Source organism: Olea europaea, chromosome 7 (genome assembly GCF_002742605.1).
Source record: "Olea europaea var. sylvestris chromosome 7, O_europaea_v1, whole genome shotgun sequence".
Lineage (NCBI taxonomy): Eukaryota > Viridiplantae > Streptophyta > Magnoliopsida > Lamiales > Oleaceae > Olea > Olea europaea.
This window is the reverse complement of record NC_036243.1, coordinates 11,942,047-12,058,990: the sequence shown is the minus strand read 5'-3', so window position 1 is coordinate 12,058,990 and position 116,944 is coordinate 11,942,047. Positions and strand designations below refer to the sequence as shown.

At 34.3% G+C, this 116,944-nt stretch overlaps 6 protein-coding genes across 7 annotated transcripts; 4 read left to right on the top strand and 2 right to left on the bottom strand.

Moving 5' to 3' along the window:
- The first annotated feature begins 9,219 nt into the window (after positions 1-9,219).
- LOC111397901 lies at positions 9,220-10,059 on the top strand. Its single transcript, XM_023024865.1, has one exon. It carries the CDS (start codon positions 9,220-9,222, stop codon positions 10,057-10,059), a length of 840 nt encoding a protein of 279 aa, XP_022880633.1.
- Positions 10,060-12,590: 2,531 nt separating this feature from the next.
- Positions 12,591-13,337, top strand: LOC111397900. Its single transcript, XM_023024864.1, has 3 exons — positions 12,591-12,668; positions 12,789-12,806; positions 12,897-13,337. Exons 1-3 carry the CDS (start codon positions 12,591-12,593, stop codon positions 13,335-13,337), a joined length of 537 nt encoding a protein of 178 aa, XP_022880632.1.
- A 16,288-nt stretch (positions 13,338-29,625) lies between these two features.
- Positions 29,626-56,574, bottom strand: LOC111397008 (digestive organ expansion factor homolog). 2 transcript variants are annotated; one of them, XM_023023664.1, is made up of 25 exons: positions 56,378-56,574; positions 56,088-56,201; positions 54,875-55,019; positions 51,736-51,818; positions 50,473-50,662; positions 48,375-48,519; positions 42,339-42,462; positions 40,606-40,706; positions 40,302-40,433; positions 39,368-39,448; positions 36,981-37,168; positions 36,571-36,640; positions 36,025-36,084; positions 35,878-35,916; positions 35,690-35,778; positions 35,523-35,587; positions 35,250-35,296; positions 34,806-34,865; positions 33,768-33,839; positions 32,100-32,129; positions 31,917-32,011; positions 31,653-31,758; positions 30,443-30,505; positions 30,269-30,340; positions 29,626-30,095 (listed from the first exon to the last, which is right to left on the bottom strand). In XM_023023664.1, exons 1-25 carry the CDS (start codon positions 56,406-56,408, stop codon positions 30,021-30,023), a joined length of 2,277 nt encoding a protein of 758 aa, XP_022879432.1. In that variant the 5' UTR covers positions 56,409-56,574; the 3' UTR covers positions 29,626-30,020. The 2 variants fall into 2 exon arrangements, with proteins under 2 accessions (XP_022879432.1, XP_022879433.1); XM_023023665.1 differs by lacking the exons at positions 51,736-51,818; positions 56,088-56,201; positions 56,378-56,574 and having other exon boundaries at positions 54,875-55,000.
- Positions 56,575-68,415: 11,841 nt separating this feature from the next.
- On the top strand, positions 68,416-70,150 carry LOC111397899. The gene is made up of 3 exons (XM_023024863.1): positions 68,416-69,247; positions 69,346-69,750; positions 69,894-70,150. The coding sequence occupies exons 1-3, from the start codon at positions 68,416-68,418 to the stop codon at positions 70,148-70,150; spliced, it is 1,494 nt and encodes a 497-aa protein (XP_022880631.1).
- Positions 70,151-83,540: 13,390 nt separating this feature from the next.
- On the top strand, positions 83,541-84,589 carry LOC111397686. The gene has a single exon (XM_023024685.1). It carries the CDS (start codon positions 83,769-83,771, stop codon positions 84,264-84,266), a length of 498 nt encoding a protein of 165 aa, XP_022880453.1. The 5' UTR covers positions 83,541-83,768; the 3' UTR covers positions 84,267-84,589.
- Positions 84,590-85,105: 516 nt separating this feature from the next.
- Positions 85,106-88,369, bottom strand: LOC111397006 (RING-H2 finger protein ATL48-like). The gene is made up of 2 exons (XM_023023663.1): positions 88,031-88,369; positions 85,106-85,410 (listed from the first exon to the last, which is right to left on the bottom strand). The coding sequence occupies exons 1-2, from the start codon at positions 88,113-88,115 to the stop codon at positions 85,250-85,252; spliced, it is 246 nt and encodes an 81-aa protein (XP_022879431.1). The 5' UTR covers positions 88,116-88,369; the 3' UTR covers positions 85,106-85,249.
- Positions 88,370-116,944: the final 28,575 nt, after the last annotated feature.

The following is a 116,944-nucleotide window of genomic DNA, read 5'->3' as shown; positions in this document are numbered from 1 at the left end:
ATATATATATATATATATATATATATCATTGTTGATGAGACTTTTGAATGCAAAATCCCTCCATAAAATATTAAGTCACATTTATAATCGATTTTCCATTATTATAGTGAAAAATCAGAGTCCCAAATCATTTCAACTTGTTGAGTACACTCAAGGCTGGTCCATTAGGGATATGTTTGACACTGTGAAATATTTGATATTTCTGAATGACGGGTTTGACTTAACTAAAATTTATATTTTGTTGAGTATACTCGAAGAGATAAATTTTAGAGGCATATTAAGCTAACACATAAGATATGTGGAAAAAAAGAGTTGTCAGCTTAATGATTTGGGAATTGTATGGAGATACAATTGATAACAGTATCTACCCAAATCTTATATTAAGGCTTGTTGTCTTAATATAATAGATGGGATCCCAGCCCACTGGGAGTCAAGTTCAGACTCCATAAATTTATGTAAGAGGGTCATAAATTTTATTTAAACAGTGGAAGCATAATTAATTTAACAAAAGACCATGTTAAATTAATTGATGCATTTTATATATTATTCTTTCCTTTTTCGTCATTTATATTTATTGAATCTGAGTAATCATATGTTTTGAATGGCATACTGAATGCCAACAACCAAATTAAATCCTTTGATTAGCACTGCAATTTGAGAATTGTTCTCAAGAATAAGAAAGTTGGTTGTCATTAAATAGTCATTTTTCAGAGACATCTGATGATGACTCAACTAAGGAAAATGTAGCTACTATAATAAACACAGTGATGAGATAATATTGCACGCATGTGATGCTTGCAACTACGTCACTGAGTTACAAAAGCAACTTAAGAGTATAGATGTTAACAAATAATTCTTCATTACAATGAGTTGTATGATAATAATCATGTGTGGAAGGATGTGAGATTTTCAAACAACTATACCGGTGCAAAATGACAGAATAATCTTCAATTGATGCTTAGACACTGAAGATGATTGACGTTGAGAAATGTCTCAATTGAGTTCAATCATAAACCATGAACTAAGTAGTGACTTGGTTCTGCAATCTCTATCAGCTAAAACTATTCACAACTAATTATGAATTTAACATGAATAAGCTCGAATATACAATTATTGAGTTGCTCAACATGCTTAAGACTGTTAAGCCCAACATCAAAGTTAGTAGTGGGCAAGCCATTGATTCCTCTAAAGATGTTAAGAGGAAGTCTAAAGGGGCTTTGTGAAAGAGTCCAATATGGTTAAGACCGACAAAGCGAAGGACAATACCAAGTCTAATGACCCTTTGTTTCATTATAGAATGAAAGGTCATTGGAAGGAATATTGTGTGGCTTATGTCTACTTTATTAGTTTCTTAGGTATTTGATACCAGATGTAAATCTCACATTTATACAAATATGGAGAAACTAAAAAGGAGGTAGACCACTGCGAAAGGGAGAACTTGACATACACGTTGGAGATGAGCAAAGGTTGCTGCATTACCTGTATGATTATACTTCTTGTCATTGCCTTTTGGTTTAATATTGGAATTAAAGAACGTCGCTTTATACCAACCATAGCTGGAACATTAAAATAAATTTCATGTTCCGACATGAACTATTTTAATGTTAAGGACAATAGTTGTTCTTATTTATCTTGATAAAGATCCTAATGACTATGGTAAATTACAAAACGACGTTTGTATTCTTTAATAATAAGGATTCTATAATGAGTATAGAAATTAAAAGGCATAAATGCGATAATCTAATTATTACCAAAATCTGGCATGATAGACTTCGTTATTTAGATGAAATGTAATTCCAAAGTTACATAAAGATGTATACTTGGGATTAATTGATTTTGGCAAATACAAATTATACATGTCTGGTACGATGACCAAATCTTCTTTTACTTGAAAAGAAGAAAGGTCAGCATAATTACTGGTCTAATGCATGGTGATGCATATGAACCCGTGTCAATTAATGTCAGGTAATGTTTCTCTTATTTCATCAATGATCAAGTATATTTGATGAAAACGCAAACATGAAACTCTTGAAAAGTTTAAAGGATTCACACTAGAATTAGAGAAACAAATAGGAAAAGATACCATCACATTAAGATTTGATCAAGTGAGAGTATTTTAAAGATAAAATCTAGATTATCTAAGAGAGAATGAGATTCTCTTGCAGTGGACTCCTTCATATACATTGCAGCAAGGTGGTGTATCTAAAAGGAGGAATCGTTAACTATTAAATATAATGCGATTAATAACAAGCCATGCAAATCTTCCAAAATTATTTTGGGGGTCATGCATTGATTGTAGTGTGCAACACATTAAAATATGTCCAATCTAAATTGGTTAACAGAACTCCATACGAGTTATGGAAAGGCAATAGTCTCAATTTATCTTATATGAAAGCTTGGGGCCGTGACGCTTATTTGAAGCGTCTTAAATCGGATAAATTTGACACTAAATCTGATAAAAACATATTTGTGGGGATATTCAAAGGAGAAATTTGAATATAAATTTCATTATCATGAAGAAAGTCTTCGTCTCACGACATAACGTCCTCTTAGAGAAAATGTTTACTCTAGAAGAGGACAGTGGAAGCAAAATAGAACTTGAAAGAGTTCAAGAGTGCACAAATATAGTTAACCAAGTAGATAAATTCAAGTTTGATCCCATATCTGATATGAGACATACTCTTAATCAGGGAGTAGAGACTCCTGAGGACATGTCAACTCTATGTGAATCAGTAGGATCATTCGACCTTCAAGAAGGTGCGAATCCGTGATTACTAACCAGGTATTACTGATCCAGGATGATGAACCTACTAGTTGCACCAAAATAAAGTCACGTGTTAACTTAAAAGAGACAGCAAGAGGCCATGATACTCGAGATGAACTCGGTGTATGTGAACAAGGTTTGGACCTTGGTCGAGCCTCTTATTGGAATAAAACCTATAAGGTTTTGTAAATAGTTTACAAGGGAAGGTTCAATGTGGATGTGAATATCCGTATATACAAAGCAAGGCTAGAAGCAAATGTTAAGTGTTGACCTTGGTAAAACTTTTCTCCTGTGACCTTGCTGAAGTCCATTCGAGTTTTATTTGCAACAGTTGCATATCGTAACTAAAGGTTATGATAAGTCTCTATGGAGCTAAAATCTTCGATTTGACGGAAAAGTCAAATTGTTTGATTTTATCAAATTTGAAGACGAATTGTGTGTTTACAAGAAGATAGTGAGAGCATTGTCGTATTCCTCATATCATAGAAAACGACATTCCTATGTTTCAATCGTTGAAATAATGGTTGTTAAAGGATTTGTTCATGAACGATATAGGAGAAGCAACTTGATCTATAGAGATAGATTTAAAAGATTGCTTAACTCATCCCAATTTACATAGATGGAATCTTGAGAAGATTTCATATGGAAAAACTGGTTTACTCTTAAATGGTGTATTGGAAAGGTTTCGAATGTGAAGCAACCGTTGATTCAATAGTAGAAACCTAATACATGATTACTTTAGAAGTAGCAAAGAGTTGCAATCTGGATCATGATGTTCATAAATGAACTTGGAGTAGTTCCTAATATTGTTTATCACATGCCATTGTATTGTGAGAACAATAGAGCCATTGCGAAAGCAAAGGAACTAAGGTCTCATCAATGATCCAAACATGTATTAAGGCGGTATAATCTCATCAGAGAGATAATACATAGAAATGAGATAAAGAGAAGAACAAATTCCCACATTTAACAATATTGTAGATCCACTAACAAAGAGTTGTTGTAGTATAAACATTATCATGTAGACTTATGATATTGGATACATAAGTGATTGGATCTAGTGAAAGTGGGAGTTTGTAAGTATTATGCCCTAGGTCCAATCAACTTTGGACATAAATACTTGTGTATATAATTAATGCAATTTAATGGCAGATCTATTATTTAATTAATAGACAATTAAATAAATAATAGAGTCCATAGATTCAAATTTTCGTAATTTGTTAATCACAAGGAGTTGTGATTATGAGATATAAATTACATCTGATTGAATCTTAAATCGTCCGTGGTCGTAAGTAGTAACGAGATACGGATATCGTTATTATGGATAGACCATTACGTGTGGCATTTCTTACTTGTGAAGTAAGTAGCTGATCTCACAAGCTAAAATGTAGCTACACTTAAATGACACGTGGATATTTTGTTATAGAACAAAACATTGGGGACTCGCTGAGAGATTCCATATGGATAACTATCTGAGTGTCAGTGGTTAATCTCTAACGTTCGGTAGTGGAATTGGTCCTTAGACTTGAGGTCATCATGGTATCTTATATGAGGACAGTCATACTTTGGCGGTGTTGGATGTTGCTCTGCAAAGGGCCGCTAATACGACATCGTTCGGGTACGTCAAGAATCGTATGAAGGTTGTGATTGACCAATAAAGGATTCGTCACTCTTAAATAGTAGGAGATTATGATCTACATTTCCTTCAATTAAGTCGATAACGAAATCCTTGGTCAAAGTGTACTCATAAGTCGAAAAAGAGTTTTCGACTTATATTGACTTAATAGTGAAGTGAAAGATATGATCGAAATTCGGGATTGACACAATTTCATATCTCGTAATTGATCGGATCATATTGACGAAGGGATTATATTTTCACGGTAAACGAACGAATTTGGTTTTGTCATACCACGTGACATTTTTCGTCACGTGTATTGCTTGACACATTACTAGATGTCAATCAGGGACGGCGAGTGTGAATTGACGATAAATTAAAAGGGTGTTTTAATTTATCATTTTTGATTAGATCAAAATAATATTTTACGTCGTTAGGTATCGTGGTCGGAAACCTAATGGGTCGCACACAAAAGAGAATTGGAAGATTGCGAATTGGGAATTGGTCAATTTAACAATATTTGGATAAATTAATTAATTGGATTTGTTATTTATATTCCCGAATTAATTAATTGGATTAATTAATTCACAGACCGGGTTTAATTAAATGGATTAATTAAATATTGAACCAGACCGGGCCGAGCCCATTTGAGTTTATATAAATACATGGCTAGGGTTTGAGGTCCATATGGTTTTCATTATTCTTGCTGGCACAAGAGAAAAACCCTGGTAGCTGTAATCTTGTTCTCTGTGTGGATCACCGTTGGATGCTGAACAATTGGACAGCTGTGGGTGGCGTATCAAGATTGCTAGAACGAAAAGAAAAGCAAAAGGTTTGCAGAATTCGTCAAAAGTACAATCTTTATCACAATTTCTATCTAAACACAAAGGGATTCTTGGTGGGAATCGAAATAATTTTAATTTTTCGTTGTGCATGTATAAGTAGATTCCCAACTGATGGTGGTCCCACCCCACTGAAAATTCTATCTCAAATATGAAGTGGATGGTGCGCTCGCTCCACTGAAAATTCTCTCTCAAATATAAGGTGAAAGACTTCCCGTTATCACAAGTGTCTTAATATGATTGGATGTAGGGAAATTAGCTTGACAAATTGGGAGTGAAAGTGAAGGGAAGTACACTCAAATGTATAGTCCCTCACACGAGAGGGGGTTCAAAAATTTTTGTAATCACTGTGGGACCACCCCCCCCCCCCCTCATGTAATGAGGGCTACAAGTGGATTTTCCCGAAAGTGAATGACCATGAAACACATTAAATTGGTGCATTGAATGTCAAAAGCATGTGAAGCATTTCGACCGTTCATTTGAAAATAGAAATGACGCCCCTTTGGTATTCTAGAATCTCAAACTGCATGTGAGGGGTGGAGCTAGAAAATTATGTTATAGTGGGCTGAAATTTCAAAAATATTGAATGAACTTACACCACAAGAAATAAAGTTTCAGAGGCTATTTTTGTGACATTCACGATAAAAAATATACAACACTCAACGAAATAAAAATAAAAATAAAAAGTTTAGATGTCTCACATTAAGATATTCCACTAAATTTTTTTTTTTTTTTTTTACCAAATAGAAAATCGATGATTATCTTAAAAAATATAAACTAATCGAATCATGATAGAATTAAACAAAAATACATATCCACCAATGGACATTTAAAAAATTATTTAATGAGTACTCTTCTAGTAACTTTGACAACCAATCTTTCCAAACAATTGAAAGTTTTAAAAAATACTATTTTTATTGTCGACATAGATTACTTTACAAATAATTAAGTTTTAACACACTCTTTTTATTATCTATATCGAATCTATAGTAAGTTATTTATTTTGATCATAATATCTACTTTATGGCAATATAAGTAATTTTTTTTTATAAATATGAATTAGTGATGAATGAAAACATACGTAATTTAAAAAAATACGTAGTGTCTCTAACTATTAGAATAAGTAATTTACTTTTAGATTTAATTAATAAAAATTATCTGTAATAAAATTTACTTAATAATTATAAGTAAATTTTAGTCAAACACGCATTAAATAGAATATCTAATTTGATAATAAAATATTCACATTTCATGAATGTCTTGAAAAGAGTAATTAATAATTGTAGTGTCTTTAATACAATTTGAATAATTGAGTATTGGACTTGAGTTGATATTTAAATTTGAGATGGACTAATGCTAACATTTGGGGCATAATTCTAAAATCTTTTCTTAAAAAATTACATGGGCTGGGAGCATTCCTGGGCTGCCTAAATATTTTTTTTTAAAAAAATACATGGGCTGTAGCCCAGCAATGCCCCGCCTCCCAACCGCTGTCTCCGCCTCATGTCTGTCGTTACGACCGGAGAGTACCTTGCTCAACCTTCGCCTTTTGACAGCTTTTAATTGTCTCATTTTGCGCCGACCTGGCCGAGACATTTTTTTGTTACTTTTCCCTCCGTGATTTATCATTTGAATTAATGAAAAGTAACATTTTTCTATGCCTCTCTTCTCTTTGTTAGACTTTGTTTGAATCTCATTTCTTCCATCAAATTGCATTTTTGAATAGTGATTTGATTTAATTTTAATCACATTATTTAATAAAATAATATTACACGTAAATTTAATATTTTTTCTTATTTTTTAACTACATATTCTCTATCATAATACTATTATAAAATGCATTTTTTCGAGACTTATTGTTATGTTATGTTACATTGCTGAGCCCCTAAGGCAATTAATGATCAAGCAATTCGTTGATTGCTTAAACGAGTAATAAACTTAGTTAAATAATTGTCATAAATTGTTACTTCAGAGAAAGCTATTAATAACTAGACAATTATGGTAAATTGTCATCCAACAACTATAATTGATCAATCAAGACAATTATAAGTCGAGCTGAAAAGTACACTTGAATAAGCAGTTATTACAAACTATTGCCAATCCAAAGCATAATCATCGATAATATTTCTATAAGTGCTCATCATTCTAAGGATGATGCTGCTCTCGTTAGTCCACATTGAGGAATAGATAGAACGATCTCCTTCGAGGGGCAAGGCAACCACAAGTTGGGACCCACTTTTATAGGTGATATAACCAAGTATTTGTCCCGACGTATTTATCCCGAGGACTCTATTTCGTCGATATGTTTACCACTATGCTCGGGGCATTTGTGCTCGGGTATCTCCATATGCCCGAGCTATTAGCCCCAAGAATTATTCGACAATCATTCGACATGTCCTCGGGATTATGACGTACGTCAACGCCTTATCCAACGAGAAATTTATTCTGACTAAAAATCCTCAACTCATGTCTCCTATGCTCAGAAGAACTCTATTGGTATCACAATTATACCGCAATTCAAACTCCTATCTTGCATAGGACTCATTGGGATAAGATTGCAAAATCAAGCTATCCTACTACAGCTGCACTACGGAATCCTAGTATGAACACACCACCTACCTCTATAAATATAAAACCTTGAGCCATTATTCAGGTACGTTTTTCATTGTTCTCCAGCACGTAGCCTCACGCACAAAATTCCCTTTCTGACTTAAGCATCGGAGGGGCGACGAGAACACACCTCGTTGCCTTTGTTTCAGGTACCGAAAGATCATGTTCGTGCTCCTTATCAGTCATCAAGCTCGGGAAATCTACAGGTACGATTTTTGGTAGCATCATTGGCGCCGTCTGTGGGAAGCGCTACCAAAAACCATGGTAAACACACGATCAGGTCTTCCACCAGCAAGCTCATCCGCTCCAAACCAACCCCCTCCTGAGAATATCCCTGTTCCTCAAGAGGAATCATCAGAAGTGCCAGAGCCCCAGCCGGCAGTCGTCACTACTGGAGCCTTTGAAGAGCTCAGACAACAGGTCGCCACACTGACTCAGTTTCTAAGTCAAAGAAATTCGCATCCGTCACCCACACCGGCACCCTAGGGGGGTTTTATGGCTGATGCTCGAGCTAAGCTCAAAGATAAGTCCCTGACAATGGCGGAGCAGGGGCCTCGGGTATACCACATGTGACCTCAGCCTCGAGATCAGTGACCATGGAGTCCAGGGAACTCGCTAGGATTATTCAAGAAGGAATTACGGCGGGCCTACTTCAGGGCAACAAAGGGACAACAAGATTCAGTCCCAATACTCCCTTTACTCCCGAGATATTAACATTCCCCTTGCCAGACAGATTTAAGTATCCTAGGATCCAAGAATATGATGGGACCACCGATCCAATCAATCATCTTAACGTATACACGGACGTCATGAATCTACATGTCGTGCCAGATCAGGTGATGTGCAAGGCCTTCCCGCAAACTTTGACGAATGCTGCTAGAGATTGGTTCTCAACCCTAGAGCCCAACTCCATAGCCTCATTCTCGGATTTGACGGACAAGTTCTCTGCTTTCTTCGCAAGCAGTAAACGCATCAGGAAGACAGCGGCTTTCCTCATGCAACTTAGACAAGGGCAAAATGAGACCTTACATGACTTCATGACCAGGTTCAACAAGGAAAGACTTCAGATTCCCGACCTATACATAACTGCAGCAGTTTCTGCCCTCACATATGCCATAAAGTGTGAGGCTTTCAAGATGTCTTTATCCAAAACTCCGCCAAAGACAGTGACCGAGCTTCTTACCCGAGCCGAGAAGTACATAAATATGGAGGAAACACTGAACCCGAGAAAGGTTGGACCACCCCATGACAGGGTCGAGCATTAACGACAGCACGACCCGAACCCCCATGAAGAACAACATCAGAAAAAACAGAGACGGGAGGTTCCGCCGACGTCATTCACGCGTTTAAATATGCCAAAGACAAATATATTAATAGAAATCAAGGATATGAAGGAACTCAAATGGCTTGTCAGAATGAGGTCACCACCCGAATCCAGGGATATGAACAAGTACTGTGAGTTCCATCGGGATCATGGGCATACCGCGGAGAACTGTAAGGCCCTGCAACGGGAGATTGAAGCCCTTATTAAAAGAGGACTCCTGAGTTCCTACATCGGTAACGACAAACGCCCGAGGAATGATCGTGGCAGGGAAAAAGCCCCTGAGACAAAAAGGGATGGTCAACCCACTGCTGGAATCATCAATATCATCATTGGGGGTATTGCCTCGGGAGGAGACTCCAACAGTGGAAGAAAACAATATGCCCGACAATATGCCTTGACCTCTGGGATGCCTCATGGAAAGCTGGAGGATATTACTTTTGGGACCGAGGACTTAGAAGGTGTATCATTTCCACATGATGATGCCTTGGTAATCTCAGCGATTGTGGCCAATTTTGAAGTAAAGAGAATCTTTGTTGACAACGGGAGTGCGGCTAATATACTTTCACAAGAAGCTTTTGCCAAAATGGGAATCTCATCTCAGCAGCTCAAAGCGGTTAAAACTCCTCTCCAGGGGTTTGGGGGAGGAGTCATCACTCTAGAGGGTGTCGTCGAGCTTCCTCTAACTTTGGGTTCTGGACAGAAACAGGTTACGGAGATGACATCTTTTCGAGTGGTACATGTCTCAATGGCCTATAACGCTATTTTGGGAAGACCACTCCTGAACAAGATTAAAGCCATTGTGTCTACCTTCCACCTAGCCATGAAGTTTCCAACAAGTAATGGCGTTGGGGTCGTGCGTGAAGACCAGACAGCTGCCAGACAATGCTATGTAGCCAGCGTTTGAGAAATAAATAACGACGTCATGCAAATCTCGAGGATGGATCCCGAGGACGGGCAACAAGTCAGACTTGCTCCTGTCGAAGAATTGATGGAAATTGAGCTCGAGCATGATAAGAAGGTGACGATTGGTAGGGATCTTGACGTCACCCTGAAGACAGAACTTGTTGGTTGCTTATCTCGTAACATTAACGTTTTTGCCTGGAAGGTTGAGGATATGTCAGGGATAGACCCTAAAATTGCAGTCCATAGACTTAACATTAGCCCAGGGGCCAGACCAGTAAAGCAGAGGAAAAGACAGTTTGCCCCAGAACGTCGGGAGGTAATTCGCGAAGAAATTAACAAGCTCGTCAGTGCTCAATTCATTCGGGAGGTCCAATATCCCGATTGGCTTGCCAATGTTGTTTTAGTGAAAAAGGCCAATGGTAAGTGGAGGATCTGCATTGACTTCACAGATCTTAACAAAGCATGTCCGAAGGATAGTTATCCCCTACCGCGGATTAACAACTTGGTAGATAGCACGTCTGGACATAAGCTCTACAGCTTCTTAGATGCATTTTCTGGTTATCATCAAATCCTCATGCCCGAGGAAGATCAAGAAAAGACATCATTCATGGCCGATTCTGCCATATACTGTTATAAGGTCATGCTTTTGGTTTGAAGAATGCAGGGGCAACATACCAAAAGCTCATCAACAAAGTCTTTGCTAACTTGATTGGAAGGAATGTGGAGGCGTACGTTGATGACATGGTGGTCAAGAGCAAACAGGTGGACCAGCATATTTCAGATCTTGAAGAGGTTTTCGACACCTTGCGAAAGTACGAAATGAAGTTGAACCCCGCAAAATGTGCATTTGGCGTGGCCTCGAGCAAGTTCTTGGGCTTTATGATCACTCACCGAGGGATAGAGACTAACCCTGACAAAATACAAGCCTTAGCGTCTATGGAATCACCAAGGAATAAGAAAGAGGTACAGATGTTGACTGGTAGGATAGCAGTCTTGAACAGGTTCATGTCCCGAGCATCAGACAGGTGCTATCCCTTCTTCAAAGTCCTCAGAGGAAACCAAGGCTTTGATTGGAGTGAAGACTATGAGAAAGCTTTTCAGGGGCTCAAGCAAACATTGGCATCTCCTCCTATTCTCACTAGGCCTGAGCCGGGTGACATCTTATTTTTGTACCTGGCCGTATCCCAAAACGCGGTCAGCGGGGTCTTGGTGAGAGAGGTTAACAAAGTCCAACAACCTATCTACTATGTAAGCAAGGTCCTACTGGATGCGGAAACAAGGTATACTTTGGCGGAACAACTTGCCCTTGCCTCGGTCGTAGCAACACGAAAACTCCGGCAGTATTTTCAGTCTCACCCTATTGTGGTGCTCACTAATCAACCACTTAGGCATATACTTCAGAAGCCGGACGTATCGGGAAGACTGATGAAATGGGCAATCGAGCTTGGAGAATTTGACATCGAATTCAAACCACGCCCATCTATCAAAGCCCAAGCACTAGCTGACTTCATTGCAGAACTAACTCCTAGGCCTCGGGGGCCAGGTGACAGCTCGAGCATGAGCACTAATTTGGACACTTGGCAAATTTTCGTGGATGGAGTATCGAACTCCTCGGGCTCGAGCTCAGGGGTCATCATCATCAGCCCTAACAAACAAACAGAGATCCAATGTGCTCTCAGGTTCGAGTTTGAAGCAACCAACAACAAGGCCGAGTATGAGGCCGTTGTTATTGCTCTGGAGCTAGCCCTTTGCCTTGAGCTCAAGTTCGTAAAGATATTCAGCGATTCACAACTGGTGGTCGGACAAATTGAAGGATCATTTGAAAGAAAGGACGACAAAATGAGTTTGTACTGTATGAATGTTCAGGATCTTCAACGAAAATTCAAGAGTTGTGAAATTGCAAAAATTGCTCGAAAGGACAACGGAAAAGCCGACGCATTATCCAGGCTTGTGTTCATGGGGGTAGACAGCCTTGATAGAACAGTTCACATTAAAATCATCACAGAACCCAGCATCAATCAAATCTTTGATATCATGGACATTGACAACGAACCATCCTGGATGGACCCAATCATAGAATTCATCACAAGTGGAAATCTACCAAGCGATGCCAGGTTGGCTAGAAGCATCAGAGCCCGAGCACCTAGGTACTGTATGATCAGCGGTGTCCTCTTTCGCAGAAGTATTACTCTTCCATACCTAAGGTGCCTCAGACCATCAGAATTATCCCAGGCCCTTGCTGAAGTTCATGAAGGTGTGTGCGGGAATCATCAAGGAGCCAGGGTCTTGGCCTTTAAACTCGTACGATATGGGTACTACTGGCCAACTATAAAAAAAAGACGCCTCAGAATATGTTAAAAGATGTGATAGGTGCCAGAGGTTTGGTAATGTTATCCACTCGCCAGCCGAAGACCTCACCAACATTAACTGTTCGGCCCCGTTTAAACAATGGGGAGTTGACATCCTCGGCCCCTTTCCTGTGGCAAGAGGTCAATTAAAGTTTGTTGCTGTAGCAGTAGAGTAATTCACAAAATGGGTAGAGGTCGAACCTCTCGCCACAATATCAGAGCCCAAGCTAAGAGCCTTCACTTGGAGGTCTATCATTTGCAGGTTTAGGATACCAAAGGTCCTCATCACCGACAATGGCAGGCAATTTGACAATCAACAGTTAGAAACTTTTGCTTAAACCTTGGGATTGATCACCGTCTGACATCAGTTTTGCATCCTCAGAGCAATGGTCTGGCCGAGGTAACAAATCGAATCATATTACAAGACCTCCGAACAAGAATAAGCAATGCTAGGGGTTCTTGGTTCGACGAGCTGCCTTCTATACTTTAGACGTATAGAACAACTCATAGGACAACCATAAGAGAAACCCCTTTTATGTTAGCCTATGGCATTGAAGCAATGATCCCAGTGGAAATTAGACTGTCAAGCCATAGAAGGCTCGTGCTAGAAACCTCGGAGCATACAACTGAACATCTTGATCTCTTGGAAGAAGTACGGGAGCAAGCCGCTATAAAGGTGGCCTCTTACCAAACTAAGACAGCAAAACATTTTAATAGCAAAGTCAAGGCTCGAAGGTTCAGAGCTGGCGATTTGGTCTTGAGGAGGGCCGACACAGCAGGCCACCCCCCAGGGAAGCTCGGGCCCATCTGGGAAGGGCCCTTTGAGGTCATACAACAGGTTCGCAAAGGAGCATACAGCCTAAGAGACACTTCGGGTAGACCTCTTCCGAGGCCCTGGAATGCCGACAATCTAAAAATATATTACAAGTAACATTCCCGACGCCATTTAGGAGATTTTCTTTTTCTGCATTTTTTCTTCTGAATGTTATTTTTGGTTCTCCGGGCCTACGTGCCCTTACATTTTATTTCTAGTTTAGCAGGCCTGCGTGCCCATGCATGTTTTCCATTTTCTTTTGTAATGAACTACGTTCGGCTTGATCCCGTTTGGGTACGTAGGCAGCTTGGATACAATATAAATCCAAGTCCAGTCCAAACAATTAATGAATCCAAACCTCGGGTATAACAGCCCGATAGTTTGCTTTGCGTCGAGCAAGCCACCTTAAGTCTTGGTGTCGAGCAAGCCACCTTAAGCATTGTCCTTGACAAGCCAATGTAAGCCTTGCCCTCGAGCAAGCCCCCTTAAGCCTTGTCCTTGACAAGCCAATGTAAGCTTTTCCCTCGAGCAAGCAGTTTAAAGCCTTGCCCCGAGCAAGCATGTAAGCCTTGCCTCGTGCAAGCACCAAAATCTTAGAGCTCATAATCAGCACATCAAAATAGTATAGCACAAGTATAAATCCCGAGGACATACATCCCGACCATATATCATTGTATTTTTGTCCAAGGCTGGAAAGTGAAAGCTCGGGATAAACTTATGTACAAAGGTCGGTCACAATTCTTCGAACACCCCGAGGTTACCACCCATCGCGATTAGTCCTCGAGGTAATTCAATATAAACATCGGGAAAGTTTTACCGTCAAGGTGTTAAACTATTCGCTATTGTCCTCGGCATTATGACTTGCTTAAAAATCAAATTGTTTTTTCTCAATCGTCATGATTATTTAGTCGTCGGGATATTAATTCAATAATGTCGTCGTGATAATTAATCTTCTTAGTCGTCGAGATAATTAATTGTCTTTGTCATCGAGATATTTAATCCTTCTCGGTCGTCGAGATATTGGTTAATGAAAGTTCGATGCATATGAAATAGAAACACGACGGTAATACAGAATGAGCTCAGTGGAAAGGAAAAACTATTTCCATTAAGATCGGGCATTTTACATCAAAAAAAAATTACAATTACAAAAAGAAGAGGATCCTCAGGGATTAGGCGTCGGTGTTCTGACTGCCTTGACCTTCCTCGACATCATCACCCTCAATGTCGACGTCTTCATCCCCAGCGTTTTCTTAAGACTCTGAAAGATGAAGGTTGTCAGCCACCTCGGGGATTTACTTCAGATCCTCAGGGCGAGCATCTAGCCTCAGACGAATGAAAGCTCGAGCTTCCTTCAGGGCATGAAAGTAAGAGCCCATAGCATACTCGCCCTTCAACTCATTGAAGGCGTCAGACTTCTTAAAGTCCTCGACTGCCTCCTCCCGAGCATTGGCCAGCTTTGCATCCAAATCCTTTTGATTGCACTCGAGCTCGAGTTTGAAGTGCTTAGCCTCAGCCTTCGCAGTACTAGCCTCATCCTGAGCATTGCGAAGATCATTTCGCATATGCTCGCACTCCCTCAACAGCTGAGCACGTTCCTCCTCTAGGTCGACGATCCTCAGATCCCGAGCAGAAACGGCACCCTCAAGGTCGACCATTTTTGAAGAGTCGTCTTTCCCCTTCAAGGGAAGACCTCGAGCTATTTCCAGTGTCTGTAAAATGGTATCCTATATTAGCGGTAAAAGGGGAAAATTGTAAGTTTTGGGTTTCTAGGTTTTGCCGTTTTGGACTTAATGGAAATTATAGTTTTTAAGAAGAACTTATGGGAGTTTCTACTTATTTTGTATGCTTAATTGTTTATTTTAACTGGACAGAGAGTGCAAACAGAAAAAAAATTGCTAGTAGGATGAACGGGTTGAACAGTTCTTGCCATTTCAAATGGGTTTTTAACGTGCTTGGATTTTAATCAATATTTTGTTTGTTGTTTTATTGTTTAGTTTTAAGTTAACGATCGGTTGCATAATACACCATTGAATTTTATATTTACGTTGACTTTGGGGGGCCTAATTTACAAAGTTCACCCTAGGCCTCGAAAATAACAAGACCGGCTCTGGGTAGCCATGTCAGTTTTTTGAGTTAAACTGACCATTCTTCTCGATAACCTTAGATTTCTTCTTCTTCGAGTATTCCTTTATGTTAAGTTAGTAGGATTATCATGCCTGCTTCTCTGGTTCTTATTGTTGCTTGATTTGCTTTCACTCACAAAATGATCACCTAGGAAAAAGGCAGTTTGTAGATAATGAAAAACAATGAGACTAAATTACCTTGGGTGCTTGTGCCCATAAGAAACCCCGGAACCACTAGTCAAATATTTTTTCGCTTAAGGAATTAAAAATCTTTCTCCTAGTACATGAATCTAATTATCACATAGCTAGTATGCGTGCCAGAGTATTGTTCATTAATGAAATTAATCAAAAAAATCACTCCATAAACTAAAAATGGCCATGAATCACTGCTCATAGAATCAAGAAAGAGCTCTCGGTTGCCTCCCGGGGCATAGCTCAATGGTGTAAATGATAGGAGTGAGGTTATCTTATACTTTGCTGACAACCGCAGTGTGGGAGTTTGATTTCTGAGACATGGAATTGGATTCCTTGTAGGCATAGTGTACACGCAACTCTTGTTCCCTTGCCTGTTGGAGCACATCCTGCGATTTAACTCCTTCACAAAACTCTAGGGGCGAGATAGTGGGGGTCCTCAACATTGGGGTTCAACCTATTTTTAAGAAAGAGCTCCCAATTAGTGCGGAGGTCTTTGGTCACGAGTTCAATTCTCCCTATCAACACTTTCTCAGTTGAACCTGTTACACCGGGCTTGCCAAGTGCGGTTTACCTGACTGTCGTTGTTTGCAGGCTATTGCATCAACCCGTGAGGCTACCCAATGAGCACTCGAATGGTAACGGCTACGAGTTCCCCTATCATTAAAAAAAAAAAAAAAAAGACCTCCCAGTTACTATTAAAAAAAAAAGAAAGAGCTCCCAATCTGTCAATCCTTATTGTGTTCGGTTTATAGGCTTTTCTTTTTTCTTAAATATTTTGACTTGGGTAAAAGTTCCGTAGACAGTGCCAAACGATTGACTTGAAAGTGTAGTTTTTTTTTTAAAGTCAACGACATTATTTGTCTCTCTCAATTTCGGCAAGGTTTTCCATTTTGTAGAAATTTTTTATGCATTTCAAAGCCATGAGAGAGAGATTGAGATTCTAGCATTCTCTCAACTCAAAATTATTTCTCGATCAGATATACTCTTTCAATTCTCGAGAGGCCCGACCCCAAATACTCTCAATTTGAAGCATTTTTATTAGAGATTTTCTTTCAATCTCCAGGTTTTTTAAAATAGAATTCGGATCCTTTGTTTATTTTGAATGGTCTATTTATAAGTGATTTATGAGGCCGTTTCTGTCATTTTCGTGAGTTGAGATTCCTCATCATTATGTTGAAAATCATAATTAAGTTTTGCTTATAAGCTATTTTAGGATAGAATTCAAACCCTTTATTTTACTGTGCAATTGACTATTTATAGGCAATTTATGATGTCATTCTAGTCATTTTCATGAATTAACATTTCTCATCATTATATTGAAAGTTATAATTAAGTTTTATTTTCAAAGCTAATGGATGTTCATGCTTTTTGTTAAAAGTGTTGGCCTGCCTCACAATTTCCTACTTTGGGCCCCTTATTGAATTAAACAAACAAGGAGCCCAAACTTAACATTTCTCGCGTTTTTGGTTTCACGATTTATCTGCCTCCTATGGTTGGGTGTGTGCCGTACACGTGGCACACCCCCAATCGTTAGATAAGGTCGGTCCAACTGTTTGATACTTACTTGACCCTTGGTCGTCTGGCTTTTGGCATACGCTCTCTGATTTTCTCTAGAACCTTCAGTCTTTCTCTCTGTGTGGGAGTTCTTTCGTCTCTCTCCTTTCTCTGAAAATGTAATATGAAATCTGTGTGATTTTGAAAGTCCTTTATGTAAGGATTGTAAAGTTGAGTGATCTGTGTGATATTGTTGAAAGGAAATCTGTGTGAAATAGAGGCTAGAAAAAGATGAAGAAATCCCTGATTTCTTCGAACATCCTGTACTGATTCTTTTTGAAATTAGTAGAAACTCGAGCATATCTTTTGATTGAGGCTCAACAGGTGATTAGGTCCTTGGACTGAACATCCGGGCTCCATTTTGGAGCAAAACATATCTTGTGTTCTTACTTTTGTTTACGCTATATTATTTCTGAAATAATTTTGATTCGAGAATAAACCATTAAACTTCAAGATTATATCAACTCTGGGACCAACAAGTGGTATCAGAGCAGTTTTTTTAAAAATTTTGTGTTTTGTAAAATTTTTTCTCGTTCTGAACTTGCACGATCTGAAGTGTTCTCATATATTTGTAAAGAAAACTCTCTGGAATTTTTTTTGTCGTACTTGATTCACTTTTCGACTGGTAACTGACTGGTCAGATCTGAAATCTTCTTGAAGATCTTGCAAGATCTAGTTACTGCTTTATTAATCTTTGAATAATCTTGATATATATGATATAACTCGACACTAACTCGCTTTGATCTGTTGTTTATGTACTCTGTTCTTGGAAAATCGGTGCTGCTCATACTGAGTTGGGTGAGCTGAGTTGACTCAACCTGAGTTTCACTGAGTTCATACTGAATCACTGCAACTTGGAGGGTTCTTGTGTCTGACTCAGAGTTCTGTTTCAATTTCTTGCTACTTACTGATTAATCTCTTATTCTGAAATTAATATTTCAGACTATAGTAACCTCTAAACCCAAAAATTTATTTTTTAGTTAGTCAATATATATTAAATAATTTCTTGGACCCAGTCATTAAGGTAAGTAATCTGCCTCTACTCACCTTTGTCCAAGATCTCCTGCGAGGATCTGGGAATCTGAGAGGGTAGTGGAAACCAGGATTAACACTCCTTAGGTTGTTAAATAAGTGCGTATTAATCCTGTTATTAGTTATTGATCATTGTATTCAAAACTTGTAGAAATAATACTCTGTGTGCTGCATTGTTATAGTTTTGAAAATAATCTGTCAATATGTCTTCTACTCAAAAATTTGATGTTGAAATTTGGAATGGCACTGGAGACTTTAGTCTCTGGCGCCAGAAAATGAGAGCTCTGTTGGTGCAACAAAGATGTGCTGGTGCACTTGATGGCACCTGGCTGCTGAGATCAGTGCCTATAGGAGACTAGAACTAACTGAGATTGCCTGGAGCACCATTTTTCTGCACCTATCTGATAGTGTAATAAGAAAAGTAGGTGAAACTATTACTGCTGATGCATTGTGGACAAAATTAGAAACTCTATACTTAACCAAAACAATGCCAAATAAGTGTTATCTCCTAAGACAGTTCTATAACTTTAGGTTTGATCCCTCTTGCAGTTTAGAAGACAACATTGACAAATATACAAAACTAACTCAAGATTTAGCAAACTGTGACGAAGAACTTTCTGATCAACAACAAGTTGTTGGCCTATTAAATTCTCTGAGTGAGAAATATAGGGATATTAGAAATGCCCTAGAATAAGGGAGAGAGGATCTTACTATTGACATAATAACCACTGCCTTAAGGAATAAAGATCTTGAACTACAACTTGACTTTAATTACATTAAAGGTGGTGAGGGCCTACATATTAAGAAAAACCTCCTCGGGTTAAAAAGCTAAATCAGTGCAATTTTACCTTCTCAAAAAGGGGAAAATATGTGAATAAAAAATTTAAGGATAAAAGCATGAATCAAGTGAAGAATAAGAATCAAGTTAGGAAGTGCTATTACTATGGGAAGACTGGACATCTAATAAAAGACTGTTTTAAGAAAATGTCTGACTCAAAAGAAAAGAGTAATGCCAATAGGTCTGCAGCAATTGCCTGCACCCATGACCCTGACATACAGGGGGCTGTCCTGGTTAATACTACCAGAAGGGATCCAAAAGAATGGGTTCTTGATTTTGGTTGTACCTTCCACATGTGCCCTATTAGAGATTGGTTCTCTGAATTTGTTGAACTTGATGGGGGGAAGATTCAAATGGGAAATGACATGAGTTGTCAAATTAAAGGAATAGAGAAATTGAAATTACTATTGAGCAACAATTGCATTCTTGAACTGATAAATACTAGATTTGTTCCTGAACTCAAAAGAAATCTAATCTCTTTGGGAGAATTAGATGATAACTATAACATCATAATCCACAAAGGTTTCTTAAGACTTAACCTTGATAACGGAAATATTATTTCCTCTCCTAAGATAAATGGTATCTATACCATTTGCGCTGAACCTTTAGTAGGTCACAGTGCTACTGCTTTGAACACTTCCTTAAACAAATCCTTAATCTGGCACAGAAGGTTTGGCCACATTTCTGAAAAGGATTAATTTCCTTAAATAAATTTGGATGCCTTGGGAATGATAACATTGAAAAGTTAGATTTCTGTGAAGACTGTATAATTGGAAAACAAACAAAAATGCCCTTCAAATCTGGACTTCACAAATCTACCTCCATCTTAGACTATTTACATGCTGATCTTTGGGGACCAGCCATTGTAAATACTCTAAGTGGATATAGATTTTATCTACTAATAGTAGATGATTTTTCAAGAAAAATATGGACTTTTCTTCTAAAACAAAAATCTGACACCTTTCAAAATTTTAAACATTGGAAATTGATGACTGAAAATCAAACAAATAAGAAAATCAAAGCACTTAGAACAGATAATGGACTTGAGTTCTATAACTCTGAATTTAATTCTTTTTGTAAAGAGTTTAGTATCTTAAGACACAGAACTGTGACTTACACTCCCCAACAAAATGGAGTTGCTGAAAGGATGAATAGAACTCTATTGGAAAGAGTTAGGTGTATACTTTACAGTTCTGGTCTTCCAAAACTTTTTTGGGAGGAAGCCCTAAAAACTGCAACTTATTTGATAAATAGAAGTCCATCTAATGCTATTGATTTCAACATTCCTGAAAAACTGTGGTCAGGAAAAATTCCAGATTATAGTAAACTCAAGGTGTTTGGTTGTACTGCCTATTCACATCAAAATGAAGGAAAATTAGAACCTAGATCCTTAAAATGTATTTTTCTGGGTTATGGGGAGGAAATCAAGGGTTATAGACTTTGGGTTAAAGAGCAACATGGTTACAAGGTTATATTAAGCAGAAATGTCATCTTCAATGAAAATATATTTCCTTGTAATAGTTCATTAATTCCTAAATCAAGAGAATCTTCACTTGTGAGAGAAAACTTAGTCGAAGATCAAAATGGAACTGATATAGATCAACATGATTTGATTGAGGTGGAGTCTACTCAATCTAGTAATGATAATAATCATAATGATTCAGAATCTGAGACTGAATCATTAAACCCATCTCTTGCTGATTATCAACTTACAAGGGATAGAGAAAGAAGGAATATAATACCTTCTACCAGATTCAGTAATAATGACTTTATCACCATGTTTTCTGTTTTAGACTCCTTAAATTCTGAACCCGAAAATTTTGAAGAAGCAACAAATAGTCCTGACTCTAAGCTTTGGAAGGAGGCTATGAATGAGGAAATTGATTCTTTAATCAAAAATAAAACCTGGGTTCTTGTCAACAAACCTAAAGATAAAAGGGTAATTGACTGTAAATGGATTTTTAAAATAAAACAAGGAGACTGTAAAACAGAAAATAAAAGATATAAAGACAGGTTAGTGGCTAAAGGTTTTACCCAAAAGGAGGGAATAGATTTTAATGAGATTTTTTCACCAGTTGTCAAATATACCTCAATCAGAATTTTATTGGCCTTAACTGCCCACTTTAACTGGGACCTGGAACAACTTGATGTTAAAACAGCTTTCCTAAATGGTGACCTTGATGAAGTCATATACATGAATCAACCTAAGGGCTATGAAGTAAAGTCCAAAACTGAAAAGGTTTGTTTGTTAAAAAAGTCCCTATATGGGTTGAAATAGGCTCCCAGACAGTGGTACCTAAAATTTAATTCATATATTCAGACCATGGGTTTTGAGAAAAGCAGCTATGACTCCCGTTTGTTTCTCAAAGGGTCAGGAAGACCTGAATCTATATATCTGTTATTGTATGTAGATGATATGTTACTTGCCTGTCATGATAAATCTGAAATTGAATTTGTTAAATCAAAGCTAAAATCTGAATTTGAAATGAAAGATTTAGGTCTAGCCAAAAGAATTCTTGGTATGGAAATAGAAAGGGATAGATCTAGTTGTACCCTAATTTTAAAACAATCTGCATATATACAGAAAATACTTGAAAAATTTTCTATGTCTGATTGCAAATCTATCTCCTTACCTATTGCAAATCATTTTAAACTTTCTAGTGATCAATCACCTAAGTCTAATGATGAATTGAAAAGAATGGAAAATATTCCCTATGCTAATGCTGTAGGATTCATTATGTACCTCATGGTTTGTACTAGACCCGACTTAGCTCATGGTATCAGCATCCTAAGTAGGTTTACGGCTAATCCTGGGGAAACTCACTGGATAGCTATAAAGTGGATGATGAGATACTTGAAAGGCTCAATTGACTTGGGACTAAAGTTTAAAAGAAATAATGAAGGCATAATTTTAAAGGGGTACACTGATTCAGATTTTGCTGGTGATCTTGATAAAAGAAGGTCTACATCCTCTTATATTTTTACTTTGTGTAATGCTTGTATTAGTTGGAAATCTCAACTGCAAAAATTAGTTACATTGTCCTCAATAGAGGCTGAGTATATTGCTGCATGTGATGCTGTGAAAGAGAGCATATGATTAAGAGGACTGTTAAATGAAATTGGTTTTGTAAATGAATCTGTTAGCATTCATACTGATAATCAAAGTGTAATTCATTTAAGTAAAAATCCTGTTTATCATGATAGGACAAAGCATGTTGATATAAAATTTCATTTTGTTAGGAATATAGTTGAAAAAGGATTAATCAGTCTAATTAGAATTCCTACAGAATGTAATCCCTCTCACCTTGGAACAAAAATTTTGACACTTAACAAATTTAAGAACTGTTTGAAAATTTTGAATATAACCTAAATTAAATTAGGTATAACTCATTTGTTGAGAATAATACTAACTTTAAATTTTTCTTTTTTCAGGTACTGTAGAGCTAAATGAAATCAAGAAATATTTGAATCCACTAGTTGAAACAAAGAAATAGTTCAGCAAGGTGGAGAATGTTAAAAGTGTTGGGCTGCCTCACTATTTCCTACTTTGGGCCCCTTATTGAATTAAACAAACAAGGAGCCCAAACTTAACATTTCTCGCATTTTTGGTTTCACGATTTATCTGCCTCCTATGGTTGGGTGTGTGCCGTACACGTGGCACACCCCCAACCGTTAGATAAGGTCGGTCCAACTGTTTGATACTTACTTGACCCTTGGTCATCTGGCTTTTGGCATACGCTCTCTGATTTTCTCTAAAACCTTCAGTCTTTCTCTCTGTGTGGGAGTTCTTTCGTCTCTCTCCTTTCTCTGAAAATGTAATATGAAATCTGTGTGATTTTGAAAGTCCTTTATGTAAGAATTGTAAAGTTGAGTGATCTGTGTGATATTGTTGAAAGGAAATCTGTATGAAATAGAGGCTAGAAAAAGATGAAGAAATCCCTGATTTCTGCGAACATCCTGTACTGATTCTTTGTGAAATTAGTGGAAACTCGAGCATATCTCTTGATTGAGGCTCAACGGGTGATTAGGTCCTTGAACTGAACATTCGGGCTCCATTTTGGAGCAAAACATATCGTGTTCTTACTTTTGTTTACGCTATATTATTTCTGAAATAATTTTGATTCGAGAATAAACCATTAAACTTCAAGATTATATCAACTCTGGGACCAACACTTTCAGACACTTTTCTCGAATTCGTTGTTTAGGCGCAAGGGTTCAGTGCACTAAAATTTAGGTTGATTTGTCAAAGCTTGCCACTGACCATGTCCATGTTCGATCCAAGGCCTCTAATCACGTCTTTGGCCGAGGCCTCTAATCAGGTTTTTGATCTAGTGTTAGTCCTTGACTTCTCTATTTGGGTGAGCCTCAACAACTGAGGCATTTTTTTGATTTGACAAGCCTCTGCTACTATATATTAGTTTTTTGCTAAAGTTCTTGTGACAACTCCCAGACGTCTAGGGGGTTGTCACCCAAGAATAGCTCTTAGTTTTTTAGGAACCTTTAACTTGGGCCTAGTCTTTGTCCTTTTAATGAACTCTAGTTGAAAAGTACAATAATACGCATACCAATTGAATTGGGAACGAATGAGTAAAAAGGTGACAATGCTAAACCTCACAAGAAGTCATAGACCGGACACTCAAATTTGATTTACTATAACTAGCAATAGATTGTCAAACCATATGTAGGTTCTACAGCTTAACTACAAGATTTGACTGCTACTGAACATCTCGAGTTTTCATAGTATACAAGTACTAGTTTCTGAACCAAACGAAAACAAGGAAACAAAAATATAATAAATTATAGGAGTTCCAGAAGCATCATAGTAGAGAGAAATCAATGTCTCCATAATAAATAATTTTAATCCCAAATGGCACAGTTGAAATTACTCCGATAGAGTGTAACCTCAACCTAAAGACTCTCACGCTGAATCCCAAAGATTCACACAAGAATGCACTCTCAAAACACTCAGGAACCCATCCAAGCAGAAGTTGAAGATGAATAGAGAAAATGAACAAAAACAAAGAGAACCCCTAACCACTACACAACAATCAGACGTTTGGAATGAATGGACAAATCCTAATGGATTTTATTTATACCCTTAAACATCAATGCTGATCTCAGATCAAGATTAACTGATTAATGGTCCAGAGCAACTAGCAACTAATCCATTTCTTCTATAACTAAAGTAGCAATTCAAAAATGCGATTTCAGCCATTTATAATTGGTTTAGGTCATGGGCTACACATATCAAACTGTTAGGCAATAGCTAGCTTACCAATTGTACCAATTAGGCTCATTTATCATTGTAGACCAGGGAAAATAATTGGAAATGATTTGTCATCGTAGCTCAACAATTCTCCTCCTTGATGCCAATGATATTACAAAACACGGTAACAAGACAAACATCTCACTCCAATAATTTCATATTGTAGTATCATCAGCACCAGTTAAACAGTATCAATGTTCAACAATTTTAATCAGGATCTAAATTTGTTTAAAGGTAGTACCTTAACCCCCATGTCAGGTGGGTTAAATTCAGTAAGGATTTTCTCAAGCAATACAAATTCATTTGCAATTATGTCTGTAAAAAATATAATCTCATATCAATATACCTTTTATAAAAGACTGAATTCTTACATAAATGAATGACGCTTTGACCATCAGAATAAATTACTACAGGATGAGACGGTTAATTTATTTCATTTAACAAATCTTTAAGTCATAATGCTTCTTTTACGGCTAGCTAATGTCCAAAGCTTGCCAAGACTCGTAAATTCGTTTTAGTATAGCCATTCCTATCACATCATGGCCAAGTCATTTTTCACATAAATAAGCAAATTATTAAGGCACTCAATGATTTGAACGTGAAATAAATTGAACACATTTCATGAATTATGATTAAAAGTTTTAAGTTTTAATGCTCCTATGAAATTCTCATAATTTATAAAAATAAGTCAAGCATCTTGCCCCATTTTGTTATTAAAATGAGTTTTATAATAGTGATTTTTGAAAGAATATGTGGTTAAAAAGTAAGAAAAAATATGAGTTTACGTACAAAATTATTTTATTAAGAGAATGAGTGGTTGACCATCAAATGGAGATTGATGCATCCTCAAATAAAAGATAATTTTCTCAAATAAGGTTTTTACGCAAAATAAATTTCAAATAAGCCCATAGAAATTTGAGCCTTTACTCCGATCCCACATTATAAATCCGATTGTTAACTTTGCAAACTTTTAGGGCATCTCCAATGGGTAGAGGTGGCAATGAGTCGAGCCAAACTGGGCGTGCTCGGCTTGTTCCTTAAGGGCCAAGCTCTGCTCGCGAGCTCATCTTTTTTCTTTCTTTTTCTTTTAGAATACTTAAATTTCAAGTATGCAGGTACACAAACAACTTGTTACGTGTACAATCTTTTATAAAAATTAATAACAGTATTATAAAATAACAAATTTTATTAATATGGTTAAATTATATATCACTTACTTGACAACATACAATTTCAACATATTTATCTTGCAACCAAAAAATGAGCGTATTGCCAATGCTACACAAATATTAATGCTTCGAAAATATCTTCTTTCAGTAGGATCCTGCCCTCGAACAAAACCCTCTTACCTGCATTAAAAGCAAACTCCGAAGCTATAATGCTGAACGAAAGTAATAGTAGGTCTTTTACAATCACATAAACCACTGCAATCGTCGTTTGTACTTGGCAATCGTCGTTTGTACTTGCTGCAGCATTCAATTAGGCCCTATTTGATTAACCATGTTTTTCCATGGAACTAGGAATTGATTTTTCAACTTCCACTTTTGCATTGTTTGATACCATTTTTTCCCTAGAATTCAATTTCCAACTTTCTTGCCACCTCAGCCGAATTCCACCTTTTCCTTGAATTGGATTTCTCACCAATATATGGTGAGAATTCTAATTCTCAGTACTGTAACATTTTATTTTATTTTTTTATTTTTTCTGTTAATGGAAACAAATTTTAAGAATGACTGTAAAAAAGAAATTCCATTTAATTGATAATTTCTATGTAAAATAAAGCCAAACAAACACCAAAAGATAGACGATTTTCTTTAAAAAAAAATTTTTGGCAATGGAAACAAATTTCATCCCCAATACCAATAAAATCTATCACTTTATTGACAATTTTCATGTAAAACAAAAGTCAAACGAATACCAAAAAATACTTTTATTTCAACGAATTTCACGTGAAAATTTATACAAATCAAACACAATAATTTACAATTCACAGGAAAATAATTTTTAGGTAATTCAATTCCTTGGAATTCATTTTCTTTCCACCCAAATTCCATCTTCGCAATCAAACGGACCCTAACTTCTTCTAAAACTCTTTTTAATTGATTTATTATAAGGCATATTATGATTAAAGTAATTAAGTAATTCAGCAGGTAATATATTTGGACCGATGCCTAATTATATGCAGTAAACATACTATTACTAGAAGAGCCTATTGCATCTTATCTATATGTATTAATGCTTTCAAATAAATTTAATATTTTAACATCATTTTCTTCAATATCAGCAGGAGGAGTAGGTGCAAAAGGTACCCAAATAATATTTGCACCCATTCGTTTTGCATGTAATACATACATTTCACAAAAAGTTTATTCTAAATTTTTATAAGTGACAGGCATTAAAATTTAAAGTTTTTGAAATCTGATTAATTATATATTTAGTACCTGATAAATTGTATCGGTGGTCCATAATGCATGCTAAAAGAAAAAACATAGGTAAGTCTTCCTAATATTTTCTAAACTATAATTCCACAAAATATATAATTTCACTAAAATAGAGGTCATTTTTGTATGTTATGAAAAGCCATTGCAACTATATAAAGACGTTCAAGTACCATACAACTAGTGAGATAGTACACTCCAGATAAAATATTTATAGTCATAAAATCTAGTCAAAATTATTTAATTTTAAAAGTAAAAAGCCAATCAGATTCATTCAAAATAGTATCATCATCGATTCTAATGTGCCTATTGTTATAAAATTCAATTATTAAACATTCAAGTAGATTTTCATCTATGTTTTACGTCACTAACAATTTTTTTCATATCCGTCATTCCAAATTCAACAAAAATTTCTCAAAAGATTGTTTTCTACTAGGTAAAATCATGATATATATATTAGTGCATCCCTAATTCTTTGAATTTCATTCTTAATATACTTCAACTCATTTTGCACAATTTTCATAATAGCGATAAATATATTGTTAGCATTGTGAGGGAACTAGGGAATTTTAAAAGCAATAATATTTTATGCATACACCAAAGTGAGTTTATGTAGTGTACAGTTGCAGCTATATAACCTCTTTTATTAATCAATTCCCATAAATCCGAAATTAAAGATATAACACCCCAATATTTTTGAAAATTGATAATCAATTGTTTCTTTGTTAGTGAATAATTAATTGTATCAGAACCAACAATGTTTCTACTTACCCCAATGTACCTCGGTTAAATGTACTATTTTACGTAGGTGACAAAATGCTGGTTGTCCGTTGTTGCTAGAGGTAACTCAACACCTACAAAGAACTTCACCATTCCCATTCGAGTTTTCTCCTCCGAATATGTCCACGTGCAAAGTGTCGTAGATGTAGAATTGACGGTAGGACTACAAAATTACACTTGCGTTTAGGAGACACCAAGGATCCCATGTTTGGCCGCACTAGTAACGGTTGAAATGGGTGGTACCAATGCCCTTTTGTTATTCCAATCATTATTGACAGTATTTACATACTGTTTTAGACTCTATGACTCCATCGATCACACGACCCGTTGGAATCAATTTAACGTAATCCTAACATTTTGCCTATATTTTTCCTTCGACTTCCCTATTGCATCGAGAATATCTAATCCATTATGTTCTGATTCGAAAACATCAACATATTCAAATCAATTGGATTAATACTTCTATGAACTTTCAAATTTGTAATATTTTCGGAAATGGGTATTTCGTTGGGACCAATAAATTCATTCTGAAATTAACTTTACGGCATCATATGTGATAAGCCATCAACAAATGAGTGTAGAACCATTTGTAAATTGTGATGAAATGTATAAAATATGTATTGTAATTGTATAGTAGACTGTATAGTACCTACTAAATAACTAAACGAGTAAATAAAGAGTATGGAAAGAAATTTAGAATTCAAAGAAAGTTTTATATATAAGACTTTAATTGTAAATTTGTAGTGTGATAATTGATATTAAATTATTGAATAATTGAAATTGAAGCTAGAAATGAATGTAGTAGATTGTGGAATGTGGAGTAAAGTGAGAATTGTTGGTGTGTGAAGAAATTTGAAATTAGATTAGGGCATTTATAGAGTAATATATGAGGAAAAAAATTATCAGAATAGCCATTTTTATATATTTAGTAACAGTTTGCAAATCATCACTGAACTTATATACAGTGACCAAAACGGACTGTAGTGGTGAGCCACAACCTCGTAGCTTGCCACCCACGAGCCTAAGCTGTCCACAAGCTCATTTTCTACGAGTTGGGTGACCAAGCCAACAAACTGCTCGATTTGCTTGACATCCCTACCAACGGAAGGTTATATTTGATGTAAAACATCAAATTTAGTGTAAAAACTCCTCAAATAGTACCTTAAATAAAATGCAAAAGATAGTGTTTTGAATCGTGTTACACCATATTGGTGTGCAATATTCATTTACACCAAATATAAGAATTTTTATTTATAACCCAATTTTGTCCTTGGTTACACTTTACAAAAAATGTTTCTTCCTTCTATGTCCATTTTTAATATTTTAGTATTAATAGATTTTATTTTATTCTATGTCCATTTTTAATATTTTAGTATTAATAGATTTTATTTGATTCATAATTATTTTAATATAATAGTTATTTTTATTTAATATTTATCTTTAAATTCTAATCAATTAATAAGTAATAATTATTTCGACAATAAATTTAAATTGTTCATTAAAAAGTCAAAACTCACAAATTTGATAATTAATAAATTAGCATTAGAACAACATATATATGTGATTTTCCTTCTGCGTTTCTTGTAAGTTTTATAATTGACAGCATTATGTTTAGTATTTTCTTCTTCTTCTTCTTTTCAATTTATTAATAAATGCAATATTTTATTTTATTTGACGTAATTTCTATTTTACAAATTTTTAATAATATAATTTGTGAAATAAAGTTCGGTATAAAACAATTGAGAATAATTTTACACCAAATTGTGTGGAAACCTTTGGAGATGGCTAGAAGCTCAGGACGTTTCCAATGTTTGAGCTCCACTTTGTTCACAATGCATTTTTTTTCCTTCTTTTTAACTACACATTTTCCAATAAAAAAAATATTATACAAAAATTCAAAACTTTTCCTTGTTTTTTAACCACATATTCTTCAAAAAATCATCATTTCAAATGCATTTTTCTCCAAAATTTGATTTTAATGAAGTCCAAACAAGGGCTTAATGTGAAATCTTGTACTTGCAAACTAAACAAATTTTTTAAACCTCTGCATGGAAATTGAACTTTAAACTTTTATTATAGATTTTCTCCCTTTGTCACGAACACACCCCCGCACCCCTCCACCCTGGCCCCCCAAACGTGATTTAACTCCTACTCACATCATAATGTAGATAATTAAATGTTACAAACAAGCTTTTTACTATTATAAAATTAGTATCAACATCCATCAATAGATTTCTTACAGCTCCTGTAAAAGTTGGGATAATCTAAAAGAATTAATCCTGCTCAAGTCTTCAAAAGCATAGCATTTAAGAATTATTCACACAAAATTGCCAAGGAGGCTATCATATTTGATTTCCTTTTTAAGTTACAGAGAAGTTTTAGCAATTAGTGTATACTCCAAAATTCAGAAGCATGCTCTTATAACATATATGCACCTTCAACTAGTGATGATGGTGAGAGCTTGCAGCTTCTTAAGAAAGAAAGCTTGTGTCCAATGTTCATTGCCATTAAACGCAGTGGCAAGTCCACCAGAAACCGAGCTCCTCGATAAATAAACTTCAGCTTGTAGAAAGTCTAAGCGAAAACAAATATGCCTTTCTCTGAGCTGACCATCCTTTTTGCAGCAGCAGAACCAACAATTCTCTCAAGCTAAATGTCACGAAATCATTAAATTAAAATTGTGTGATTCCACTAAAAGATGCACCATATTAGGTTAGAGTGGAATAAGCAAGAAAATAGTCCAGACAAGAAGATAGATTGGAGTGCACTAAACAAGTAAAACGATAGATCAAATCTTCCAAATTGGAGGACAGGAGAATTACCCGAAGATAGTCGAGACGAGAAAATAAGACAGTGCAGTTCATGTTATCAGACTCTTCCAGAAAACTAACAATCTGCAAAGAAATAGCAAGAAAATATTTAGAATAAAACTACTCGTAAATCCCAAAAATCATTATTGATTGTTAAAAACAGAGGTCCAAAGACATCACTTCCACCTCTGGGTAAAATTCTTTCCTCTCTGGAAGGGAGTAGATAATTAAATTCTGAACACCGCGAATCTGAACATAAGGCCAGAGTCAGAAATTCTCTTTTTTGTGTACATATTTACACGTGTGGAAACATGCAAAAGATTGTAAAGAGTAATAAACAAAATAAATACACAATGCAGCACACTTTCAATACCTGTCCCAAGAAACCCAAATCACAAAAAAGAAAAAAGGAATACCACCTTCAAGAGCATTTCATTGAGAGCACATACAAAAATAACACTGAATTTAGTGAAACAAATTCATGCCGTCGATACCAAGAGGACTTAATGCAATGATTTCCATAAAAATGTTCTGAATTAAACATTTTCGTGAACGATCAAGTCTGGCATCACTGTAAATCTAGTAGCTGCTGAGTAGTAATGTGTTCATCATCCAAGGATAATTGAATTTCACCACCTAAGATATCAATTCTATTTTTCTTCTTAATTAGGTACTCAACCTCATAGAATGAGTAAATAATTTGTGCAAAAATTACCACATGGTAGTTCACGGACATGCTGCATCATAAGCAAGAGCATCCATGTCAAGGTTCAATGACCGTATGATTTTTCATTGTGATAAGCGCACTAACATGCACATTATTAGTCTTTCTGGGTTGAGAGAATAAATAATAGCACTGCAAAAGTGCTAAAGCAAAAAATCATGGAATAAGACATCCCAGAGCACACAAAGCCAAGTTTGGCCTATCGACTTAATGTCACTTGGCTTTGTCACCCTGATAAATTTGTGCAAGAGCTAAGAATAAAATTCTGACTCGTAAAAATGACAAATTGTCACACAAGTCATGAATTTCTTGATAACCATATGATCTCACAATAATGATCATAATCTGATTTCAATCCATATTCTAGGATCTGCTCTTGAAAAGAGAGACACACCACCAAAGCCCTTTTGGTTGTGTCCATTCAACTGCATTTAGTTCATGTATTAAGGAATTGTATCAGCAATGAATTTTTAGTTTCATGCTTTTGCATACTTGCAGAGTTGTTATATACAATGAATTTCATAGAGTTCAATAACTAAAAGAATCAGAAAGTAACCAACAACAATGATATGCATGAGGATTGCTATTTATTTACAGCGGAGAAAAAGGGATGGTGAAAGTACTAACATATAGCAGAAAACAAGACTACAAAGAAGATTGGAAAAAGAGAACCTTATATCTATAATAGAAGTGAGCTCTCTCAGTATAAAGAATGATTTTCTTTTCTCCCCTAAAAAACTGGCCTCGTACACTGGATATATCCTTCTGTTTAGTGTACCTATACATAATAATAACGAATGAATGAACGAAAACACTTAAAACCGTATAAATAGTTACTAACACCTCTTACATATTATCGGACAGACCAAAGAAGACATTGTTTAATTTACTAAAGCTAAAACAGAAAATTAGAAAAAATGAAAAAATATTTCTTACTCTCCAAACAAGCAGACGGATGCACCCTGTGACTTCAAAAAATTTCGAAGTCGAACGAACTCGAAGTACGAACTAATGAATATCATAACCCCAGGCTGCATAGGATGATAGCATCGAAGGTTCAACATTAGTCTGTCCAATAATTATATAATTCAACAATTTATTTATAAAGCCTCATATTACCTGGACAGAATCTTTTATCTTGGGAAACACCTGCACAAACAAAATTTCAGTCTACCGTGTTTGAACATCATCAACGAAAAGTAGGCCTGGGCATTTTAACTGATCCTGAACCTTCGAAGGTTCCAGTCCAGTTTCCGGGGGAGAAAAATTAATTAATTAATAACCAGAACCGAGAACCAACAACCAACCGGTTCTGAGTAGGTTCTTGGCTCCTGAACTAGAACGGTAGGTACTCGAATGGAACCAATTTTTATATAATTTTTTATTTTTACAATTTATAGGCTCGATAAAAAAATTATAAAACCTCAAAACTCTAATTTGGTAGTAAATTGTTTAAAACTCTAGACAACCTTAAAAATCATGACTAACTCCTACTATTTGCCTCTCGCCCCACATCATGTTGTTGCATTAATACAAGTTAATATTTACAATTTGGACATTCAATGAATCAAGAAATTCAAGCTAAGGTTGTGATGTAAGTTGATGAATCAAAGCGTTCGTTCTTTGTAATTAGAGCCTTTTATTTTCTTATATTTTTTACAAACTTTATTTTTTAATTCTTTTTATAACGCATGATAATTGAACTTGATATATTCATAGCTTGAGCTATGGTGTACCTTTTATCGAGTTCATGATTCTCTTTTGAAATATAATTTTTCCTTCTTTACTCAAACAGAGCGAGTTCAAATACGTCAGCCGCAATTTCTTAATATTATATAATTATGTATCTAATTAGTATTTTTTTTCTTACCTAAGTTCATTTTAAAAGAAGAATTTAAGCATGATACATAATTAAATTATAGGTTCTAGAATATCTCATTTTTGGATCAAATAAAATTTATTAAGAAAAAATTAATTCTTCTCAAGCTGTAATTTATTTTTTTATGTTTATTCGTGATTTATATCTACACTATTGTGTCATGTAGTTGGATTTCTTAACTTCTCTCTTACACGAATATTGTCAAGCAGTAGCGTGTTATGTATATATATCGAAAGGGCCTATATAGAAATATTTATTGAATGCATGTAAAAAAAATGTTATGGGTAGAAACGAACCCAAATCGAAACCGGCGATTTGGGTTTGGATTTGGTTTCTTTAATTACAAGGACCCAAATGGTTTTATTTGTAAAATACCCGAATTATCTAGTATTGAAATATCCGGACCAACCCAACCAACGCCCATACCTAAAAGTATGTATGATGCAAGCGGGTAGGTATGGAAACACAAAAATCTAAAACATTACGGTCAAATTCAACAAAGCCCATATTTATCATGTAGCTAAATAGATCCTCTCTTCCAAATTCCATCATCATTTTCACTATTGTCGTCAAGGTCTACTTTCATGTCACTCTAGCTCAAACAATCACCCTCCTTGAATTGGAACCACCTATGTTACAATATAAAGCCGGCAACATAAGAAAGTCGAGCCAATAGCAATTTCTTTTTAACGCATTCACTTCATTAATCAGGCAGAGCAATCTACTACTAAAAAATTAACCCTGAAGGCCTCTTCAGAATTCAACTATGAACTCGTGTAGGTCAAATTGGAAAAGATTCTACTGGCACAGGAACTCCTAACAATCTTGGCTTCATCATGGACAACGTAATGGTTGAGATTCAACCATATATATAAAATTATAACAAGAAGGTAAATATAAGAAGAAACCTTTTTAGCAAAATATTCAAGTCGATCATCATCAGCCTCCAATATTGACTTTGTATCAAAACGCTCATAAATCTGTAACAATTGAAAGAAAAAATAACACAAACATGAGCAAACTTAAAGTTAAGGATAAGCGTAAGAAGAACCAACCAATCTCTACATACTGTAAGAAGGTTACGAGTTTTAGAAATTCTAAATTATTTAAATGCATGATTTTCATATGGATTCTACTGTCTTATATACATTTTTGTGTAAACTTCAATATACAAATACAGAACTTTTAAAAATCAACCAAAATTCCGCACCCTATGATCCACGATCCGACACATTAAATAGCAAAATAACTAAGCATAAAGCCTCTATATTTTCGGATCATGTGGACACGATAACGCTTTATAATTCAAGCTAAGCAGATAGTGTATCATTATTAGTGTGGTTGTGACTTATAAATAACCTAGAGTAACTAGTATGATTTTCAAGAATGACTTCATTGCATGCCTCGAAGTATTTCCAAAACCTAAATTTCATTTGTGAAAAACTACACCATGGAACTAACACGCTTAAGTTTGACAATTAAATAATTTGTTGTTAGTCACCATGATGCCCTTGCAATTAGATAGACGAAAGGTAAAAAGGGGAGTTTGGCCACCGGACTGATTGACAAGGGCCCATATAAGAAACTTAATATTAAAAATATCAACATAATGATAGCAAGATGATTAGAAGGAACAAAAATGCAAGTATACTTATGATAATGTTAATCATTGGATAGAAAGTATTCAACTGAGATCTTTCTTTCTAAAATGTTATAAATTAACATATTGAATTCTCTTTTTGTATTGTCAAGATAAGAAAATAACGTTGAAAGTAGTCAATGAATACAATTATTTTCTCACACAATCTAACAGATCCAAGGAATTTGTAAGTCAATATAAGTGTTCTTAAATGCTATAATTAATAAGCTTCAGAAGTCATACTCATTACAACAATCGTAGTTATTACAATGCTTTATTAGGATAAGGATTATATGAATGGACACACCTGCCGTACTTGAAGCATAATTTTTGGGAGAACACCTTTATAACTGCATTCCAATTTTACCTGCAAATACAAATCTTTATACTAGTACCTTCTGTTGTCCAACAAACAGCAGAAAAATAACTAATATCCAAAAGGGAAACCATCTCGGTAACAGAACTATGAAAAATATCAGCAACCATATATTTTGGCAAAATAGTTTCCTGCCTTTATGCAACTCTGCAGAACCTTATTAAAAGTAGAAGACAAGCACACCAAAAGTGGGAATGGAAAAACTTAAATATTGTATGTGCTTAGTGTCTACAGAGCCGAAATAATTTAAAGACAGGAAAAACGTGCAGAAATAGTTAGTGTAACAATCTTTTGAACACAGAGGCAACCGAATCAGTCTAACCTTAGTACATACACAGCGGTGACATAAAATACAATATGAAGAAAATGGCAAACCTTTCCTTGGTAGTTAAAGCATTGCTGATTAAACAGTGTATTGATGTCTGCAAAAAAATAAAGAAATGGATGCAGAGAAACAATTGTAAGTGCAATGCAAAAGAGAAATGGAAAAGGATAGACCTGGACAGTAGAGCTATACGTACTACTACGTAAGTTGGCATGGTAGATTGAGGAAAATAATAAACAAAATTGGGGGGGGGGTATGTGATGATCCATTATTGCAGCAAAACCACCACCAAATATTGAAACCAATGTTGTGAATTCCATTACCTGGGTTCAAGTGAGAACCTAAAATTATTGTTTGCCGATAGTAGCGTGCTTGCCCATCTAGATACCTAAGGATTAAAATAATTGAAGGCAACAGGAAAAATATCTATTAAGAGGTCACCCAAGGAATAAAAAATCAATTACAGAGACCAAAAAAATAAGAAGCATACCACGGCCTTATGCGCATAATGTCAGTTCCATGCTGCTTAGACGGTATTTGGTTCAAATGTTCAACAACAGTCTTCACATGGGACCAATTCTACACAAATATTATAGGAAAGAAATGATAACAGTGTCAATGTGATTCAATGAAATAAACAGATCATTAAGACTTTAAACGCATTAATAATCTACTTACCTGCATCATCATGACATCCGCGTGGTCAATGATTAAGATCTGTGACAAATAAACTCTTTAATTTAATTGACACAAGATAAACACTTGCCTAATAAGAATGAAAATGATAAAAGTCATACGTATTTGGAATCAATATATTATGCTAACCTCAATAGAAGAAAGATAATCAACATCTTCTTCCTTTCCATCTTCAGCCTTCCCAATTTTCTGACACAAAATAATTGAACAAGAAGCAGTCAGTACACATTTAAGTTAACATGCATGAGGAGAGAAACAAACCTATTCTTCTCAACAGCAAAGTTGTTCAATAATCCATTGAATATGTTCTCAAGGTTCATCCCAAAGATAATAATGGCACTTTAAATACATTCATATCTTTAACATTCCAACTAATGTTTTCTAAGAAAGACGACGTGGATAGAAAAAGAAACAGAGAATCATGAGAACTGGAGAATAAGATCATCACTGAACTATGTAGAAATCGTTTGTGGACAACTGAACCAGAAAAGTGGAAAGAGAGGGAAGCGCATAATCACCGTAAAACACCTAAAAGCTACACATGACCCTTACTTTATAATTGTACATTTTTTAACTTTGCTGCATCCCTCCACACTTTCCAATAGAATCATACTTGGTTAAAGAGACCAAGCAAAAAATTTATAACGGACAGTACATAACAGGATAAAGACTTACAGTGTACAAACCAAGGGGAGAAGCAACAATCATATCTGAACTATAGAAATCGCTATACAACCTCATACTCCTAGAAACAAATGAAAACAAATGCAGAGAAATTCGTAAGTAGGACACAGGCAAAATAGTAATACAAGATGTAACTCTTAGATTTAGAAGAATGTCTGCAATTCTTTCCATAAATATCACAGCCGACCTCTACTTCAGAAATATTAACTAAAAACGCGCAATAGAAAAACAAGTTTGAAGAACACATCTTTTTCCATGTGTAAAAATTATAGGCTAAGAATATTGCAAAATATGAAATAATAGAAAAGAAGTATTATGATAAAGAATTTCAGCTTTCACACATCAGACAGCATCCAAGAAAAAAATTCCAGATGGAATAAAGTAAATGTCTAGAATCTTACTTCTTGGTAAACTTTATGCCTATCATGAAGTGATCATTGTTATTATCTCGACCGAGCAATGCTTGGAAGTCAGAAGGTTTTGTGGACTTCTTAGATTTAGATATTTCTAAGTCATCCTCTTCATACTGGTCTTCAGTGCTTCCAGAACCATACTCCTCATTAAAGCGTCCAATGTTTTCCACATCAGCCTAACAAAAAGCACAAAATAAATTCTCTCTGAAATCTATATTATGTTCTCTCCCACTTAAAAGGCAACAGGATGAGTCTCAAAAACCAGTTATCTAGACAAGATAGCTAGATAAACACCAAGCATAAGACATGGAGTATAACCGAAAGAATTGATAAACTCGGCATGCAACGACTCAATGTCTTGCATTCCCAAACTTCAAGTTCTTGTTTTGTTTTCAATAAGAATTGGTTTTAATAAACTCCCTATTGCAGTTCGTCTCGCACCAGATCTACGATTGTTCTCAACATTTTGTTTAGAACCATAAATCCTATTGTATTCACTGAGGCTGTTAATTATATATACCATTCCATTGTAAATAACGATCTTATCATAGATCCATTGGGATCTTGAAGTTATATAATCATAAATGGAAACAGCAACTCTAGTCACCATCTTTATATCTGGTTTACTTGTCAATTTTACAAAACACGCCTTACATAGCTTTTGGGCAACCTTCCCAACAACTGAGAGATCCATTCAAGGAGCATGGGGTCTAATCGAAGTAATGAGCCTCCCAAATTAAAAAATAACTTTATTAATCATGATATCAAGATGCATTGAGAGAACAAAAGTCCTCTTAAAAGCTAAACAAGTTTAGATTAAAACTAAGAATAATCACATTCTTCCAACCAATAACGAAAATAAAGGGACTTGATCTCCTAAGATATATAAGTAATAAAAAGACAAGCTTTTGTATCTAAACTAAAACAATAGACACAACACAGCTTTCCACATAACATTGCCCCCATTTTCCAAGCCAACTAATAACTCTTTCAATAAATATCGCACTGCACCTTTCACAAAACATCCATTCAAAACGAGCTCGTCTTAACAAGCAGCACTAAGTGATAATTATATTACGTTGTCCTACTACAAGACACAAGGAGAAAGAAATAAATGTGGATCTTGCCTTCAAACTAAATCACAAGGGTTAATCCAACTATGAGAAAACTTGCATTCGCGGACATGAACAAAATAACATTGACATATTATTTCCGAGTCAACAATATAATAATGGGGCACTAAAGAAGGCACACCCCATATACAAAAGCATATCCGCAAAAATAGAAGAAAATAATAATAAAGAATCTATGACAAAAAAAACCAAATAAAAGGGCTATACAACTCCGAAGTCAAATATCTCCTGCTAAACTGGACCATTTTCGGTTTCCTCATCTAACTTTAATTGTTTCATAATGAGATTACACTCAATGATCAAATATTATGAGAGATCAAAGCACCAAACCCAGTCCTCTTTCTATCATTCTTTGTCACTCTTCTAACCCCAATACTCATGAATTCAGTACCAGTCTGTACTTTCTCTTGTCACTCTTCTAACCCCACTATTCGATGAATATTGTACTAGTCTCAATGCTCTCTTTGTTATACTCCAATAGATCCCTAAGAATTATCCCAAATTTTAGCCCAATTTGTAACTTATTTAAACAACTCGTAACCTTTACCCATCGGCATGGTAGTTCAGGTCACAAACATGAACTCTAGAAAAGAGTTTCTTGGGTCATTGAAACCCTAGCAATCTGCCAATCTTCATACTTACCACCAATTGAAAACTCCACTGCATCGTACTGTGACCAATCCACAACCATTTCAGATTACTTGACGTGACAACCACCTCAACTTAGAATATTCATTTTACCATTGAGACTGGAAATAGTCGATGAAATACATAGCAGTGGCTAAGAACAATAAATTTTGAATTCGAAGACGAGCATAATTTTGACAAATGAAATGGCAATACAACAGCATTTCAAGGTATAAACATGAGTAGCCAATTTGTGAACATAATAGGATCAACAATTGGTAGATTAGTTGAGAAATGTTAAATGTGCTGCATCTACACACTTTTAATGACAATTTGAGCTACACTGTTCACACTGAATCTCGTCTCTCTTTCCTCTTGTGCAACAAGTAAACCCGCCATACATGCAAAGTTAAAAGTTACTTTGAGTAATTAGTCAATGAGACTGCAATAACAATTCCAATGATGAATCATCAAATTAATATTTATATATACACAACCAAGATTTAAGTATCGATACAAAAAGCAATCTTAGCATCAGAATTCATGTTTAGCTCAGGACTAAAATGTATTTTCGATCTCTTAGTTATTCATGGCATAATGCAAGCACAAAAGTACCTTGTTCTTGGAAGGAGTCAACTGGATCAACCTCGTAATAATCCGTCGTGCAATGCCTGCTAAAGGCAAAAGAACCAAAACCTAAAACAAATAAGAGCAATGAGCCAAGGCATGTCAAATGGGAAATTGTAGAACAGGTATCCAAGTGGAAGGTATGAGAACTAGGAAAAAAATTCATCAGATCTATAGTACTAGGACAACACAGAAAGTAATGCAAGAAGCCTCCAAACAATTGACACACTGGACATATGGCCAAATATTAATCACGCAATTGCAGGCCAATCAACAACCAAATCAATAGATGTAAATTATGTAGTCATGTACATAAAACACTATAGTGCTCTATCAAGAAAATGTAACTCGGGAGCACATCACGATAAATTGTGATATGACATATTCGGAAAATCCTTTAACATATTGCATCTCAAGTCAAAATTATGAACTCGGGTACAATAACATTAACTATGGTGATCCCACACAAAGGATAATCGCACATAAACCTTCCTCCATAATTCAAAAGTATATGTACAATGATGAATACATGAGAAAACAACTATCTCAAAAAATAATAATAATAATAAAATTTAGTATAAAAACTTCAAAATTAAGTTCTGTATTGAAAGAACTCAAACAACTGCACTTAAAATTTGGGAACTGTATACTACATAGTCCAATAGACAAATTATTCATATATATGACATAGCTCAAACCCATACCCTCTCTCTTTATTTCTCTAAATTATAAATTCTGACTACCATCAATGACCTTTAGCTATGAAATCAATGTTGTTGAAAGCTTTGACAACAAGTAAGTATTTATCACTCGGGCACGAAGTATGCTAGCACAAAAATATATGAAAAATACAAATTTTAATCAGCAAAGGGGAGAAGAGGCAATTTAACTCATAAATGCACCCTATAATGTACTAAAATACCTTAGGACGAGTAAACCCACGGTCGAGATAAGCACTGCCGTTAAGAATTTTATCCTCCACAATATCTTGATTCTTAGCCAGTTTCCTTTCATTTTTTGTCATGAGATCTTTACTTTTGAGAATATGATTCACCTGCAAAACATAATATTATTTTGTTAAAGATACAAGGGGATGGCAGTTGAGAAAATTGTAGCAACTAGAGCAACTAACCAAGAAAGAAAAGGTGTAACACAATGCCTACTACTAGGCAGATACATGTAAAACGTATTAATCAAAAAATAACAAAGAAAGGACATATACATACAGAATGCACTAGGTAAGCATCCATGATACTTGAATCTTCTTCCTGACCTTTGAGATAAAATGGCTTCTTGTTATGGTGCATTATATCTTGATAGCTGTTGCCTGGAGAAAACATGAAACAATATATGAGACAAAATTAAGCGGCTCACCAGTAGTTATGTGAAGAGGACGTAACTGGTCCTAGAATCTGGAAGAAATGAATAATTCAAATGGAAGCATTAAAAAAGTGTCTACAAAGTTTTTCTTCCAAAAAACAAAAAATAAAAAACAAAACAAAGCAAAACAAAAACAAAACAAAAAACAAAAACAAAAACAAAACAAAATAAAATTAGAAGTGATAAGAGCAGTTGGAAGATTTTTTCATGAATAGTAAAAGCTCTTTTAACAGTTTCAGTACAAAATAACACGGGTGGAACAAATCAAAAATGTTCAGAAATCGTGAGGCAAAGTTGACACATCAAAAATGGAGAACATTAATTAGTGCTCTCATAAATCATACGATTGAAAGTTTCCAAAACAGACAGGTGGGAAGTTTACACAAATGAGCTTTGCCAACTATAGCATTGTCAATCAGCAAAAACAATGCTATCATAAGCTTTGACTCCATTTTTCTTGTTCTATAAAGATTGTAATGAAGTAGAGATGAAATGAAAAGCATATAAAATATGAAAGAAGACTGACATCATCCACACCCAACAGAACAGAACATTCTTCATGAATTAGTAAAAGAGCAACTACTAGAAGCAAGAAGTTTCCACCATTTAGACCAATTTTGTAGGTTGACATTACTAAGGAGCAAGAGAGTCAAAAATCCATAGTAGTATACAACCACCAACACTGACCAAAAATATATATATATATATTGTCAAAGTCACTAAGTAATGGAATTAAATTCAAGCCTATCACAAATTTTAATTTTCAACAATTATATAAAGCATCCAACGAGATCTAAATATTCAGCCGAATAGGATTATTTAACAAATAGATGAATATATGTGATTTGACATTTCATGTACCAAGGAGATGCAGACAATAATTGTTAATGCAGCACATTGGGGTAGTTGTTTGAGGTCATGGAATATCCTTCTAAATGCTTCTGAAATGCAGTGGGTAACTCCAGCCAGCGCTGGACATTGAGTTAATCGATGGGAGAAATTCAATCTTGTATACTTGCATCACACTGTCTCGCAAGAGTAGCTAAGGTAGAACCAAAAACGAGATCCTTCACAGGCTTTAAAAATCCTATCTAGACAACAGAGAGAATATATTATCCCTTCTAATGTTAGCAGTCAGCAATCCATTAACACACATGTTAAATGGACCTTTTCAATATGTTAGACAGTAACAGTCCCAAGATAACCACAGACACCAGCACGACATATACTACAGTGGAGCTGTGAAATTAACAAAGATCCCATAAATCGTAAAAGATTGAAATCATTCCATAGATATGTATTGCAGCCAATATAATAACATAATTATGCCATTATAGTTGCAACAAGAAGCATACCACTCTCTACCCTTCCTCCAAGAAAACAAATGAAATAAATTATTCATACAATCCAATAAAAGTTTTAACTAAAAGCAACAGGGTGCTTACATTTATGATCAAAGTAACATGACAATCGAAGTGCATATGATTGACATGTTATGAGCAATTTGCAAATAAGATATAAAGGAGAAGCAAGATGTTAAAATATTAAGCGACTTAGACACCTGACTAATTTTACTTACAAATGGAGAAAAACAATCTCTGTTTAGATTTATGAAATTCGCTGCCTTTAGATGCATCGTACATTTCCAACCAATGCTTGTATAACCTTGGCTTGAGACCATAATGTGAATCCAAGTCCAAATCCTGCAAACATAATCATAAAACTGCATTATACTCGTGCACTTAATAAAAGTGCAAGGCAGATCCTAAAACATTTAAGTAAGCCCCGTGAACATAATAGTACATAAAAATTTCAAACGACTAGAAAAGGCAAAGTAATAACATAAGGTGTAGTCTATTACAAATCCAGGTTTAATTTCCCAGACCTTTGGACAGAATTGCCAATTTTAACTTCTAATTTGGAAACAACCATTAATGTCAAGTAGACCATCCTCATCAATATCCTAGAAATATAAGCTAGCAAGAAGTCACCCATTTAATAAATCATTTTGTTCCTTTAGAACATAATAAAAGTTTTATTTACAAAAAACAATAATGCCTTTCTTTTCCAATCCTGTGAAGGAAAGTCGGTGGTGATGTCATACATTGAAAAATTCTGCAAAAGAATGACAAGTATAGTTATATACATCTAGCGCCATCCATGAATAGCAGCTATCTTCCACCAGGCAACAACTATAAATGCGGAGGAGTTACGTTTAGGCACAGATAGAACATTAATAATTTGGGCATACCAGCGAGAAAAAAGAATCAAATCTCAATAAGGATCGAGAAAGGATAATTTTACAATTGAAGAAATGCCAAGCAAAAATCAGTAGAAAACAAAGTGCAAGTTGCTGTATCAATTTTTTTTTTTTTTTTTCCTTGATAAGTAGTCAAGTATTTTATTAATCACGAATAATACACAGGAAGTGAATTATCAATTTATATAAGAAAGAAACATCATTAAATTGGACAGCCTAGACCAAGTATACAATGTCAAATAAAATAATAATTTAATCTGCTCTGTTGTCTTTGTATGATCATCAAAACAGCAGCTGTTTCTCTCCCTCCACTCACACGAGACGATGCATCCTGAAATAAGGTCTCAAACAAGTTTGCTATCCTTATTACGAAATTTTCTCCTCCATACTTTCAATACATCCTCCATACGTCGCGAAAAAACCCAATCCATGTGTTAAGAAGCCAGAATATCGTTTCACACGGAACGAGCACCGTCACAATAAAGGAACAAGTGGTCAATCGTCTCCTCATTCCTTCTACACATATAACACTACTCTATAACATAAAACCCCCTATTAGGAGCTTATCCACCGTTAACACCTATACATTCACAATCGTCCATGGTAAAAATGCCACCTGAGAGGACGGATTACATTGTCATACCATTTTTCGGGAGAATGAACTCTCCACAGGTCCCAATAAGGATCTAAAATAAGTGTCAACTGAGAACATACCATCCCGTGCCGACCTCCACATACTATAATCACCTTCTCCTACCCTAATGTACACCTCATACAAAGAGGTCAGAAGCATCGTATAATCATCCAACACCCAATCCTGCAATTCCCAAAAGCGATGTTCCAACTGAGATTCTCATTGTGTATATGTAAGACTTCATTCACAATTGCAGATGGCATCAAAGCAATACGATACAAAGAAGGAAACCCCACTCTTAGTGACCAATTTCCACACCAACAATCTTTCCAAAATCTGATAGTATTGCCATTCCCCACCATGAACATCAATCTATCCCGAAAGTTTCTCCACCCTCATCGAATATACCTCTACAAACTCACCCAATAAGAACCACGAACCTCAACTGAGCACGATCTCCCTCCATAACACCATATTTCACCTTTATAATTTCTATCCAAAAGTTCTCATTCTCCACGCCGAATAGCCACAACCACTTACCCAGCAAGGCATTAGTAAACAATACCAAACTCCTCAATCTAAGGCCACCCATCCTTATGGGAGAACAAACTGCGCCCTAATTAACCAAGTGAAGTTTCCTCTCTTCTCCTAACCCTTCCCATAGAAACTCCTTTTGAATCCACTTTAATCTTTTTGCCACTGAGACAAGAATGGGAAACCATGACAAGAAATAAGTAGGAAAATTCGATAGGGTGGACTTAATGAGGGTAACACGACTTTCCTTTGAGAAGTACATAAGCTTCCAACTCGTTAACCTCCTCTCCACCATTTCCACAATATTATTACAAATATGTATACTTTTAAAGCATGCTCCTAAAGGGAGTCCAAGTTATGACATAGGCAGCTGCGTAACCCTACAACCCAATATGGCCGCCAACTCCACATTATTGACATCTCCCATTGTGATAACCTCAGATTTTCTCAAATTTATTTTTAATCCAAATACAGCTTCAAAGCATAGAAACAGATGACGCAAGTTCCTGAATTACTCAGCATCAGCATCAGCATCTACATCACAGATGATCAATGTGTCATCTCAAATAGCAAATAGGATACCTGCAATTGGTCAATCATAAAGCCCCTTAACAGACTCTCCTCACAGCCTTCTCAAGCATTCTATTGAAAGCCTTCATAACAATAACATACAATAATGGAGATAAAATCCAATATTTGGCGCCCTTTAACAAAAGCATTCTGAAATTTAGACCACTTACCCAATAACTCGCTTAATCTATTTGCTAGCACATTTGCAATAATCTTGTACAATCCATTGACTAAGCTGATGGGACGAAAGTATTTAATATCCGATGCTCCCGATTTCTTTGAAATCAGTACAATAAATATAGTTTTAGAACTTCTCAAAAACCTACCATACTGAAAGAAATAAGTAAAGACATCCACAATGTCCAACCACATCACTTCCCAACAAACCTTATAAAATGAGAAAGGGAATTCGTCGGTCTTGAGGACTTATCGTCATTCATGCTGAATACCACTTCTCTAATTTCATCCTCCCCAAGTAAAGACTCAAGTACAAGTATCAGGTATGAATACGCATCTAAGTATCAGATCGTTTATTTTCTAGAATGTAGTATACAGAGATATGACTAAAAAGAGTCCAAATTTTGGACACGAGTATACGGATACGTCTTTCAAGTTTCATTTTTTTACTAATCCAAAATGTTATTTTGAATAGACCAAAATAAATTATTAACAAAGAAGGAAATGAATATTGAATAAGGGATTAAGACGAATAAAATAGAATTTTGGAGTTTAGCTTCAATCATGAAAATTAATAAATATTCTATAAAATAGAAAATGAGTGATTTGATTACAATTTGGACTTAATGTAGCACTAAGTATCACTACATGGAATCCATTTTCATTTTATACAAACGAAACCCTAAACCACTGTTACAAAAAGATAAAGAAGGAAAAAAGGAATCAAAGTAGTGGCCGGATGTTGAGGAATCTGGGTTCAAATCCCATATCAATCCATCCATCTGCCTATATTTCCTTCCCTTTCGCCATTTTCTCCGTTGTCTTTGTGCTCCATCCCAGATAATCGCACCTCTGATCGCATCACCGATTCGAGCGGCAGTACTAAGGTTTCCACCTAGGGTAGCCCCCTGTAGCAACCCAAAAATTTTATAGATAAAAATTTATTTATTTTGTATATTATATAAATTCCTATTTTATCTGGGTCAAATAAATTAGATTTTGATAAAGCAATTACAAATATATCAATATTGTACTTGTTGGATAGTTCGTAATTAATTAGAAGTCTTTGAGTCGAGAAAAAATTATTTTGGATAAGGATACATTAAGTTAGATCCAATTGAAAGAAAATGGTATAAATGTAATTTTATATAGATTATAAATCAATTTATTTTTCTCTCTCCAAAAAGAAAACGTGTGAGGTGGTATTTTTATCATTATTTGTTAGTTTTGATTTAGAGATTCCTAGGATGACACATGTTTTCACTATTCTACTATTCTAGTTACAACATTATACACCCATATACGGTTGGATAGAGATAGTGGATATCTTGTAGTTGAAAAAGATAATAATAAAGTACATTGTGAGTAGACATTGGTTGCAAGATTTAGCCCTATCAAATCAAATTTTGGTTTATTTATTCTAGCCTACACCTATATATATATATATATATATATATATAGGCATGATGAAAAGTTTTAGTCACACCAATTCACACATACGGTAGGTAAAGAGAGAGAGGGGGAAGAGAGAGGAGAGGAAGAGAGAGAGAAGATAGCATTGGAAATAAAGTTTGCATACATTGAATATTTTAATCACGTATTTTTCAAAGCGGAGAAAAGATTTTGAGCGTGCTTCAAATTTTTCTAACAAGTTAAGATACTTTAAGTGCAAGTGTTTTTGTTTCCTTAGGCGTTTATGTCTAATAAAAAAATACATGGATTGCCAGTAGACATTCGTTTTTTTTTAAGAGATATGAAATCCTATGAGATTATAAGAGGACCTAAGATAGGTGTATCGTTTGGTCACCAATATACTCCATAAGATTAGATGGTATGAATTGAAATTTTTATTGTTATATATATGTATATGGAAACTGCACGTATCTTACTGGGTGTTTTCGAATATTCACTCTTACAAATTTTTACAGGTTAGTTCGGATCAATTGGAATTGTGGAAGGACAGTGATGCGAGTTGCCAAGTGGATCAAATGAAAAGAAAAATAAATGAGTTTGTCGTCTTTAAATTTACCAATTAGTTTAATTTTGTTCCAAACGTGTTATTTGAATTAGTTAAGAGTTTATGTTATTTTTAGATAAAATTTTCATATTTTAAATTTAGATTTATAAATGTTGCAGTTATTAGTTTAATTAAAAAAATTATTTTTATAGTTTTGCACTTAAAATAAAGAAAAATGAGTTTTTCGTAACGTTTCGGAGTTTCTAAAAAATTGGGCCGTTACACCGCTTGTGTGTGGTTGTATATGTGGCGCGAGGCTAGTGGTTTGGGGCCCCTGGCGCTTTGATTTCTGCAAGCTCACCGCATTATTGTCGTCGCGGGCGTCGTCAGGGGTGGGTGGTGGTTGGGTGATGGTTTGATGGTTATGGAGTCGGGTCGTGGATTTGGATATTAGGGAGGGGAATTCCATCAGCCCAACCTAAATAATTTACGGAGCTTGTATATCAGAAGTTAAATATCAACAAGTATCTGTAGACCATGCCTAACAACCATTGTTGTATTAAAATTACAAGTCTCTTGTTGGATTTACATTTTAATGTCTTCTTACTCCTTTTTAAATATTTTCCTACGATGCTTAAAACATTATACATGTTGAGAGAATGTTTGGTAGGAATTAAAATTAGATTTTTAGTAAATTGTGATAGAAGTTTTTGAAATGTGTAGTTGAAAAGTTGTGAGACCACCTATGAAAGATATCGTTAATATTGATTGTTTGATTTTGATTTTGATTTAGATTAAAATTAGATTTTAGCCCCCATTTGGCCCCCATTAAATTTCATTACATTACATTTCATTTTTCTCTCTCCTATTTTCAACCACACAATCTTTCATAAAATAATATTACACGTAAATCGAAAATTTTTCCTTCTTTTTCAATCACAAATTTTTCAAAAAAACACTATTCCACCCATTTTCATTTCTAAAAAATGGGGGTCAAACATGGGCTTAATCCGAACTAAACAAGCTCTAAAACAAGAAAAATATAGAAGGTATTTCATAAATGTGTTGCACCCATTTCCTCAAGAAGTACAAGCAGAATAACTAATGCCACAAGTGGGCCCACATTGAGTAACTGTTACATTTGGTAAAATTGTTACATCAACGTGAGTAAAGGTGTGAGATTTCTACATTTAGCATTTCTAATCTTGTTGGAACCATTCACAAAGAAGTAGGCCTAATCAATCAGTCTATATGATAAGCAATGATAATATGGTGTTGTGAGACAAACTAGACCATGAGACAGCCATCAGTAAGATGGCATGTCTGAAGTTGATGACAATAACAACTACAAGCAATAAATGCATGAAAGAGCCCTCCCAAACTTATGATAATATGACCAATTAAATGAACATAAAATCCAGTAATTTGCATGACAATATAACTAAAATAGACTTATCAAGTAGAAAGGGGCATCATAACAGACCTCAACTGGGCATACACCTGTTCCTCTCCAGTAGGTTTTTGACATATTAAAAGCAGGCATCTTCCATGAATAGCTCCATTTCCTTATCAATAAGTGGTCAATCTCTTCTTTTGACAACTTGTAATCCAAATGATTTGCAAAAGTACTGTGGGAAAAGAAGACAATCTTGCAATGAGTGTATACGTTTCTATTGACTTTTTATGAGGTCTTTGTTAGAACAACTAAAAGAACTTGTGTATTAAGTAACATAAAGTCAAAAAGCCAACCAAATGTAAAGTTATATTGCTTACAAGTGAAATACAGAAAATATATACTTTTTGTCAGGGGGTTAATTGCACACTGATATATTACATGGTTCACTGATATTATTACTAATTGAATTATTATTTATCTTACCCCTGAGAAAACATTTGATTTGAAAAGTTAACAAATGAATAGGAAAGCAAAGCAACCCGTCTTTCCAATAAGAAAAACAAAGTATGTTTTAGCAGTATAAGAAAGCCCATAGTGTGATATACATGGCCAAAGTAATATGCCACCAACGAACAGTCAAAATTCCATCTCTTTAAAAACTGTGGTATGGCTACAACATGAAAGCGTGCATTCTTAGTTTGATTACAGCCAATCAGCTGCAGAAGGAAAAAATTTAGCATAGTTCAAGTAGGTTAGAAAGTTATTGTAAGGCTATCAATGTAAGAAATCATGACATTCTTCTGACAGCAAACTTAGGACGGAAATGGAAGGAACTGTTTTAACATAATGACAGACGAGTAAATGATGTGATAGGTGCCCACAAGTTCCTGTTGTAGGGGGTTGGGGTATTATGGGGATTTAATACAATAAATTGTATAGGCTTCAAACTATAAATAGGAGGTAGGGTTTCATTTGTTTTAGGCAGAAACTAGGGTATACCAACAGTGAGAGAGGCAGCCTCTCGAAAGATGACCATTTCATTGTAATTCAATTCAGTTTTCAATTCAATATATTCACAAAAATACGGTACAGATCTGTTATAACAAATGATAGTACCAGATTTGTATTGTATTTAGCCTTCCATTTTAACAAAGTATTTCTCCATGAATAGAAAAATATGTCATCTAGGAAAGGAAATACTGAAGAATCGAACAAATGTCATCGTGTGTTGGAAACCGTATAAGTTCCCTGTGTAAGGAATCTAGTCAACTGTGACAGTATAGCAATTTAGACGTAGAAATATGTAGTTACAATCAAATAGTTATTTAATATACAGGATATACTTTATTTCTACTAATTTTAAGAAATCGAAGAGTTGACTCTCTGATGTACAAAGCGTAATAGTGTAAATGTTGTAACACATTCTTCAGAGTTTTGAATAATGAAATTCATTCAACTCATTTTAAATCAGATATCATGTAAAAAAGAAGGCTAACACCATGACGTGAAACTAAAATAGAAGGTGTTCTTCATCCACGCAGCATATCTCAAAAACCTAAAATCTATAGGCTCATTCTTAGGTTAACTTACCACGATTGTTAATTCTTTTCGGGAAACCTCATGAGATCTAGCCATATAAGATATTGAAGCTTTAGACAACAATTAAGTACTCTTATCCTCTCTTGAACTTTAGAATTTCAAGAGCATAAGTTGTATCCAAAGCTGTATTGCAGAAAGGGAAATGTTCAAAAAGTTTCAAGGTAATACTTTCCACTGGGACTATAAAGCCTAAGTCCAAGATCAAATGTATAATCAATATGGGCTCTGTTACTGCTATTTTGGATCTCTTGAAGAGGTAGCATCTAAGCAAAAGAGATACATTTTTAAAGGCAATTTGAGGCAATAGTAGAAATAATTTCTTTATGTCTATCATATTTGGATAGAGTATATTGAGAAATAAAAAGCAAATGTACACCCCGTTTGAGCCCCATTATTACTCATTATAATGTTTTGAATAGTGTTCTATTTGAAAAATGAGTGGTTGAAATGTTTTTGATTTACGTGTAATATTATTTTATTGAAAATTGTGTGGTTAAAAGTAGGAGAGAGAAAAAATTTAATTTAATGTAATGAGAAATAATGAGGCTCAAACGGGGGCGTAGTAATATACGTGAGTTGAGAATACCTTGTGATCACAGATGCCTCAGATATGGATTGACCACTCATTCTCACATCACTTTCTTCATCCGTGTCATATAGTCCATCATCATCAATCACAACATCTTCACACAGTTCCATACCATCAACCATTTCAGAACCTTTTAATCCTTTCACAAAAGTGTTACTCCAGGGAGACCCTTTATCATTTCCTGAACCTAGGAAAGAAATGAGGGTTAGAATGGACAACAATGATGTCCAAAATAAGAATTCAGATCGATAGACAATATCTGCCGAGCAAACCAAACTGTTTAAATACCAAAGGAAAACAATTCTAAAATGAGCAAATCTAAAGACAGGAAAGGCAATAAAAGTTGATGTGTGTACTAACAGTGTATTTAAAGTGTCCACGACTCTTATTCATTATCCGTTGTCGCCAATTAGTTACAATCCTCAAGCTCATAAGATAAAGAGGGTATAATGATCTTGTTTTCATGAATTGCTTATCTAATATATTACCAAAGACAGGTCAATGTGATATAATAGAAATTTGTTCTACACCTAAATCTGAGACAAACTAAATGTAGTACATTTACTCACAAAGCCATTAAGTATTCTTGTTTTTTCCGCCTTTTTTCTATCTTTTGGTAGGATATGGTCTGAGTAGATAGTAAGCATGATAAATACTTCAATATTTAAGAATGGTGAGTGAACAGATTTAAAGTTGACTCTTGCTAATACGTAAGGAGCTCATGACCAAAGACATTATGAAAAATTTTTGAGAACAATTTGAACAAGATTATATTGTGACATCTTCTCAGTCAAAAAGAGCAGATTGTAGACATTCTCTTAGACAACAGGCAAGCAACTTATAAGTACTACATTATTTAAGAAAGTGAGTGAGATTATAAGAGTCAAAACTGACTCTTGGTAATACATAAGGACCTCACGAACAGATTAGAGTTTGAATCTTCTCAGTCAAAAAAAGCAGCTTGTAGACATCCTCTTAGTCAAAATGGCAAGCAACTTATATTAATAAATTTTAGACAACCCTGCTGACAGTACATGCACTTCCTTGAAGAAGTGAACCACTTATTTTTCTCAAGGTAATAAACATAAAGACCCCTTATTACAATAGACAATGCCATATTGTTTGCCAATGTTGTCTTTCAGTCAATATAGTCATATGAAATATCAAGGCTCCCGCAGAGAAAATTAGGGAAAAATGATTATAGATATATCATAAAGGCAGAAACTAAGAAAACTTTCGTAAATTTAATAGTAAACGCACCATCATGCTGTTCCTCAGACTCGCTAGAAGATTCGATATCCCCAACTACATCTTCATCTGTGTCACTTTTCCCTTCTATTTGCCTACTCACAATATAAGCATTCAGTGATGTTTTAGCTAACTATATGCAATAGTTTCACGAAAAAATGAACCAAAATACTACAAGTTGTACAGGGATAAATAATACATAAAGTCATAAAGAAAAAATCAATATAACAGTTTCTATCTTGAGAAATTCGGTCTTTGTATCGAGAACACTGTTGTGAATTTGTGTTTTTACACAAATTTTTTTGAGGAACTTGACAATAAGAAACTATTATACCGTGGAAGAAAATTCTCATTTTTGTTCTAAATGTTCCAAATTTTGTAAATCAGCAAATATCAGTTCAATAAGGAAACAGAACTTCTCTTACACACTGAAGAAATATCCTTCCAGCTGCTCACGTCCCTTTTGTTCAATACCCAAATTTGACAGTGCAAGTTTAGATCATTTAGTCCACTTGGATTCAAGATCATTTAGTCAACGTGAATCTCTAAGATCTCAAACTCCCAAGCAAGCAGCAATTTGAAATCCATAAGTTCAGGATTTTCTTTTGATCAACACTCTACCTCATGTCCCTCTCCACTGCCAAGTTCCATGACCATCCTTATCTCCCCATTTCGCCCTCTTCCAACTTTCTACCGAATTGAATAAAGTCTATTCTAGAGTACATATATAGATAATTCTGTAGCATTGGATTTAAAATCCCATTAGAATATTTACGAGGATTTTCACCTCAATCAAAGAATTTATTAGTCCTGGCTAAAAGCTATTTAAAGGTCGAATTTTTGCAGCATATCCTAACAAATATCCTAGTGTCACTCTTCGCGTCCCTCCTCCTCATACCTCCCAACCAACTTGGCCATATATAGTTTTACAAAATTGGATTTGTTTGATACCTAATGACCTTACATGTGTTGATGATGAGGAGGATGAAGGCGACGACAACGACCGAATGATTTTTCTTACATTATATAGGAAGAAGTACAATCTAAATATGGTAGATATAATCAACTTAAATATAATTATTTATAACTATGTTAAGTCATAATCTTCATTGACACCCCTGTTGATCTCATTGACACCCCTCAAATTGATGCCGGATGATCAAAATGCATCAATTTATTGAATGAAGTACAAAAGAACTTAAAATGCCCAACTGCAATAATCCATAAACCAATTCACAACATTCAGCCTACATTCCACAAAAAATAACCCATTAACCCAAAATAACCGAATCCACTCCCTATACCAGCCCACTTATACACCAGCCCAGTACTAAAAGCCAAGTCCATAACATCCAATAATCCAACCCCCCCCCCACAACAGCCCATTTTTCACCTGCCCTAGCCCGTTTATCCAAGCCCACTGTCCTTACACATCCACAGAATAAACATTACCTAATTTCCAGTAACACAAAACCCAAACCTATTCCATAATTTCGACCACAAAACATTTTAAATCCCAACAAACAAACATAAACCAGCCCCTTTTCTCAACTCCCCATCTTCTTCTCAAACCCCAGACCAAATAGTAACCCGCCACTACAAATCCAGTTGCCATCTCCACTCCAGCCAACTTCTTTGTTTGTCGCCGCTTCCACTTGCTTCATCAACCATATTCGACATGCCCATCCCAACTGCTATTTCAGCATCAAGTTGTGTGTCAGGTGCATGCCTCGTCATTTGCTTCACACGCCTCCTATGCTTTTTAGTCTTGAAATGTTCTTCCCTCATGGTCACGTTAGCAAAATACCGATCGCAGTGTAGACAATAATATTGGCCTATTCCGGTGAGGTCTTCAACAAGCAAGGGTTTCCTATCTCCATCTGCTTTATGAAGCTCATCATAAACAGCATCGTCGACTTTAAGAAGAAATTTGGTGCGTCAAGCAGTTTTGTGAGAGTAGCAGCACTCTACGCTCCAGTGCGGGCACTTCCCTCCCATAATTTGTTATTTTTCCTCAATTTGTGAAATTGGGGTTCCCTTTCCTCTATTTAGAATCCAAATAGTAAGGCCCGCATCAAAAAGGCCCAACTAATCAATAGTAAAAGCCAACTCAAAACCCACAACAAAATAGAAGCCCAGCCCAGTTGTTTCTTCTCACGCAGAACCAGAAGATCGTTAAATCCCCTAATCTGATCTTGAAATCCCCAGAGGAGGAATAAATTACCAGAAATCACCAGAATATAATCTGTAAATCAACAAAATGTTACCAGAAATTGAACTTCTCCAACCCGAAATGATGAATGAAGCCAACTGATGAAACCATTGACCAAAGCTCGGTCGACCCAGAATCTTAGAATCAAAACAACCCAAAAAAATTTAAAAACCTCAAGCAATGAGTAGGACGCACCCAAGAGTCACCAATTGACAAAAATTCTATCAACCGTCAACCACCCAAGAGTCACATGTTGACAAAAATTCTGTCAACCGTCGACCATTACAAGAGTCACATGTTGACAAATATTGTGTCAACCTTGGACCACCACAAGAAACCCACACCTGAGAGGCTAAGTTATGCTCAAACAAAATCGAGAATTTGGCATAAGTCCATCGGGCTCTGATATCATGACACTTTATGACTGAATGATTTTTCCATAGGGATTCCTTACATTATATACGAATAAGTACAATCTAAATATGATGGATATAATCAACCTAAACATTTTAAATACAATTATAAACATAATTATGTTAAGTCATAATCTTCGTCGATCTTCGTGATCTTGGTCAATATTTATGATTTCTGTCGATCTCATAGACAAAGATGTCCATGTATATGCTGATAAAGCATTTGATTTCCTTTGCCAACCAGTCAAATTTGCTGACTTATACACATTTTTTAATTAATTTATGACATATTTATTTATAGATTTTTTAAAATGAGTGAAAATTACTTGTGCCTTTTTTCACAAAACCTTCTCATAACCATGGAAAGTTTAAACGTGTGAAGTTGAGATATGTGGATTTCTAATTCATGTAATTGTCCATCTTCAAACCTAATATGCATTTCAAAATGCAACACTTGACCACACAACTCAAAAACACTTAAAACAAGACACTGGTTAAGGAATATTCAGTCAGAGAAATCACTTACCTTCTTCTCAAAGCATTGGCAACAGTTTCATTTCGAGACCCCAATGTCTTCAACAAATTGTCATACATACTTGGCTCTCTATAAACAATTTTTCCTGATTCTTCATCTTCAGAAGCTACATCTTTGTGCTCCTCCAACAAGTCCCCTATGTTAAAAATCAAATTATTCATACATTCATCCATGCATGTTAAGAGAGAAAGTGTTAAAGCAATTTTGGTGTTTACCAACTTGAAGCCATATCGAATTTTGTTTGATCTAGAACTGTTATATTACTTTGGAACTTCATTACTCTTTCCTTTCCCCATTTTTGAGTGTTTCTCAATATCATTTTTTATAACTTATAAATCAGAAACCCCCACCTGTCCATATCAAGTTCAAATAAGATTGCTGCCCAGTGAAATTAGTAAAGGTGCGCGTAAACTGGCCCGGACACCCATGGTCAAAAAAAAAAAAAGTTCAAATAAGATTGCTCCTCTAAAGATGTCCTTTCATATGCATTTGTGTACGAAACATAGCACAGGATATCTATATAATAACCTCGTATGTTTCCTTGCACGATCAATTTCATGTACTTCGGCATGTATGTGTGTTATGGAGGAAGCTGGGGTAAGAGAGGAAAGAGATCAGCAAAGAAGAAGAAGAAGGAAATCAGCTTCGAAGAGAAGCAGGGAAGCAACCATCTTAACCAAGTTTGAAAATGAAAACTGCATCGTTTTACTTTAAATGGAACGTGTCGTTTTACTATTTTATTTGTGTTGGTTTTTACAGAAAAGCAAAAAAAGTTTTACGCTTTAATTCTGAAAGCACGACTTTCAATTGTTAGTGGTATATCTATATCCATGTGCAGTGGATTTGGTGTCGAATTCTGTTATGCAATTTCAGTTAATGGTGGATTGATTCTTCAATTCATTTCATCTCTCATCTCTTCTCAATTTTACATCTTTTTTCCCACCCCAATTTCTGTTTTTCTTCATTTAAGTGGTTAACACTCAGCTGAGATCAACTTCCGGCCAGTTATGGATAAGGAGGAGCTGAAATTGGAGCCCAACCTTGACAATGTGTTCATTTAGTTCCCAAAAAAATTGTGCTTGCTAGTTTTTTTAGCATATGCAAACAGAAAACAAAACTTGAAGAGATACGTGAAATGACAAAAATAAAGAAATTTAAATGTTCACGTCAAACACAACTAGAGTAATCATGTAAATCAACTTACCTGAGTCGTCACTCTGAGAGGAGCTTGGTGTGAACTTTTCGTCATTGGCACGGCGATTTCGTCTTAAATTTTCTTCCTTTGATAATGTATCTGCTTTAGACAGCCTCTTAAACCCTGTTCCATAATATTAAAAATATATATATAGCATCTCTTTGCTATCAACTTTCATATAAATGGCTGTACGAAGTTAAATTTTTAGTAAACTTCTCTAGGGAAAAATAATTGAAAAATTAATGGCTATTAGAGGAAAAACCCAGAAATATTTGGCAATTAGAGTAAAAAAAATCTACCTTGTTTACGAGCAAACCCTTGCTTCCCCATTGTGATGTTAGCACGCACTAACACTGACAGAGAGAGAAGAAACGACGTGGCCGAGGAGATTGTGGAGCGCCGCGACAGTTGGGAATTGGGACGGAGCCGGCGGCGGTGGTGGGGACGGAATGCTGGCTTCTGGAGAGGTTTAACGTATCGTCTTTTTCTTTTTGGGTTAAATTCATCATTTTTTTTTTATTTTTTTTTACGTATATGAAAAGTTTCCCTAATTATTTTTGGACTTTCAAAAATTTTTTTGAGGCCCATTATAACTTGAGGCTTAATGCCACCCAGAACCGGCCCTGCTCCTCTCTATGATACGCTAAAAAAGGTGAGTGAGTTTTACTAGATTATTTGTACAATGGTTTGGACAGAGAAAACACAAGTTTAAGTGGAAATTGCATAATATCAGGTACTTAAACATTTAAATTCAAAGGTAAAATTTATTTATGCAAAAATTAGGTATTATATATAGTTAATCCACCCAATTAAAAACCCTAATCATTTCCCCAATTCAATCCCGTCTCCTCCTTCTCACTCTACAAACTCTCTCTTCTCTCTATAACAATTCTGAAATCACAATAGGAGTTTCATCACCGACGATGTTCACGACGTCGCCACCGTGGCGGTGACTCTCTGATGCGTCGATTCTGTACAAGACCGGCACTGCTGCAAGGGGCGCGACGCCTCCTTTTCTTAGACTCGCGAATGTGAGCACCGGTTCGATTTTCAGCAATGGTGGTGGTGGAGGCTGCTATGGTTTTCAGCTGTGAGCACCGATCCGATTTTCAGCAACGGCAGCCTCGTCCATTACCGCCGGAGCCCTAGTTTTTTTTTTCTTTTTTTTTATAGTTATGGACCTTGTAGTGTGGTGGCTTTTGTTGGTAGGATCTGGAAGTGGCAGTTTTGTTAGTGGTTGTGCGACAAGGTATGTTTTTGTGGTGTTGGTGGTGAAATTGTGGTTTGACTGTTTTGGTGGTGGCGATGATTGTGTGACTGTGGAGGTGGCGACGGTCGTGGTGGTTTCTAGTGGCGGTGGAGGTGGATCTTGAGTGGTGGTGGTGGTGGTGGTGGTCTTGTTTTGGTTGTGTGGGAGGAATTGGGTGGTTCTTGTTGGTAGTAGAACTGATGGTGGTGGTAGATTGTAGTGTCAACGCCGAGATGGTGGCTGATGACGGGGACGAGGTGAGTGTTGTGAAAAGTGGCATGAAATATAAACTAGTATTTGATCCGTGACCAACTATTTGGTTACATGTGACCAACTCGAACTTAAAATTTGATAATTGTGGCCAAAATAATTTGTGATCGATAAATTATGACATATCTGACATGTAATTTGAATGATCCGTGATTTCGAAATAAAATGTGACCTACAAAATTTTTGATTTGTGACTACAAAATAATCATGTGATCATTTAATTTGTCGATATGTGACCAGTAAATAAATATGTGACCTATTACTATGAATATGTAACCATTAATCGTGTAATTGTGACTTTATTATCTATATTTAATAAATAATTTTAATTAATTAAATATATACATGATTTTTGAATTTTAAAAGTATCTATCTGATTCTTGAATTGAGGTAAACTTAACGTTTGAAATGTGAACTCTTCCCTAAGTTTAATTTCCAGTTACTTAAATTATGAAAATATAATACTTAAAATAATTTTCTAATAACCTGATTTCTAAAGAACTTGAATTGTTGGGTCTCTTCCACGAATTTGAAGGATTTGGAGAACAAAAAATTGATGCCCCACGTTTTTAAGTTGTGTATTAAAATTCGTCTTATGAAATAATTTAAGTTCTTAATACTAATAACCTAAATTAGTGATATTCCTATTGCTGGACAAACTTATAATCAACTAGTAGTCTTTAGTACCTTTACAAAACGGGTTAAATTCATCAATGGCTATACAACTTTATATTTGGTGTTATCGTGGCCACTCAATTTAATTTTTTTTCATTGTGGCCTCCAATTTTATACTTAAGGTCCGTTTGATTACGAAGATAGAATTTGGGTGAAAAGAAAATGAATTTCAGGGAATTGAATTGCCTAAAAATTATTTTCATGAGAATTGTAAATTATTGTGTTTAATTGATATAATTTTTCACTGAAAATGTAGAAATAAAAATATTTTTTGATGTTCATTTAACTTTATTTTACATTAAAATTGTTGATTAAAGGGATAGAATTTACTAGTATTGGGGATAAAATTTGTTTCCATTACCAACAAAAAAAATTCAAGAAAATCATCTATTTTTGTATTTGGTTGACTTTGTTTTACATGAAAATTGACAGCTAAAGAGAAATATTTTTTTACAGTAATTCTTAGAATTTGTTTTCATTACTCAATAAAAATTCGAAAAAAAAATAAAAAAGTTCTATAGTAACTGAGAATTCCTTGAAAAGCAAGAAAAATCCTAGGTGGCATAAAAAGCTAGAAAATGAATTCCATGAAAAAATAGAGACGTCAAACAAGTAAAAACATGGAATTGGAATTGATTTTCCATTTTTCATGGAAAATTTTGGTGTATCAAACACACCCTTAGTGTCACTATGACCACCAAATTTAATTTATTTCATCATAATCACCCAATATCATATAACGTTTCATCATGATCATCCAATTTTATATGACGTTTTGTCATTTCCACCCAATTTTTTTTTCACCATTTTCACTAATTTTAAAAGATGAAAAATGGTAATTTTGCATTAAATATATAAAATAAATTTTAAAAAATAAAATAAAAATAAAAACTTATTTTAAAAAATAAAATAAAAACTTATTTAAAAAAGAGTTACTTAAAAAAAATAAAATAAAAACTTGTTTTAAAAAAATTTACTTAGAAAAAATAAATAAAAACTCATTTAAAAATGTTTTTAAAATAAAATAAAAACTTATTTAAAAAAAAGTTACTCGGGAAATAATATAAAATAAAAAGTTATTTAAATAAAGCTCTTTAGAAAAATAATAATAACTTTTTTTTTTTTTAAAGTTACTCAGAAAAATAAAATAAAATAAAAAATTATTTTATAATTAAAAAACTTTTATTTTTTAATTTATTTTTTATTAGTACAAAGTTACTGTTTTATCCCTTTTAAAATTAGTAAAAATGGTAAAAATAAAAGTGGGTGGTCACGGTGAAATATTATATGAAATTAGGTGGCTATGATGAAACATTATATAAAATTGGGTAACCATGATTAAACTAAATCAAATTGGGTGATCATGGTGATATTAAATATAAAGTTGGGTGGCCATGGTGAAACAAAAAACCTCCAATTTTCCTCACTTTATCTTGTCATTTTTCCTCCAAATTCATTGTAGAATCCTAGTTTCTATTATTTCTATTTTTTTAAATAACATCTTCCCTCTATTTTCCTTTTATTCAATTTTAGGTCCTCAAAATTATAATCACCTATTGTCTTTTCTTAAGTCGCCATTTTTGCTATCATTAATCATGTTCTTTATTTATTTTTGGTTATTTTTTGAGTATTTGAACAAGAATTTGGCTACATTGGAAAATCAAATTTACATTTGAAGAAAGAGGAAAGATATTCTTAAAAATCTCATGTAGGTTGTATTTTTATTATTAAATAATATTTAGTTGGTATTGTTTTCATATTTAATGTATTTTTTTTTTGTTGTTGTCTACAATCATTGGATAATAATAACACTCCAAATGCTATCGAAAATGTAAAACGCCACTCCAATCATTATCTGCAACGCAAAACTACACTATAGTCGTTATCTGCTATAATTTGATTTTTTTCAACGAAATGACCTTATGGACTCCATAACATATACAACACAGAAGGATTGACTTGTCAGGAACGATTCAAATAACATAGCTTTTATATTATTGAAATGGTGAAAGTATAAGTTGTCCTACTCATATGTATCAATTAAGTTAATAAACATATCTCTCAACTTTTTGTACGTATCATGTGCATGTTAAACATAAATAAGTTTCACTTATTATTTTTTAGACAACGAATAGGCAGTGACTGTTTATACACGTAACAGTACATAAGTGTCATTTTCATGCCCAGTAACGACACTTGTGTCATTTCGAGATTTTCACCTATATTCGATTTTTTTTTAACAAAACAGCTTTTAATAGTAAGCTTCCTAACATATGTAACATAGAAAGTTTGACCATGTTATAAATAACATCAATGGGTTCCATTTATTGGGTCTCAGGTTATAGATAAGACGTGGTGGCCTATACTCGTGTTTACACACATAATAGCACAAGGGTTGTGTCATCTCAAAAACGATATTTGTGCTGTTCTGTTGATTTTTTCTACATTTTGATTTTTATAATACTACGACATCCAACAAGTATCGTTATTTTGATTTTTCCTAGATTTTTGTTGATGTCTTTTAAGTTAAATGTTTGCATTTCATTTATACATTTATTTTTAGTTTATTGTTATTCCATGATAATGACACATGTGACAATAGAAATATAAGCATCTATGTGAATGACACAGGTATCGTTACTAAACTTATAAAAGGGAGATAAGAACGACACAAATATCATTGTGTTTGTTACGAACTTTCATGAGAACAGAACAAACATCGTTACCAAGATGAAAATGTTTATGAAAATGATAAAAGTGTTGTTATGTTTATAAATATACTTATCCCTAAGAAAGAACGTGTCCCGTTATTAAAATAAAAAGGTCTATGAAAATGGAACAAGTGTTATCATTTACATATAAGCAATCATGCACATCCATATCTCTAGAATGATATAGGAGAAATATGTGAGAATGATTTGTGCTATCACTAACTCGATATCATATAATTTATAGCATTTCAACCATTCTTTTGTTATATGATTAACATTTATCATGTATAATTTATCAAAAAATATATGAAATCAACAAAATAGCACGTGTTGTTACTAAGCAGAAAATGACCCTTATGTTGTTCAGTTTATAAACACAATTATAAACAGTCACACCCCGTTTGTGTCCCCAAAGACAATAAATTAAACTCATTTAAATTGTAAGACAGATGTTACATTTACAAAAGTTGATAAATATGCTCATTACTTATATTCTAATTAAAGTAATAGAATCACTTCTGATTTCATCAACTATTTCAGATAATTTATGTTATTTCAACCATTCTTTGTCACGTAATTTACCTTCCTATCATACGTATTCCAATTGTCCAATATTTGAGTTCATTATATTGAAAATAAATCAAATTATAGAAGAAATCAACAGAACGATACAAGTGACGGGAAGAAAATAGCACTCGTGTCATTATATTTTTAAACATGAATAATAGTAGTCATCCCCATTTGTACCCTCAGAAACAATATGTTAAACTCATTAAAATTGTAAGATGGACATTACGTTTAAAAAAGATAAGATTTTCTTATTGCTTATATTCTAATGAAAATAATAAAACCACTTCAACTTTCATCGGCTATATCATATAAGCTATGTCATTTTCAATCGTTTTTTGTCACGTAATCAACATTGCTATCTTATGTACTTTATGTGTCCAATGCTTGATGTCATTTTGTTGAAAATAAATCAAAATATAGAAGAAATTAACAAAACGACACAAGTGACTGAGAAAGCACAGCACTTGTATCGTTTTATTTTTAAACACGACTATAAGTAGTCACGTCCCATCATGCACCGAGAAACAATAAGTTGAACTTATTTATATTATAAGATGGACATGATATTTACAAAATTTGAGAGACACATTTAGAAAAATTGAGAAACTTGCTTATTACCTACATTTTAATAAAATAATAGAATCACATTCTTTCATCAACTCTATATCATATAATTTATGTCATTTCAATTGGTATTTGTCACGCGATCAACATTTATGTCTTACGTACATTAGAAGTTCAATGCTTGAGATTGTTGCATTAGAAACAAATCAAAAATATAGAAGAAATTAACAGATTGATAAAAGTGATGTTACTAAAAAGAAAATGGCTCTCGTGTCTTTCTATTTTGAAAGATGATTATAAGTAGCAACGCTACATCCGTGCCTCGAGAAACAATAAATTAAACTTATTTAAGTTGTAAGATGAAAATGACATTTACAAATTTTGAGATATACTATAATTATTTACATTCTAATGAAAACAATAGAAAAACTTGTGCATTCATCAACTTTATATCATTTTAACTGTTTTTTGTCACATGATCAACTTTTATGTCTTATATATGTTAGGGGTCCAATGTTTGAGGTTATTGCATTGGAAATAAATCAAAATATATAATAATTCAATAGAACGACATAAATAAAGTTACTAAGAAGAAACGACTTTTGTGTCGGTTTTTTGTTTAATAGGATTATGAATAGCCTCGGTTCATTTGTACCCCGAGAAACAATAAGTTAAACTCATTTAAGTTATACATAACTGATGATGGTTATATTTCCCTGTTTAATATAACGACTGTAGCGATTTTCTAAACTATAGATAACGGCTGGAGTGTCGTTATCATTCAATCGTTGCAGAACACAAAAATACAGTAAATATGAAAATCAATAAGTTCTAAAATATAATTCCATATTATATTCAATAACAAAAGTACAATGTACATGAGATTTGTAAAAATACATTTCTTCTTTCTTCAAATGCAATTGAATTTTCAATGTAGATAACATGGTAACCAAACGATTGTTCAAATGTCCAAAAGATACCTAAAATAGGTGAAGAATATAATGAAGAACTTGATTTTATATGGAATCATGAAAACCAAAGAGAAGAAAACGGTTGGTTGTGATTTTGGGCCCAAAAATTGAATTGAATTAAGGATTTAATTAAATTGATAAGGGTGTAAATGCCTTTTCTAATGGTGAGGATATTTATAACATTTGACATTTTTATCGAATGTATTTGTGAGGATATTTATGACATTTGACATTTCTATCTATTGTATTTTATAATTGCAGACCATTTGACCAAGAAACATTGAGAGGGGATTATTTAACCAAATAAATGGTTTGATTAGACTATTTAACCAATTCTCCCTTTTTTTCCCCTTTCTATTCCTATTTTTCTTCTCTTATTATATCTTTTACTTTTTGCTTGATTTCAATCTCCATCCTAACTTTTATACTATTGGTACTTTTACCCTCAATCTTTGTTTCTTAACACTTATGATGGTTTATGATAATAAAAGTCATTCGAGATCACAATTCTTTAATTCACACGTGAAATCGGAAAATAGCCAAAACTTAAAACAACTTTACAATATCTAATTTAAATGAGTATAATTAACAAGACATAAGTAGGTGAACCAGCACTTATATAAAAACAAAGAGTAATTATATTGCCACTACAAATTTTACTTATTACACCACATTATAATCACACCATAACTGAAAAATATTTTCAATAAATACACCACAACAAATTTACAAATATAGCATTAATCCAATAAAAACTAAAAAGGATTGTATTACCGCTACAGATATTATTCTTACACAACATTTTATGCATATCCTAATTAAAATATACTTTTCATTATGATACCAAAATAATTTTATAGTTATAACCCTAACTCAATTTTATATATAAAAAAAATGATGTATATTTCTCTTTTCTCCGATGCCATTTTAATTCTCGCCAAGAATAGGCGTCCCACATTCCCAACCTCAAACTGTTTGTTGCTTGCGATCACTAGCCATCCCTGAGCCTTAGCTAAGTGACTCCTCTTTCATCAAATATTTCCTTCTACTTTTAGCCATTTCGATGATGTAATTTTATGCAAAAATATGTTGTTTAGGTTCAAAAAAGCCCGTCTATTAATTTTTCACTAGAAAACTTTGATAAACCATAGTATGATGTTAGCAAAAAAAATTATCCCTGAAGTCGCAAAAATATCAATTGAAAGAATATGTTCAATTGAATTTTTTTGGTTCTTCTATCATTATATATGGCATGAACAAAGATCAAGTGACAAGCACATATAAAATGAAATTGATTTATCATTTGTAAAATTTATCCATCTCACAATTCCTATCATCCGATTCATTGAGCATAAACTAAAGACAATTTCGAATCCTCTTTGTCTACAAACAAGGAAGCTATAAGCAATGCAACTATTAATCTCATGGAGAGTTCAATCCTTGCTTAGGGTGAACGTTGGCGGCATACTTAACAAGTAAGTTAATTTATACAAGTTAATAACTTGGGTTTGTGATAATTTGTCAAATACATATGCTTGTGATAAGTACGTTAAGTCATAAAAAATATGTGAATATATCTTAATGTTACTAATATTATAAAGTGATTTTTTTTATAGTCAAAATAAACTCAATTGGATATTGATTTTTTTATTAATTATTTATTGACTTGTTTCATTATTGTAAATGAATTTATTCATATATTTTTTTTGTTGATTCAAGAAATAATTTTCTCTTCATTCTGAGAATATTAATAATAGATAAAAATATATTTGTGTAGATTCTTTCAATGAAAAATTTATAAAACAAAAGGTAATATAGAGATTAATCGAGCATTTCTTCTTTTTAATATTTGCCATTTTTCTAATCTTTTAGCATTATAACTTATTTTGTTAAGGCTAATATTTATTTCTGAGGTTACTTTTTTTTTTTTTCTCTTTTGTAATTCTTTCTATGTGATTTCTAACTGTATTTGTTCTATTAGATTCTTCATTGCAAAATCATTTAATCTTTTTAGTTGGACCTTTAGGTGGTTCTCAAAAAAAGATAACGAAAAAAATTATCCCTAGATTTGCAAAAATATCAATTGAAAGAATAAGTTCAATTGAAATCTTTTGATTCATCTATCATTATATATGACACGAACAAAGATAAAGTGACAAGTACATATATAACGAAATTGATTAATCATTTGTAACATTTATCCATCTCACGATTCCTATCAACCGATTCATTGAACATAAACTAAAGACAATTCTGAATCCTCTTTGTCTACAGACAAGGAAGCTATAAACAATGCAACTATGAATCTTATGGACAGTTCGATCTTGGCTTAGGATAAACATTGGCAGCATGCTTAACACATGCAAGTCGAACGAGAAATGGTATTTCCAGTGGCAGACGGGTGAGTAATGAGTCTTTGTTACTATCTCATCGTATCAAACTCTGTTCTGCGAGATTTGAAAATCATCGTCCATAGCTTGGGTCCGATCACTACGACCCCCTTTGTGAGTAAGCATCCCTTCTCCTAAAGTTACGGGTCTATTTTGCTAACCCATGGAACAGTGAAACTTCATACTTTCTATTCAAGTGCAATTAGTCGCATTTTCACATACATGTCTATTTCAATGAGCCTCTCTCCAAGGCAGTGCCTAGATCATTACGCCTTTCGTGTGGGTCGAAACTTACCCGACAAGGAATTTCACTACCTTATGACCGTTAAAGTTACGGTCCCTGTTCATCAGGACTTCGGTCGTCATCAGGTCACAAACTTCCTTGAGCTTCTTACATTCATTGAGAAATTCGATTAATTGTCTCAACATTTGATTTCCTTCGATATAAATAGGTTAAAAAGAGAAGCAATGGATGGAGCCAATTATACAAACTTTCAATTCTCTTTGGCATAAATGCCTTGAAAAACACACCGAGACAAATTTTCAAGCTTCATATTCCTTCCAATATAAATATATTGGAATCAATACATGTTTATCTACTATTTTTCAAATCTTGTTTAGTACAATACTTAGAGGAGTAAGAAAAGTTGTGTAATGGTTAAAATTTCACTTTAAAAATTTAAATATTAGAGTGGAATAAACATTAAAAAAAAAATCTTCTATGCATATAAATATGAAACTCAACTTAGGAACTAATGTTACGTACTAAAAAAACCATGCTCCGCTTGGATGCCACATCATCCATGAAAAGGGTCCCATCACGTGCCCATATATTATAAAAGATATTTATTCTTAGATTGCTGATCCTTCTTAGACCAATAGAATGCAACGGCCGTCAAGGCTACCCTAGGGAAAGGAATATGTAGAGCCCTAACATTTGACAAGAAACTCGACCGTGGGCCTCATACTGCCTCGAATAAAAGGCTTCGGATGGCTTAGTTTGTGGACAGAATCTATAGCTCAAATTCTCTGACAAATTCAACATGGAAGTTAGTGCACTAAGACTTTGCATGCAAACGATGAAATCATGGATAAATGTCACAAAAGCATAAACATTCGTAAGCTTTGAAAATAAGACTTAAACATAACTTTCACTACACCAAAAATCATCATTTGCAATACATAAAAGACAACATTCGGTAGTTGAATTTTGCTAAAGGGGCTTACGACAAATTTTAATAAACAAATGTTGCCATTAATTAACATAATTGAGCTTCGGCAACATTTTGTATGTAGATGTTTCTAATCCCGCCTTACGCAACGTTTATTAAACGTTGGGAAAATTTTTAGTTTTTGCAACGTTTATTAAACGTTATGAAAATCTAATTTTATAGCAACGTTTGATGAACTTTGCTGAAACTCGTCTTTTGCAGCGTTTGTTGGCCGTTGCAAAAACTTCCCCTTTTGCAATATTTATTGAACGTTGCGAAAAGTTTTAGTTTTTGCAACGTTCATTAAACGTTGCAAAAAGTTAATTTTATAGCAACGTTGTCAAACGTTGTTGAAACTCGTCTCTTGCAACGTTTGTTGGCCATTGCAAAAACTTCCCCTTTTGAAACGTTTATTGAACGTTGTGAAAAATGAAACTTTTTGCAACGTTATTGAACATTACGAAATGAAGAAAAACCCTCAAATTTCACCCCAAGTCCCGACAGCCACTCACGAGACTTCCAAACACAATCTTCCATCTCCACAGCGCCTAACCTATCTCCCATCTCTCTCTCTCTCTCACGTCCACAGTCCCACAGCTTCGCCTCTCTCATTTTCTTACCAAATCGTCGACGTCGGTCACCAATTTTCCACGGTCAAGGGTTGCTAGTAAGTCCTCTCTTAATTTCATGCTTTTTTCGTCTCTTAATCCCCAGCTGTTTTCAAGCAACTTTGTGTTGCTTCTCGTGAAATTTTTGTTAGTCAGCCCAATTTTCTTGAACTTGAAGCACCCACCAAGATTTGTGGTATTTTTCTTGAATCGTATGTAGAATTTTCTGTATAAAATTATTAAATTCCCAAAAAGCTAATATGCTGAGGGTACTTGCAAGGCTGTTGACATAGATTTCTTGAATTGTATGTAGAATTCTTTGTGTGTCCTTAAGATTGATGAAGATGGACAGCAATTTTTAGAAGTTTGTTAATCATTTTTCCCCTATGTAGTGTCGACTTTAACGAAGAAGCCAAGATTGATGTATGTAGAATTCTTTTTGTGCCCCTAGAAGTTTGGATGCTTTTACCTCGACTCTTGGCTTTTAGGTTCTCTATTCAGTAAGCTTATTAACGTTGTCGTACTAGGAACAATTGATGAATGGGCTATCAATACAAAAAGGGAGCTCAATCCATTGGAGAGGAATGAGAATCATAACTTATGGGCCTTTTTTTGGATTGTTGTTATTGCCTTGTTGGCCTTATAAATTATTTTTGTTGCCTTGTCGGCTTAATAAATTATATCATTGATTGATTTAGTTGGCAAGGTGTACATGCAAAGGCATACTTCTTCTTTGCCAAAGGAGAATTGCTTTTATACCTAAGATATATTGTGTCAATTTTCTTCTTTCTACTATTTCACTTTTGTCCTATTGATATTTGTTAGTTGGAACTTAATCCTGTATGTCTATTTTTTGAATATTGCGATGTTCGGTGTTGGATAATAGCTTTGCGTATAATAAACAAAGAGTGGCTGCACTTATCAATGTTATCATCTGAAATTAGATCTTATGAACTTAGTTACCAAATGAAAATGATTTCAATGTATAATGATCATAAAGATTTACTCGTAAATTTTTAAGACCATATAGCGATGGAGCACAGAATTTTATTGAACGAGCTCATAAAAAATGCAATTCAGAAATGATAGTATGTCTTTGTGTTAAGTGTAGGAATCTAATGTATCATCATTATGATACAGTCTATGAACATTTGGTTATTAAATGTATGGATCCTACATATACTACTTGGGTATTTCATGGAGAGCAACCACGTGCATCAAATCAAAATGTTGTAGAAAGGCCTGAGTCAAGTAGGATGTTTAAGGATTTCTATACACAACATGATGTAGATCCTAAAAACCGTCCCGATGGAAGAGATAAAGAGATTGAAAATTTAGTTGATGATGCTGAAACTCCTTTATATCCTAGTTGCAGGGCATTTACAAAGATGTTAGCTTCGGTTACAATATTTAAACATAAAGCTTCACATGGGTTATCGGATAATGGTTTTGTTGAACTTATAAATCTTGTTCGAGACATGTTGCCAGAGAATAATACACTTCCAGACTCATTTTACGAAATGAAAAAACTTGTCAATATATTTGATCTTGGCTACAAAAAAATACATGTTTGCCTAAATGATTGTTGTCTATATAGAAAGGAGTTTGAGCATGTTGAATTATGTCCAAAATGTGGTTGCTCGAGATGGAAAATTAACAAACAGACAAAAAAAATTCAGAAAAACATCCCAGCCAAAGTCTTGCATTATTTTCCTATAATACCAAGACTGAAGAGGATGTTTGGAATATATGAGATGTCAACACAACTTCCATGGTACTCAAATAATAAAAGTTCAGATGGTAAGATTAAGCACCCAGTTGATTCATTGAGTTGGGAAATGATTAATCGAAGGTCGCCACATTTTGCATCCGATCCTCGGAATATTAGATTAGGTCTTGCTACTAATGGATTTAATCCTTTCAAAGATCTTGCTCTAAATATAGTTGTTGGTCAGTAATATTAACTTTATATAACTTGTCTCCCTCAATTTTCATGTCAAAGGAAAGTTTGATGTTGAGTTTATTGATCCTGGGATCAAAACAGCTAGGTAATGATATAAATGTTTATTTGGCACCACTTGTAGACGACTTAATGTTGTTATGGAATGATGGGGTTGACATGTATGATGCTATTACAAAGTCTACATTTAACTTAAAAGCTCTTTTGATGTTGATAATACATGATTTTCTTGCATTTGGAAATATATCTAGATGGCCCGTCAAAGGAAAAATTGCATATCCTATTTGTCGTGAGAGTACATGTTCACTATGGTTGAAACATGATAGGAAGTTTGCGTACATAGGACATAGAAAATTTCTCGCGTTTGATCATTCATTTCATATGAAAAGAAGATGGTTTAATGAACATATTGAACATGGTATTAGGCCACAGATAAGAAATGATGAAGAAGATTTTATAGAAGTTGATAAAATTACAAATGACTGGGGAAAAAGTGGGAAGCGGAAGAGGAAGAAGAATACAGCTCAATCTAATGTAAAATGGAAGAAGAGGTCAATATTTTTCAATCTACTATATTGAAAGGTAATTATTGTGATATTTCTTTCATTTTTATTCAATACTTATAATTGTGTGTAGTGTTTATGAATCCATTGGAATTTGATTTGCATACTTTACTTGTACGTCATAATTTGGATGTGATATATGTGGAGAAGAATATTTGTGAAAGCATCATTAGTACACTTTTGGATGTCAAAGGAAAATCTAAAGATGACATTAACTCTCGTAAGGACATGGAAAAAATGAATATTAGGCATGATTTATATCCTCAGAGTGGAGGAAATAAATTTTATCTACCAACTGCTCTTCACACCTTATCAAAAGCAGAAAAATAATTTTTTTGCAAAAAGCTTGCTATCTTGAGATTACCCGATGGTTATGGATCTAATATTGGAAATTGCTTATCGATGGAAGAATGTAAGATAGCTGGGTTGAAGTCTCATGATTGTCATAAGTTAATGCAACAATTATTATCAGTTGCGTTGAGAGGGCTTCTACCTAAAGGACCAAGGAATTCCATTTTTAAATTGAGTTCATTTTTCAAGGAATTGTAGATAGAAATAAGGTTGAACAATCAGAGGAGGACATTTCTAAAACTTTATGCATGTTGGAAAGGTACTTCCCGCCTTCCTTTTTTGATATAATGGTTCATTTAACAATCCATATTGAGAGAGAAGTTTGTCTATGTGGACTAGTACAATATCGTTGAATGTACTCATTTGAGAGATATATGAAAGTGTTGAATGGGTATGTTATGAATCGTACAAGGTCTGAAGAGTGCATAGCTGAACAATATATTGTTGAAAAAAATGCGAAGTTTTGTAGCAAATATGTAACATAAGCATCTAAAATAGGTTCTAAGCCTGTATGTAATGAAGAATACGAGACTAATTTCCTAGTTGTGGAGCGTACAATTTCTAAAGAGAAGACAATTATACTATCCAATGAGATGTTGAAAAATGCTCATCGCTACGTGTTACTGAATAGCACAGAAGTTCAACCATACATAGAGTACGTTTATTAAATATCGAGTTCAATAATTTTAAGTAGTTAACTATATTTTTTGATATATTGTATTCACCTTAGGATGCATATGGATGAATTGAAGAGTTTTGACAAACGACTGGAAAGAAATGAGACTTTATTGAATAAGAAGCACACTGATGCTTTTGCTACCTAGTTGGATGATAAGGTTGGAATACACATTAACAAATAAATGTCTCAAAGTTGTGCTATTTGTTCTTTTATTTCTAACATTTTTAACATAATAAAAGATTTAAATTCAGCTATTGACGGACAAAGTTTCCAACAATTGGAAGTGGTTTGCACGTGGTCTTAGATATCAATCCATGTTATATTATAGTTTTGTTATAAATGGTCTTCGATTTCACACTAAAGATGCAGAAAAATCTCGCCAAAATAGTAGCGTTTTAGTTGAAGCAACGACCATATGTAGATCTAATGCACAAGATGATGCACAAATAGTTGGGCAAATTATTTATCATGGAGTTTTGCATGATGTTATAGTGCTTGACTATAATACGGTTCATGTTCCAATATTCAAGTGTAATTGGGTAAATATTGTGAACGGAATAAAAAAAGAAGAAGATGGATTCACTTTGGTTAACCTTAACGAGGGACACAAATAATTTGAAAATGATATGTTCATTTTGGTAACACAGGCGAAACAAGTATTTTATTTTAGGAAAAATGAAACATCCAGTTGGTATGTGACTTTGCAAGCGCCACAAAGAGACTTTGATGCATTTCATTTGGAAGAAGATACTAATTATGAGGTAACTATTCCACTAGATATATCACAACCAATTACAGACAACCATGATGAAGATGCAATTATGCAAGGATAGATGTTGAAGGCGTATTGTGTGATACGTAAAGTAGTTTGACAACTCCCTTTTTTTGTAGACAACATACTTTTAACATAATGATCTATTTTTCTAGAATATTTTGACATGTGATTTATCTATCCATTCATATTGCGATGAAGTGTTGAATAACATCCATTTTTTTATGTTGTAGGTTTTTATTCTAGCTCTAGAGAATCGTTTCAATCCGAAATACATTTTGTTGTATGGATAAGGCTCGAGTAATTGTGTTTTCTTATAATACGTAAGATATATGCTTAGTTTTGAAAATAATTGCGTTTAACTTATGTTTCCATGTTGTATTCTCAAAGCCAACTAAACAAACTTCGAAGAGTTCTAAAAGAAGAGTTGCAATTGCTAATGAAATTCGAGAGACCAGTAAGAGACTAAACAATTCTAGTGAACAAGATAATACTGTAACTAGTCCAATTAATGATGAGCAAACCATGTTGCCAACAACTGCAAATACTCCGAAAAAGAAAAGAGGTCCAACACAAGTGAAGATGATTCCTGAACATAATTATCAAAAGATATCTAGAATTCAATGAATATGGCCAAGTTGTTGGGCAGAACTTGGAAATTTTTTTTGGTGTAGCTGGGGCTATGGTACAAGAACATGTGTCTGTTGTAATTAAATATTGGACTTTAGTGAATGAAGAGACTAAAATGGAGCTTTGGACTTTTATACATGTAACATTTCGTAACTACCTTTTAAGATTATTATGTTGTATTTATTTTTCTTAATGATACCATTTTCTTAAATCTTAAATTCATGCCTATGCACAAATACAGTAAATGTTCAATGTCGGTGATTGTCATCAAAGAATGACATTTCAATGTATGAAAAAGTACTAGAGGACATTCAAATCAAGATTGAGAAAATAAATTAGAACTCAAGTTGAATCATCGGTGAATAGAGCACGCACTATTACCCTTCTTATACCGAAGAATGTCAACTCTGAAGAAGTCTGGGTTAAATTTGTTGAGGATACTCTTTCTGCTGATTTTCATGTAAGTATGTTTGCATGTAAAGTTTAACCCTTATTTTAATTATTATTGTTTTATACTTCGTTCTTTTGTCAATAGGAGAAAAGTCCTAGGTTCAGCAACATGCGAACTAATCAGAAGCTTCTCCATACTATGGGTATAAAGGGTCATCCACGTGTGGCTTATGAAATGGTACTTCTTAAGAGCATATCATGTCTTCTTACTTGAATCGTCCAATTTCAATATATGTGATTACTACATTTGTACTGCAGATAAAAAAAAGAATCCACATTTAAAAATGTTAAGAACAGAAGTATGAAAATATGGACATCTTAGAAAAGATGGAAAATCAATTAATGAAGCAGTTGTTGAAACTTTGGTATGTGTATTATACCAATGTTCAATTTAAGTATAATTTGATTTATTAGTTGTATCACTTGATAGTATTTGATTTGAGTTTCATAAGTGCAGAAAAGGATTGAAAATTGTGCCACATCAATTTTCGATACGCTTGTCGAAGATTCCATCCATGATTATGCTATCGCTCGAGTTTTAGGTCCTAAACGTCATGGGAGAGTTAGGAGACTCGGATTTGGAGTTGTACCATCAAAGGTAGATGGATAAATACAAAGTAGTAGGAGAGTTAGAGAATTTGAAAGCCAATTACAGATTCAAGCACAAAGGGTAGGGTATTAGAAGAAAAAATGGAAGCATTTATCATGTTTTCTCAGCAGGTTATAAGTAGTTACTTTTTATATATTTCATGATTATATAGCTTTATATAGTCAATTACATGTATAATAACTTTTGTAATTTTTGTATGATTATACAAAATGTGGAGGATAGGAATTCAAATGCTTTTACTCAGGTTTCCGTTTCCTATATTATTAAATATTTATTTAATATATATTCAATTTATAGCATTCTAATTTTAAAAAGAATACTTTTTATTTATTATGAATTTGTAGTCACACCTAGGAAGCGGTGTCCAAGGAAGTACTACCCTAAAGACAAATGCAAGATGTCAACTGTTACATTGGTACATGTTTGAGGAGGAAGAAGCCATAGCAGAAGGAAAGATTGCCACAACAGACCCAAGAACACTTGCCACTCGGTCGAGACTGTTGAAAGGTTTGGGTCGAGGAAGTCTATATGGGTAATTTGACTCTATACAGACTCACAGATGAATTCCGCACCCTTAATGAAGCCATAGAAAGTATTGTTGCTTGGCCAAATAGCTGTATTAGACTTATTGATTAAGGTATATTTTCTTGATTTATAACATATACGCGTCCTATTTCAATTTTCTTTTCATCCCAAACAGTATTTAGTGTTGGTTGGTACATATGAAGTGGTTTTATGTAATTGGTTGGTTAGCTGGTGAGATTTTGGCAATGAGGATTAACAAGTCATTTGGCTTAATTCTTAGGTTTCATTCAATAAGTTTTTTTGTTATTGAAAGGACGAAACATGATTTCATGTTGAGGCTATAATTCTTGTAATGGGTAATTTGTTAATGTGTGGGCAACATGATTTTGTGCTAAGCCTGAAATGCCTTTATGATTGTCTTGATTTGTCACATTTAAGTATGTCTCAATGAAAAGGAGAAGTTTTGCTATTTGAATGTTTATTTGTTATTCAGTGGTTGTTGGCTAAAAACACATCTACGGGACTCGTTGATTATAGGCTGATATTTCTCCAACAACAAGTTTCATTTTCAAGTGAGATTGATGCAGGATTTTTAGTATTGATCAAGTACCATGCGACGGTTTCAAGTTTAAGTTTCGATTTTTGTAGTTTCCTAATTACATTTTGATAGTATATGTTTGGAGACTCTTAATTTTATTTTGGAAAAGATTATGTGTTAAATATTTTACAAATTCAATGAGTACATGTTTGTTAGTTTTGAATGACTTATTTGATCAAAGAACAGGATTTTTAGTAATGTTTTAAGTATAGATAAAAAAAATGTGAATTATCTATTGCAACATTTAATAAACGTTGCAAGCTATTGCAACGTTCAGCAAGATGTTGCAATAGATAGGCTTCTGTCTATTGCAACATTCGTCAAGATGTTGTAATAGATAGGCTATTGCAACATCTTTCCAACGTTGCAATAGCCTGTATATTAAATGTTGCAATAGAGAGGCTATTGCAACGTTTGTTAAACGTTGCGATAGTGCTATTGCAACGTTTAAGACAGGTTATTGCAACCGTTTGTTACAATAGACAGGCTATTGCAACGTTTAACAAATGTTGCAAAAGCCTATCTATTGTAACGTTTGCCAAACGTTGCAAAAGCCTATCTATTACAACGTTTGCCAAATGTTGCAATAGTGTTCGGCGAATGTTGCAATAAATCGGCTTTTGCAACGTTTTTTAAACGCTGCAAAAGTTCTTAACTCAACAACAACATTAAGTTTCGCAACATACGCTCGAATGCTGCAAATGGCTTTTTGCAACGGTTTTTGACCGTTGCAATAGCCCCTTTTTGGTGTAGTGTTTCAACATAATGATGAAAGAATGTTAGCTAACAAAAGTATCTAAGAACCTCTAAAGTTGCCTACAAATAAGACCACTTCACATTGAAGAAAAATCCAGTTTTTTTCTGAGGAACCAAGAGATTAAAAGAGCATATCTCTTAAAAAAAGGCTTCTGATTGAAAAAAAATCTGGGGTCGGACCTCTCAAAAAAATGAAAGAATATCTCCGACCAAGAAACAATCTTTGGTTGAAAGAACATTAGAATCTCAATTCTCTCCCTTGAACATAAATTTACTTCTAAACAAACCAAAAAATCCCCAAGAAATAGTGAAACCTTGCCAAAATTGAAAGGGAAAAATCTAAAGTTGGCTTTAAAAAATATTATTCATTTTTTTTATGTCAACAAAGATGTTATTCCCTATCTTAATGCTTGAATTGCATTAGTTGGGATCAGAAACAATGTGATGTTGCTGCTGATGCCATCCTACAATTGGTTAAAAGGGATCAACAATGGAAAGAGATAATAAGGTTACGACATTTGAGAACGTATTGTTACTCTGATGGTTCAACAAAAATTCATGTTGGGTGGTTGGATGTTCAATTTGTGCAATGAGTCCAAAGACGGACTATTCGGAATTCCTCCAATGAGTTCGATGACTGTGCAGAAACAGCTGCGACATGAGAGGAGTCTAATCCAGACAAAATGTGACGAGGTTTTTGTTCCCTTAAATCCTGACTGGGACTAATTCTGGTGAAGGTACGATGGTTCGTAAATATTCGATAATGAAAGTGATGTCTGTAAATGAACAATTTTTAGATGGCCGGGTATCATTCTTTAATAAAGACCCAAATTTTATAGTGGAATGAAGGATACTTTTTAAAGTACTGATAGAAAATTGTATGTTATCCGGATGAAATTTGATTGGAATTCAATTTCATATTTCTTATTTATGGGTTTCGCCCTCGAAATGTTATTTTGTCATTGCAAACCTGCAACCCAAGCACCTACAAAGCCAACAAGTACAATAAATATGCATGGGCGTTGGCCATAACGATTCAGGTATTTCAGCACTCAAAACCACCCATTATAATTTAAATATTTTGTAAATTAAGTCATTTGGGTCTATGTAATTACTTGAACTAACCCATAATATTTTTAGAAAATTGTGAGTTGACAATACAAATTATATTGAACGGTCCATGTAATTATTGAAAATGACCCATAACATTTTTAAAAAATAAATAAATTGTGAGTTGACAATACAAATTATTTTTTAATATGTAGCAGACATAGAATAAATAAAGTAAACCACTAAATACATATTTCAACAATTTCTTAACTGATTGCTAATTTTCACCAACTAGCATCTAATATCTAGCATAATAGCATTTAGTTTTGACAGAGGCTTTGCATGCAGCATCTCAAGAAAGGTCTGTTGAGCGAGCAACGCTTGAAGTGTGGGAACATGTGCAGGCCCCTTCTAATGGAAAAATCAAATTCAATGAGGATTTGGTTCATCCGACACGTACACGTCATGGACATCCTGCCTTTCTATGTTCTATAGACTTGTGGTCAAAATGGCTATGAACGAAAATGGTTTGATTTACAGTTATTCAAATGAATGAATCTTATCAATTATGGTGCTTACTACTTGAGCCTAGGAAGGTTGCAACTTGCTTGGTCTTGCAAACCTACTGCTTGTTGAGCCGGGTCATATTGAATTGTAAAAAAATAAATAACTTACAAAAAGGATAAATTCCGTTACACAATTGGGTACCCACGATTTCGGTTCAAAATCAAGAATCGACTCAAATCCAATTGGTTCTTGGTTCTAGATTTTAGTTCTTAATTATTTTTTGGGAACTTGAAGAAAACCTCCAATTCTGAATAATATTCATAACCTTATTTAATTTATTATAAATATTGACAATTTATTCATGTTTTAGCCCAGAAAATAGGGGTGGGCGCTTCAACTATAAATCAAACTTCTCGAATCAAAATTGGAGGCTCCGATTTGATTCTAAAAAATAATTATGAACCAAATCAAGAATTTACTGTGTCCAGGTCAGTTCTAAGTTCACAAATCGAAATCGTTGATACTCGATTCTATAATTGAATGTGTCATTTTTGTAAGTTTTATGTTTACTATTCACCCTAACCCCCCAACAAATAGTAAGTCTGATGATCGTGAAAGTAGCAATTTTCCTAGGCCCAAGTACTTGGTATCACAATCAAATGACATTTAGTTAGTTTAAAAAATTAAATCATATCACTTTCGTTCATAGCCATTTTTTACTTCACTTTACATGGTGCCCCGTCCCACAATCCTTTCAAGTATCACATGCAGAACTTTGACTAGACGTTGATGTTATTATGTTAGATTTGGTGATATATTTGCATAACTTCTTTAATATATGCTATATATTAAAAAATAATTCATATTGTCAGCTCATGATTTTTTAAAAAAATATTATGGATAGAAATGAACCCGAATTGAAATCAACAGGTCCATTTATGGAACATTTGCGATGTAATGAGTGATTTCAAATATTGAAATATCCAGACTGACTTACCCGACACCCAGCCTACAAGTACAAGATAATGCATTATGTAGCTTTCAAATGTGTAGGATCCAAAATACGAGAGATAAGATTTAGTGGATTCTATTGTCCAGCATCAATTTAATTTAGGGAAAAATTGAAAAGTTTGGGGTTAATTATGACAAATTCAATTTTTAGGTGTCAAGTTTCAAAATGCAAAATTAGGTATTAGCTAATTAATTAAAAATATTTATTAATTTAATAAGGTCACAAATATACAATTAATGGTCACATATACATAATTATAGGTCACAACTTTTTTACTGGTCACAAATTGACAAATTAATTAATCATAGATTATTTCAAGGTCACAAATCAAAAATTGTAGGTCACAGATTATTTTGAGGTTACAAATCAAAATTTTTATAGGTCACAATTTATTTCATTGGTCACAAATCAAAAGAATTACAGGTTACAGTTTATTAGCAATCACAGATTTTCAAATTTGTTGGTCATAAGTGATCAAATTTTAAGGTCACAATTTAATACTTGGTTGTTATAACCAAATAATTGATTCACCGCCACCAACACCACCGGACTTGCGACAACCCTTGCTAGCACCATACCACCACTGCACCACTACCATCGCACCATCACCACCACCATCATCACCACCATAACCATCACCACTGTTAACGCCTTCATGTGCACCACCAACAAAGTCGTTGCCAGATCCACCATCATCGCCAGTACCTCTACCTGCACAACCAAGAAAAACCACCTAAAACCTCCCAACAACACAAAAATACCCCCAGACCAATGCCAAATTCAATAAAATCCACCCCAATTGCCAAATCCACGACTACAGTCACCACATAAACGCCTTCACCACCACCAAACATAACCCACAGAAATCAACCACTACACCATCACCATCGTCGTCGCCACCTCTATAGTTAAACCACAACCTCACCACCAATACTGTAAAAACCACCGCTCAAATCGCCATTACAATACCGCGATCTTCAAACACAGGATGATTATGCTGCAACAACCGCTGGCGATCTTCGTGTCGTTGTGGTGTCATGCTGCAGTCGCCATCGATGCAACCCCCAAAAGAGAAAGAGACCCGTGGCGTCGAGACTATTGCAAATGCAGTGTCGCCTCCTCGCGTCGACACTAATCGATGCTAAAGGACTGCATCGTCACCGATGTTGAAGAGAGAGAAGGGAGAGATGGGATGGGTAAAATTGCAGCGTCGCCTGCATTGAAGAGAGAGACAGTAGAGGGAAGGAGAGGGAGGGAGAGAGATGGTGGGGGGAGAGCGAGAGAGAGATGAAAATGGATTAGAGTTTTGATATAATGTAATATATTGAACTTATCAATTTTAACCAATTTTAATACAGTGTATATATATATTTTTTAATTTAATGTTAATTTAGCATCTACCTGATTCCGCTGAAAAACTAAGTTCTTTATTTTTATTTTTATTTTGTCAAGATGATACATTTATATTTCAAGTTTACAATATAATGTATAGATGAGTAGTCCCACTCAACATTGAGATATGACTTTTGCAAACGTCCATATTCTTCATTTTTTTCCTATTTTACCCTTGAACTTGAGGTACAAAAGTAGGGATCAACTTTTAATTGGAATTGTTCAGATACATAGGTTTCAATTCGCTTCCCCAAAAAATTAAAGAATCGGAATCGATTGGGTTCCGGATGATAGCTAGAATCATGAGTACTTGATTTTAGAATCGAATTTGTTATTTCTATATTTTTTTAACCATATATTCATCATAACCCAATAACCCGATGGGATGCAAAGGAAACGATGGGATGATGTTGATTGTAATGTTATTTTCATATGAATGAATTTATGTTATTTTTAACATTTGTAGAATCTAGTACTTCCTTAATATTGTTTTCAAGATTTTTTGGTTAATCTTGTGTTTGTTATTTTGTGTCTACACTCCGTTAGATATTAGATAGCTTTACTAGATATTGGATGTTATTTGATATTATAATTTTTTTCCAGATATTTAAAAGATAATTTGTATTTTTAACTAGGTGTTATAAAGAAAAAGTTTCAAGTAGAATGTAATTGAAATAGGCGATTCAGATTCGATTTCAATAATTACGTGGACTTGTATCCTATTTACAAGATATTCAAAGTGTAATAGACGATTTTGAGTATTGAAAAATACACGATTGACCTACCCAACATTTAGAGCTATAAAAAAATCAAAACTAGGTTTTTATTTTTTGTACAATAGGGCGTGAATGCTTTCTACAAATGGCAATACTGTCCCTATTTGACAATCATTATTTGGAAAAATAGATTTTTGAATAGTGATTTTTAGGATATGTAGTTAAAAAATAGAGAAAAAATTTTAAGTTTATGTATAGAGTATTATATTGGGTGAATGTGTGATTGAAAATAAGTATGTAGCAAAAAGAATTTAAAAATAATGAATGTCAAACAGCGGTTAAGCATTATTGGTACTATTTTAATTGAATTTTAAGGCCTACAAACAATTAAAAAAAAAAAAAAAAAGCAACTTGGTCAATAAAGTATTTTGCAAATGCGTAATATTTAACACCAATAGCATCAAGCGTCAATTTAATTTGTGACTATATATCATTAAATGATAGATTCATTTAAATGTAAAATCATGCGATTCATTTAATCAAACCTATCAAATGTGGCCACCACCACTGATGTTGGATATCATTATTTTTTGCAAATTTAAGGTTTTCATTATGAGTTTAGTATTTAAATCTTTTCAGGTTAGTTTTTTTTAATAAACAAATTAATACCAAATATTAGATTTTCTCCAATATTCAATGTCTTTATTGTATTTTATTGAATCAATGGATTTAAATTACGATGTCATTTTTCAATGTTGACACTTGTGCTACAAAAGGTTCCATAATTATTTCATTGTAAAATAATCAATGATTCTACTTTTGGTTCGATTCTTTTGGGACAAAACCGAACCCTACCACACTTACAAGTTAGTATCTTGAGATATAGTGTGAAAACTTCTAATACATGCATATTTATTGTGACCACTAACTATTGCATTGAAGATGATGACTTGCCATGGACATAATGTGTCGTGCGAGTCATATGCGATTGTCCTCTTATGTATTGTGCTATTATGAGCTCTTTTGTGTAGCTTGTAATTCTTCTCTAATTGGTTTGACTCGACGAAGTTTCCAATGAAGTAAGGGTTTAGCCATGCAAACCCCTCTCTTGTGTGTAGAAAATGAATAGTGACAAGAATTCTCTCTATATATTGGCGATTAAAAGATTTTGAAAGAGTTTTCTCTCCAAGCTTGGCCTTGAAAATTTTGAGACCCTAAATGATAAATGATCATGAGGTCATATACATAATTTTTTTTACAAGTGTAATTGTCATCAAACATGGCTAAATCAAATAGTTTATCGTGATAAGGAACATTGCATCCGTAGTACTCAACTACTGTATGATTTGTTCAATAATTGTTGGAAGAATTTTGTGAATAGTGACGCCGAAATAAGTATAGTGATGGTGACAAAGCCGAGGCAAAAGTTGGACTCTTTGTCCTTAAGTCGAATTTGCCCCGCAACGGTGCCTACGGATTTCGGCAATCGACTCCCAAGATACAACGGTTACACTTGTGTTTGTAGCACTCCAAAATACAAGTACAACAAACCAAATTTAGACTTATGTACTCTAAGGATGAAATGAAAGAAAATCAAAATAAATGAAATGATTTTGATTTTGGATAGAAGAGAGGATGAGAGACGTTTTGCATATCAAATTGTGTGGAATAGGACACCCAAAGGGTCCTATTTATAGACCATGAAAGGGTGTGGACGAAATGGTTGAGGCCAAACCATGCACCCTTTCCAAACAATGCACCTTTATGAAGAGGATTTGGAAACATTGGAAGTCAAGTATAATGAAGAGGATCTGACATTGGAAGTCAAGTATAATGAAGGGACACGATTTTGCACAGTCATGGCACACTCACCATTGATGATGTTTATGATACTTTATTCTCAAAGGAAAAGATGAAGCATCTGGTTGGAGTTCCATTTAGGGACGAAAAAGCTCTGGTGTCTCATGGTGATTGATGGAGAGGTATGTCAAGAATGAACTTTAGCCATTAGTTTTGCGTCTACTGTAGAAGGAAAGGGCATATCAAGAAGGATTGTGCAACTCGCAGACTAAAGGTAATTTAGCTGCAAATTGTGGGAGGCAATTAGATAATTCGGATGAGACTAATATTGTCGAGGACTTTTCGGATGGCGGAGATGTGGTGTTGACCATATCTAACATGGAGTCTAAGCCTGACGAGGAGTGAATTCTGGATTTAGCATGTACTTTCCTATGTGTCACAATCGGGACTTGTTTGAGGTATATGAGGCTGTTAAGTAAGGTGGAGTTGTCATGAGAAACAATCAATCTTGTCGGATTTCTAGAATCAGTCAGGTCAGATTGAGGTTGCAGGATAAGACAATCAGAATACTTGGCCAGTTTCGTCATGTTCCAGACTTGAAAAAGAATCTCCTCTCGCTGAGTACTCTAAATTCAAAGGATTATAAGTTTTCTGGTGAAGGTGGAGTTTTGAAGGTCCAAAGGAGTGTCCAAGTTGTACTGGAGGGACGAAAAAGGTCTCACTTGTACATTTTGCAGGGCCACGCAGAACCAGTTAGAAGACATCTGGACAAGTTTGGTACTATGGTGAAAATTCAATTTGGTACAGTACCTCTTGTGATGGGCTTTAAGTTGGTTCAAAACACTACTAGAGAAAGCATTGGTGATTCTGCTTTGCCACTTATTTCTGCGGATACACTGTGTTCAAATGCTTGGGTTATATACATTGGACGTAGGTATAATGTTGGAGATGTCTGTAATGCTTTTGAGATCTTTGAATGTACCAGTTCTAGCAAGGGGCCTTCTGATTAGGCATTTTGTGTGGATTCTGCTACATGGTGTGTTTCGACCCTGTTTGGTCAATGTTAATTCATTGATGGAATTTTGGGAACTTCTAATTAGGGTTCGGGTGTCGCTTGTGGATGTCAGGCAGAGGATGAAGTTTTTCATAAGGTGAAAAGTATTGGTTACTATTTGAGAAGTTTGGTTATTTTGATGCAGTCAAACATATTTTTCAGGTAAAGAAATTTTGAAACTTTGTTCGTTGCACTGAGATTTTGGTCAAGGTCAAGATTGTTTGATTTTGATCTTCAAAGTAGGGTGGATTTGTTTTTGAAAAATATTGTTTCTTTATTTTCACGTGATTTTATTGAAAAATATTATTTCCTTATTTTCACATAATTTTATTCAAAAAAAATAGTATTTCCTTTATTCTGCAATTTTTATATTATTTCCATCTTTATGATATTTTTAAGGTTTGGTACGTCCATATAAATATGTGGCTCTTCATTCAGTTTAGGTGAAGTTTTATTGTCGAATTCTTGTATTCTGTCCACATATTGTTTTTAATAAAATATCGATTCCTCTGCTAATTTCTTTTCAATTTCTTTACTTTAATCTTGTTTTCTTAGTTGTAATCATACATATTTCATATTGTTCATTAATCTCAATTCTTACATCGCCTTCGAATCTAATTTCAGAGTAATTCTAGTAACTTTATTGTTCCCAACAACTCTGTGGCTGGAGAGGCATGGTCCCCACGTTTGAGGGATTTGGAGAACAAAAAATTGATGCCCCCACGTTTTGATGATGTGTATTTAACTCGCTTATAAAATAATGTAATTTCTTAATACTAATACACTAAATTAGTTATATTCCCATTGCCGGACAAACTCCTACTCAACTAGAAGTCCACAGCACCTTTACAAATCCTACAACCTAACTAATTAAAATTGTTTTTTTAGTCCACCAGCAACTTGTCAGCTCCAGCTGTACTGTCAAGCTGTTGAATTAACACATTCCAAAGCCGTTAAGCCAATACTCCATGATAAAGAGTGGGGGAGCGTTTGCAGAAAGCACCAGGTAATTTTTCAGAACGCGTTTTAGAAGTTGTGGCGCAAACATGTTTCTGATCAATCAAGATTCAATCAAAGCATCGCAATCACAAACTTCCCATAAATTTTCCTCAAAAGAAACGGATTTAAACGACGATTTCCAAGAACCTGCATTTTCCAGCGGAATTTGCTGCTCTTTGTGGAGCATACCGTATTTCTGCTGCCGCCCATCGGACCGCGCCGCCGTATGGGAGCGGCTTCAAACGGCGGAGAAAGGAAGAGAAACGGCGCAGGTGAGTAGTTGGTGGAGAAAAGGTATAAAAGCAATCAACAAAACGAGGGAATGGTCGGAGCTAGTGGCTGGTCCGAAGTGGAAGACATTTATTCGCCGGTTCAACAAGACCGGGTCCAAGCCCGGGAAATTCCGCTACGACCCTTCTAGTTACGCTTTGAATTTCGACGACGGACTGGAGCAAGACGGTCAATTAGAAGAGGATAAGATGTACCGAAATTTCTCGTCGAGATATGCGGGTAAAGCGGACAGGGATGCGTTGCCCCTCAAATGAGGAGGCAGGGGCGAGTTGAAGAATGGTGGTGGGTCGACTCGGCGGGTAATTGACGGCGGACGTGCTGTGGTCAGATGAGTGATTGGGTGGTTTGACTCTTTTGAAATTGGTCGGATAATTAATGATTAGGATTCTAGAAGAAGGTCAACTTGGTCTGTCATATGCTTGGAACCTTCCACAACCTGATAGTTGAAAGTGCACTCTCGGCTAACAGATAAATTGAGTTTTAAGCCTTCGGAGCTGGTACTCTTCTTCTCAATTCCGACTAGCATGTCTTTGATAAATTTTTCATATGACTGATTATTAAAAAAATAATTACTATGTTTGAGCTACATTATTTTGAAAGAATGTATTTTAAAATAGTAGATTGATAGAAAATGTGATTAAAATATGAAGAAAAGTTTTGATATTACACGTAATATTATTTTATTGAAAATTGAGAGATTGAAATGATGTCAAATTATTGTTTAATAATATATTTTTTTTGGAAGAATGCTTCTCAAATAGAGCTTTAATATTGTTTAGATTAAATTTGGGGAAATTTTTTGTACTCAGGGCATGTTAAATTTTTATTTCCTTTCTAGGGTTTAATTAATTGTAATGTAGTTTTGTACCCTAGAATTTCATAATAAATTTTGAAATGATGAGTGAGAATATCTACTACTACAAAAATGATTCAACAGGAATAATTTTGATAATAGGATGAGGTAAAAACTAAGCCCATGTTTGGGATTCATTTTAATGTGTTTTTAAAAAGACGTGTAATATTATTTTATTTGAGAATGTGTGATTAAAAAAAGATGAGAAAAAAATGTATTAAAATTATAATGGAGGCTAAATGGCATATCAAACAAACATTGATTCATTCAACCGAGTAACTCTAAAACTCATTAACACAATCAGAACACATTTTAAGGACCCTTCAACTAGTACACTATATGAATGAACATGGTAATCATTGGCAGTTCATACTCTAGTACAAGTTAAAATTTCTCCCCATAGTAATAAGCAGTCCCAACCATAAGGGCAATAGTCGCGCCTTGGACGACCACACGAGCTCTCATTAGCTTTTGACCTAAATGTGAATTTCCCCGCCTGAAGCTAATCAGTCCTGCTGTAAGCACTCCAGCTGTAATCAGTGCACCTGAAAACCAGAAAACACACTTCAACATATACCTTGTCAATACAAACATGTAATATTGTCAAAAATGATCATTTCACAAAGTTACTTGAACAATTTAATCCAACATTGATAGTCTCTCTTTTGGGTAATTAGCACAAAATGTCCCTACCTTTTATACTGCAACACATCCCAACCTTCCAATTTCTGGCACTTTCACTCTTAATTCCACATTTATTGCTCAAAACGTCATATCCGTCAACTTCCATTTAACAGTACTCTTGTCCAAAAGGAAGAATATTCTCTTCTACCCACAATTTTATCATTTTCTTTGCCTTGATTATTACTCTCTGAAGAACACATAATGTCACTGTGGCAAAATTATTACACTCCAATTCTTTCCTTAACCTCATCATCAATGGTCAACACAATAGGAAGGGACATATTCACAACATTCCCACCTTTCATTCTCAACAATTGAAATGCAAACTCGGCAAATAGTTATCTTCTCTCATGAACCTTTTTAGTGGGCTAGCCCAACCCCTCATTTATAACATGAACCACTCAAGATCAACCTTTTGTAAGCCAGACCTTCATCATTGTCTCACCGTCTAAAATTTTGGCCGCCCTTTGGATTTCTAGCACCACAAGATCCACCATTTGACCCATATCTGGCTCAATCAAAGTACTTTTCACTACCATAGAATCCTCACTAGAAGGAGATGATAAATAAGCCATTTCTTTATGGAAGAGCACAAATAGGCAAATGGACTGGAATGGTATATGGGTTTGGGGAAGAAAATGGGAAAATTGTGGGAAGATGAGAATATCCTTCTCTTTGGACGAGAGATGCATTCACTTAATGGAGCATTTGGCTGAAAATGGATGAAAATGATGTTTTGCGTAATAAAAGGTGGAATTAAAGATGAAAATGCCAAAAACTGGAAGATATGAACGCTTTGTACAATAAGAAAAAGGTAGGGACATTTTGTGCTTATTACCCTTTTCTTTTCTAAAGACATTACAACCACCAAACGCAACATTATGTTAAGAATGGCAATTAAGGCCCCTAACACCTTTCTTCTACAGGGACCAAATCAGGATCAAAATGTAAGTTTTCCACAATTAATATTTCTCTCTTCTTGAATAAAACCACATTTTGTGTCATCAACTAACAAACTCCAGTGCACCAATATGTTGATGAAATCAAGAATAATGAGAGGAACCATATCAATTCTACTATCTTGAAATAGAAATATAGGCCTCAGCAGTATAAGCAATAGACTTATGCAAGTCATCACATTAATATCCATCTTGAATCACCCCGAACCAGTGTTTGAAAAGGCTAAATGGTAGGGACAAAGCACCTGGTATTTTTAGGAATAAACATGAAAATACGAATATACTTGAAATCTAGCATCCAAAAGCACTATATTAAAATATCTTAACAAAATTAAAACTCTACTTTGCAACTAGAAACATAAAGTAGATTGACAAAGACAAACTATTAACAACATAACGGAACCACTAATCACAACTAGATTTAAAAAAAGAAACAAGATAATAGCTGTTTAAGAATTTAGCTTGCTTTAACTTTAAAGCAAAGAAAGCCAAGAGAAAAGAAAACCAAAGCACATAGACGACTAGAAAATTAAAATATAAAGTGAATAGTGAAGTATGCGTCGCTGGTGCCACTCAAAAGTTGCAACTTCACTTGGATGGAGAGAGTATCATACCCCAGTTGTAGGAGGCTAGAACACATATTGCTCCTCACCGTTCCTTTCTCTGATCATTAATTCTTTTTTCTCTATTTTCGAAGTTGGATTGTATTTCAAAAAACAAAAAAACTACAACATAATCTATGCTACTAAAAATATTTCCCAGAAGGCTAAGGCCAAAAATAACACCCCCAAATGACAAGACTAAAAAGGGTGCAACTCCACCACCTTGAGGCTTATCCCCTTAGGTGTACACCTTAGTAATTCAAGGTGCAATCCTTGACAAATGGCAATCAAAGCTTAATCTTCGAGGCTTTTAACGAAGGCTGTGCACAAGCAGTAACTCAAAGCTCAAAACCACTGGGCAGTTTGAAAACAATGCCCCCATCACGATGACATTCAGATGCTACTCCTAATACTAACATCAGAAATAAAGATTCCTTTTAAGTTCTCATTGCACCGTTGCTTCTTATCTCGTGCACATCATGAAACTAGATCATGCTTCTGTCCTTGGCTCATCAATTTGTTCTAGCAGATAGCTTTGATAATCGATGAAAAAGTTTCAAGTCCTCTCACTTCGTAATTCTCCTTACTGACTTCATTTTCATACCAATTGGCCTTATACAAATCATATTGCAATGTTACTTTCACTAGAAAATTTTGAAGGCTAATTTCAGAACTCCGAAGATAAATTGGACATCAATTAACTGCATTCCTAGGGCATATCATCAAGCAATTAAGAAAACTCTGGACTCTTCAATCAATCCATCAACGAATAAATAAATATACTTGTACGATGAACAATTTCCTTTTAGAATATCAACCTCAAATGGAACCGAATCAAGTTCAGAAATAACAAAATTTTATTCTTATTGAAGAAGCAGAAAATAATAAAAGCATAACGTAAGATGGAAAATAAGATGTACCGATTGGGACGAGGGGATTTTTGACGCGCTTTTTCTCCTCGAACAGATCTTCAAATTCGGAATTGCCGGCTCCCATTTTCTCCATATGTAGTCAAAGACGCTTCAATTTACCGTGCCTCAACGCTCAACAGCCACCACGATCTATAAGATGGACTCCAATATGCTGTCTCTCTCCCCCTCGTCGCGGGTGCGCGGTGGCTCACCCAAGCTTGTGGCGCTTCAAGGAGGCGACGCGTTTCCTCCTTTGCTGCCCCACATTAAAGACGTTCTATTGGAAAATTGCACTATGAGTCCTCCATCTATAGCCCTTGGTCCTCCATTTTTTTTTCTTGACATTGCAGTCTTGCAGATTTCACTACGAGATTTGTTCTTTTCTTTTTTCTTTTTTTTTAAAATTATAATTTAATTGTTAAAAAACATTAATTTTGAAAACACATTTTTAGACTCAAAAAGTTAAAATTATTATCAAATTATTCACTACTTATTTTTTTTACATTATAAATTTAGCAACTTGAACATTTCTTTAGGGTCTTTATAAGTAAGATGTTCATTACTTTAAAGAGTCAAACTTCAAAATTAAACTCCAAAAGATATTTTATCTAACTTGTTAAAATATAGGGTGAGTTTGATGATTTATTTCTATTTGTTTGGCCCATTTTAGTAAGATTTTGGGAAAAAAAAGTATTTTGAAATAGTGATTTTTTTAATAATGTGTTGTTAAAAAGAAAAGATAAAAATACATTTTAGATAAAATGGATCTCAAACAGAAGTTAAAATTACACTGCTTAATCCTTCAATCGAAAAGAATAAACGCTTTATAAATGATTTAATTTATAAATAGATAGAAATAAGTGTTGAATAGTTAGTCAGTTGGAATGTGTATTTTAGAATTTTTTTAATTTTTTTTAATTTTACATACTCATTTTTAATCATACATTCACACAATATAATATTCTATACATAAACTCAAAATGTTTCCTAACTTTTTAATTACATGTTCTTCTAAAAAACATTATTTAAAACTTTCTTTTCCCTAATGGTTGCCAACCAGGGGCTAAATTGAAGTTTGACCATGATTTATAAATTTGCTAAACATAGAATAAATTATTCATATCGACGATATATATATAACACAATAAAAGAATATAGTAAAAAAATAAAATAAATAGTAATAATAAAGGCCTATATTCTTTCTATAAGCAAGCTCCTTCCCTCTCAGATTCTCTAGGGCTTAACATCAAGCTATTAAGGTTGTTCAGTAGTGATTGGGTCAGGAAACAAGACCTGTTAGTGCCTATTGCAATAATGGCGCAAAAACCCACCCCGCTTCAAATGGGATGGCGAGGTGGGGCGGGGCAAAGCGGAGCCCCCCGTTGCGGGGAGCGGCGAGGCAAGGATGCCCCGCCTCAAACCAATTCCATGAAGAAAAAAAATTAAAAATAATTTTATTTCTATACAATTCATCCGTTAAAAATCCATTTTAAATTTGTATTTTATTCTCTAATAATAATATAACTCGAAACTTTGAAAATGTAAAAAAATAAAAAAAAAATTAAATGGGGCAAAAAGTTGCCCTGTCCCCACCCTGCCCAATCTAAGACGGGGCAGGGCTGGATGGGGTGGGGGCGCTCTACCCCCGAATCCGCTCCGTTGCCATCCTTAGCTTATTGCCTATAAATTGGGACCCTTAAAATCACTGTTTATGTTTGTTAAACAGTACAAATATTAGTCAATTCCATCACTTTTAATATACACAGCAATTATTATTATTTTTTTAAAATACACGACAATTATTTTAAAAATATAACCCTAACCAAACAAAAAGGGGAAAATATATTGTATATTAGTCTTTGTAACTGCAGCAAAGAGGAAGAAAATAGAGTAAAAAGCACAAAAAATATTGCAAATGAAAGAACCATAACAATTCAATAGCGGAGCCAGAATTTTTGATTTTTATGGCTATCGACAACATTACAATGGTCAGTGGCACAATAACAGCGTGTAGACATCAGCAAGTTAAGAGTAATGTTATTTAGCCCCATCGATGTTATAGTTCCAGTCTAACTGATGTTAACGTAACATTAAATAAGTCATTTAATTTTACCTTTCATTCAACCTATCATCTTACCTAAATTGGGAGTTGTAACCTAGTGGGCTATATAGCATTATTCCCAAGTTAAATACAAAATAATCGACTCTGAATTCACTGTAAATAAAAAATAATAAAATAGCAAAAAAATAGAAAAGGGAATCAACAAAGATGCAGATTGTTTTGATGGTACTTCAGTCCAAAACAAACCGGAAAAAGGAAAAAGGAGCGAAGAAGATAAGAATTGTCTCATTTTATGAACCATTTCTAATTAAGTCAAAAATGATAATTGAAAATATATTATTTTCGTAATGTTTGGCTTCCGACAGTGCCTTTTTGCATTCACTGTACCTTCATCATCGTCATAGTCACAAGTTTGTAGCAGTGTAAGCTTTAATTACCATTATATGCCATTCTATTTATAATCATTTTAGGGTATATAAAAAATAAACAGATAAACATTATATCAAAAATATTTTTTCAACTGATGTGTATTTGTATTGTGGTGAACCATAAATAAATGGCGATGGTAATATAATTAGAATAATTATATTCACACCATAATTTTCATTTCTTGTACCACCTCTTGAATTGTACTTGATATTCTTAATTTTTTTGTCGTTATAGTATTTATGTCCTTAATGATTTTTTTTATTATTCTTATTCTCAAAATTTCTATTAATTAACGCATTTTGCATAATCCAATAGTGAAATTGAGTCTGCTCAACATCCGAAGCTAATTTGAGGTCCTCAGGAAGACTAGAATAGATGAGTATTTCGACTCTTTTGATTAGACTTGACTTTCGATGAGACGCACGGGCAGGATAAGGAGATCTCCCTATTAGAATCATCTGATCAACCATTATCATTATCTTTAGAGGGCTATCCTCAGACAAGTTCTTAGGAAATGGTAAAGGCTTCAAGCCAAGCTCGTGTAAGAAGCTATTCCTCTATGATAACAGTTTGAGGTTCAAAAGTCCGTTAAAATAACTTATTTTTTCACAATGCGTTTAAAAAAAAAATATATATATATATATATATATATTTTTATGATGATGGTTACTCATATAATTATGAATTATCCTTATCGTTATGGAAATCTTCCTCAAATGCAAAAAATAACTGTATCTTTCCCATTATACCCTTTATATTAGAGATCTCTTCCTCTCTCTCTTTTTTTTTCGCTTAATTTTAATTTAGATATGAAAATTGTCTTTTAGCTTGAAGAGAGTGATATTTCGCTTTTTGCAAATATTGTTACATCACAGTTATATTTTCAATATTAACATTTTTATTTCAAGGACAAAGGAAAAAAAAAAAAGTAGAGAAAAAAATTTATTTTAACAGGTCTACTCTCTCTCCATTTTTTTTTTTTTTTTGATAAAAATGAAATTTGTATCCCCAATTTTTATTAAATATAACAATCTAGTGGTGTACAAAATGACTGTAATGTCCTTTATTAGAATGTCGTATAGGTAAAATTGACAAGGATGTCTAGAGCATCTAAATAGATTGGAAAGCTAAATTTAACTTTACCTTGACGATAATGTTTAGGAGTTAATTGTTTGAATGCACACTAAACTTCGCATAACCTCACATTTTACTTACTGAACTTTGGTTTGCACCTAATTGAACTTTTAAAAAGTTACACTCCATCATTAACCAAGTAACTTCTATCCAGCCCATTCGCCTAAGTGGACAACAATTTGCACTTGTGGCCATTTAATTGCTCCATCTCAAAAATGAATTGCCAAGTCACTGATACCAAACACGACTTACCCACTTAAAAAGTGAAATCACGATCTAGAACCTTACCCTCCCGAAAAGACCGAACAATTGCACTGTCGAATGTGAACCCTAATCAAATGTCCATCACCATTGAAGTCTACAACTCGACCACGAATATTGAGTTTTTTAAGAAGTGCACGTGGAGGGAGAAAATCAAGGTAAATCCTGTAATTTATTTATGGTTTCTTCATTTTTATCTTTACTACACGTGGAATGTGTTGGGAATCTATTTATACATGCACAGAAGAAATTAAAATTATTTCGATTCCCACCAAGGATCCCTTTGTGTTTAGATAAAAATCGTGATAAAGATTGTACATTTGAAAAATTCTGCAAATCTTTTGTTTTTCTTTCGTTCCAGCAATCTTGAATTTGCCTCCCATAACTGTCCAATTGTCTAGCCTCTAATGAAATCCACACAGAGAATAGACTGCGACTGCTATTGTTTTTCATCTTGTGCCAGCAAGAATTATGAAAATCATATGGACTTCAAACCTAGTTATGTATATATATAAACCCAAACGGGCCTGGTCCGGTCCGATCCAATATTTAATTAATCCATTTAATTAAATTCAGTCCGTGAATTAATTAATCCAATTAATTAATTCGGGCCTATAAATAATCAAACCAATTAATTAATTTATCTAACGATTGTTAAATTAATTAATTGACAAATTGCAACCTTTCAATTCTCTTTTGTGTGTGACCCATCAGTTCCCAATCACGATACCTAACGACGTGAAATATTATTTTGATCTAATCAAAATTGATAAATTAAAACACCCTTTTAATTTATCGTCAATTCACACTCGCCGTCCCAGATTGACATCTAGCAATTTGTCAGGGCAATACATGTGACGGAAAATGTCATGTGGTATGACAAAACCAAACTCGTTCGTTTATCGTGAAACTTTAATCCCTTCGTCAATATGATCCGATCAATTACGAGATATGAAAGTGTGTCAATCTCGATTATCGATCATATCTTTCACTCTACTATTAAGTCAATACAAGTCGAAAACTCCTTTTCGACTTATGAGTACACCTTGGTCAAGGATTTCATCATCGACTTAATTGAATGAAACGCAGATCATAATCTTCTACTATCTAAGAGTGACGAATCCTTTATTGGTCAATCACAACCTTCATATGATTCTTGACGTACCCGAATGGTGTCGTATTAGCGGCCTTTGTAGAGTAACATTCAACACCGTCAGAGTATGACTGTCCTCATATAAGGTACCATGATGACCTCAAGTCAAAGGACCAATTCCTCTACTGAACATTAGAGATTAACCACTGACACTCAGATAGTTATCTATGTGGAATCTCTTGGCAGGTCTCCAATGTTTTGTTCTATAACAAAACATCCACGTGTTCATTTAAGTGTCGCCGCACTTTAACTTGTGAGATCAGTTACTTACTTCACAAGTAAGAAATGCCACACGTGATGGTCTATCCGTAATAACGATATCCGTATCTCGTTATTACTTACAACCACGGACGATTTAAGATTCAATCAGATGTAATTTGTATCTCACAATTACAACTCCTTGTGATTAACAAATTACGAAGATTTGAATCTACGGATTCTATTATTTATTTAATTATCTATTAATTAAACAATAGATCTACCATTAAATTGTATTAATTATATATCAAAAGTATTTATGTTCAAAGTTGATTGGACTTAGGACATAATACTTACAAACTCCCACTTGCACTAGATCCAATCACTTTTGTATCTAATATCATAAATCTACATGACGATCACGTTTATGCTACGACAACTCTTTGTCAGTTGATCTGCAATATTGTTAAATGTGGGAATTTGCTCTTCTCTTTACTTCATTTCTATGTATTATCTCTCTGATGAGATTATACCACTTTAATACATGTTTGGATCATTGATGAGACCTTAGCTCTTTTGCTTTCGCAATGGCTCTATTGTTATCACAATGCAATGGTATGTGATCAACAATATCAGGAACTACTCCAAGTTTATTTATGAACATCATGATCCAGATTGCAACTTTTTGCTACTTCTGAAGTAATCATGTATTAGGTTTCTACTATTGAATCAATGGTTGCTTTACGTTTGGAACCTTTTCAACATACCGCTTAAAATTAAACCAGTTTCTCCATAGGAAATCTTCTCAAGATTTCATCTATGTAAATTGGGATGAGTTAAGGAATCTTCTAGATCTACCTTAATAGATCAAGTTGCTTCTCCCATATCGTTCATGAATAAATCCTTTAACAACCATTATTTCAACAATTGAAATATAGGGATGTTGTTTTCTATAATATTAGGAATACGACAATACTCCCACTATTTTTTTGTAAACACACAATTCGTCTTCAAATTTGATAAAATCAAACACTTTGACTTTTTAATCAAATCTAAGATTTCAACTCTAAGAGACTTCTCTTAACCTATAGTCACGGTATGCAACTGTTACAAGCAAAACCCGAATGGACTTCAGCAAGGCTACAGGAGAAAGGTTTCACCAAGGTCAACACTTAACCTTTGCTTCTAGCCTTGCTTTGTATATATGGATATTTCCATCCATTTCTATTCCATCAGGAGGCTTGACCAAGGTCCAAACCTTGTTCACATACGCCGAGTTCATCTCGAGTATCATGGCCTCTTGCTGTCTCCTCTAAGTCAACACTTGACTTTATTTTGTTACAACTAGCAGGTTGATTATCCTGGATCACTAATACCTGATTAATGATCATGGATTCTCACCTTCTTGGAGGTCGAATGATCCTACTAGATTCACATAGAGCTGTCATGTCCTCAGGAGTCTTTACTTCCTGTTCCAAAGTATGTCCCATATCAGATATGGGATCAAACTCGAATTTATCTACTTGGTTAACTATATTTGTGGACTCTTGAACTCTTTCAAATTCTATTTTACTCCCACTATCCTCTCATAGAGTAAACATTTTCTCTAAGAAGACGATATGTCGTGAGACAAAGACTTTCTTCATGATAATAGAATTAATATTCAAATGTCTGCTTTGAATATCCCCACAAATACGTATTTATCAGATTTAGCGTCAAACTTATCCAATTCAAGGCGCTTCAAATAAGCGTCATGGCCCCAAACTTTCATATAAGATAAATTGAGACTATTGCCTTTTCATAACTCGTATGGAATCTGTTAACCAATTTAGATGGGACATGATTTAGTGTGTTGCACACTGCAATCAATGCATGACTCCAAAACAATTTTGGGAGATTTGCATGGCTTGTTATTAATCGCATTATATCTAATAATTAACAATTCCCCCTTTTAGATACACTACCTTGCTGCAGTGTATATGAAGGAGTCCACTGTAAGAGAATCTCATTCTCTCTTAGATAATTTAGATTTTATCTTTAAGATACTCTCACTTGATCGAATCTTAATGTGAGAGTATTTTTACCTATTTGTTTCTCTACTTCTAGTTTGAATCCCTTGAATTTTTCAAGAGTTTCATGTTTGAGTTTTCATCAAGTATACATGATCATTGATGAAATAAGAGAAACATTACCTGACATTAATTGACACGAGTCCATATGCATCACTATGCATTAGACCAGTAATTATGCTGACCTTTCTTCTTTTCAAGTAGAAGAAGATTTGGTCATTGTGACAGACATGCATAATTTGTACTTGTCAAAATCAATTAATCTCAAGTATACATCTCTATGTAACTTTGGAATTGCTTTTCATCTATATGACAAAGTCCGTCATGCCAGATTTAGGTAATAATTAGATTATCACATTTATGCCTTATAATTTATATACTCATTATAGAATCTTTAGTATTAAAGAATATGAACGTCGTAATTTGTCATAGCCATTAGAATCTTTATCAAGATAAACAAGAACAACAATTATCCTTAACATTAAAATAGTTCATGTTCGAACATGAAATTCATTTTTAAGTTCCAACTATGGTAGATATAAAGCGACATTTCACTAATTCCAATACTAAATCAAAAGGCATGGCAAGAAGTATATTTCTACAGGTAATACAGCAACCTTTGCTCATTTCCAATGTGTAGGTCACCTTCTCCCTTTCGCAGTGGTCTACTTTTATTTAGTTTCTCCATATTTGTATAAATATGAGATTTACATTTGGTATCGGATACCTAAGAAACTCGTGAAGTAGACGTAAGCTGCACAATATTTCTTCCAATGACCTTTCATTCTATAATGAAACCAAGGGTCATTAGATTTGGCATTGTCCTTCGCTTTGACCATCTTAACCATCTTGGACGCTTTCACAAAGCCCCTTTAGACTTCCTCTTAATATCTTTAGAGGAATCAATGGCTTGCCCATTACTAACTTTGATGTTGGGCTTAACAGTCTTAAACATGTTAAGCAACTCAATAATTGTGCATTCGAGCTTATTCACGTTAAATTCATAATTAATTGTGAATAACTTTCTCTGACAGGGATTGCAGAACCAAGTCACTACTTAGTTCATGGTTTATGATTGAACTTAATTGAGACATTTCTCAACGTCAATCATCTTCAGTGTCTAAGTATCGATTGAAGATTACTCTGTCATTTTGCACCAGTATAATTGTTTGGAAGTCTCATATCTTTCCATACATGATTATTATCATACAATTCTTTGTAATGAAGAATTATGTGTTAACATCTATACTCTCAAGTTGCTTTTGTAACTCAGTAATATAGTTGCAAGTATCACATACGTTGCAGTACTATTGTCATCACTACGTTTATTATAGCAGCCACCTCTTCCTTAATCGAGTCATCACCAAGTGTCTCTAGAAAATGGCTATTTAAGGACAACCAACTTTCTCATGCTTGAGAACAATTCTCAAATTGCAGTGCCAATCAAAAGATTTAATTCGGTTGTTGGCATCCAGTATGTCATTCAAAACATATGGTTACTCACGATTCAATAAATATGAATGACGAAAAGAAAAAGAATAATATATAAAAATGCTTCAATTAATTTAACATGGACTTTTATTAAATTAATTATGCTCCCATTGTTTAATTGAAACTTATGACTCTCTCACATAAATTTATGGAGTCCATATTCGACTCCCAGTGGGTTGGAATTCCATCTGTTATACTAAGACCTTGAGTGTACTCAACAAGCCTTAATATAACATTTGGGTAGATACTATTATCAATTGTATCTCCATACAACTCCCAGATCATTAAGCTCACAACTCTTTGTCTTCACACATCTTATGTGTTAGCTTAACATGCCTCTAAAATTTATCTTCTTCAGTGTACTCAACAAAAGATAAATTTTAGTTAAGTCAAATCCGTCATTCAGAAATATCAAATATTTCATAGTGCCAAACATATCCCTAATGGACCAGCATTGAGTGTACTCAACAAGTTAAGACGATTTGGGACTCTGATTTTTCACTATAATGATGGAAGGCGATTATAAATATGACTTAATATTTTATGGAGGGATTTTGCATTTAAAGGTCTCATCGCAATAATAATATATATATTATTATACATCTACCATGCAAATAAATATATATAACATATAATAGTGTGGACGATAATGGACTTTTACTATTTAGTCTTTACGAGCCATAAAGAAGACTAGTTGGTCAATTCCTACGGGTATTACATTGATTAGTGTCAATGCACCATCTTCATGGTCTCCTCCTCTTCTTGTTTCTTCAATTACTCTAACTGCAACATGTATCCTACACTAGTTGACACGCAGGCCTAAATGAATTGGACTCCCAGCCCATAGCAACAATAATAATAACGGACTCGCAGGTCCAAAATGATCAAGAGCTCGCATACCCAAAATAATAACGGGCTCGCAGGCCCAAAACAATTAAGAGCTCACACGCCTAGAAAAACGACAAGAATAAAATTAATCACTCAACACATCCATATGGTCGAGTCCATGATCGTCCACTAATAATACATACATCACATAAATGTATACCTATATAATATCTAATATTATATGCAAATTAGTTTCAAGTTTCTAGCAATTAAGTCGTCTAAACTCTTTTAGACAAATGGATCGGAATAATTAAATAATTAATTAATCATATTAATCGAATATTTAATTAGCGACATGTTTAATTAAAATCAAATTTTAATTAAATACCGAAATAGAGTCCAACTCTAATTCAATAATTATAGGGCGGGATAATTTAATTAAAATCAAGATTTAATTAAATATCAAATTAGAGTCAAACTCTAATTTCATAACTAAAGGCGGTTGAATTTAATTAAAATCAAATTTTAATTAAATAGTAGAATTAGAGTCCAACTCTAAATATAAGATTTTTAGGGCCAACCCGTTTAATTAAAATCAAATTTTAATCAAACACGAAATTAGAGTTTCACTCTAATCTTAAGAAAAGTTTAGGGCGAAACAATTTAATTAAAACCAAATTTTAATTAAACGTCAAATTAGAATCCAATTCTAATTTCTAAAATATCTTTGGGTGAAAAATTAATTAAAATCGAATTTTAATTAAGCCCTAAATTAGAGTCAAACTCTAATTCAAATTGAATCAATATTTTAAACTAGGATAACACTCTTAAATAAAATAAAATTCAATTGGGGTCAAAGTTTAATATTTAAGTTAAAATCCAATTTTAACGAAAATATAAAATGTCATCAAATTCTAAATAAAATTTTAATTTGGGCCAAAATTAAAACATGGGTCAAACCCAATTAAAAACATAATTTTAAAATTTAAATTCAAAACCCACTTTGAAATTTGCAGATTGACCCAAGTTTAAAATTAAAAGGTGGTCCTTCAATTAACTTAATTGCATGACAGGTCTTCCAATTAAAATTGCAAAGTCACCCTTCTCATCTAATTGCATGTGGGCCCCTTTAAGTTTCATAAATTGCAGCCGTATCCCCCTTTTAAAAATTGCAGTATGACCCTTCAGCTTTAATTGCAGGCAAGGGCGCACAATTTTTTAAATTGCAGACCAAGCCCCCATCTCCAATCTTCTTTCACCCGACATCAGAAACCTTAATGGCTTCGTCCTTTCTTTCTCCATCTTTCCAGCGTTACCGACGCCTCCTATTTCGGTCAGCCCAACACTCCTTCCACCATGGGGAATTGGAATTGCACCGCTGCTGTCAAAACAACGACGATGCGCTGCGAAAACAGTAGCGATGAGCTGCTTCTGCAGCAGCGTGCGACGCTGCTGCAGATAGCAGCTGGCGCTACTATCAACTAGACAGTATCTCGGCGTTGCACAGACCTTGAGAGCCGTTTGCCGTCGTGTGGACAGTGGTGGGTGCCACTGTCTCGCGCTGGGTAGGGCGTCAAATGCCTCTGCCATGAGTTCGTGCACCACCCACTGCCCGTTCGCCGTCATGGTTACATAGATCCCGTAGCAACAGTTGCCTCCTTCGTTTTCGATCCACTTTGAAGAAAAAATAATTTTCTTTTCATAAACTAATTCTTGAAGGCGAAAAATAATATTCTAAATTGCTAGAAATGAGAAAGGAACAACAATCAACTTTTGATTGCTTCCAAAAATTTAAAACAATCTCTAACAAACACAAAATAGACTCTAATACCACTGTTGAGAATCTATTTATACATGCACAGCGAAAATTAAAATTATTTCAATTCTCACCGAGGATCCCTTTGTGTTTAGATAGAAATCATGATAAACATTGTACCTTTGAAGAATTCTGCAAACCTTTTGCTTTTCTTTTCGTTCTAGCAATCTTGAATCTGCCTCCCACAGCTGTCCAATTGTCCAGCCTCTAATGAAATCCACATAGAGAATAGACTGCAACTGCTAGGTTTTTTCATCTTGTGCCAGCAAGAATTATGAAAACCATATGAACCTCAGATCCTAGCTATGTATATATATAAACCCAAACGGGCCTGGTCCAGTCCGGTCCAATATTTAATTAATCCATTTAATTAAATTCGGTCCGTGAATTAATTAATCCAATTAATTAATTTGGGCCTATAAATAACCAAACCAATTAATTAATTCATCCAACGATTGTTAAATTAATTAATTGACAAATTGCAATATTTCAATTCTCTTTTGTGTGTGACCCATCGGGTTTCCAATCACGATGCCTAACGACGTGAAATATTATTTTGATCTAATCAAAGTGATAAATTAAAACACCCTTTTAATTTATCGTCAATTCACACTCGCCGTCCCAAATTGACATCTAGCAATGTGTTAGGGCAATACATGTGACGAAAAATGTCATGTGGTATGACAAAACCAAACTTGTTCGTTTACCGTAAAACTATAATCCCTTCGTCAATATGATCCGATCAATTACGAGATATGGAAGTGTGTCAATCTCGATTATCGATCATATCTTTCACTCTGCTATTAAGTCAATACAAGTCGAAAACTCCTTTTCGACTTATGAGTACACCTTGGCCAAGGATTTCATCATGGACTTAATTGAATGAAATACAGATCATAATCTCCTACTATCTAAGAGTGGCGAATCCTTTATTAGTCAATCACAACCTTCATATGATTCTTGACGTACCCGAACGGTGTCGTATTAGCGGCCCTTTGTAGAGCAACTTCCAACACCGCCAAAGTATGACTGTCCTCATATAAGGTACCATGACGACCTCAAGTCAAAGGACCAATTTCACTACCGAACATTAGAGATTAACCATTGACACTCAGATAGTTATCCATGTGGAATCTCTTGGCGGGTCTCCAATGTTTTGTTCTATAACAAAATATCCACGTGTTCATTTAAATATCGCCACACTTTAGCTTGTGAGATCAGTTACTTACTTCACAAGTAAGAAATGTCACATGTGATGGTTTATCCGTAATAACGATATTCGTATCTTGTTATTACTTACAACCACGGACGATTTAAGATTCAATCAGATGTAATTTGTATCTCACAATCACAACTCCTTGTAATTAACAAATTACGAAGATTTGAATCTACAGATTCTATTATTTATTTAATTGTTTATTAATTAAACAATAGATTTACCATTAAATTGTATTAATTATATATCAAAAGTATTTATGTCCAAAGTTGATTGGACCTAGGGCATAATACTTACAGAATGATTATGTGAATATTTAAAAAATAGGTACCCGATTGCACGATCTTGGTAGTTTTTTTTGTTTTGGTTTATTCTTTTTTCCTCTGTACTGCACAAATCTTAATGTAGTTGTCTGTTAAATAATATATTTCCTTTGCTAGTTTTCTATGGTTCACTGGTTCATATTATTATTATTTTATACCATCTAGTGTAACTGCATCGTAATTTTGGGAAAACCTCATTATCAACAATGTGCTGACTTAGTTTTCTTGCTCTTGGTTTATTTGATATGGGTATTATCCATAAATATTGGTTTAGTAAAACAAATTGAGCAAAGTATATACGAAATTATCACAGAGGGAATTGAATAAGGTTGTGATGGGTGGACAACAAGCGAGAAGAAGAGGATTATGCGGTAGTAGGACATGACGAATACTAGGTGGTTGATGATCTGGAATATATATCATTCGAAGAACTGTTGTCCGATATCTCATGAGAAGATGAGGTTGGGTATCAGTTTCTCGAGTTTATGACTGAAACGGATATGTGCGATCCAAAGTTTCATGTAGGTCAGCTGTTAAGTTCTGTACAAGAAAGTAGGAAGGCTATTCGAACTTACGGTGTTGTAAGCGGATATAATGTAAAGTGCAAGGCGATGACGAAAGAAGAGTTCAAGACATCTGTAAATCAGGATGCACATGGAGAATATACCCTTCAAAGATGAATAATTCTGAAACCGTTCAAGTGAAGTTATATACATCTCAATACACATGCTGTTGACCTAATGGTTGACTTCTTATTTTGATTATTACAAACAAATTGCGTTTGATTCTAACAAATTGAATTTAAGTGATTGACAGTGATTATTGCAAATTTATGACACGAAAAGATTTAGTTCGAGAATCATGCAACCTTGGTACAAAACAATATACACACAAGATTTACGTACAAGGAAATGATAATTGAGCTCTCACACACCAAATTGCATTGGATGAAGAAATTGAAGACACTAGCTAGATGCATTTGTATACTCAAGCGTAAAGGTAAAACACTTTAATATTTCGCATCGATCATAGCTCAAACAACCTTCATGCACGGGAATTATCATAACAAACCTGACTTGCATAAAAAATTATTTTTCAAAAAGATAAGTAATTCAATTTTCACAATGAATCCTTTATGACATTACTTATCTATAAAAAGTATATAACAAAACTGTTAAAAAATATTTTTAAAGAAACTTTCTTCAAAGAAATGAAAAAAATTAAAAATGGCCATCTGGACGTCCGGATGGTGTCTTCTGGAAGTCCGAATGAAATGTCCAACAGTCAATTTTTTAACCGTTTGACAAATGGCTAGTTACTCGTCCGGATACCAAGAGGACGTCCGAATCACGTGTCCGGATCTCCCGATTGATGACTATAAATACCTTACTTTTTATCTTCTTAAAAGTGTGAATTTTAGAGCATTAAAGAAAGCTACTTATTAATCCCATCTACCTTATTTCTCAATCTTTAAGAGGTCAAAATATTTTTTGTTGAAAAAGGTTTTGAGTAAGTAACTTTGTAAAAATTTTATATCTTGATAAAAAGTCTTTCGCACAATACTTGAGCTATATTCTTTGTGATCTATTGAGGTGTTGTGCCTACTTCTCTCTTAATACTTCGTTGTATTTATATCATTCGTTAAGAGAGAAGCTTTTCAAGTGTAATATTGATTCTCTTGCTTATTGAATTGTGGGTCGTGTTGAGGTCCCGGAAAACTCAACGTGTAAAAGGACCGGTGCTCCTTAGTTGTAAGTCATCGGAAGCATTGTAAGGGTTGGATTGCACCACAAGTCAATCAAAGATAGTGAAAAAGGCCTTGCTCGTGAAGGAGAGCTTAGTAACGGGAGATGTAGATCGTGATTGGATCGAACCTCCTAATTACATCGTTTACACTCTCTTTTCCCTTCCTTTTATTGTTTTTATGTTATCTTGTTTATTTATCATTATTTGCCTATATTTGAATCTATTTTCGAAAAAGTATAGAATAACCAATTCACCCCCATCTTGGTTAGTTGTTCTTGGGCTTTCAATTGGTATCAGAGTTTGGTACTCTTTTTTTTATGATTCTACAATCTTGAGTAATGGCTAACCAAGTTTTTCAAAATGTTGAGGGGCACTCTACAAACCGACCTCCCTTCTTTGATGGTACACATTATAACTATTGGAAAGCTCGGATGATGATATATGTTCAATCTATTGATTATAATATTTGGGAAGTTATAGAATATGGTCCATATGCTCCCACCAAGACTATTAACGTAGACGGTAGACCGGACCAAACTCTTCCCAAATCTAGAGAAGAATATGATGATGAAGATAAGAGAAAACTATCACTAAATGCCAAGGCTAAAAATTTACTTTATTGTGCATTTGATAGAAATGAATTTAATCGAATTAGTACACGTGATTCGTCATTTGACATTTGGCATGCTCTTGAAGTTACTCATGTTGGCACAAGTAGAGTTAAGGAAACAAAGATAAATATGCTAGTTAAAGAATTTGAAAATTTCTTTATGAAACAAAATGAGCCCATTGTTGACATGATTACTCGTTTTACCGACATTGTAAATGGTCTTAAAGGTTTTGATCGTAAATTTACTAACGGTGAACTTGTGAGTAAAATGCTTAGGTCCTTATCGGAGGAATGGAGTCCATTAAGAATGTTGATCGAGAATACTAAGGATGTAAATGCATATCCTTTGGAAGAACTCTACGGCACATTAATGACCTATGAGCTAAATAATGCCGAGGTTAAGGAGAAAACGAGAAAAAGTAAGGAGGAATCAAAGGAGCCTCCTAAAGGACAAATTGCATTAAAACCGGCAATTGAAGAAGGAACATCAAAGGAAAATATGAGTGATGAAGAACTTGATGATTTGGTCATTCTTGTCAAGAAATGGAGAGGTTTTCGTAATAATCGAAGATTCCAAAAGAAAGAAGAAAAATGGGAAGATAGAAACAAAAAAATTGTTTGCTATGATTGTGACAAGCTGGGTCACAAGAGAACCGAATGTCCCAACAAAAAGAAGAATTTCAAAGAAAGGCACTCCAAGCCACATGGGACGATAGCGACGATGAAGAACAAAATGGGAATGATAATGAAGTGGCAAATATGTGTTTCATAGCAGTCGAAGATGAGGTATGTTCTTATGATGAACTTTCAAATTCATATGATGAAATGCTTGAAAATTTTGAAAAACTTGCTTTGAATCATGCTATTCTTAAAAAGAAAAATTCTATTTTAAAAGAAGAGATTAAGAAGATTTCGGAAAAGTAAAAAGAAAATATTGATCAAAATCTCTTGATAAAAGAAAACACTTCTCTAAAAGAGAAAATTAATGATTTAACAAACAATATTCATAAATTCACCCAAGAAAAGAAAAATTTTGATTTGATGCTTGGCAATCAAAAGTGCATCTTTGATAAAGGGGGAATTGGATACAAACCTTCTCTAAAACAAAAATCACTCAAAAATATGTTCGTTAAAGCTTCAAAGATTTCATGTAGCTTTTGTAATAAAAGTGGACATATTGCTCTTAATTGTGCTACCAAAAAGAAATTATCATTTGAGAACAAATACAAGTGGATGCAAGAATCCACAAAAACTAACTATAAAGGACCCAAATTTGTATGGGTACCAAAAGTCAAAACCTAATTTGTCTTTGTAGGTACCAAAGAGCAAATGGTTTTTGGACAGTGGATGCTCGAAGCATATGACCGGAAATCGATCATTATTATCAAACTTTCGAGAGAAAGATGGAGGTCATGTGACATTTGGAGATAATGCCAAAGGAAAAATTATCGGCATTGGAAACATTGGTAACCACTCATCTCCCGCTATCGAAAATGTTCTACTTGTTGATAATCTTAAACATAATTTACTATGCATTAGTCAATTATGTGATAAAGGTTATAACATAAAATTCGATTCTTCAAAATGCCTTATTAAGGATGCTACATCAAAAGAGGTGATTTTTATAGGAAGTCGAAGTAAAGAAGTTTATATTATAAACATTGAATTGGAAAATAATGAAAATATTTACTTAGCTTGAAAGAAGAATCGTGGTTATGGCATAAAAGACTTGGGCATGTAAACATGGATCTTCTTTCAAAAATTTCCAAAAATTGTTTTGTAAAAGGTTTACCAAATTTGAAATTTGAAAAAGACAATTTGTGATGCTTGTCAATTTGGAAAACAAGTAAAAAGTTCCTTCAAACCAAAGCTTTGTACTTCAACCACAAAACCATTACAACTTCTTCATATGGATCTTTTTGGACCTTCTAGGACGGCTAGCTTGGGAGGTAAACATTATGCTTTTGTTATTGTCGATGATTTCTCAAGATTTACTTGGGTTATATTTTTAAACTTAAAAGAAGAAGTTTTGAAAACTTTCAAATATTTTTGTAAGAAAGTTGAAAATAAAAAAAGGTTGTTCTATCTCAACCATTAGAAGTGATCATGGTGGAGAATTTGATAATATTGGGTTTGATGATTTTTGCAAAGAACATGGATATGAACATAATTTTTCGGCTCCTAGAACACCTCAACAAAATGGTGTAGTAAAAAGGAAGAATCGTACATTGCAAGAAATGGCTCGACCTATGTTAAATGAAAATAATTTGCCTAAATATTTTTGGGCCGAAGCCGTCAATACCGCTTGCTACATTATCAATAGAGTATTGGTAAGCAAAAGGAAAACTAAAACTCCTTACGAACTTTGGAAAAATAGAATTCCAAATATTAGTTATTACAAAGTTTTTGGATGTAAATATTTTATTTTGAATACAAAAGACAATTTGGGAAAATTCGACTCAAAATCCGATATTGAAATTTTCTTAGGATATTCATTGACTAGCAAAGCATATAGAGTTTTTAACAAACGAACTCTAGTCGTTGAAGAATCCATGCATGTTATTTTTGATGAAACAAATTCATTTGATCGAGAAAAAGGTAGTGATGACGATGTAGGTTTGGAAGCTCCTTTTGAACAAATGAAAATTCAAGACCAAAATAAGGAGGTACTAAATGGAGATATAGAAAAGTCAAATGCTCAAGAAAATGAAGAAAGACAAACCGAAGAACAAAATGATCCCTCGTTACCAAAAGAATGGAGGTTTGTTCCATCTCATCCCAAAGAGCTAATAATTGGCGATCCATCAAAAGGTATCACTACTAGAACTTCTTACAAAAATCACTTTGGTAGTTGTGCATTTATTTCTCAAATCAAACCTAATAATTTCAAAGAAGCCGAGTTTGATGAGTTTTGGATTCTAGCGATGCAAGAAGAATTAAATCAATTTGAAAGAAACCATATTTGGGACTCGCTAGACCAAAAAATCAAACCGTTATTGGAACAAAATGGATTTTTAGAAATAAAAGAGACGAAAATGGAATAATTGTGCGTAACAAGGCTAGATTAGTGGCCCAAGGTTACAATCAAGAAGAAGGTATCGATTTTGAAGAAACATTTGCACCCGTTGCAAGATTAGAATCCATTCGTATGCTTCTTGCATTTGCATGTTATAAAGATTTTACACTTTATCAAATGGATGTTAAAAGTGCTTTCTTAAATGGATTCATTCAAGAGAAAGTTTTTGTTGAGCAACCTCCCGACTTTAAAGATCACAAATATCCAGATCATGTACTCAAACTTCAAAAAGCTCTTTACGGTTTGAAATAAGCTCCTAGAGCTTGGTACGAACGGTTAAGTAAATTCCTTCTCTCAAATGGTTTTTCAATTGGAAAAGCGGATACTACACTTTTTATAAAAACTCATAAAAATGATATGCTCATTGTTCAAATTTATGTTGACGATATTATTTTTGGCGCTACAAATACACATCTTTGTGAGGAATTTTCAAAATGCACGAGTAAAGAATTTGAAATGAGCATGATGGGTGAGTTAAAATTTTTTCTTGGTCTTCAAATTAAACAAATGAAAGAAGGAATTTTCACAATTCAAAATAAATATATATTAGACATGCATGATATTAAGTCTATGAACACACCAATGAGCACATCTCTAAAGCTTGATAAGGATGAGCAAGGTACATCCGTGGACGTCACAAAATATCGAGGTATGATCGGATCCCTTCTTTATTTAACTGCTAGCAGGCCTGATATTATGTTTAGTGTTTGTCTATGTGCTCGCTTTCAATCTAATCTTGAAGAATCACACTTAAATGCTTTGAAAAGAATTTTTTGTTATCTAAGTGGTACGAGAACTTTAGGACTTTGGTATCCAAAAGGCACTCATATTGACTTAATTAATTATTCGGATGCCGATTGGGCTGGATGTCATGTTGATCGTAAAAGCACTAGCGGAAATTGTCACTTTCTAGGCTTTGCACTCGTGTCTTGGTCTAGTAAGAAACAAAATTCCGTTGCACTATCCACCGCCGAGGCCGAATATATCTCGGCCGCTAGTTGCTGTGCACAAACACTTTGGATGAAACAAACTTTATGTGATTATCATTTGACTTACGATCGTATACCCATTTTATGTGATAATACTAGTGCTATAAATTTATCTAAAAATTCCATTTTACATTCATGAACTAAGCATATCGAGATTCGACATCATTTTCTTCGTGATCATACCCAAAAAGGAGATATTGAATTAGAATTCATAAAGACCGAAGACCAATTAGCTGATATTCTTACAAAACCTCTCACGCATGACCGTTTTTCATACATTAGAAGAGGTTTAGGAATTCTTGAAGAAAATGAAATAAATTGAGTGATAGAAAGTTTTTTTTTTTTTTTTTTTAATTTTTTTTGCATGATTTTTTTAGAAGAGGTTTAGGAATTCTTGAAGAAAATGAAATAAATTGAGTGATAGAAAGTTTTTTTTTCTTTTGCATGATTTTTATTTTACTTTCTCAAAACCATTATTAAAAAAAAAAAAATTCAATCCGGACGAGCCACACTTGTCTGGACTATACTGTCCAGATTGACAGAAAGTTTACAAAATTTCAAATTTTTGTCATTCGGACGTCCGGAACATCGCAATTCAGATTTTAAAACCACGCTTCCATCTCTTTCATCTTCCATTTCTCTCCATCTTCTTCGCCGTTTCTTCTATAAATCCACCTCTCTGCACCATTGTTATTCAAATATTGTTCACTTCATCTATTACTTGACAAAACCGACCGATTAAGCACCACTTTCCACCCAAAAATCAAATATTTACCTTCCAAAATCCCCTTTGTCTCTCATCTCGAATTCATCTTCGATTTTGAAATTTTTCTTGCAAATTCCACAAAACAACTCAGGCATTTTATATACCATTACTCTCCTCCACTAATTGTTTGATTTTTCATAGCAAAATCACCGTTTTGAGCGTGCCCTAGAAATCACTCGTTTAGGGATTTTGTCTTTTTTTTCTAAAATTGTGGAAATCTCACCCATTTCTCTACTATGTCGGGTTCCGGTCGTGGAAAATGGGGAAGAAAAAGTGTGCAAAGACCTCCTTCACCATCGGACCATGAAATGGAGTCGGAACCGGGGGTGCAACCGAACCCTTTTGAAAAATCGCCCATTTTAATCGGTAAGAATGTTGATTTTATGGATTTTACTCTTCAAGCTCCCGCATTTCATATTGAGGAATGTTTTGAACGAATGGGATGGATAAACGTAGCTACATTGGAAGAACATGCTTATCCACGTCTAATGAAAGAATTTGATCAAAAAATGCACTTTTCACCACGCTCCGATGAGATCACATGCTTTGTTAACAATGTTCGCTTTACAATTTCAAAAGCCCTAATTCGTACTATTCTTCATCTTGAACCTTGTGATTTGGAAGTATTTTTACATAAGTCTCCCCCGACGGTGGATGGTTACGATCCTTCCGATGCATGTCGTCGAGTCATGGGGAAAGTTTTTGAAAATCTCACAAAATTAAGTGCATATCAACTCTTCCTTGCAAAGTTTTACAAAATATAATTGCACATGTTATTTTTCCCCGCAAAGGTCATTGGGACGAAGTTAATCACTTCGATCTCTTTATTTTGGACTCTCTTTTAGTCGGGCGTAAACTTGATTTTCCCACTATTGCCTTTGGTCTTATGAAACTTGTGCATGCATCACGACACACTAAAGCTTTACCTTACGGGATGCTTCTCACAAAAATCTTTAAACACTTCGACGTTTCATTGGACGGTGAAGATTTTATAAAATTACGCCCTACTGATACTATTAACATTCAAACCTTAAAACGAATGAAGATAGTAAAGGAACACGGGCAATGGGTAGCTCATACGAAGGGGTTCGATCCTACCTCCGGTCCATCCACTCTCCCATTTGAAGATGAGGTCGAATCAGACGATGAAGTACCTGAAGTTCCTGCTCCAGCATCTGACATTCCAGGCTCAAGTGTGCCTCCTACTCGTGAGCGTTCCACAGTTATTGAGGAGCACTATAATCTTCTCCATGGGAGAATTGATTCTCTTACCTCATCGGTCGACAACATGGGCAGTCTATTTCTCCAGATGCAGGCTCAGCAAATATCTATCCAGGACCGACAGCACGAGATGCAACAGCGACAGATTGAGATGTATCAGCGACAGGCTGATATGCAGGCTCAGCAAACTGCATTTTTCACTGACTTTTATGCTAGGTTTCCTCCTCCACCCCCACCTCCGGCCCCTTAGTCTACTTTCTACTATTATTATCATGTTAGCCGTTATCTATTGCCACTTTTATCTTTTGAATGGTTAACTTCCTAAGTTTTTTTTCTCTTCATGCTTTTGACTTGTTCGATCTTTTTGCTTATGCCAAAAGGAGGAAGAAAATGAGCAGATGATTATGCAATATAGTAAGGGGGAATGTTATAAAAAGATATATGCATATTGATAGGGGGAATATTACTTGCAATATACAAATCATGCTCCTGGTTATTTAATGCTAATTCAATTTGTTCAATATTTATTTTGCAAAAATCATCTTGTTTGTCATAATCAAAAAGGGGGAAATTGTTGGCCTAATGGTTGACTTCTTATTTTGATTATTACAAACAAATTGCGTTTGATTCTAACAAATTGAATTTAAGTGATTGACAGTGATTATTGCAAATTTATGACACGAAAAGATTTAGTTCGAGAATCATGCAACCTTGGTACAAAACAATATACACACAAGATTTACGTACAAGGAAATGATAATCGAGCTCTCATACACCAAATTGCATTGGACGAAGAAATTGAAGACACTAGCTAGATGCATTTGTATACTCAAGTGTAAAGGTAAAACACTTTAATATTTCGCATCGATCATAGCTCAAACAACCTTCATGCACGGGAATTATCATAACAAACCTGACTTGTGTAAAAAATTATTTTTCAAAAAGATAAGTAATTCAATTTTCACAATGAATCCTTTATGACATTACTTATCTATAAAAAGTATATAACAAAATTGTTAAAAAATATTTTTAAAGAAACTTTCTTCAAAGAAATGAAAAAATTAAAAATGGCCATCCGGACGTCCGAATGGTGTCTTCCGGAAGTCCGAATGAAATGTCCAACGGTCAATTTTTTAATTGTTTGACAAATGGCTAGTTACTCGTCCGGATACCAAGAGGACGTCCGAATCACGTGTCCGGATCTCCCGATTGATGGCTATAAATACCTTACTTTTTATCTTCTTAAAAGTGTGAATTTTAGAGCATTAAAGAAAGCTACTTATTAATCCCATCTACCTTATTTCTCAATCTTTAAGAGGTCAAAATATTTTTTGTTGAAAAAGGTTTTGAGTAAGTAACTTTGTAAAAATCTTATATCTTGATAAAAAGTCTTTCGCACAATACTTGAGCTATATTCTTTGTGATCTATTGAGGTGTTGTGCCTACTTCTCTCTTAATACTTCGTTGTATTTATATCATTCGTTAAGAGAGAAGCTTTTCAAGTGTAATCTTGATTCTCTTGCTTATTGAATTGTGGGTCATGTTGAGGTCCCGGAAAACTCAACGTGTAAAAGGATCGGTGCTCCTTAGTTGTAAGTCATCGGAAGCATTGTAAGGGTTGGATTGCACCACAAATCAATCAAAGATAGTGAAAAAGGACTTGCTCGTGACGGAGAGCTTGGTAACGGGGAACGTAGATCGTAATTGGATCGAACCTCCTTATTACATCGTTTGCACTCTCTTTTCTCTTCCTTTTATTGTTTTTATGTTATCGTGTTTATTTATCATTATTTGCCTATATTTGAATCTATTTTCGAAAAAGTATAGAATAAACAATTCACCCCCCTCTTGGTTAGTTGTTCTTGGGCTTTCACATGCACTATGGATCAGTAGAATCATCATTGTAACTACATTTTCATAGTCCACTGATACATTGAGCAGTTCAAGGCAGACCTGGAGTGAAAAACCAAAAGTATGCAAGAAAATGTGAAAGAGGACTTGAAGATAAATATTATTAAAAATGTCGCTTGGAAGGCGAGCAGATATGCGAAGCAATTGATTAATAACACTATCGAATAACAGTTTGCTGTATAGAGATCATATGAGGCTGAGGTATTCAGGAGACCAATTAAGGATCCACAGTGATAATAGCAGTTAGTGGATAGGTGTTTGGATTGCGATGACAGATTGGCAAAAAGGATTAAGTAATGTCATTGACGAGTTATTTTCGGAGGCGGAGCATAGGTTTTATGCCAAATACATGTACACAAACTTTTTCGATAACAGATATAAGGGTAAGCCCACGTTTGGCACCCATTTTCTAGAAATGAAAATGTGTTGAATAATATATTTTTGAAAAATGAGTGGTTGAAAAAGAAGAATTTTTTTCGATTTACGTGTAATATTATTTTATGAAAGATTGTATGGTTGAAAATAGGAGAGAGAAAAATGGAATGTAATGTAATGAAATTTAATGGGGGCCAAGACTCTAAAGGACTTACTTTGGCAGGCTGCTAAATCAACTAGATTAGCTGACTACAGGCATTGGATGCACCAAATTTGTCAAGTTAATGAAAATGCTTATAAATGATTGTTGGAGAGGCATTCGTCACTTCAGGACACATTCGAAAAGTGACATTTTATCGAACAACTTGTGCGAAATTTTCAGTAAAATATTGATAGATGATAGGGAGAAGTTCATTGTAACGATATTTTTTGATATGTCATTGGGTTTCATGACTAGGATAAAGAAGTGTGAAAGTAAGATGAGGAGGTTTGGACGGCGATTGTGTCCGAGAATTAAAAAAGCTTAGTTGAGATGTCCAATGAATGCACATTGCATTTTTCAGGAGGGACTAGATAGCAGGTGGACTGCAAATTAGGGACGTATGTTGTAGACTTAGAAGAACAAAGTTGCGCATGTAGAAGGTGGGATTTAACGGAAATACCATTTAGTCATGCTGTGGCCGTCATACGGGAGTGTATAAATGACCCTGAGGAGTATGTGGATAAATGTTACTCATTGGATACATATTTGAGATGTTACAACAACATTATGAATCCTATTAACGAAATATGATTGTGGCTGCAGCTGGATATTCTACACATCATGCCGTCTTCATGGACTACTCTACAAAGGGGAAGAAAGAAGAGGAAATGGAGGAAACAAGTGGATGAAGATGTTATCACATACTCACAAGGGAAATCGCACGTCACGAGAAAAAGGAGGGGTATTGATGACATTCTCAACTTGTGGATTATAGGGTCATAACAAAAGATATCATTCAAGGCCTAATGCACCTTTTGACAAAGTCCTTAATTGTAGGTTTATTGCGTATTTCAAATCAAATAAGATTTGATTAATTTTTTCCCTACATATCCAGGATTGGTACGAAGGACAGTTGGAGCGAGTTGACATGGGAAGGCACGCGACGAAAGATACATGGAGACATGTAAGTACTTATAATATTATTTAGGCATGTGTATAATTTATTAAGTTTATAAATTGTTTAATAAGGTGTTTTCATTTTTTATCGACAGAGGAAATTTATCCCTGATTGAGGGAATAAAGCCTGTTCGAGCCAAGCACACGAGAAAAGTTCACAGATTCGAATTCATGCCAACTCTCGGCATCGAGCAGCAATCTCATTTTTGAAGCTGGCATGAACTTGGATATCTAATTTTCTAAGACAGCATGGTTCATGTTTGTGTAGTTTTTGATGTGTTCTTTGTGATTGGATATCTAATTTTTGAAGGCAGTGATGGGCTTCACGTTTGTCTAGTTTTTGAAGTGGCTTTTGTGCTGGTGATGTTATCTATTTAGGGGATGAAGTTAGTGAACATGGTGTGGATGAAGTGAATGAAATTGTTACTGCTGGCTTTGTTAATTCTTGTGTGGAAACAACAAATGTGCTATTTAAGTAGGCTGGGATATTGAATGTTAACTATTTATTAAACTTCTTTCAATTTTTTTTTAATTATAAATGCATCTCTTTATATATGTTGTGAAGTTTCATTACATACTAACAGAGACAAGTTCACAAGCTTACTAACAGAGATTTTCTTGTTCTATTTTTACTCGGCAAATACGATATGTACATTATAATTTAACGCTGGAACTTCACGAGCAATACAAGGAAAACTAAATGAGATTGCTCGACAAGTTGAATCACTACTCAGTGATGTTTAGCTCTTGATTGACCAATGCAATAGCATACTACTTATACGATGCTTGATGCAAAGTACAATTCAAGGGTGCCTTTGAACACATTTAAACTACTGAAAATGTATGGTTATCAACCTTAGTCATATTTAACTAATTAAACACTTATTTAAACTAATTAAGCCATTCATAGGCTCCATTACATGGTAACGTCAAATTTTAAAAAGAGGGAAAATTCACCAGTTTAACATCAGCACCCATAAAATGTAAAGCATGAATATTTTATTCCGTATTACTAAGCCATGAAATTTAAAGATAATTATTCTTCTCAAGTAGATAGTGAAATAGATTCAAAATTTTGTTTCCTTTACCCTTCCGAATGGTTATGTTGAGGGACATCTTGAAGTGATCCGAATGGAACGTTTCTTGTGTATGATTTCCATGATTAGAAACCATCGATTGCAAAGACGGATTTGGGGGGGTTGGGCTGGGCTGTAACCCCCCCCCCCCACACTTAGGCCCAAGAACTTTTTTTAAGGTATTTTTTATTTTTTTTGGTAAAATATCAATTTTTTATGTGTAATTTTTTTTCGCGTAGTAGCCCGGTTTAAAGTTTTGTAACCCTGTCTTGAATCCAATCCTGGATCCGTCCCTGATCGATTGTATCGTCCCTGATCGACTTTATCGTAAAGGAATGGCAATCAAATAAAGAATAAAAACAGTCACCCAAACTGTGTTAGAAAAATAAACATGCATTTAACCTATTTAATTTAATTTCATGAATTTAGAAATTTGAAATACATGTATTATTATTTAATATGCACCTAGTTAATTGTGGTTCATGTATGCATGTATTATTAATTAATGTGTACCTAATAAATAGTGATGTATGTAGTAGAATTAAATTGAGGGGATGAACTTATGTGATAGGAAGTCCTATAAATACCTATGTAATCTTGTAGTGAAGGCAAGTCCACAATTGAATAGAAAATCATTTCCTCATCCTAAGTCTACTTCTATTTCCTACAAAGTGGTATCAGAGCCACAATACTAGAAACAATGGCAAATACCAACATGATCCCCTTCCAAAGTTCCAAAACTGTCCAAAGAGAAATTTGATAATTAGTGCATCCGCATGAAGACACTACTTGGTGCACATGATGCATGGGACATCGTGGAGAATGGTTATGAGGCTCCCACCGATCTAGCTGCTCTCACCCAAACACAAAGGGATCTTTTACAAAGCACTAAGAGGAAGGATCAAAAGACTGTTTCTCTTATTCACCAAGCATTGGATGAGGCCACTTTTGAGAAGGTTTCTAATGCTACTACAGCAAAACAGTTATGGGATATGCTTCAAGTTGCCTGCAAATGAAAGGAGAAGGTAAAGAACGTTCGCCTCCAGAATCTACGAGGTGAATTTGAAGCTATTCAAATGAAGGAATCTGAAAAGGTGTCCGATTATATTTCAAGAGTGGTGACCGTTGCAAACCAAATGAAGAGGCTTAATGAAGATGTGACTGATTTAAGGGTGATTGAGAAAATTCTTAGATTAGTTAGTGAGAAATCTGATCACGTGGTGACTGCCATTGAAGAATCTAAGGACTTGGAAGATATGACAATTGAAGAATTATGCGGATCATTGGAAGCATATGAAGAGAAGCTTAATCGAAGAAGGAAGTGTTGGAAAAAATAATTAGTTGCAGTAGTGATCAGAACAATATAATGCAGAAATATAAAATTTATCCTCCGATCGAGTCTCGTGACAGCACGATGTCCTAAAGTGAAATTGCCCGTCAATAATTGCTGCGACCTCCGTGGACAATCACTCCCAGGATACAACGATCGTAAACCACTTGTGCAGCAATCACGAATGGTTTTTCTAGAACTTTCAATTGTACTCCAGAATAGATATAAAAACCCGAATATAAGAAATTCACAATATGAAAAGAGTGATTGATGCAAGATGATTTTTCTATTTTCTTTTTGTGTGTCTTTTCCCAAAACGAGACATGGGTTTATATAGGCAAGATAGTAGTAACAGTCTTCACCATGTTAATGCAGAATTTTAATGACTGAGTAGTGGGTGTTTTAATGGCGGTTAGTGGATTGTTACAAAAACAAACAGTCATAAAATACTGGCTAGTTTTACCCATTAAATAATAAAGAAAAAAATATTTATTTTAGTCAAGGAAGCCCAAGGCCCCAAGGCCCCAATCAAGACATTTTAATATCTGCGTGTGGAGTGATTCGAACCCTGACGTCCCACACAAATGTCACATTTCCCACCACTTTGGCACTTTATCTAATTTGATTATTTCCTTCACATTTTATATTTATACCATAAATATATAACACTCCCCCACATGAAAGAAATAAGATAAATGAAAATATTACTCTGGAGTACGGCAAAAATCATGTAGGCTTAGGTGTCTATCGACTTGAACCTTGGCTTTGTATATTCTATCGCGCTTACTAACTGTAGAGTGAACTATGTCTTGAACTCTACAATTATAGTTGTAACTGAGACAATAGAACACACACATGATTTCTAGAACAGTCATTGAGTTCTCGCGGTTGTGTTCATTTCGGCCGTGAACTTTCCCAGTTTCTTTGAGTGCTCTAGAGAATTCGCCTCAATTCTCATAGGAAGCGGCCCCACTTCCACACTCAAATAGGTGCTACTATCAAGGGTGCACTGTATTTAAACACCCCACTGAATATCAGCTATAGTAAGCATTAAGAGTATTAGCTCATCCTCTAATCAATACAGTTGGTGCTACGCATCATAGGGAGGGGTTTGGAATAAATCCAATGTAGTACCCCCACAGACCACTCCAATAACTTTGTTGTCCCATTGAACCTTGACCATGGGATCTCCAATTGCAAGGTTGGGTTTCCATTATAGGTGATCTAATACATAATAGGCTTTAGCCCCATCCCCCTCGATGTTTGTTGAATTAGCCCTCTAGCCAATCCTTTGGTTAATGGGTCAGCAATGTTATCACTTGACTTCACATAGTCAATAGCTATAATCCCATCCTTAAGCAGCTGACGCACAGTATTGTGCCTCCTACGAATATGTCTAGACTTTCCATTGTAGGATGAATTTTGAGCTCTTGAGATAGCTGCTTGACTGTCACAATGTATTGAAATAGTTGGAAATGGTTTAGACCACAAAGGAACATCCATAAGAAAATTCCTTAACCATTCAGCCTCCTCACCTGCCTTATCTAAAGCTATGAACTCAGATTCCATAGTAGATCTAGCAATGCAGGTTTGCTTAGTGGATTTCCAGGAGACAGCTCCGCCAAATAATGTAAATACATATCCACTTGTAGATTTACTTTCATTGGTATCGGAAATCCAATTA

What these genes read in the sequence shown, in the direction of transcription:
- LOC111397901 (XM_023024865.1), top strand. Translation starts at nt 9,220, where the DNA reads ATGAAGGAACTCAAATGGCTTGTCAGAATGAGGTCACCACCCGAATCC.
- LOC111397900 (XM_023024864.1), top strand. Translation starts at nt 12,591, where the DNA reads ATGGGTAGAGGTCGAACCTCTCGCCACAATATCAGAGCCCAAGCTAAG.
- LOC111397008 (XM_023023664.1), bottom strand. Translation starts at nt 56,408, where the DNA reads ATGGGGAAGCAAGGGTTTGCTCGTAAACAAG. An exon ending in GCCAATGCTTTGAGAAGAAG is followed by an intron (nt 51,819 to 54,874) that starts GTAAGTGATTTC and finishes TATTGTGAGTAG; the next exon opens with GCAAATAGAAGGGAAAAGTG. An exon ending in CGGATGTCATGATGATGCAG is followed by an intron (nt 35,779 to 35,877) that starts GTAAGTAGATTA and finishes ATATTTGTGTAG; the next exon opens with AATTGGTCCCATGTGAAGAC.
- LOC111397899 (XM_023024863.1), top strand. Translation starts at nt 68,416, where the DNA reads ATGTATCATCATTATGATACAGTCTATGAACATTTGGTTATTAAATGT. An exon ending in TGCTCTAAATATAGTTGTTG is followed by an intron (nt 69,248 to 69,345) that starts GTCAGTAATATT and finishes CAAAACAGCTAG; the next exon opens with GTAATGATATAAATGTTTAT. An exon ending in TACAAATGACTGGGGAAAAA is followed by an intron (nt 69,751 to 69,893) that starts GTGGGAAGCGGA and finishes AATTGTGTGTAG; the next exon opens with TGTTTATGAATCCATTGGAA.
- LOC111397686 (XM_023024685.1), top strand. Translation starts at nt 83,769, where the DNA reads ATGTTTCTGATCAATCAAGATTCAATCAAAGCATCGCAATCACAAACT.
- LOC111397006 (XM_023023663.1), bottom strand. Translation starts at nt 88,115, where the DNA reads ATGGAGAAAATGGGAGCCGGCAATTCCGAATTTGAAGATCTGTTCGAG. An exon ending in AAATCCCCTCGTCCCAATCG is followed by an intron (nt 85,411 to 88,030) that starts GTACATCTTATT and finishes TCTGGTTTTCAG; the next exon opens with GTGCACTGATTACAGCTGGA.